Consider the following 144,179-nt stretch of genomic DNA (forward strand, 5'->3'; position numbering starts at 1 on the left):
GCCCATCGGGGTTGGAAGAGCAGAAAATACATGCATGTCCAAACGATTGCATGTTGTATCGCATAGAGCATGCAGACTTGGAAGTGTGTCTCATTTGTGGTGCATCACGGTACAAGCGTGACCGTGATAATATCGATGGTGAAGGAAAGAATAAAAGGCCGCCCGTCATGGTGATGTGGTATTTTCCTATAGTAACCCGTTTGGAGTGTTTATTCGTGAACAAAAGGCATGACGAACTGATGTGGTGGCACGCCAATAAGCGCAAGGATGATGGAATGATGAGACACCTTACTGATTCTACGTAGTGGAGAAACATCGATAGGAAATACAAGGAGCCTTTTGTAGAAGATGTGAGGAATATAAGATTTTGGTGAGTACGGATGGGATGAATCCGTTCGGCAATATGAGGAGTAGTCATAGCACTTGGCCTGTGACTATATGTATCTACAGCCTTCCTCCTTGGTTGTGCATGAAGCGGAAGTACATTATGATTCCAGTGCTGATACTAGGGCCGAGGCAACCTGGCAGCAACATCGATGTATACCTGAAACCATTACTAGAAGATCTTGTAATACTGTGGAACGATGGTGTGCAGGTATGGGATGCATACAAATGAGAGAACTTCACTCTATGTGTAAAGCTGTTCGTAACAATCCAGGATTGGCCAGCCCTTGGCAACCTATCGGGCCAAACTGTCAAAGGCTACTGTGCATGCATGCATTGTTTGGATGAAACAGAGAGCTTGTGGCTGAAGAATAGCCGAAAAATGGTGTACCTTGGTCATCGTCAATTTCTTCGCAAGAATCACCTGTACCGCAGCAACAGGAGAGCTTTTGATGGGAAAGTTGAGACTCGATTACCTCCTAAGCATCGCACTGGGAGACAGGTATATGACTTGGTAAAGGGACTTAGGGTTATCCTTGAAAAGGGGTGCGGGAGTACACCGGTTCCAAAATCTAATCTTAGAGCTCCGATGTTCAAAAAGAAATCTATTTTTTATGACTTAGCTTATTGGCCGGATTTGGTGGTTCGACACGCAGTCGATGTCATGCACATTGAGAAGAACGTGTGTGATAGCTTGATTGGTACGTTACTAGACATACCTGGAAAAACAAAGGATACACTCCAAGAATGGAAGGACCTGAAATGTTTGAAACTTAGACAGGATCTACATCCCGAAGATATAGAAGAAGGCGACAAATATCTTGGTCCCGCTAGCTACAGTATGAGCAAGGCGGAGAAAATTGCAATGTGCAAGTACTTGCATGGAATCAAAGATCCATCGGGTTACTCTGCCAACATAAAGAGACTAGTAAACATGAAAGATTTGAAATTAACTGGCATGAAGTCTCATGATTGTCATGTGATGATGACACAGATGCTTCCAATTGGAATTAGATGTATTCTACCGCCGAAGGTCTGAAACCCAATCATAAATTTGTGTTCGTTCTTCAACGTGATATCACAGAAGGCCATCGATCCAACCAAACTAGATAAGTTGCAGGAAGATGTGGTCGAGACTCTATCCCAGCTTGAGGCGTTGTTCCCTCCATCATTTTTTGATATCATGGTGCATCTCATTGTTCACATTGTGAAAGAGATATGGCTTCTTGGCCCCGTGTTTCTGCATCAGATGTACCCTTTCGAGAGGTTCATGGGAGTTCTGAAGAAATATGTTCGTAACCAAAATCGGCCAGAAGGCTGCATGGCCGAGGGCTGAGGAACCGAGGAGGTCATTGATTTCTGTGTCGACTACATGAATCTCAAATCGATTGGTGTGCCTGTATCTTGCCATGAGGGGAGGCTACAGGGGAAAGGGATGATAGGTGCAAACTCATTCCACACTAATGATCCTGTTTCATTCATGCAAGCACATTTCGCAGTTCTACAACAATCAGTTGTAGTGGGCCCATATGTCAAAGAACACCAGAAGATGATACGCACCATAAACCTAGGGAAGTTTGATGTTTTTGCACCTGGTTACGTAGACAGGTGATGTATAAGCAGATAGTGTGTGCTCAGTTGACTGTGTTGGCTTACGGATCGTCAACTATAATCCTCACATTCCAGGATATGACATAAATGGCTATACATTTTATACGAGAGCTCAAGATAATAAGAGCACCAAGCAAAATAGCGGTTCCGTATAGATGCCTACGACTGCATTGGAAATAGGGAGACCTACTACGGATTTGTAGAGGAGATTTGGGAGCTCGACTATGGAGTGTTAAAGGTTCTTCTTTTCCGGTGCCAATGGGTCAGACTCCCAGGGGGAGTGATAATCGACAAGTACGGTATGACTATAGTGGACCAAAAACTCGTTGGATACAGAGAAGAACCATTTGTACTTGCGAATGATGTTATGCAAGTCTTCTATGTGAAGGACCCAGACCCGGCTACAAGGAGGAGCGCCACGTGGTTCTTCAAGGAAAAAGAAGGATTGTCGGAGTGAAGAATGTTGTTGACGAGGAAGACTACAATCAATTCGACGCACTACCTCCTTTTGGAGAGGACGTCGACCTAAGTCACATGGATGACACCGACAAAGCTCCCTATGTACTCCGTGATCATAATGAAGGGAGAATCGTTAAGACAAAGTGGCTAAATTGTATTAATTACTATACATGAATTTGTTTTAGATGCAATTATACCTCACTTTTGTTATGAAACCTTCAGTTTCTAGTATATGGTGGAAGATGTCTTTATTATTGAGCATATTTATTTTTAATTTTTAATAATGAATTAGCAATAGCACAAACTAGCACTATTGCTATGTATTACTATTTTTTATTTTTAATGAATTACCTATAGTTATGAGCATATTTATTTTCAATTTTTAATGAATTACCTATAGTTATGAACATATTTATTTTATTTATTTATTGTACTAGAAAATTGAACCAGGAAATTTAGGTATATACAAAACATAATTTTGGTATATAGCAAGTTCAAATTTAAATAAATATGTATTAGGATTTTAGGTCAACAAAATGTTAATAAGTATATATAGTACAAATTAAATTAAAATCACTTGAGTAGCGCAACGTTTTGTTCGGTCTTACTTGTGCAGGTCGTGGGTTCGAGTCTCTTCATGCGCGCGCGAAACTTAAACAAATATTTTGCACTCCAAGCCACCAGCAGGGAAAGGGGTTTCACTGTCGGTGGACATATTTGGGAGTGAAACTACTTTCACTGCCGGTGGACTTATTGGTCCGGCAGTGAAAGTAGTCTGTCCCCCGTCCCTTACACCGCTGTCCCCTGTCCCGCTCATTCCACCGTCGTCCGCGCCCGCCCACTTCACCCTTGTTGTGAGGCAATATCAAATTCGGCTACACTCGTGTGCATTCAAAATCTACCTCTGGTTTATGTCATTTTGATGATTTTTGTGGCGTTTATTTGGTTCTGTGCTAATTTTTGGTAATTTGAGTTTGGCCCCTCCTTACTATTTGTGAAGATGGAGGGATGTGGAGGATGAAAGAAATGCCCTCTTTTTCCATGAAACATCATTTTCATTGGTTCAAAAATAGTTCTGCAATCATACTTGCATAGATGCTTATTGTTACATCATGCTAATATCGTTTTAATATTTTGTGCGCAATAAATGTTAGGTTTAAGTTATAATTCTTAATGAATATTTTGTTCGAGTACAGGAAAATTACAGATAGTGTTACTCCCAAATGACAAATGAATATTTTGCTTCTATTATTCAACCTGCAACTTCTGCATGCATAGCCCCTTACAAGGCCACCGTCAGTCTATTTCAAATTGATGAAATCCTGCAACTTCTCGACAATGTCAAGCTTGTCAACAAATTTTCTCGGAAAACTGCATAGTCAAGCTATATGTATGCAACAAAAAGCTCTATAGCTTGCACCTCTGTGTGTGTTTTATCATCTTTAGTACTGAAACTTAAGGGCACGGTATCTAGTAGGTTATTTGTTTACTGTTACTATATAGACAATGAAACTAAATTATTTTGCATGTTAACACTAACTTAATTACATCTTCTCAATTCACTTTGTTTGTTCCAATATCACCTAATTAAACCGATATGTATCACGATCTATGATTCAAAATTTGTCCATCATGGAATTATCTTGGTGATCATGATTCTCCATATCTTGACACAGCTTGTAGCTGCGAGAAGAAAGGAATACATTCTTTTATCTATGGACTATGCAAACTAGCTATTATCTTGTCTACTATTGTGGTCTTGAGGGTGGCCTGGTGATAGGAAAATATATATAGTGGCGATGATGATATGGCTCGAGAATGATTCAACATGGCCTGTTTAGAGAGGAAGCATTCTTCTCAACTCAGCATTTTAAAAGAGAATTCTAGAGGTCAACCTCAGATAGAGCGTCCAGCTCATCTTGAGAGAAGCTGCTCTCTGAACTAGTAGGACTCGCACATAAATGCTGACTTGAGAAGAATGCTTTCTCTCCGAACAGGTAATCAGTAATGAAGTCCTAATAAGGCCATTTGCTAGAGCCACTGTGCTGTAATGTAACATGAACACTATCTTTTCTTCGCAGTAACATTTTTTGGTGTTAGTGTGGTTTGTAATATATCATTTTTGCATATTCTCTGAAATTTAGGACTGCTATGACATGGTATGTTGTTCATCGTGGTCGGCAACGTGGATTGTTGTCTAGTTGGGAGGAATGCCACGAACAAGTTAATGGATTCAAAGGAGCATGTTACGACCTCCAAAGACTCTTTCGACAACCTCCATCTCTCCCTCATTAGCTTTATCTTTATCTTCCTCCTTCATCTGCTCTTTTTATGTAGAATACTCAACCGCTTGTCGTCATCGTATGCAGAACTCCCAGGAAGTGATGGCATCACCAATCGCCAATCCAGGCCAGGTGTTAGAAGGAGATGTAGTGCCGCCATCAAACATTGAAGAAGGTAGCCCGAGCCACAACCTCAACCTGGACCAAACAGACACTTGTGGAGGCGATGAGGTAATTCATAAGTAGATGAATGCATCTGTTCTACATATTATCGTATATGTTCCTAATAGTTTTTTCGCTTATGCGCAGATGCTTGATGCTCTGGAGGGTCACGACAATGAGCAATCCCAGGAGCGGCATCATGTCCGAGGTCCCTTGAAGATACCTATGGGACGATTTGTGATCACAGAGGTCTCACCAGCAAGGGAGCCAACTGCACCAGAGAGAGTTCTGGGGCCATACAAGTCAGTATGTGGGATTGCTGTTAAGGATCACATGCCCATCAGCTACAGATTGTGGACTAGTGAACGAGGTGATCCGCACGTGATTCCTGATTCGATCAAGAATGACACCTTGTGGCCCAAGATTTTAGAGAATTCGACTTCCTTGAAGAGACATATATGGAAGTAGTTAAGTGTAAGACGCTAATGATCATAGGCCTTTCATTTAAGAACTGGAAGGGGATACTAAACAAAATGTATGTGCAGAAAGGTACAACGCCAAATTTCCGCAAATGGCCACAACTGGAAGATCATTGGCAAACCTTTGCGGAGTACAAGTTGTCGGAAGAAGCACAGAGGTTGAGTGAGGTGAACAAAGCAAACTCGAAGAAGAACCTGTACCCACACAAAGTCGGCAATTGTGGGTACGTGAGGAAAGAAAGGCAGTGGCAACAATAGCTATATGAACTGCGAGAGAGAGGTGTCACGCCTGAGATGGAGGGCTGGAGCGAACGATCGACACACTTCCTTCTTGGAAGGGGTGCTTCTTACTCGTCTGATGGAAGCTTATCCTTTACGACCTCCAAAGACTTGGAAGCGATGCAAGATCTTGCAAAAAGCTTGCGGAAGCCCACAAGCAGTCTTCACAAGACTCTTTCAAGCCAGACAAGGATAGGGACGAGCTCACCTTGGCCTTGGGAAACAAGGAGCATGATGGTCACACACGAGGCGTTGGGGTGATGGGTTGGAAATATGGATTCCCAGGTGACGTCGAGAGTTACAAGAGTCAGAAGAGATCCCAACCAGAGCAAGATACAGAACGAGAGGCAGAACAAGCTAGGATAATGGAAATGCTTGAACAAGCGCTAAAAAAGGAGAGGGAACATACAGAAGAAAAAATAGCACATGTAGTGTCCGAAGCCCTCATGCGTCAATGGGGTGCCATTGTGAGCGAATAGGAATGGCTGATAGTGTCTCCTAATGGTGCACGCTCCAGCCCCGGTGGTCGTTGGAGTAGTTGTGTGTCTCCAAGAGTTTCAGGAGCTGACTCCATCACTTATCCTATAGACCTCATCACAGCACAGACACCGTGTGAACTACACATTGGTGCTAGAAACATTACCATCAAGGTGGCTTCCGGCATAGCTTATCCCTGTGGCTCGCATGAACAATTGCACAGACCTCCGATACCAGAGGGCTACGCTGTCATCGAAGTAGACGAGGCAGTTGACCAATACCGCCATGTTGAGGTGGACTACCTCGCAGAGCAGGGGGCGAACACTATAGGAGAGAATGAGCACATATTCATCGCGTGGGAAAAGGCCTACATAGTGTTTCCACCAGGGATAGCTCCCGAGAACCTCTACTCTCCAGTACACCTCAGGCCATCGTCACCTCTTAGATCTCCCTCTCCTCACCCATCTATTAGAAGAAGTCCACCTCCTCAGCCATCGCCTCAAAGAAGTCCTCCGCTCAAGAAGCCAGCACCATCAAGAACCTAGCCATCAGCTCAGAAAACACGATCAGGTTCTGCATCATCCAAGCAGATGACATCATTGAAGAAGTCGGTGACATCTAAGAAGTTGGCGGAACCCAAGGATATATATTCACTCACTGTTGAGGAAACCAAAAAGATTACGGATGCCAGTGTCATGTCTCATTTCCATCCTCCACCACATCAACCAAAGCTTGTTGTGCTTGAAGATGCTGTGAAATTTTTCAAGAAAATAGCCAAAGTTAAATAGACGGGGGCGGCTTCAAGAAAGCCACCGACTGACTATGAACGCATCAGCAAGAAGCAGGCCAAGAGCAAGTCAGGTCCAATCATTAAGGATGCTCCAAGCATTGCGGACTTCCTGGCTGAATCAAGAATAACAGCAGAGAAACTAGCATGGTTTACTGTGGGAGCGGATATCCAAAAGTTGGATGTTACATGGCCGTTTGAGTTGACCAAACCTTTGGTCAAACCAGATATAGAAAGAAACCTTACAACTCAAATGCACCGATTACATTAGTGGTACTTGGAGCATTCCAGATAGAATTTTCAGACGTTCCCTGTAAGATATATAGATGATTATTTCCTCAACGAGGATGGCTCCTTCTGGGTGTATTTCAAGGACTTGTATGAACTTTATAAGGAAGATGCCCTCAACATGGCTATAGTCAGAGTGTGGACTTTGTAAGTGACTTATGCATATAATTCACATTATATGATCTTGCACCTTGAAATTGCATAGCTAACTTCTCTCTTTCGAAGAATGGAGATCCAAGCATGCGAACAAGACTTAGATAAGCAAGTAGGATTTATCGATCCTGGGCTTGTGAACCAGAAACTTATAAGGGAGAATCCAGACTTCACTGAGGACTACTTATTGAAGTGTCTGCTTCACCATCAATACAAGAAATTCATACTCTTACTCTATAGTTATGAGTACGTGTTTATGTGCCAGGGCGTCCTCATTTTATGGGCAACTCATTCTAGTACTAATTTACTATGGTGACATATTCTGTAGTTTTCATTGGATCCTCCTTGTCATCCACCCAGACTTGAGCAAGATCATTGTCTTGGACTCACAAAAGAGAGATCGGATGACTTACCAACATCTCATCGACATGCTAAATAGGTTAACTCGATTATTTAATCTTCTCGATGATTGCATCTAAGTTTAATTGATATTCATATTCACGTACAGGGTGTACACAAGATACCGAAAAAAGAGTATCATCTACTTTCCATTCAGGAAGCAATATGATGTAAAAACCGACTTTCTGGTACACAGGGAATATTCATGTCTTGCATTTCCTACTGAATAAAATGTTCAATTCATTCCACTGACAAATCCTTTCCTCTTGAAGTGTATGAGGTAGCCAGTCGACAATAATCTCTACGCGTTTTATGTTGTTACTAACATGCACACATTCAGCTTGGACAGAGACGCTGTTAGGTTCAATGATCTTGAGGTATGAAATAACATATTGATACCTTCTTTTCAATTTATATACGTGTTCAAGGACTAATTCTTTTGATTCTTCAAACGCAACGCTAAAAAATATGCACAAATGCGTTACAACCTGCAGAAATACATGCCCTTCAAGAACAGATCGTCGGGTTCTTCTTGGAACATATTATCAACTCAAATCGTGAGTTTCATGAACTGATTGTGCTGTCCATGCATGACAGATCTTCAGATGACACCATTTCTTCTAGTAGAGAGTATGCGATAAGGAGGAAGGCTACCAAGAGGCTTGACAACGTATTATATTTTGCCAAATGACACGATATTAATGTATGCCATTAATTACTATTTATTAATGAATGATATGAATTATTATGTATGATGCGAAGTTGGTATCGACGAGATGGCCTTCCAACGATGATGCAAAGGAGGAGCAAGAAGCAGCAGCTAGGAAGCGTGCCCAGGAGGAGGATGGGAGGCTGGTCCGTCAGCTGTGCGCTACAGAGGAGCAAGAAACTACATCTCGTAAGCGTACCCAGGAGGAGGAGGATGAGAGGGTGGCCCGTCAGTGTGCTGCGGTCCTCACGGGAGAGGTAGAGGGATACTGAACTGGCTGAACTCGACTGACTTTTCAGGGGGTGACCTGTGAGAACTATTATGTATATATGTGTGTTTGTTAATGCCTATGACTTGAAATATGTGTTCATTACTATGTATTAATGAAGGTGCTTTTATTATTGATTTATATTAAATATATGTATCATTGTATGCATGTATTGAGAGAGAGACGGAGAGATCGAGGAGTGAGAGGGAGTACAGAGAGGATAGAGAGAGGGAGGAGGGGAGGGAGGAGAGGCAAAACACTGCTGGCTGAATCCTTCAGCCAGCAGTGATTTCAGGTTTATCACTACCGGCTGAAGGATTTAGCCGGCTGTGATGCTTTGGGTATCACTACCGGCTGAATCCTTGAGCCAGCAGTGATAAGGCCCTTCACTGCCGATCTACCGAGCCGGCAGTGATAGTCCATGAATATCACTGCCCATTGCCTACTGCCGGCTCCAAAATCGGCAGTGAAGGGGGTTTCTATAGTAGTGGAGATTCCAAGGCTTTATTGACAAACATGAAATCATCATCTTGGTGGATTCTGGGAGTGTTGGCAAATTTGTCAGTGAAAGCCTAGTTCATCGACTGCAGTATCAATGCTAAACTTTCCCAGCTGATAAGTTTATAGCTGCTAATGGGGGACTAATGACTTCTTCCAAGTTGATTCCTCAGTTGCAGTGGTACATCCGGGGTCATAGTTTTTCTCAAGACATCAAAGTACTTCCCTTCAAATGTTTTGATCTCATATTGAGTGTTGATTGGCTAGAGCATCATAGTTCAATGTGGATCCATTGGGGCTTAAACGCATGCGTTTCACTCACAAAGGATGCATAATTCTGCTGCAAGGTATAAGAGACGATCTATTTCAATATGATGAGATCAGTGCAAAGAAATTGGATGGATTAATTAGATGGGGTGCTCTCTCTCTCTCTCTCTCTCATTGCATTGAATTATTGCCATCTGGTGTCCTTTGTGCAATTTTTGCTCCTGCGGATTCGGTGTGAGCTCTTCAAGGAGCCGAACGAGCTTCCTCCATGACCATTCGGTTATCATATCCCCTGGTTCTAGGTGCACAACATATCAATATGTGGCCTTAGTTGGAAATTAATCCTGTTTTATAATAGGTTTAGTTTTGGTATGCATGAGAGTCCATGTCAAAGTTAAAATAGTGTCCTAATAGGAGTAGAATTAGAGTCTGAGTAGGAATAGGATTGTATCGGAGTAGGATTCAGAGTCTAGTACTTGGCTCCTCTACAATGAAGGGAGGGGGACACCTCATAATATCTCTCGGAGAAGACAAAGGCTATGAGAATAAAATCGATCTAGTTGTAAGATTGAGAAGCTTGAAAGTACTTGGTTAAGTACTCAGCGAGCTCGAATTTAAGGAAAATACTAAGGCTAAGTTGTCACGGCCTCAAAAACTCATGTGTTCTTGTGTTCCTATAGTTATTTGATCCTGGATGTCAAAACCAACAGCCTTATCTGTATGCCCCTAATCAGAAATCTGAAATTGAAAACTAGCTTTGTGAGATGTGCAATGGCATTATTCGGCACAGTTCCAGCCCCTTTGCATTGTCAGTGTTAGTGGTAAAGGAAAAAGATGGCTCGTGACAATTTTTCATAGACAACTGATACCTTAATGCAATCACTGTCAAGAATAAACATCCTATGCCTATTGTCGATGAGCTGCTCAATGAGATGACTGATGCCAAATTCTTTACCAAGTTGGATATCAGCACGAGTTTCCATTAGGTATGGGTAGCCGCTGGTGATGAATTCAAGACTCCCTTCCAAACTCGCAATGGCCTGCATGAGTTCTTGGTCATGCTGTTTGCGTTGACAAACGCCCCGGCCACCTTTCAGGGTATTATGAATCACATCTTTCCTCACATGCTGAGGTCGGACGAAGTAGCGGCGATGGTGGCTCGGCGAGCTTCAATCTCGACGACTAGGGCTCGGGTTTCGGTGATTTTTGGATGAGATGAGTTCGGGGAGGGAGGCTCTACTTATATAGGAAGCTCGGGGTGTCCAAGGCGACGGCGCAACGCATTTGACTCGGACACGGCGGCGGAGGACCAAATCCGAGTTCGGTTTCCCCGTTTAAACGCGGAATCCTTAGAGATATGGTAGGTTAGAGATAGAGGGGATCCCGGGGGTTTGATTTGGCATCTCTCTAGAAGCTCTAAGGCTCGGGACGGCTCGAATTCAGATCGGAAAGCGGCGGCCGGCACGTCTTTGAGTTCGGGTCGGAATCCGACCGAAGGAGGAAGAGAGGTCTGACGAGTGGGACCCGTCTGTCTGCGACTCGGTGTGGGCGGCTCGGCGCGTGGGCTGGCGCACGCGCGACTGGGCCGAGGCTGGCTTGAGGCCTAGGTGGGAGAGGAAAGCCGGGGCAGCTGGGCCGAGGCCGAGGTGTTGGGCCGAAAAGGAGAAAGACAGCCCAGAAGAAGTTTAATTATTTTTCCTTTTCATATGAATTCAAATCCAAATTTCAAATTCAAAAACCAGGAAAAAATCTCTTCAAATAAATTCATCAAAAATTCAAATAAAATACTACTTGCCTAATTCAGCATGAATGCAAAATATTCACTTATATCCTATGTCATTTTCTTTTTCTTTCATATAAAGTAGGGTTTTCTCTCTTTTAAAATAAAATATTTAAATTCATTTGAACTTTAAAAAATATTGAGAAAATTTTGGAATTAGAAAAATTAGGGTGTTACACTATTGCACTTAAACACCTAGCCCAACCTTAGTGTTCGATTTGATCATCACATAGCACATCACCAAGCTGTCCAGAGAGTAGAAATGAAAGGGAGGAGCAAACCGAAATACTCATAGTGAAATTCGGCTAAAGCAAAATCAATCAAGTCAATAAGCACCTCCAACATAGCACCTCTAACAACACAGCACCACCACTAATCAATTGCCTGAGCACCAAAGTTCTAAACACCAGAACCGAGCTCACTCGGCTCAATTTCAATTGACTAAACCACCCAATGGTGAAACCAGAACTCAATTACCAAATTAACCATTAACCTCACAGTACCTATCACTTCACAGCAACCACAAACACCATCTGAGAGGTGGAGGGAGACAGCGGGCGGTGGAGTACTCATCGTGATGATATATTGGAGCTCGGGGGTGACAGCGATGGGGACAGCTGCATGGACGAACGCGACCTCAGGGACAGGGCGGAAAGGTAGAGACAGGCGACTCCGAGGAAGGCGGTGTTAGGGACAAAGGACGGGGTCGGCGTCGGGGAGGAGGACAACGGCATCGAGAAGGACAAGGAACGGCGTCGAGAAGGACGAGAATGGCGCCGGGGAGGAGGATGATGGTGTTGAGGAGGACGGGAATGGCACCGGGCAGGAGGATGGCAACGGTGGCGGGGAGGAGGAAGACGGCGTCGAGGAGGACATGGACAGCAGGCACGGGCTCGTGGACCTCCGGCAGCGTGGGCTCCTCGACGTCAGGAGGCATTTCAGCGGACAACACAGGGAACAAGAAAATAATTTCTAAGTGTCAAAGGATGCAGGGCGTCGAGCTATTTTTTAGGTGAGGACTTCCACTGTCAGCTCAATATGACCACCGGCAGTGAAATAGTACCTTCACTGTAGGCTCACTAGGACAAGCGGTAGTGAAACTACTTTCACTGCCGGCTCAATAAGTACATCGGCAGTGAACGTAGTTTCAAAGCCGGCCCAATATGTCCACCGGTAGTGAAACTCCTTTCATTACTGGTACCGCGGGGTGCAAAAAATTGTTTTAACTTTGCGCGCGCGCAGAGACTCGAACCCAAGTCCTACACCAAGTAAGACTTAACAAACCGCTATGCTACTCAGGTGATTTCGCTTGAGTTTGTACTATCTATATTTATAAACATTAAGTTGACCTAGCAGACATAATACATATTTATTTAAATTTGAATTTGCTATATACCAAAATTAATTTTTGTATATACCTAAAATCAAAAATCAATATGGTCAATAATAAATATATCTTCCATCATACACTACAAATTGAGGCTTCCATAACAAAAGTGAGGTATAATTGCATCTAAAACAAATTTATGCATAGTAATTAATAAAATTTAGCTACTTTATCTTAACGATTCACCCTTCATTATGATCACGACGTATATAGGGAGGTTTGTCGGTGTCTTCCATGGGATCTAGGTCGATGTCCTCTCCAAAAGGAGGTAGCACATCAAATTGATTATAGTTTTCCTCGTCAACAACATTCTCCACTCCGACAATCCTTCTTTTTCCTTAAAGAACTACATGGCGCTCCTCCTTGTTAGCCGGGTCCGGGTCCTTAACATAGAATATTTGCATAACATCATTTGCAAGTACAAATGGTTCTTCTCTATATCCAACGAGTTTTTAGTCCACTGTAGTCATACCAAACTTGTCGATCTTCACACCCCCTGGGAGTCTGACCTATTGGCACCGGAAAAGAGGAACCTTTAACACTCCATAGATGAGCTCCCAGATCTCCTCTATGAATCCGTAATAGGTCTCCCTATTTTCATTGCAGTCGTAGGCATCTATACGGACACCTCTATTTTAGTTGGAGCTCTTATTATCTTGAGCTTTCGTATAAAATGTATAGCCATTCATGTCATATCCTTGGAATGTGAGGATTGTACTAGACGATCCGTGAGCCAACACATTCAACTCAGCGTACTCTATCTACTTATGCATCACCTGTCTCTGTGCTCTCACGCGATCCAAACATCAGACTTCCCTAGGTTTCTGGTGCGCAGCATCTTTTGGTGTTCTTCGACATACGGGTCCACTACAGCAGATATTTGCAGAACTACAAAATGTGCTTGCGTGAATGAAACGGGTTTTTTAGTACGAAATACGTTTGCACCTATCGTCCCTTTCCCCTGTAGCCTCCCCTCATGGAGAGATACAAGCACACCAATCGATTTGAGATTCATGTAGCCGACGCAGCAATGACCTCCTCGGTTCCCCGACCCTCAGCCATGCGGCCTTCTGGCCGATTTTGGTTACGAACATATTTCTTAATAACTCCCATAAACTTCTCGAAAGGGTACATCTGATGCAGAAACACGGGGCTAAGAATCCGTATCTCTTTCACAAAGTGAACAATGAGATGCACCATGATATAAAAAGTGATGGAGGGAACAACACCTCAAGCTGGGATAGAGTCTCGACCACATTTTGGTTATGACCACCTCTAGCTTGGTCGAATCGATGACCTTCTGTGATATTATGTTGAAAAATGAACATAGCCTTATGATTGGGCTTCGGACCTTCGACGGCAGAATACCTCTAACTGCAATTGGAAGCATCTGTGTCATCATCACATGACAATAATGAGACTTCATGCCAGTTAATTTCAAGTCTTTTATGTTTACTAGTATCTTTATGTTGATGGAGTAATCGGACGGAACTTTGATTTCATGCAAGCACTTGCACATTGCAATTTTCTCCGCCTTGCTTAGATTGTAACTCGCGGGGCCAAGATATTTGTTGCCTTCTTCCATCTCTTCGGGATGTAGATCATGTCTGAGTTTCAAACGTTTTTAGGTCATTTCATGCTTGGAGTGTATCCTTTGTTTTGCCAAATATGTCTAGTAATGTACCAATCAAGCTATCACACACGTTCTTCTCAATGTGCATGACATCAATTGCGTGTCGAACCACCAAATCCGCCCAATATGCTAAGTCATAAAAGACAGATTTATTTTTGAACATAGGAGCTCTAAGATTAGATTTTGGAACCAGTGTACTAATGCATCCCTTTCCAAGGATAACCCTAAATCCCTTTACCATCTCATATACATGTCTCCCACTGCAATGCTGTAACACCCTGATTTTCAGATTTCTCAAATTTCTACAATTTTCCAAGATTGTTGAATAGCTTCACTACTAGTATAGGTTTAAAACCTATTTTCTTAATCAATCAATCATTATAGGTTATTATTTTCTATGCATAGCATGCTGAGTTTTGTTAGGAGCCAGGTAAATGCATTAGAGTTCTTTTTCCTTTTCCTTCTTTTTGGTGTTTTGAGTGAAAAAGATTTTAAAAAGGTTTTTACAAAACTCAGTAGTGAATAAGTTAAGGATCTTAATGGTTGGAATTCAAAGTCTTTGAATTCATCATTTATTCAATCCTTGATCATACCTGATCCTTTTCTAGCTCAATTCAAATCTTATCCAAATCCTTGTTTAAAGCCAATCTCTCCTCTTTCTCAAATTCTACCCAAATCCAAATTCAAATTCCTTATCTACTCCTATTCTTGTTCAACCTTATCTTTTGGTTTCTCTCAAATTCACTCCGAACTCAATTTAAATTCAAACCCTATTCAAATTTCTTTGCAAAAGTTTCTTTTCTAAACCCTAAATATACCTAAAATGTCTTTGGGCTCAATCTTGCTCAAGTCCAAACCCTTAGCCAAGTCATTTAGAAGGCCCAACAAAGGATCCAAGAAATCTACAAATTTTCGCGGAGTCCTGGATAGCCTCATCTTCTCATGACGTTTCGGAGTTCAAAACGACCTCAAATGCAAATCATGACAATACAAAAGTTGTAGGTCTCGTTGAGAGCTTCGATATGAACCTACGGAAGTCCTATTTTGGATAATGGATATAGGCATTATGGCCCCCGAAATCAATGCTGCGCAGAGAAGTCCGAGTTCAAACAGTTTATCTTGTGATGCACTTTTGGAAATCAAGATGACGTTTTCAGAAGTTCCAATGACTAAAAAAGTTATATATCTTTTCGAGTACTACAATTTAGAATCACGAAACGTCCAATTTGGAGTCCGAACAACAGAGATATCATCCTCAAAATACAGAGCTGCGACAAAGGAAATCGTAACTAACTCGAACTCGAATCCGATTCGTGTTTGGTTTGGACTCCACCTCAACCAACCACCCCTAGCCCTATATATATGAGTTGCACGCCCTCTCCTACCCCTATTCCACGCCCTAAGCCCTAGAAGTTGCTGCTGCCTTGTCCGTGAGTCACCGGAGCGCTGCAGTTCGCCGGAGCCACCGCCGCCGTCGCCCGTGATGCGCTACGTCGTCTACTCCACAAATCCTCCTTCTTCCACCATCAAAGCAAGGTGAGGACCCCTTCTTCTCCTCCCTTACTACTGTTTTAGCATCATACTAAGTCCCTAGCCAAGCTCTAGCCCCGGCCAAAGCCCGATCAACACCGCCACGGTCGTCGCCATTGCGGACAGCCGCGGGACAGCCTCGTTGTAGCCGATTGGCATTGATGTTCCCGACCGACCATAGGTCAAATCACCAAGCCCTTTCACCGGTGTATGTCCCATGATGTTCCCCACACCCTCACCAACCAGGTTGGCCAGTAGAGGAGCCAAACTATCGAAATCAAGGTCGACATACCCGTTGTCCGGTTTCTGGACACGTTCTGCAAGCGCACCGGATTTGCATTCGCGTCCCCTGTCAATCCGAAAGCCCTATGGATGCACCAACCATGTCACAGCGTGTCTCATGGAGTCTTCTACGTTACCCTAGGAGCCCATCCCCATTTGTGCAGCGACACGACCAGGACACCATTGCCAACCACAGCACATCGTAGCCATCACCCGTTTCCTCTCAGTGGATGATCTACCAAAACCCATGCCATAGTATTGTGTTCCCGGGTTATACGAATATTCTTGTTCAAACGGTTCCTCAAAATTCATAGCCAATCTCTGGGAACGTGAGCGTCTTCGTTCTTGCATTTGTTCGCGGTCACCACCAAACCTAGAAGCAGTTATCGTTGTTTTGCCGCTACCTCAGATGACACCTTCCAAAACCAACCATACCGCTGAGTTAGTCTTTCCGTGTTCTACGCCATGCTTCCCTCACTTCACTGAAACACCACTGAAGCCGACATCGATGTCAGTGGCCACGTGCCCGATCGCTGTCTCCGACGAAACCCGAACCACCACCGCTACATAGAGTGACCAATAGTATCCTTAACCTAGAAGCGTAACCTTCGGCCTTTTTGATCCATCATAGGTGGTCAATACTAGATCTCAGTATATCCTTTCTTTAATCTAAGATGGTACTTCCATAGCATGCCAAGTCAGCGCCACATCATTCTCCTTAGCCTAGTCGGTGAAGTCTAGTTTGCCCTACGCTTCTTGAATCTTACGCAATGATGTTGTCAAGCCTGACACGGTGATTATGCAATAAAGCCTTTCCCATAGGAAGATAGTTCCGGAAAATTAGCATTTCTTTTTTAGTCTAATCCATCTCCCAAAAACTGTTCTCTTTTCATCTTAACTCCGATTTAGATGATTCTTGCGTCTAAATGTTTCTAAAATCTTACCTATCCAACCATAGTATATTTTTAAAGTATTTTAATGATGTTTGGTATGTTGTTCTTAGTGTTTTCCTTTGTGTTGTTTGTCGGTAGTTCTCGCAAATAGTTGATAATGTTCTGAAGCAGTTCGAGGGACTTCAAGACCAAGATTTTGACAACACCGAGCAGCATTGGGAAAAAGGCAAGTGTCCTTGATCATCTTGAACCTATGTTTTTAAATGTTTTATTTTACAAAATTGCATGCAGTATCAATATGATGGGTAGTCACCTATGTTAGGGTTTTCCCTAGATTTTCCCTTATCATCCCTTGGAATCTAGATGGTTTATGGTTAGAGATCTTTTATGGGTAGATTGCTTAGCCATGCTTTTGGGATGTTAAGAAGTGTCATAATCTTGACTAATGAACATATACAACCTGATGGTTAGCTGTTAATGGTCTAGCAACATGGAACCTTAGGCCTTCAGCAAAGTAGTTTTGATGGTTGTCATGGTTATGATATTGGTTTAGTGTTTGCTCAAGTAACCTAAGTAAGGACCGGTACGTGGAGCGACAAACCAAGAAGTAACGTACCAACCACGAGGCTGATATGGGTAAGGCGTGACATACTGATTAGAGTCTATCCAGTGTGTGTTGGGTCAGCATAAAAGGGGGCTTCTGGGTAGGAGCTTTGCTTGTGTAAAGCCTGACGGTGAAACCTAGTGGGCAGACACATACTGGATTAGTCTCTGGTTAGTGGAAAGTGTCATACAGTGATTCTTGGCAGCACACCACTGGCGTGTGTTAAGTGTTTCACGAACACGGCAACATGGAATTCACTGACTTGTGGGGAAAGCTGGACAAGCTCTGCAGAGTGTAAAACTGTTATAACAACCGTGCTCATGGATATGAGAGACTTGGATCCTCACTTGATTAGTGGGTTGTGGTTATGGATTTGGTTGTGGCTATGGTTATGGTACAGGGAGTACCAGATGGTTGTGGTTATGGTTCTGGTATAGGGAGTACTAGATGGTTTTGGTTATAGTACAGGGAGTACTAGAAGGTTATGGTGTGCAAGGTGGGGAGCCTTGTATGCTGGATGCTGAACTGTTTGGGTTACATTCATTTAATAACTGCTTAATGTTTTTGAGTCCAAATGTATTTTCAATACTCGCATTTACGCAAATTTACCATGTGTTAGCCTATTCTTGATATAAGCCTACATTTCATTATTTTTCCCACACTTGCTGAGCGCATCATGTGCTCACACTTGCTATTTTCCCTATAGCATGAGACATGTGTGTTGCTGCTCAGTGAGTGAAGATGTTGAAGACTGTCAAGACGAGGTTGTGACATTCTAGGCGCGTGTCTCCCGGCCAGTTACCTGCGGTGTTGTTGGGCACCAGTGCTTCTGTTCTGCTGCAGGTATCTTCATAGAAGACAATTTGTGTCAATTGCTATAAGAGTTTAACATTATTTAATAAAAGTATTGCTTTTGTTACTTCACTTGTGACGTTCTTATGTGTGTTGAATATCCTGGGCACACATAAGCCGCAACTGGTTTTGGCCATTAAAATTGGGTGTGACAAATGCTTAGGAGGTTACCGAGTCCCAACTTTCCCATCAAAAGCTCTCCTGTTTCTGCGGTATGGGTGATCCGTGCAAAGAAATTTACGATGGCCTAGGTACACCATTTTTCAGCAGTTCTTCAACCACAAGCTCTCTGTTTCATGCAAGCAATTCTTGCACAAGCATCGCACCACCACTGAAGGGAAAGCCGCTATGTATAGCAATAACTCGGTCTTTGGATCTGGGCTATTCAAAGCTGTTAGCTTCATCAAATACTCTTTCAACTCATCAAAATCATTCTATTGCTCTGCACTCCATCGAAAAGGGTCTGAGCCCTTGAGAGTTTTGAAGAAAGGTAGGCTTCGCTCAACAGACCTTGCTATGAACTAGCTTAGAGCTACCAATCTTCCCGCCAAGCGTTATGCCTCTCTTCTACTCGATGGAGCCTTCATATCAAGTATTGATTGAATTTTTTCAGGGTTTACTTCGATGCCTCTCTTCAACACCAAGAAAGCGGTACATCCCAATAACCTTCTTGAGCGCACACCAAATGCACACTTCTCTGGATTCAATTTTAATCCCACACTTCGCATATTGGTGAAGGTCTTCCGAAGGTCATCCAAGTGATCATATTCCTTGTCTATCTTGACAACTATGTCATCAATGTATCCAGATACATTTGTCCCTAACTGTGACTTCAGTTCAATCTGGACCAATTTGGTGAACGTGGCCCTCGCGTTTTGAAGGCCAAAGGCCATTCTTACAAAACAATATATTCTGAAGGAGGTTTTGAAATTTGTTTTTGCATCATCATCCTTCGCCATCCAGACCTGATGGTATCCAGAATATGTGTCCAGAAAGCTTAACTTTTCACAACCAGCTGCGGAATCTACCAACTAGTCAATATGTGGCAAAGGAAAGTCATCCTTTGGGTAGGCTTTGTTGAGATCTGTGATATCAACACACATTCTCCATTTGCTATTGTTTTTCTTGACTAACACTGGGTTCACCAACCACTGAGAGTGTAGTGCTTTGTGTATGACCCCGGCGTCGAGTAGCTTCTGCACCTCAGCCTTCGCTATGTCTTCTCTTCCTTTGGAAGCCTCTGCTTCTTTTGTTTTGCGTTCGGGTCAACATTCAGTGTATGTTCGATGATATCTCTACTGACCCATTGTATATTCTTCAGCTTCCAGCCGAAGACATCCTCATTGTTGCGGAGGAATTCTATCATGCTTTGTTCATCTTCTTCTATCATTTCAGCCTCTATGACCACTGCTCTTTCTGGTATATCTTGACACAATAGCACTTTCTTGGTCTAGCCTTCGGGTATAGCCTTTGGCACACAATGTGTCTGTAGGAGGCCCTTGTCTTCTAGAGGCTTCAACAGAGGTTCTGTTATGACATGAATGTTGCAGCGGCCCAGAGTGTATCCCACTTCAATTATGTGGTCCATTTGTTTATCTCCCAACACTGATATGACGCCTCCGATACTGGGCATCTTCATGCATAGATAACCACGGTGTGGTATCGTGACGAACTTGTTTAGCACCCCTCTTCCAAACATAGCATTGTATGGATAGCTTATATCAACGATATCAAAGGTAATATCTTCTATCCAAAAATTGGACCTTTTGCCTAAAGAGACTAGTATCTCTACCTTGCTTAAAACATTGATTGCTTTTCCACCCAAACCTAGCAATAGAGATCCAACCAGCTTTAAGATACTTTGTTGCAATCCCATCCTGTCGAAGGTATCGATGAAGATGATATCTGATATCTCCCAACCTTCCACCATTTATCAGGATCCTGCGGACTTTGCTTCCTGAAATGTTAGCAGCGATGATGAAGGCATCTGTGTGAGGGTAATCTAAGACCCTCGTGTCCTCCTGCAAGAAGGTGATGGGGTAATGGGACCACTTCGAGTGGACGTAAGGAGGGTTTACACAAACTTGGTTAACCCTTTGCACATATTCTTTTCACTGCCTCTTGGACTCTATTTCCTAATTAAAGCCACCAGTGATTGCCAAAACCATGTTCAACTCATGGGTTACTATGTTCACCGATCTACAGCTTTCTAGGGGAGCTTCAATGCATGCCTTGGCGGAGGGGGTGGGAGCGCTGGTTGAAAAGCCACCAACTGACCATAGTTTTGGTCCGGTGGGGCCGAAGGTGCTGGAACATATGGCTGCATAGAAGTCTAGAATCTGAAATCAAAAAGACAAGCTAGGTTGAATGAGCAATAATTAGTGTTCTGTCCAAATCCAAGCAAATTCTTATCGGTGGTTGAGGATTCTTGAGGGAACAGGGTTGGATAGAGCACTGTTGTACCTCCTCATAAAATAGCTTCTTTAATTGAGGAGTGTCATCCTGTAAAGACAAAGCTAAAGAAAAGAAAAAGACACTTGACAAAGATCAATTGCAACTACAAAGAGCATTAAGGGCTAACTAAGTCTTACATCTGGCCATGTCCTAGGAGCTATCGCTATGGCTATCTCTAGCATATTCCCAAGCATAGTGATTATGTGCTTTCAAGAGGCTTAGCCTTCGACTGATGAAGTCTTTGGCAACATGTCACCCGGTTAAGCCACTCTGCCTAAGTTCGCCAATCTTCTTAATGTAATAGGTAGTATGGTCGAGTTCGCGGTGCTTCTTCGACCAATATGGATTTGGGCAGGGCTTAGGACTTCTAAGGCCAAGGGAGAAGTGACGGGGTCAGGATTGGAGACATAAAACCAAAGTTTTTTCCAATGTTTTTACCAGGAGGAGATAAGAGCAACCGAGAGATAGGAATTGTTCATTTTGTTCTACATTTGGAAACCACAACCTCCAACACATTTATTTTCAATATTCTTCTTTAGATTGTAGAAATACTGAAAAAGATTCAAACTCGATTCGATTCCAAGGAGGGCTTTGCAAAGAAGAACAAAAGCACTAAGCATGGTGATTGAGTTTGGGTTTAGGTGGTGAAGCTCTATTTGGTACCAATCGAGTGCATTGAGAAGAAACTTAGAAGGGGAATATTGAAACCACAACGAGAAAAGGACTCAAAAACCACAACTTAATAGTCAATTTTGCAGGATGGGAATTCCTCACCTAATGCTAGCTTCCAGTTGGCCAAATCACGAAGAGGAATGATGCATTCGCCTTCAAGTTCCTCGAGCTTGATTCTTGCATTGACGAGATCGCTTAGGCCACTATTAGCAATCTCATCTCATCTAATTGCCTGGGCGATGCATTGACAGCCTTCGAGTTGGAGTCTTTCTCTGGCGAGGAAAGAGCTAACCCGATAGGTTGCCAAGGGCTGGCCAATCTTGGATTGTTACGAACAGCATTGCGCGTAAGGTGAAGTTCTCTCGTTTATATGCATCCCATACCTGCACACTATCATTCCACAGTATTACAAGATCTTTCATTAATGGTTTCATATAGACATCAATATCGTTGCCAGGTTGCCTCGACCCTGGTATCAACACCGGCATCATAATGTACTTTTGCTTCATACACAACCAAGGAGGAATGTTGTACATACATAGAGTTATAGGACAAGTGCTATAACTACTACTCATGTTGCTGAATAGATTCATCCCATCCTTACTCAACCCAAATCTTATATTCCTCATATCTTCTTCAAAGAACTTCTTGTATTTCCAATCGACGTTTCTCCACTACATAGAATCAGCGGGGTGTCTCAGCATTCCATCATCCTTGCACTCATTGACGTGCCATCGTATCAGTTCGGTATGCCTTTTGTTCATAAATAAATGCTCCAAACGTGGGACTATAGGAAAATACCACATCACCATCACAGGACATCTTTTCTTCTTTCCTTCACCATCGATATCATCACCGTCACACTTGTACTGTGTTGCACCACAGACGAGACACGCTTGCATGTCTGCATGCTCTCCGCGATACAACATGCAATCGTTTGGACATGCATGTATTTTCTGCACTTCCAACCCCAATGGGCACACAACCTACTTGGCCTGATATGTGTTTTCTAGCAGCACATTTTCCTTTGGAAGCAATTTCTTCATGAACAGTGAAAACTCTGTGAAGTTTGTATCAGACCATCTGTTGCTTGCCTTCAATTGCAGCAGTGAAAGCACGGTACGCAACTTTATGTGCTCCTTCTCGTAACTCGGGAACAACGGTGTTTTAAAGTCCTCTAACATACACTGGAACTTTTAAAACTCTCTTTCATTGGTGAAGTTCTCCTCCCCATCGTGCAAGATCTGCTCCAGATCATCGACATCGGTGTCGGCCAACATCTCCTGGATCATCATCGGCCAACGTATCTCCAGCAAGCGGCATATCGTTGTATTCGTCGATCGGTATATCGATGTACATGTCTTCGTCTTCTCTTTCTATGTATTGCCCTTCCTGTATGATCTCAGCTTCACCATGTTCGGTCCAACGGGTATAGGTAGGCATAAAGCCCCTAGGCATCAAGTGGGAATGTATCTGCTAAGTGGTGGAAAACTGCTTCTTATTCTCGCAATCGATGCATGGACAGTACATGTATTGAGACTGTATATTTGACTTGTGCGTAGCGGCTTGTACCAGGAAACAATCCACGCCATTCTTATACTCTACGCTCACACGGTTCGCATCGTACATCCATCTTCTGTCCTTCTACAATTATATCATTATTGTAAATCCAAATTCATAACATCTAGAATATTTTGCGATCAACAACAAATAAATTACCTCGTCATCTCCTATCGATAATTGGCCCGGGTTAGAGGAGCCGCCTTTTGCATGCTTTCACGTCCGCTTTCGATGAGCATTTGTTGGTGTCATCCCTAGAAATTTTCTTTTTTATTCAACACCTTATCTATGAATCATTAATGAAACATAAAATATAAATACGCTCATACATAAATATAATTGTATCTTGCTACATACCTAAATATCATGGCGAAATTTTCTAATTCATTAAAAATCAAAATAAATACACTCATACCTAAAGTTTCCATATTAATAACATGCTAATTAATCAACATAGAAAAAATATAATTGGAGCTTTCTACATACCTAAATATCATAGCTAATTTTTCTAATTCACTAAAAATCAACCATAAATATGCTCATACCTAAAGTTTCTATATTGGAGCTTGATAATTAATTAAAATATAAAAAATATAATTGGAGTTTGCTATGTACCTTAATATCATAGCTAAATTTCTAATTCATTAAAAACCAAAAATAGATATGCTCTTTCATCTAGCTAATATAAATCAATAATAAAGATACTTTCCACCAAAATTGAAGCTTTCATATCATAAATGAGGTATAATTGCATCTACATTGTCTCAAAACATCATGGTCATAGGTTCATCTACATTATTTCAAAATCTAGAGCAATTTAGCAAATAAAATTTAAATAGAAAAGGATTAGAGAGGAAGTTACACACCTTAGAACACTTAGTGTATGAGGATTCCTCAAAATTATAAAGTCACCAAGATCCTGGTGAGCAAAAATAGCCATCACCGAGCAAGAACAGAGTTCCTCTCTATTGTGCTCGAGCTTGCGGAAGGAGAGGGTGACTTTTATATAGCCGGGACATCACTGTCGGCTCATTTAACCAGCCGACGGTGATGTTATGCTATCATTACCGGTCGATGGATTAAGCCAGCAGTGATGAGGGAGCAGTGCATCACTGCCGGCTCAATCCATTGACCGACAGTGATGACCCTTATCACTGTCGGTTCATATGCCACGATGACTGATTCTTTTTTTTTCTGTTTTTCTTTTTTTTTCCAAGGAGTGGTGAACATTGAGGCATTTTTGCTCGTACCTAGCTTTAGCTCGCGTGGGCTTTGTTGCTTCCTCCCTCCCAGTGTTTGCTAAAGTATATATCTTCTTATTATTTTTCTTCTTGTTTTCCTTCTCCTATGTTTTTCTTCTTTCTCCATTTTCTCAGTTTTTTTCATTTGTTCTCCTTATTTCCATGCATATAAACACAAAGTACAATTTCTTTTATTTTGGTGGTTTTGGCCTAGGGTGAGTTCTACTACGTTCAACACTTTTTAGTAAGCGTTAATTTAACATTGTATTGAGCTTTGTTCGACATTTTAAATTACATTTTAATTCGACATTGTTAATTTGTTTTCAACAATTTTTGAAAAAGTGTTTACTTATTTTGATGCTTAAAAATGTAGAGTGCAATTCCTTTTTTACTTTGGTGGTTTGTCCTAGATGCCCTTTTTTAGTGCACGGGCGTGAATGTTCATTATTTTAGTAAGTATTGATTCAACATTTTTAACATAATGTATATTCAACCTTTTAAAATGTTTCTTCAACTTCTTTTTTAAAAATTAGTCAATAATTTTAGAAAAAAAATGACTATTCAACATTCTAACAAAATGATTATTCAACATTTTTGTTGCTGATACAACATTTATGTTAGTGTGGCCTCAACAATTTTACAAACATGTTGAATCAACATTTTTTAAGGGTGGATTTCATATTTTCTGTTGATTCAATTTTTTTTACAAACTATAAAGTTTATTCTTTAGAAATAAAGTCTAGTATTTTTCCAAAAAAAATCTGGGCCAGTGTCTGAACCAAACGTATATTTAAAAAATACACTAGAAAAGGAAAAACCAAACACACTTTAAGAAGAAAATGTGACCTTTTGGCGAAACGACAAAAAATAGCCAGTGGTCTAGCAAACATGGCCCACTAAGAACGTGATCTGACTGCCCCAAGGAAATAAAGCCTACAAAAAATAGAAAGAAGGAAAGCCCAAAGGAAATGGGAACTTGGGCCACGCACGGCTGGAAAAGAAGAAGCGGTCCACTAGAAGCATGGTTGAAAAAAAAAATACATGGTTACTAAGAAGACGGATCGGACCAAGCCCAGCTAGAGAAACCCACCAATAAAAAAAGAAGCAATCCTGACAGAAAATTGGAACAGAACCCAATAAGAAGGATCCCATCGGGTAAACCATGAAACAGGCTGCGACATGGGAAGAACGTGGGCTGTCTGGCCACTAAGAGAGGGAGGTGTATCATATTAACTGTTAAGTATGTTTTCTAATTTGAAGCAGATATTCTTTGTATTGTCAGTTCTATATAAGTAATCTTCATGCTATTTCTTTTGTTACTTACTGAAATTGGAACTTTTTGAAAATGATCCCTCCCTAAATAGTAATTTTGTCGCAACTTACGGTTGGATTTCCACCAAATTCTATATCTTGATTGATTTCCAGAACACATCCATCTGATTTAGCTCATGTTTCTTAACCAACAAAATGTCTTGTTCAGATATTTCCCTCTATGTACTCATGGCTCTGTGCATTATGTAGATTTTGGTGGGACAAAACTTTACTACAACAGCTTAGATGAGTAACTATTTTGTACATATAACAATCACCTAGGTCAGTGTGTAGTTGTCGGTGTATCAGGAATCGGGGGTCCCTGAGTCCCGAGGCCAGGCCAGCCGTCCGCCACGTGTCACCATCCCGCAAGGTCCCTCCTGTGGGATAAGGAAAATCTAAGTTCCGGGAGAAGATGCTCGGGGCCACAGTCTCTGGTCCCCGAGCACCCCAGTTCCCCAATGACCCGCAGAGTCCAAGTACCGGGAAGAAAGTGCTCGGGGAGGTGCCCGCTCATCCCCAAGCACCCTAGTCCCCCGACGATCAGAAGAGCTAAGTTCCGGGAGAGAGTGCTAGGGGATCGCGCGCAACAGTCCCCGAGCGCACGGTTCCCCGAGGGCCAGCGTGAGAATGCTCGGGAGCGAGTGCTCGGGGCTGCGCGTGGCAGCCCCCGGGCTCCCGGTTCCCCGAAGGGTCTGTGCAAAAGTGCTCGGGAGAGAGTGCTCAGGGTTGCTTGTGGCAGCCCCCGAGCATTCGGTTCCCCGAAGGATCATGCGTGAATGCTCGGGAGAGAGTCCTCGGGGAGGTAACCAGTACCCTCGAGCACCCGGTACCCCGAAGACAAAGATAGGCATTCCCGGGAGAGAATGCTCGGGGAGGTGAACGGTACCCCCGAGCACTCGGTTCCCCGACGACCCAGAGAGGCCCCCAAGGGGCCCACAGATGAGGTATCCGCCCGTCAGAGGTCCAAGGCCGCATTAAATGAGCGCGCGTGGCCTGACATATCCAACTGCTCCCGCCGCGGCGTCAGTTCCTGCCATGTTTTGGCAGAGGGGCGTAGGGCTATTAATTGCACGGGTCCCGTCCCGTATCATCCGGCGTATCTCGGGATAACGTTGCCAGGATCAAGACATTCCGCCTGCCGCCCTGCCGTGGCAGAGGAACAAGACAGGGCGGGCACGCCGGGTGGCTCTGTGGCTGCTCGGCGGGCCCTCTCAACGGCGCCCGTTGCCAGGGCGTCCACAGTGACAAGTGACCGGACGCGCGCCGTGTTTTTCCACCGCCCCAGTCACTTCGCCCAGAGGAAATGATGACGCCTTTCTCAGTCGTGGCATCTTGGAACTTGTGCCCCTTCCTTCCCGTTCGGGGTATGTCGCGGCCGGCGAGTGCATAAAAGGGTCGGCACACAGGGAGAAAAAAGAGAGATGAACAAGCCCAAGCGTTCGACCGTGCCGCAACCAACAAAGAAGAGACTGTAAGCATCAAGTACAGAAGCACCAAGAACAAAAACCGTAGTCCCTGCCCAAGAGTAAGGGGCTTCAAGCTTTCAGTTAGACACAATATTCTTATAACCAGCTACATCCTTGAGGGATCACCCCCAGGATAGTTATTGCATCCATACAGGAGTAGGGTATTACGCCCTCGTGCGGTCCGAACCTGTCTAAACTCCGGTGCATTTACTTCCATTTGCACTAGGTCGATCATCCCCCACCACCGGCCGTTGCATTTACTTCCACTTCCATTTATTTCTCCGACGAACTTATTCAGGATCATCCCCCCGGCCGAATCTCTAAAAAGGGGTCTCTCGGGATCCTTGCGACAGGAGTTAATCCTCCGACAGCTGGCGCGCCAGGTAGCGGGGAACATCCCTGAATCTGTTCATTTGTTTTCTTCCGCAGGAAAAAATGGCCGGTGGACACCGTCTCCAGCGTTCCGGCTCCACTTCCAGTGAGGAAATGCTGCCCGACGTCCAGGAGGCCCCAGTCGCTGCTGCGTTCCAGCAGCAGCCACTATTTGCACGCGCGGCTCTCCCCTCCCAAGGGGACCAGGGCGCTGGGCCCAGTAGGGCCGTCGCCGCCGCCGTCGGTGCACCGTCCGACCCCGAGCAGGTGGTCGAAACCTCGGCCGCCAGGTTCGCCTCTGGACGGCGCAGGGTGCCTCTGCGGCGTAGGCCCGCCTTCAGCGAGGCTGGCCCCGGAAGTGCGCTACTTGCGGCGCACGCTCTCCTCAGGCATCCGCCTGTCCAAGCAACGCCGAACACTCCGGAAGGCCGCTGGATTCAAGACGTCGCCGCCCTGGTCGGCACTGCTCGCCACCAGGTGCTAGCCGGGAGTTCTCACGCCACCACCTAGCGTGTCGCTGCCAGAACTGGCCCATCAACGGGCAACGTTCGCACGGGCCGGGGGGCCTCCAGGCGAAGCGCCACCCCCCTAGCCGCGTCCGAAGCCCAGGACCTCCGCTTGCGTCTTAACAAGCGGAGGGGCCATGAAGATGCGCGTGTCACCCTCGAACGCCAGCGGGAAACCCGGCAGGAGACCGAGGCAGAGGATCTGGCTTCCTCTTTCCCGGCCCACGAACGCCAGGAATCCCCGGCTCGCCGGCATTCGCCGTCAAGGACTACCACCCGCGCCACGGGGTACGGCACCGGTTGCCGTGCCTTCACCACTAAGCTCTGTCGGGTCAAATGGCCCTCCGAGTTCCGCCCTGAGCTGCCGGAGAAGTACGACGGGTCCATCGACCTCGTCAAGTTCCTCCAGATCTACACTACGGTCGTCCAAGCGGCCGGGGGCAGTGAAAAGGTGATGGTAAATTATTTCCATGTTGCCTTGAGGGGCTCTGCCCGTTCTTGGCTCATGAACTTACCCCCAGGGTCTATTAGCTCCTGGGATGACCTCTGCCACCAGTTCGTGGCTAATTTTCAGGGCACATTCACGCGCCCCGGTTTGGAGTGCGACCTCCACGCCGTCAAGCAACAGGAGGGGGAGATGCTGCGGCGCTTTATTCAGCGCTTCAGCTAGGTCCGCAACACCATCCCGCGGATAGCCCACCACGCTGTCATCATCGCCTTCCGGCAGGGCGTCCGCGACAAGCGGATGCTCGAAAAGCTAGGTACGCACGAAATTGAAACCACTGCGGAGCTCTTCGCACTGGCCGATAAGTGCGCCAAGGCGGCGGAGGCCCAGGTGTGGCATGCTCCACGCCCCACCACCTACCAGCCAAGTTCTTCCCGTTCCGACTGGCGGGAAAGGAAGAAGAGAAGAAAGCGCGAAGCCGCTCTTGTCAAACTGGCCCAGGGCCCCGCCCATAGGCCGGCCCAAGAGCCCGACCGCCGGCAAGAACGCCGGGCGGCCACCGACAGACGGCCCGCGCCCGCAAGGGCCCCGGCCAGGGCCCCTCCTCGGGCCCCGACCCCCGCGAAGGCCCCGGCACCAGCTAGGGCACCGGCTCCCTCAAGAGCCCCAGCACCCGGCCGGGCTCCTGCTCCAGCGAGGGACCCCGCTCCCGCGGGGCCCGAGCTAGGCAAATGGTGCCCCATACACCAGACCAGATGGCACGACCTCACGGAGTGTCATACGGTCAAAGGTCTCGTCGAGCAACGCCAGAGGGAGCGTGACGAGTCCCGCGGGGGAGGCGATGCTGAGGCCGCCCCCGGCAACACCGAGCTCGGCTTCCAGGAGCCCGAGCATACCGTCACCTTCATCGACGGAGGCGCCTACATGCCTTCCTCGCGCCGTGGCATCAAGGTCATGCGGCGCGAGGTGTGCTCGGCAACCCCGAGTGAGGAGGCCGCCAGGCCCCTGAGGTGGTCGGACGCCCCAATCACGTTCAGCATGGCCGATCACCCCGCGAGTACTGCAGCCGTGGGGCGACTACCCAAGGTAGTGTCCCCCACCATCTGCAATGTCAAGGTCAGTAGAGTGCTGATCGATGGGGGTGCAGGCCTCAACCTCCTATCCAAGGAGGCTTTCGAAAAGTTGCAGGTGCCCTCCCGGCGCCTGAAGCCGTCGCTTCCATTCTGCGGGATAACGCCCAGGCATTCCCTGCCTCTCGGGCAGGTCGAGCTACCCGTGACCTTCGGGAGTCGGGACAACTTCCGCATGGAGAACGTCCTCTTCGACGTCGCGGAGCTCCCCCTCCCTTACAACGCCATCCTCGGGCGCCCGGCGCTCGCCAAATTCATGATGGCCGCCCATTATGCATATCTCACGGTTAAGATGCCGGGCCCAGCAGGCTCCATCTCCGTGACTGCCGACTCTGGCGGTGCCGTTTCCTGCGCCGAGCAGACGTACATGGCTTTGGTCTCAGCCCAGGCCGAAGTCGAAGGGTGCACAGGGGGCCCGGGACCCTCTTCATCCAAACCCCGACTCGCCGCCGACGCCTCTGTTCCTACGAAGGAGGTCGTGGTGGGCGAAGGCGCTACCCAGGTCGTCCGGATCGGTGGTGACCTGGGCAGCAAATAGGAAAGCGCGCTCGTCACCTTCCTTCGGGCTAACGCAGACGTGTTTGCATGGCAATCGTCCGACATGCCCGGGATCCCCAGGGAGGTGATCGAGCATCACTTGGCGGTGCGCCCGGACGCCCGCCCGATGAAACAGAAGGTCCGGCGGCAGGCGCCTGAGCGCCAGGAGTTCATCCAGGAGCAGGTCAGCAAACTCCTTGACACCAGATTTATCCGAGAGGTCCTCCACCCCGACTGGCTGGCAAATTCAGTCATCGTCCCGAAGGCCAACGGCACGCTCCGCATGTGTGTGGACTACACCGACCTAAATAAGGCTTGCCCTAAAGATCCTTTTCCCTTGCCCCGCATTGATCAAATTGTAGATGCAACCGCGGGATGCGATCTTTTATGCTTTTTAGATGCAAACTCTGGGTATCACCAAATCCGCATGGCCGTTGAGGACGAAGAAAAAATAGCTTTTACCACCCCGATGGGGACCTACTATTATATGTCAATGCCTTTTGGTTTGCGCAATGCTGGGTCTTCTTTCCAGCGCGCCATTCGCATTACCCTTGATTCGCAGGTTGGCCGCAACGTCGAGGCCTACATCGACGATCTCGTGGTCAAGTCCCGAGACCGTGCCACCGTGCTCGAGGACCTTGCCGAGACTTTCAACAGTCTTCGCACCACCCGCTTCAAGCTTAATCCCAAGAAGTGTGTCTTCGGGGTGCCGACGGGCAAGCTCCTCGGTTTCTTGGTTTTCGGTCGAGGAATCGAGGCCAATCCAGAGAAGATCCGGGCCATCGAACAGATGCGACCCCCGGCTCGACTCAAAGAGGTCCAGCATCTCGCCGGCTGTATGGCGGCCCTCGGGCACTTCATCTCCAAGCTCGGGGAGTGAGGGCTCCCACTCTTCAAGCTTCTGAAGAAGACCGGTCGTTTCGACTGGACGCCGGAGGCCGAGCAGACCCTCCGCGATCTGAAGAAGTACCTCACCTCACCACCCGTGCTGGTGGCTCCCTCCGAAGGCGAGCCCCTACTGCTCTACGTATCGGCCACTCCTCAGGCCGTAAGCATGGTGTTGGTGGTGGAGCGCGACGAGTGCGCGGGGCCAGGTGCTGGGTCCCAGCTCCCGGCCGCCCCCGGGCACTCCCCAGTCCTCGCGGCTCCCCCCGAGCAGGGGGTCGAGCCCGAGCACTTGGCTCCGCCCGAGCACTTGGCTCCCCCTGAGTAAGGGGTCGAATCCGAGCACTCTACTCCTCCTGACCAGGGAGTCGAGCTCAGGCACCCGGCCAACCCCGACCACACCGCCAAGCCTGGGGGCTGTAACGGCCCCTCGGGTGAAGCCGCTGCCCGGGCCCGCCGGGTACAACGACCGGTGTACTTCGTCAGTGAAGTCCTCCGGGAGGCCAAAGCAAGGTATCCCTAGGCTCAGAAGCTGCTCTACGCTGTGCTCATCGCTTCCCAGAAGCTGCGCCATTACTTTCAAGCGCACAAGGTCTCGGTGGTTACCACGTATCCGCTGGGACCCATCCTCCGGAACTGAGAAGGCACCGGGCGAGTTGTCAAGTGGGCGGTGGAGCTGGCGGAGTTCGACCTGCACTTTGTCAGTCGCCAGGCGATCAAAAGCCAGGCGCTCTCCGACTTCGTGGCAGAATGGACACCCATCCCCGAGGTCGCCCCAGAAGAGATCTCTGCGTATCCCAGGCACGACGCGCCCGGATACTGGGTCATGCACTTCGATGGTTCCCTCACGCTGAAAGGCGCGGGGGCCGGAGTGGTTCTCACCTCTCCAACGGGTGAAGAACTCCGGTACGTTGTGCAGCTGCAGTTCCGCGCATCCAACAACATGGCGGAATATGAAGGTCTCATCGCTGGCCTCCGAGCTGCAGTGGGGCTCGGGATTCATCGCCTCCTGGTCGAGGGAGACTCCCAGCTGGTGGTCAACCAGGTATCCAAAGAGTACCAGTTCACGGATCCTCAAATGGCGGCGTATGTGGCAGCAGTCAGATAGCTGGAGAGGCGCTTCGATGGCCTTGAATTGCGGTACATCCCTCGCCGCGACAACGCTCTGGCCGACGAGCTCTCTCGCCTGGCCTCCTCCCGTGTGCACATCCCTGCCGGAGTCTTTGAAGAAAGACTCACATGGCCTTCCGTCCTGCCTGCCGAACAGGACGAAGGGGAAACCTCGAACTCAATTCAGGGGACCCCAGCGGTGCCCTCAGTGGGAAGCCCCGTTAGGGTGCCACCGTCCAGCGAGTGTGCTGCACTTGCTGAATGTTCTCAAGATGCCTCGTGGATGTCCGACATCCGAGGGTACTTGAAGGAAAAGTCCCTTCCCGGGGATGAGGCGACTGCCGAAAGAGTTGCTCGGCAGTCCAAACGCTATGCCATAGTAGATGGGGATCTCTACCGGCGTAGCGCAGGAAGCGTCCTCCTGAAATGCATCTCCCGGGCAGAAGGCGGCGAGCTTCTCGCTGAGGTCCACGAGGGCGAGTGCGGTGGCCATTCATCGTTCCGCACGCTGGTCGGGAAGGCCTTCCGGCAAGGTTTCTACTGGCCTACAGCTCTCCAGGATGCTTCCGAGCTGGTTCGGCGCTCCAGGGCGTGCCAGTTCCACGCAAAGCAGATTCACCAGCCAGCTCAGGCTCTTCACACCATTCCCCTGTCATGGCCTTTCGCGGTCTGGGGGTTGGACATTCTGGGTCCATTCCCCCGAGCAATCGGGGGCTATGAGTACCTCTACGTCATCATCGACAAGTTCACCAAGTGGCCGGAGGCGGTCCCAGTTATCAAGGTGACCAAGAACACGGCGCTCCAGTTTATCCGCGGCATCACCAGTTGCTTTGGCGTCCCGAACCGGATCATCACCGACAACGGCACCCAGTTCACAAGTGCCCTGTTCGGGGTACTGCGAAGACCTCGGCATCAAGCTCTGCTTCGCCTCTGTCGCTCATCCTCGGAGTAACGGGCAAGTCGAGCATGCCAATGCGGAGATACTGAAGGGCCTCAAAACCCGGACCTATGACGTGCTCGCAAAGCACAGGAAGGGATGGGTGGATGAGCTGCCCGCCGTGCTATGGGCAAATCGGACCACGCCAAGCCGTGCCACCGGGGAGACTCCATTCTTCCTCGTCTATGGCGCTGAGGCGGTCCTCCCCTCAGAGCTCACTCTAGAATCCCCTCGGGTGCATGCATATTCTGAGGGTGAGCAAGAGCAGCAAAGACGCGATGACGTCGACTACCTGGAAGAGCACCGGCGGCGTGCCGCCGTCCGGGCGGCTCGGTACCAGCAAAGTTTGCGGCGCTACCACCAGCGCCACATCCGGGCACGGTCCTTTGAGGTGGGGGATCTAGTTCTCCGACGCGTCCAGTCGCGCGAAGGAAAGAATAAGCTATCCTCTATGTGGGAGGGTCCCTTCACCGTGATCGGGGTCCCGCGAGAAGGTTCTTTCAGGCTGACGGCAGAAGACGGGCGACCGAAACCCAACCCGTGGAACATCGAGCACCTGCGCAGGTTCTACCCATAGATGGCTATGCTCGCGGCTCAGGTCAACCAGGCCGGGGGCTTCACCCCCGCCCCAGGTTAACCGGGGGCTACCAATAGCTGGGTAAGTCACCCAACCTTGTAAAATTTGTCAATTCAGTGTAAATGTTAATATACAATCGTATGGCAATTTCGCTTTTCTGGGTTTCATATGTTTAATCTATCTGGTGAGGTCCTCGGTTGTGCGAGAAAAGTTCGCTCTCTCTTTTTCCCCGCTGATAAAAGAATCCCGATCGGTATGCGCCCGGGCATATGCCGCTGACTTACGTCCGATGTGGTAGGCTGTGGTGTTCGGTGTCGTGGCTGATCTCCGGGCACTACCGAGTCCCTGGGTGCTCTGGGTAATCCTACCACTCGAGCCGCTTGAGTAGTCCGGAGCTCAGGCCCCAGGGGCGGGCTGTCGGTGCTCGGTCTGGTCTGTCATACCCGGGCGCCACCGAACCATAGGACCTCTGTGTTATGCCTCTGCCTGCTCTTGTCCGCCGGTCTGGGTATTCGAGAAATCTCGGGTCGAAAAAGAGGGCAGTCTATAACAAGTACCGCACTGACAGAGCGCACCAAGCAAAGAAATTCCCTATTCCCTCTTATGTCACAGGTCGACAATCAAAACAAAAACAGCTCGACCGTGAGGGCCTCGATGCCCAGGTCGCTGATCGGCCCCAAGGGTCCTCAGGTGCTCCTACCGCTTAGGCATGAGTGGTCAAGATCACCCGACCCCGGGCTCCTCGCGTGCCCCTTGACGCTCGGGCATCCCGATCTCGGAGCGCACGTTCCTCCTGGATCGGCCGACCGAAGGGCCGACGGCTGTCCGGTGAGTGATAAAATTCAGATGAATTTGTGTTCAATAGTACTTTGTTCCCGAGTCATCCTCGGGGGCCCTCGTATTCTAATCTGTCCGGTGAGATGATCTCCTCGCGCACAAAACCCTACCGTGCGTCTACTTTTTCCTAGAACGACAGAACGGTCCGTAGAAAGGTGTATCATACATGCGGTAATGTCCGACCGAAGTCCTTCGTGGTGGTCGTGGTGTTCGGTTCGCTTTTAAGGGCCCCAAGCACTACCGAGTCCCTGGATGCCCTGGGTAATCCTATCGCTCGAGCTATTCGAGTAGTCCGGAGCCTAGGCCTCAGGGGCGGGCTGTCGGTGCTCGGTTCGGTCCGTCTTAAGCCCGGGCACCACCGAACCATAGGGACTCTTGGTCGCATTCCCGCCCGTGTGTGTCTCCAGTCTGCTGACTGAGTGGTCGCAAGGTGAAAAAGTGTTCACCGGTCATGGCGTGTTCCGTGCTGGATCGACCTATCTCCCGACCAAGGAAGTTCGTGTCTTTGTCTCTTGACTTAGTCGATTCGGACTCGCGAGGGCTCGGGGGCTGAACGCGCCAAGAAAGACGATCGGGACGACTTAGTTCCCGGGGACGAAAAAGTCAGGAATGGTCCGACTGAGTACTCCCCAGGGCTTCAAGGCAAAACATCAGAAGAAACGCTAAATACTCAAGAGCACCGGAGTTGCGGGCCCAAAGAAAAGCTTCCATTATATTCACAAGGGGAATACAAGCATTTCTAAGGGATCACTCCCATATTTACATCCAGCCAAGACAAAAAAAAAAGCTACTACAAAAGCCTAATCGAAGGCAGAGTCGGCGTCGGAGTCGTCTTGGCCATCCCCGGGGGCTGGCGGCAGCGGCAGTTCCCGCCTGAAGTCGGTCGCCACCTCGGCAGCGGTGCTCCCTCGGATTCGACCACTCCTTCCCGCGCTGGCTCCAGCGGGAAGTTCGATTCTCTGCTCCGGTAGCAGGCCAGGACGTGCTCGGCCACCGCTTGGGCCAAGCCGCGTCCTTCCTGGGCGGCGAGCTCCTGGACGGCCCAGGGCAGCGCCTCGAGGCGCTCGCAGACTAGTTGAACCCCCAGGACTTGTCGTTCGGGGCCATCGCTCTTCTCGTCCGCGACGAGTTGGCCAAGGCCGGCCCTCTCCACGGCCCGCCGCATCCGCCGGAGTACGTCCTCCAACATCTGCTGCAAGTTGACCCGCGAGACAAAGGTGGCCTCAAGCTTCTCCTTCGCAACCCGAAGCTGCTCCTCGAGACCCTGGCCCCCGGCACCTGAAGCACCGCCGTCGGTTGCGGGGACGGCGGCCTGCTTCATCTGCGCCACTAGTTCGGAAAAAGCCTGCTCGCGGGCGGTCAGCTCTGCCTCGTGTTTGGCGTTCTCCTCCTCCCTGGCGGTAACGGCCGCCGCCGCAGCGGCAGCCTCCCCCTCCCGGCGGATCAGCGAGTACTCCCGGGTGCCCAGCTCCGCCGCCGTGATCTCGTTGTCGACCTCCCAGATGGAGACGTCCTCCTCCCACTGTCAGACATCTCCGTCAATTCTCTGGAGCTCATCTTTCCAACGTTGGAGGCTGGCGCGCATCCGATCGGCCTCACCCTCTCGATGGGTTAGCTCAGCCCGGAGGTCCTCCGCCGCCTTCTCACGGACCGCACCCGCCTCCTCCCGTTCCTGCGCCTGCACCTCCCTCGCAAGGGCCTCGGCAGCCTGCTGCCGCGACGCCTCAACCAGGCGGGCGGCACCTTCTCGCTCTCGCGCGACTTCAGCGCGGGCGGTCTTCAAAATCTCCCGCTCCCGTGCGACCTCCGCGCGGGTATCTTCCAAAATCTTCTGCTCTCGCGCAGCCGCCGCGCGGGCCTCTTCCCGGCCGTTCGCAAGTTGCGCCCTCTCCAAGTCCAGCCGGGCGCGCTCCGCTTCAAGCTGCCCCTCCTTCGCGTCCACCGCTGCGCCCAGCCGCTCGACCGCCACCTGGACGCCCTTGATCGCGGCCAGGAAGGGGTCGGCAGGCCGGTCGGGCGCCGATGGAGCGCTGGTTTCCCCGCGATCCGCCTCCGGGGGGTTCGGGGTCCCCGAGGGTCACCACACGATCATCTGCCCCGGGCTCGTCACGTCCGGGGTAGATTCGGTCGGCGTCGGGCGCTCGGGCGACGGCCGCGTTCCCGCCTCGACCTAAGCATCCCCCGGCCCCGGCAGGGCCACTGCTTCCGCCATCGTCCGCCCCGGGCTCCGCGTGCCCGGGGTAGGTTCCACCGGCGCCGAAGGTTCGGGTGACGGCTGCGTCCCCGCCTCAGCCGCCGCTTCCACCGTCCTCCCCTCGGCAGCCGCATCCGCTGGCTCCCCCGCCATCGCCGCGTCCGCCTGCCTCGGCTCCGCTGGCTGGCTTGGCTCGGGCGCTGGCGCCAGCGCTGAGGTTCCTTCGCCCTCGGTGGCGCCCGTGGGTGGCCTGCAGGAGGCAGGCGAAGGTCAAAACTGAAGTTTAGTTCAGGCGGAGAGCGCCCAAGAAAGAGCGAAAAATAAAACTTACGCGGTCGTAGTTCCCCGGTACTGCCATTTGGCCGCCGGGAGCCTGAACTCCGGGCCCGGCAGTGCCGGCCCGGAATCCTCCGTCTCCTCTTCCGCCGAGGGCTCGGCGGGGCCACCGCGCGGTCTCCAGGCGCCGAGTCAGGCCCCATCCTCACGAGGCGCCACTCCAAGACCGGGAACGCCGCCGCCGATGGCGACGGCGGGGACTCCAGCACAGGGATGTAGATCCGGGGGTGCTTCCCCCGGTCTCCCAGCGCCGCCATCGCTGCGCTGTCGGCGGTGCCCTCTTCTCCGGTGCGGCGTCTGCTTCCCGCAGCGGCTCGCTGCACATGGCGCCCGGGCCACCGGCCCGCACCGGGCTGCTCGCGGCCTCCTCGCTGGCCACCTCATCCAACCCAGGGAGCTCGGGAGCCTCGGGGCTCCGGCTCCTCGGCCGGTCGACGAGCCCCTGGGCGTCGAACTCCGGCAGCTTCGCCAAGATCGCCGCACGCTCGGGGTTAGCGCAGAGCGCCATCTCCGGCCACGGGAGCACCGCCCGGCTCGTGTCCTCCACGTCGGTCACCACTCGGGTCATGCCCCTCAGTTCCGCTGGGCCCAAATCCCAGCTTGCGCCGATTTGGGTCTGGGTGATATCTTCGGGCCCGGTGTAGAGCCAGCACGGCCGGGCCCGCTCCCGCAGGGGCGCCAGGCGACGGCGCAAGAAGTCCGCCACCACCATTACCGAGGTCAGCCCGGAGTCGCGCAGGAATCTGATGCGCTCGAACACAGGCTTCAACCTCACGTCCTCCGGCGGCGACGCCTCCTACATCGACCTCTGGGGCTCCGCCGCCACTTCCGGTAGAGAGAGACGATCATGGGGGTCGACGTCGACGAAGAACCAGTCCCACCGCCATTCCTCCCATTTGCTGCGCAGCACCTGTGGGATGTACTGCTCCCCCAAGCTGTCTCGCAGCCGAAGATTACAGCACCCCGCGACGTCCGTCGTGGAGTACCCCCTCTTCTTCCGCAAGACGAAGAAATGTCGGAGAAGCGTCACCGAAGGCGCCACCCCCACGAACATCTCGTAGAGGTGCGCGAACACCGCCAGCACCACGACGGAGTTGGGGCTCAAGTGCACCAGTTGGATGCCGTAGGTGTTGAGGACTTGGAGGAAGAACGTTGAAAACGGCGGCACCAGTCCCGCCGCCACGAAAGACGTGAACAAGACAATGCACCCGGGAACGGTCGTCCCCGGCGGGAAGTTCGTCGGCGTCACCACCGAAGCTCCCTGCTGGCCCTCGGGGACCAGCAGCTACCTGATCTTATCAGTCACCTCTTCATTCTTTAGACGAGACTCTGGCAGCACGCTGTCTGAAGTCCTGTCACGGTGGCTTCCTCCGGCTCTCGGCATCTCAACGGGAGGGGAGGTTGTCTGGCAGTGGAGAAGAAGGAGGAGAAGCGCTCTGATCGCCTAAAGGAGTTCTAAGTGCTCTAGAGCACGAAGGAAACGAGAACAAGATCGCAAGATAGCGTAAAAAGGGGGGCGGATCGATCCCCTCCCCCTTTTATATCTCAGAGGATTCAAACGTTTCCTGCCAACGGTGCACTCGGCGGGACGGTTTCCTCGGTCGACGCAACCGCCAGGCGAATATCCCGCTGGTCGCGCGGCGTCAGCGGCTGCCAGGCGTATTTTCCTCGATCTGCGCGGCAGCCGCGCGTGCCGCCCATGCCGTTGTCATGCCCTTCGGAAGTTGTGTGGACACGCGTCCGCTTGTCTCCCCGCTGGGCCGTACCAGGGGCCCGGGTCTAAAGGGCCATCTCTTGAAAGCCTGCCATGTGGCGTCCACGCCAGCCTCGGCCTCGTCCGCGACGAAGGGCCCATCCGCAGTCTCCGTGCCATCACCTGCCAATGGGCCCGGGGGCTACTGTCGGTGTATCAGGAACCGGGGGTCCCAGAGTCCCGAGGCCAAGCCAGCCGTCCGCCACGTGTCACCATCCCGCAAGGTCCCTCCTGCGGGATGAGAAAAATCTAAGTTCCGGGAGAAGGTGCTCGGGGCCACAGTCTCTGGTCCCTGAGCACCCCAGTTCCCCGATGACCCGCAGAGTCCAAGTACCGGGAAGAAAGTGCTCGGGGAGGTGCCCGCTCATCCCCGAGCACCCTAGTCCCCCGACGATCAGAAGAGCTAAGTTTCGGGAGAGAGTGCTCGGGGATCGCGCGTAGCAGTCCCCGAGCGCACGGTTCCCCGAGGGCCAGCGTGAGAATGCTCGGGAGCAAGTGCTCGGGGCTGCGCGTGGCAGCCCCCGGGCTACCGGTTCCCCGAAGGGTCTGTGTAAAAGTGCTCGGGAGAGAGTGCTCGGGGTTGCTTGTGGCAGCCCCCGAGCATTTGGTTCCCCGAATGATCATGCAAGAATGCTCGGTAGAGAGTCCTCGGGGAGGTAACCAGTACCCCTGAGCACCCGGTACCCCGAAGACAAAGATAGGCATTCTCGGGAGAGAATGCTCGGGGAGGTGAACGGTACCCCCGAGCACTCGGTTCCCCGACGACCCAGAGAGGCCCCCAAGGGGCCCACAGATGAGGTATCCGTCAGAGGTCCAAGGCCGCATTAAATGAGCGCGCGTGGTCTGACATATCCAACTGCTCCCGCCGCGGCGTCAGTTCCTGCCATGTTTTGGCAGAGGGGCGTGGGGCTATTAATTGCACGGGTCCCGTCCCATATCATCCGGCGTATCTCGGGATAACGTTGTCAGGATCAAGGCGTTCCGCCTGCCGCCCTGCCGTGGCGAGGAACAAGACAGGGCGGGCACGCCGGGTGGCTCTGTGGCTGCTCGGCGGGCCCTCTCAATGGCGCCCGTTGCCAGGGCGTCCACAGTGACAAGTGACCGCACGCGCGCCGCGTTTTTCCACCGCCCAGTCACTTCGCCCAGAGGAAATGATGACGCCTTTCTCAGTCGTGGCGTCTTGGACTTGTGCCCCTTCCTTCCCGTTCGGGGTATGTCGCGGCCGGCGAGTGCATAAAAGGGTCGGTACACAGGGAGAAAAAAGAGAGATGAATAAGCCCAAGCGTTCGACCGTGCCGCAACCAACGAAAAAGAGACCGTAAGCATCGAGCACAGAAGCACCAAGAACAAAACCGTAGTCCCTGCCCAAGAGCAAGGGGCTTCAAGCTTTCAGTTAGACACATTATTCTTGTAACCAGCTACATCCTTGAGGGATCACCCCCAGGATAGTTATTGCATATATACAGGAGTAGGGTATTACGCCCCCGTGCGGCCCGAACCTGTCTAAACTCCGGTGCATTTACTTCCCTTTGCACTAGGTCGATCATCCCCCACCACCGGCCGTTGCATTTACTTCCACTTCCATTTATTTCTCTGACGAACTTATTCAGGATCATCCCCCCGGCTGAATCTCTAAAAAGGGGTCTCTCGGGATCCCTGCGACAGGAGTTAATCCTCCGACAGTAGTAGTCTCATTTTATATGTTCTCTGAGTAAAGTGTGTTTCCTCTTCATTGTGAAATGTGCCAATGTTGCTTTTATCCCCTAGATTAGGACTGAAATTCATTCATCTAGCCCATTTGACATATGGTGAAATGTGTACATAGCTAAATTAATTTATGGTTAATTAGGTGGCCATGTCTTTTGAATTTCCCTTCTAGACCACATAGGAAGCTCTATTTTTATTTTCATGAAATCAAGGAGCATATAGTTACTAAGCATCAAACTTTGAATATGAGGTTGAAGGCAATCTCATTTTCCTGCATTAGACAATGTTCAGTTACTCTTTGGTGTGTTGATCAGACTACAAGTCAATCACTATTTATCCTAGGAGAAAAAATAGTTTACCCAATATTATCAGTTTATTCTACAATAATATAGTTGCTAATTTTGTTGAGTTTTAGGGGCTCTGAATAGCCAGAAAAAACACATTAAGTGCTTACTACCTTGTTGTCTACTTGGAGCCTCACTACACCACCGCATGTCATCTGATCAATCATGTTAAAGCAACAAGGACAACAACCTCTTTATCGTCGCTTGGGAAGAAATATGAAGGTTTAATCCTCATACTTTGTATGTTCTCATGGCGGAATATTTAATGTTATTGTGCTTCATGTAATGTTAACAAATTGTGTATTGAACTAAATTGGCATCGACAACAGGTGTTTTCCATTAGCACCCAACATGAAGGGCTTATTCGGACCACTCTAGGAGATATTATAAATGCTACCTAGCAACAACCAAATTTTACGCAAGGTACATCCACCCTTTTTAATCTATGTTTAATCTTTGCCTTTCCTCGATGCAAATGAGTACAATAATAGAAGCTGCTTGTACAACTGAATTTTACAACAAATCTTGACTAAAGAATTCTTATTGTGGATATTTGTGAATTAATTGTTGTCATCACATGTCCTTTAGAACATTGTATGCTTTAACTTTAATTTACACTAAAACATATCCTTCATTTTGTAGTTCCTTCCCAAATTAACTATTTTGTACATGTAACAATCACCGTTATACTCTAATAAATAATGATTTTGTATTAATGGCATGCGAATGTTAGAAGAGTAGAGAGATAAAATGCGTACGCGTGATAGAGCATGTTATGCTAATATGACACCTGAGCAAAGGCGAGCAAAGCTGAATCATCAAAACGAGCGTCTTCGTTTACAGTGCTTGCCACGTAACACCCCAAGTCAATGATCTATTGCTATGGACAACCCTTCATGTCTCGACCAACACAACACCCTATGCATGGGATCCATTGTCACGAGTAACCCCATGGACACTCAAACAAACATCGCGCTTCCAGTTACCCCATTTGACTCTATGATGAATGAGTACAATGCTACTCCCAGGAGCGAAGGTTTCCCTATGGACATCTGTTCAAAATTGGATCACATGCAAGAAAACACCGTGGGAGCACATATAGGCTAGGCGTGCCCGTAATAGGGCTCGCTATGCTAATATGACACCGAAGCTGAGGATTGCAAGGTTAGATCGTTAGAACACGCATCGTTCATTGCAACACAACACTCCAACAGACATCCCACTTCCAGTTATCCCAACTAACTATAAAGAATGATAACAATGCTACTCCTAGGAATGAAGGTTCCCCTATAGACATATGTTCAGACTTGGATCACATGCAAGCAAATACGCCATCGGAGCACACACAAGCTAGGCATGCCCGTGATACGACTCGGTATGCTAATATGACATCGGAGCAGAGGAGGTCAAGGTTAGACCATTAGAACGCGCGTCATTCATTGCAAAGCAACATTCCAAGTCAAGATTCCATCGCAATAGAGAATCCTATGTATATCCCATCTAATGTGCCCCTTACTATGACTGCATCTGGTCCGGTTGGATATGTAATCACTAGTGATTGGGCCACTCCTGCAGTCAAAGGCTCCCCTGTGCACATCCAGTCTGGTTCGGAGTAGATACTAGATGTGGAGATCCTAGAGATGAATGCGAGCCAAAGATCACATACACAACATGCAAAACCCGGAGAAAGGCAAGCATTGCTAGCCCGTTGTAATGAAAGCTTTGCAATTAGACGGGACAAGAAAGCTTTGGCCTTGGAGAACGAAAATCCAACTATAATTTCACAAGCCACCAATAGTATAGAGCCTCCAACATAATCAGTCATCATTAACAACGGTAATATTCGTACCTGTATTCAATTTTTCCCAAATTCCAATATAAAATATAGTCTCTAATGTACAGTACTCGAGTTGTATTAACAGAAAATACCTCTCTAACCCCTCAAATTGCCAACACTGCAGTGCCTCAACACAGTCACCAATTACCGATAATGGTAATTTTATTGATTATATTTATTTTATATTGCAAATACATTCAGGACTATCATATACTTATACGAATCTATATGAGTCGATAGGTGATGATGATGATATCATATTCGAAGAGGATTCCAATGAGGAGGAGGGCTACATGTTCGCTGATCAAGGTGCTTTTGTCATTGTTTCCTCTTTTGTCAATATCTTGTGGAGCCTTATCTAACTCCTTTTATGCTAAAAATCACTTTAGATGGAGACATCGATGAGGATATTGAATTTGATGAAGCTGACGATGCCTTTGCTACTATCTCTATCATACCAATCTATATGACCGCGTGTATAGCAATATACCCCTAACCATGCACATGTTGAAGCCTGTTGAAAACTGCAAATATTGCAATACGAAGAAGTTCGAGCATGAGATGAATGGGTTCTGTGCTGGAATGGGAAGACTAGACTCTATCCCAGATACGCCACCCAAGCTTATGAGGATCTGGTGAAGAGATCGGTGACGTCCTAAGAGGGAGGGTGAATTAGGACACTTAGAACTATTTCGGCTCCAAAAACAACACAAAATAAACCTATATAAATTTTTATCTTGTGCTCTATATTTATCTAGTGTATCTATTCTACCGATCAAAACACTTGCAACCTATCTAAAAAGGTAAATTGCAAGAATGTAAATACGGAAACGTAAATAAGGTAGAGCGAGTAAACTCGACACAAGGATTTTTCTGTGGTATCGATGGAATGAATACCACCCCTAGTCCACGTTGGAGCTCCACAAAGGATATGCTCCAGGTCGACACCCGGTCACGGCTCTTGAACCACCAAGTCACAAAAACAAGGCATTCACAAGGATGATCCATCAAGGTAGGGTCTCATCACTAACCTCTCTTCTGGCTCCTTGCCGTTGTGATCACTTAGGAGCTTGAGTCACCAAGATAAGGGTCTCTGCGTCCCTGCACAATTATCTTGTCGCCGCTCCACACTAAGTCGAAGAGTCAACAAGCTTGCCGACGAGTCACCAAGACTCTAAGATGCCAACGTGCCACTTGGTACAAGGTTGGATCACTCATTGATCCACTCTAAAGCAATCACCTAGTAGCACTCTCTCTAGGCCTATAAGTACTAACATTCTCTGATCTTGTGCTTAATCGCCTTGGATGATCACTTTAAGCACTTTGGTAGCTTAGATGTCTTCTTAGGTATACACGAACTTCTCTTGACTCCAGCACCTTCAAATAGCCGAGTGGGCGGGTATTTATAGCCTCAAACTCGTGGACTAGCTGTTAACCCAATGGCTCTAAAAATCTGTTAACACCGAATGATTCAGTGATAACACTAGTACTAATACCGGATCATCAGGTGAGTACACTCTTACAAGCTAGCCATTAAAACCCCACTAAAGCCTCTATGAACACCGGACACTCCGATGTATACTTCATCTCCATCATCGAACTATATAATGAGTTATCCAGACCCATCCGAGTCTTTTTCTTCTTCTCTGTGTAAATTGCTCCGATGTATGCATCTATTGCACATTACTTTATCACCGGACCATCCGGTGAGTTGACTTCAGCCAACCGAGCAACCCTCTCTGGGAATAATGCCCTGGTGTTACACAACCTTCATCACCGGACCATCTGATACCTTGAACTTCGTTCTGCTTCTTTGTACTGTTTATTTTCCAGTGTATTGTCATGTGTTCATTCCATTCACATCAGATTATCTGATGGGTTGAATCTTTGATCTTCAGCTGCTGCATCCTTCTTTGGTAATAATACTCCGGTGCATTCATCCTTCTCAACATTGGACCATTCGGTGGATTGAACCTTTTCTTTTTTTTCTCTAAAAATGCTCCGGTGCAACTCCCACTGATCACCGGACTAACCGGTGAGGCTTAACCTTCATTCTTCAGCACAGCACCTTCTCTGAAAGAATTGCTCTCGTGAGCACTCTTCTCAAACACTGGATCTTCCAGTGAGATCCTCAGGCCTCTCTCCCTTTTGACAAATATACTCCGATGAGTTCAAACACCCAGAGCGCTGGACCATTCAGGGAGGCAAATCTTTTTGGGACTTCTCCAATTCAGTCCAACTTTGTCTTGGCTGTGGTGGCTTCTTCATGTATTGCATCCATAAGACCTACTAACATATATTCTTGATAAATATGTTAGTCTCATTAATTATGTTATCATTAATCACCAAAATCATAATCATAGCCTAATTGGACCGTTTTTGCTACATCTGGTCGAGTGTAGATGCTGATGCTAGGCACTTCCGTGACAATATTAGGTTTTTCAAAGGTCATTTCTCATTCACCTCATTTTACTGTCACCTTGACAATAAGACCATTGACATGAAAAAGAGTGGTATTTGTACATTTCGTGCCCATGGCCAAATATACCATAACAGATGGTTATTTGGTAGAGGTGGTTCAGAACCCAAGAATTTGGAACTTTACTTTTATGATGACAATCCTAGTCTAGAGCACTGGTATCACCGTTGTTGCCTAAAGCAGTACCAACAAAACAAAGAAGTCATTGCAAAACTGGTTGGCATACTTCATGGCAACCCATAATCTGAACACCTCAGGAGTATGGGATAGGTTGAGGAACTCGAGGACTATCGTGTGACACTAAATCTTGACCATAGGTTGGACCAGAGAATATATAACGTGGCTACCACTTTAGAGGTGGCCGTTGTGTGGGTCAAAGGGAGCAAACGACGAAGGAACTTCGAGAATAGCATTATTCTGCAGAGGAAGAATAAGCAAATATATTACATCCGATTATATCATGGATGCTATGATGCTCTGTCATACCCTCTCTAGAGACGAACTCAGTTGACATCGTGATATCCCAAAGGTTGGTGTGTCCATGGATGCGGTGAGGGCGGCTCGTGCAACTTGTCAGGCTCATAAGGCTCGTGGTGATAATTAGGGGACCTAGGTTAGTGTTCTGTTTAAATTATGTTTTCTACTTCAATTGTTGTCATTGTATTCGCTTAGTTCCGGCACTAACTTTTAACGTTATATGCTAAGTGCAGATTCAAATGGGAGTCTATGCGTTTCCGTGAGGGATTACTACTGCTACAAGTTCTAGATACGTCCAGGGATATTGAATTCAATTTTGTTTGGCAAACATCTTTTCCAACAGTTCACGATCGATACATACATCAAAATCGAGAGTCGTGACTGGACTACATATGGGCTAATCAGAAGGAGTCAAGAGCGGACTCGTACCAAGGCTTGGTGGACAATATCTGTGCCGAGGAGGGTAGAGCAGACATGGTCGGCAAACGAACCGTGCTGACTACATTATTTATCGGAGGACCTCGGAATAAGAGACGTCGGTGCATGGATGCTATGGATTTACTGCAGAAGTCTGGGAAGTCGGATGTCTTCCTCACAATGGCATGCAACCCAAACTGGGAAGAGACCACACACGATCTCTACCTTAGACACATAACCCAAGATCGTTTGGATCTCGTCGTGCGTGTTTTCAGGATGAAGCTAGACAAATTAAAGAACTAGTTGCTTGATAAGCACATGCTTGGCAAGGTAAAAGCCTACTTCTATGTGGTGGAGTTCCAGGAGAGGGGTCTACTGCATGTCGACTTTCTGCTCATCATGCAAGGGCAGTACAAGCTCATATGTCCGGAGTAGTACAATTATATCATCTCTGCAGAGCTCCTGGACAAACATAAGTACCCAGAGCTATATAAGATGGTTGTCAAGCATATGATGCATAGCCCTTGCGGTGTGCTAAACCGCGATTGCCTGTGCAGGAAGGACCGTCCATCATACAAGAATCATTATCTGTAACCTTTCAATGTGACTACCTTACAAGGCAAGGACTCCTACCCAGTGTATAGGAGATGTGATGATGGTTGGCATGCAATAGTTCAAAAACATGAGCTAGACAATAGGTGGGTCATCCCATACAACCTTACCTCTTGTGGCTATTCAATTGCCACATCAATGTTGAGGCATGATCGAGCATAAAGGTCGTTAAATACCTATTTAAGTATATATATACAAGGGCCACGATCGGATGTCTGTGATTGTGAACGAGGTTGATAAGGTTGACAACAATGATAACATCAATGAGATTAGGCAGTATAGAGACGCATGATGGGCGACCCCTCCGAAAGCCTTGCGGAGGATATACGACTTTGACTTGAGTAAGAACTCACCACCTGTGATGAAACTACAACTTCATCTCCTGAATATGTATATGGTTTTGTTTCAAGAGGGCCAAGATATCCAAGAAGTGCTCAATTGGGAAGATGGTGAAAAGTCAATACTAATAGAGTATTTCGAGGCAAACAGAGTATATGAGCATGCTCGGGGTATCTTGTGCCGGGATTTTCCCGAGTGGTATACTTGGCAGAAAGGCAAGAATAAAAAATTCTGACAATGAAGGAGACGAGAAGGTGAATAGGTTGGAAGAATCATGTCAGCTCATCCAGCTGAGGGGGACGCTGCTATCTACGGGTTCTCTTAAACCACGTGACTGGCGCCACCTCCTTTGATGACTTAAGGATGGTTGACGGTGAGATCCTACCTACCTTTCATGAAGCCGCAGAGAGAAGGGGCTTGGTCCAGGTAGACAACACATTGGACGAGCGTCTTATGGAAGCCGAGTTATTCTAGATACCACCATCGCTTAGAAGGCTCTTTGCAACAATACTAGTATTATGTGAGCCCAACGACAACGACGTGAGTGAACACTGGAACAAGTACCTGGAGACAATGTCGGAAGACATTTACGGTCCAAAAAATGATTTTAATAGATATCAGAAAAATGCTACAGTCAATGGGTAAAGATATACGATCATTCCCTCTTCCTGAGATCGACAAGGCACGTGACATGACAAATGGTGTGTCCAGGGAGATCTTTGAGGAGTCCACAATCAAGCTTGACCATGAGGAAATAACTCTATCGGATTCCCTCACGCCGAGCAAAGGGCCGCCTACGATGAGATTCTATCTATTGTTGACTGTGATGAGGACGATGTGTTTTTTGTGGATGGACCAAGAGGGGACATAGAAGACTTTTCTGCACAAGGCGTTACTCGCAACGATACACGGGCATGAAAGATTGCTGTGGCAACATCTATGTCCGTTGTTGTTGCTTCCATAATGACTGGAGGATCTATGAATTGCATGTGTCACTTAAGTTTGTACGCAACATGAGGGCACAAAGTGACCATGGTTTGTGGAATACCTACCGCGCATCGATGATGGCACCGAGGAGGCTAATGGTGATGACGACATACGTCTTCCTAACGATATATGTGTGCCATATATAGGGGAGGACATAGACCTTAATAAACTGATAGACAACGTTTTTTAATGCTTGATGATAATATGTTGGATCCAAACTACATCATCTCGAGAGCCATTTTGTCCACACAGAATGATTGTGTGGACCAGATTAATATGAAGATGATTGGTTGCTTCGGAGAGGAGGAGGTGGTGTATCATAGTTTGATCGTGTAGAAGACGATCCCCATAATTACTACCCTAAGTTTCTTAACTCGCTGACACCTAACAGGTTGCCTCAATACGTTCCAAAGCTCAAGATGAGATGTCCTATCATATTACTTAGAAACATCGATCCTATGAATAGATTTTGCAATGGGATGAGGTTGGTGGTCTGAGGGTTCCAGAGAAAGACCATCTATGCAGAAATTATGCTGGAAAGAGATTTTTTCTGTCTTAGATCCCCTTGTACCTCTCTGATGATGAGATGTTCACTTTCCAGTTTAACAGGAAGTAGTTTCATGTCAAGTTTAGCTTCACCATGACAGTCAACCAGGCACAGGGGTCCACCATCCCCAACATCGGTATTTATCTACCTGAGCCGGTGTTCTCTCACGGTCAGTTATACATTGCACTATCTAGAGCAGCCGTTAGAGCGAACATCAGGATCCTTGCCGTCCCGACTAATGACAAAAAAATTGCTTATTTGACATAATAAAATACAATGAGAATGAATTAAAAGACAACATCACTGAAGTTGTATGAGAATTTGTTAAACATATCAGATAGTGCATTGTTCGAAATGAGATATTAGTTATGCTATTATTTTAATTTAGGTGAAAAAGAGATTATGTTAGTTTAGAAGTGTGGTCCTCTTATGTAAAGTTTTTGTTTGTTTGTCCTATAACAATAAGGGAATTTTCTTGATACTAAGTTAATGCCCGTGCGTTGCAACGGGGCAACAATTAAGCATGCAAGAGTGATCTAGTCAAATGCCCATGTGTTACAACGGGAGAAAAAAATTCACCTGCAGCAAGGAATGCTTGGTACCAGCTGAACTTGAGTTGCGAACGAACAACGACAGGGCCATCGGTTGCAGATTTGCAGCTCATGCAGTATCACACTAAGATCAGAGATGGCCACAAAATTCAAAGGGGGAAACGAAGCGCCTGACCTCGGTGACGGCAGAGTGGAAGATGCCGAGCCCACACCTTAGCGTCCTTCTCGCCGACCTCGTCTTCATGCTTCTCGTCCTCCTCGCAATATCTATACAACAGTGAATACCGCATATGTATTGCCTCCCTTAAGAGGGCAGTTTTTCTCTCTCTATAGTAAGTACAAAAAATATGTTAGCCTTGAAAAGAATGCATTTATTTTTCCCGAACTAAGCATTTAAAAAAATCTGAATCACCAGAGTGAAATCACATCATGTGATTCCTTCCCCTCTACTACGAGACATGTTGAACAAAAGTTACAGAACTTCAAAGATAAAAGTTGCACAAAATTTAGTATTTGAAGAATTACCCAAACAACCATGGCTCACGTCTCCTGGTGTCATGATGAGCGTGACCTCTAAAGAAAGGATAAAATGCTCTCACTTGGTACCAATGCACCAATAGGTCAGGTTCCGGATTTCCAAAGAATCCACCAACATCCGCACCTGCTAGTATCAGGGTTACTAAAATGAAGATGTAAGGTAGTTTAACCCACCAGAGAAAGCCATGCCAGTAAGACCAAGAGTTAAAACCATCGGAATAGAAGATTTAAGGTGATCCCAATCTGCAGAGTTGTCGCTTGTGGAAGCTTCAAATGTTAGTAAGGCTTCTAGTATCAGGGTTACTGAAATGAAGATTTAAAGTAGTTCCACCCACCAAAGAAAGTCATGCCGGTAAGACCAAGAGTTAAAACAATCGGAATAGAAGATTTAAGGTGGTCCCAATCTTACACTCGAGGTAAAATAAGGATAGGCCTGTAAGCAAGAAGTTCAGATCTCATGTAAACATGTTTAGCTTGTATCCATAAAAGACGAAAATGTCTGCTTGGACAATGATTTGATGGAATAATACTCTCTAAATCATTCTGTGGACTTATGGATCTATCATAATATGCTTATCTCCACATGAAGATAAGATATTCGACATTTCTTAGCACTTACTCTGATGCAAAAGAAAAACAATAACACAAAGCCCTTTGACAATTTATGCTGATCACATAGTTAGTCAGGTTCAAACATTACACCCATTTAATTTGTCATGAATGAAACCCCACAGGTGAATAAAAAAAAGCCTCATATATAAATAGTAAAAGAAAAGGTTCAAGACACGAGACTGAAAGTATGAATAGCTTATAAATCTCAGAACTGGTGCAACTCATTACAGTCATCTGGGGTATTGTCACATAACCAAGTCTTGAGAAAAAGGACAGTTAATTAACTAAAACTATTAACTGGAAAAACTATGACCAAAGCGCAAAATACCATGACAGTGACTCCTCATTTCAACCAAACTACAGTCCAATGGTCCCTCAACTAAAAAATCGCAAATGCTGACAAAAAGGTCAGTTTCAACACATATAAAAACATTTAGTACATAAATCCAAATACATAACATTGCTGATAAGTATTGGTTTGCAAATCATATCAGTTCTTCATGACCCTACTGATGAGAAATGGTAAATGAAACTAAAATAATTACTCACTCCTTTTCAAAATATATGTTTGTAACAACAATGCACACAAACCAATGAAGCACTAAGTCTAAGGAAAAAAGAGAGATGACCAATCATTTAACCTTAGGGGTAGGGTGGATATATTAACCACACTCTTGTTTTCCTCCATGGACAACTACTTTCAAAGGGCAGCTTGCAAGAGAAGGGACAGATATTATAAAACATAGGGAGTACTTTAATGATGCTTAGAACAATACTGTGCTGAAATTTTTAAGATTTGTTATCCAAGAAGATGCTAACAAATCAAATTTCGAAGAGATATAGTTTTATAAACAGTTTATATAATTGTTTGCACGAAATTCCAAATGGACAACAGAAATGAAGCAGAGCACCTCCAATAATGACAGCAGATTGTGCAATACTTGACAGTAGATTTGGATCACCAATTTGTATAAGAAGCAGAGACGTGCTACTGCACAACTAATAATGCAAAAAAGAACGAGACTGCAACCTAAACCCTAACTGCACAGTCCATCAAATATGCTCAGCGCATCACCATATCCACCACAGAACCATGCTTCATGCACCTAGCTAATACAGTAGCCAAATTCAGATTCCACTCAACCTGAAACACCTCCCCCTACATGTGCAAATTGTGCAACATAAAATTTCCGACACATAACAGAGAAGAGAAAGGTAAGCTACATAAATCAGTTAAGTTAAATATAGTCTGACTAATACAGTGTGCTTCAATGCAAGTATAACAAGTTAATAAGTCGATTACATTCTGAGGACAATTCCAATCCCCCTCCCTTATAGACACTAAAAATAGTAGAACATTTTTTTAACCAACAAGACTCCAAAGTAAAACAAGAAAGTATAATGAGTTTCTTTCCCAAAAGGGGTGGGAAAAGAAGACAGTATACTACACAAAAAAACATTTTAACTCTGGGTGCAGCAATGCTAAGTAAATCATGGAACTGACAATTAAAGAACACATGCGTGAAGGAATAGCAACCACTGCAAACTAATAACCCTAACATTTTATTATATCACCTAACTTTATACTCATTTTTTGGGTGATGATCTTTGAATCTCCATAAACTAATTTACACAGATAAGATAAACCACATGTATAATTCACGAGGGAGTAAACATAACCATTTATTAAAAACTGTGGTACTACCAAATTACTTAAACAGGCACAATTTGCTCTCTACGAGGATCACAACCATACCGCGCACGACCTGTGACTAATCAACCCCTATTTTCCCAACCAAACCCTGTGTGATTAATAAGTATAGATAACACCAGATTGGAGCATTTTCAAGCACCTCTATCTTTTTGAATAATTCACATGTTTTGCTTGTGAGAATAGATGAGCAGTAAATAGCCATCGCCAAATTATGCACCCACAAATGAAAACACGCAGCTTGAACTGTTTGACATAATTATATAATAACAAACTTCTGGGTCCAAAAATATTAAAGAAGAATGCAGACGTGTAATTCTTAGAACTCTGACCATCCATAGTTTGTTTTCTACAAAAAGAAAAAAAAAGCTATACAGAAGCAATCAAAATGAAAGATAAGAACATCACATATTTGAAGGAACCCCTAACGAAAATCAGGAACAGGAAATGTTAATGTCGGCATGTCACATTACGGTTTGCCCTACTTACCTTCTGTTGACAGCAACCCAGAGTGATTGCCTGCTGCTAATTCTAGAGAAACCATCTGTTGAAATTGCCTGCAGAAGAGGAGTATTATTTATCTTTAGATAACCCTGTTAAGAAATAGAATGTCCAAAACATGTTTCAGCCATCATGCAAATGCCAAATTGACTGAAACAAGAAAAGTAGAAACTGGTAAATATCCTACTAATGCCCCGAAAACTAAAATAAATATCTGAAAGTAGTAAGAGGTTGAGAGGAGATGTTGGAATGCCATGCAAGCACTCGTGATACAGGTTTCATGTCAAAACATCACCGCTACTTATAGTTCATGTATCTCATTTACTCAGGAATTTTGAGACAATCCAAACAATACACCTTATTCCTATTAATGCCGTAACCAAATTTGAACAGAGTAAGTGCCAACATGGTTACATGCAAGCCAAAAAAAGGAGATGCAGCATCAATTATAGTTTGTTACACGTACAGCGAAAGTCATCACATGCAAAAGCACACCACTCAGTACCTTATCTTAGCATTCATCTCATGCGCTGATGAACTCGTCTCTAGAACATCCAAGGCAAGCGCATGCATGGTTAGTGGCTATCGACAAAATTATCTCGCAGAAATACAATATATGGGGCATATAGCACAACAATAAAGCATTCATGGTCATTGTACTCACCTCTCGCTGTCTCCCTTGCTCTGTTGGAGCAAATACAGCGAGCACCAACAACAGATCCCCACCATTTCTAATTTTAACCATACAAATTAGCATAAACATACAAGCATGTCATACTAAAGCAACAAGACATAACCCTAACTCGCAGCGGTTTTTGAAATTCTAACCTTGAGCGTGTCCAAATCCTCAATTTGGAGGCGAGATGAGCGGATACCTCGAGTGCCTGAACGAACGAGGCGGTGATGGCGGCCTGCACCTGGCTCCCGCGGAGCTCCTGCTCCGCCACCTCCCGCGCTTGCTTCGCGGCGTCGAGCTCCGCCGCGGCCGAGTCAGCGGCGGCGCACAGGTCGGCGAGGCACGACTCTGGCTGACGAAAACGAAGAAGCCTGGATTCTCGCGCCGCTCCCCAAAATCGAGCGCGGGACCCGGGTACCCCGTCTCCGCCTTCCCCCGCGAGCGCGCGTGCGTGGGCCGAGGCGGAGGAAGAGATGACGTGAGTCCTTGGCGAAGGAATCTAGCGGATGTCATCTAGCGGGGCAGAGGAATCTAGCGGATACATAGGAGGCGGAGGAATCTAGCAGATGAATTGGAGCGGACGGAACACGCGTTAGCAATTTTTTAAGTAGGAGAGATATGTGTTTTTGATATTTTCTTCTTGCATGTGAGATATTTGGTATTTTAGATATATTTTATACTAACCTAGCTGACGATAATGCTCTTGTTTGTATACAAACCAATATCACATTTGAGCTTTACAAAATCTTAAAATGCTTTACATGTTCCATTGTGCAATTATATATTCTCTGATTAACATATGCTTAGAGTGTAAAATATAATTGTTTCGTGTACAAGTGGATTTCCGTTGCAATCTACTGTCACTTTAACTGGTGCCAACAAAGAATTTTATTTATTTATTTCCAAGCCTCACCCGTGCGCTCCATGGAAAGCGGCATCCGCATATACCCCGCTGGCCCGCTTTCCTCCACTGCCCTCCACCTGTTGACCGGGCGTGCAGCCGAACGTGGCGCACGCACGTTGCATTACACCCAAGCCTCTCGGGGACTGGACCTAGCCCGAACCGAGCCAAAAAGGAACCCCACGACGGCCCCATCCATCTCTTCCGCGGTTCCGCGTCCTCGTCGTCTTCCTCGCCACCTCCGCGCCCTCCAACCCCCGGCCCCTCCGTTCCCACCCCAGCGGAAACCCTAACCTCCCTCGGCCCCGGGGACCCATGACGGTGCTCCGCCGCGCGCGAGGAGGGAGCGGATTCACCGCCGCTCCGCCCTCGTCGCCCTAGGGCGCGACTCCCCGCCTCCCCAGCGCCAGGCCCGCTCGCGGGTCGCCTCCTCGGCCTCCGCCATGTTCGAGGGCCACGTATGATCTCTAATTCTCTTCCTCCCTCCCTCCGTGTTTCCCTTTTCTCCAGGGCCTTCGGTTGGGTCGATTTTTGTCGCGTGTGATCGACGATGTGCCGCGTGATCAAGTGGTGGACCAGTGGGTTGTTCGTGTCAGGGTTCAGTCGGGGTTAGCAAATTCTCTGTTGCGCGCGTGGCGATCACGTCGCGGGTTTGGGGCCGGTCAGGAGCAGCGTTCTTCGGGTGCCTTGACGAGTGGGTCTCGATGGGTTGCATTCTCATATTTTCTTGTGGGAGAGTTGCATGTTGAATTATGGAGGGAGCCTCTTAAGAGGCAAATATAAGTGTGGATACTTGCGGTGCACATGTGTACATTTTTAAGGTCCATAGTTTTGGTTGCATCAGAATTCCAACTGATAATGATTTTGTGCACCTAGCTGGAACAATTTACCGTTTCATTGGGCTTGTGGTGGCGTTAGTACACTAGAACATTGCCTGTCTTTGTTGCACCTGAATTTATTGGAATGTGGGTTCATTACTGCAGTGCACCTTTTGTTTATTTTCCAAAATTTCCTTGCCTCTATTACTACCTGATGTGAGGCAATTGTCACTCTTTAAGTTTGAAGGGTATGTGGTTGCAGTTAGCTTGCATTCATATCAGTTCTCTATTTGTACTAGAGCATATGGTTTTGTTCTTCAAGTTAGTGAGAGTTGAAAATAATCTCCGCACAACAGTATGTCATATGTATTTGATTGGTTCAACAACCAGCTTAGTGTGACATTCAATGGAGTTGGTCGCTATTGGTTGTCCGACATGATAATGTTCTCAATTGTTAATACCTCTGTCAGTTTCTTGTTCGTGATCATGTCTTTTTCTATGTCCTCATATATGATACAACCATACTGGTAGACAGTGGTAGTGAGTAATTTACGAGGTATTACAGTCACTTCTCACCATGATAATCATTCGTCACAATGGGCCATGCATCAATACAGGAAGAATGATAGCCAGCACCAGCACTTAATATTCACTAAGCAGGGGGAGACAGAATTCAGAATTGGCATGCTATCAAAATTTCAACCACCTCTGCAAATTGCTTTGTAACATTGATGAATCCATGCTGTCCTGCTGATTCTTGTCAATTATGTGTAGTCTAGATGTGAAAGTGCCTAGAGGGGGGGTGAATAGGCTTTTCTGAAATTTAAAACTAAAAACAGCGGATTAAACTGCCGGATACTCCGGTGAAGTCCGGATACTCCGGTATGGTCCGGAGTATCCGGTCTAGTCCGGAGACTCCGGCCTGACAGGAAATTTCAGAATAAATTTGAACTAAAGGCCACAGCTAGATTCTAAGAGTTGCACTAGGTCAAGTAGATATTACCAAGCTAGAATAACAATTAAAACTAGCAAGATTGATACTATAGCAATTTAAATGACAAATTACCAAATGCACGCGATCAAGTAAGTTTCACAAGTAAGAACACGAGAATATATCCCGGAGTTCGGCCACCTCACAAAGAAGTGCCTACGTCTCCGTTGAGGAGCTCACAAAGAGCCGGGTCTTCTCCAACCCTATCCTCTTCTAGCGACCACAAAGATCAAGCTAGAAATTCTTACTCAATATGAAGATGCTTACAAACTTCCCGAGGCACACCACAAGTTTTGGGTGCTCTTCGGGCGACTCCTTTCCTTCTAGAAACCCAAAGCTTCAAAGGAGATGATCGCAGTAAATGCTCAATGAAGAACTAAATGCTCAAGTGGCTTGAACTCTCTCCAAAACCACACTCTCAAATTTTTGCAAATTTGGCTCTAGAGATGATTGGAGAGGCTTTGAATGCTCTTAAAGTGCTCAAGAGATCTCAAGGAAACCAGTCACAGCGAAAACTCAATGCTATGGAGAGAGGGGGCATTTATAGCACTCTCTCACAGACTAGCCGTTACTGTTTTTGTCAGAGCTTACCGGAGTATCCGGTGTACACCGGAGTCTCCGGTCCTAAATCCAAAACGGCGTCAGAACGGTCACCGAACGTGTCAGAACTAGCCGTTACAGTTCTGTTTAATTGCCGGAGTCTCCGGTGAACACCGGAGTCTCCGGTCCTGACAGATTTTCCAAAAAGATTAAGTCCGGAGACAAGCCGGACTCTCCGGCAACTTCAGGTACCGGAGTATCCGGTGAACACCGGAGACTCCGGTCTTTTCAAATAAAAACAAAAAGATTAAAGGCTAACCGAGAGCCTCTGCCGGAGTCTACCTCGGAGACTCCGACTGCCACCAAAACATATTACCGGAGTATCCGGTGAACACCGGAGACTCCGGTCCTTTTTTTTTATTAAAAAGATTAAAAGCTAACCGAGAGCCTCTGCCGGAGTCTACCTCGGAGACTCCGATTGCTACCGAAACATTTTACCGGAGTATCCGGTAAACACCGGAGACTCCGGTCTTTTCTGTTAAAGAAGGACCAGAAGCCGAGACTCTCTGCCGGAGACTAGCACGGAGACTCCGGTCTTGCGCTGAGTACCGGAGTATCCGGTGATCACCGGAGACTCCGGACTCAGAGAATTTTCAGAAAGAGTTTCGTGTCCGTGAGTGAATGTGTCTCTCAATTAGGTGATTCTAAAGGTTCTCTTGAGCATTGAGACACTAATCAAGCAAAATAAAAACATCCCTCTAGGAAAAAATCTATCCTAGACTCAAATTCAAAAGTGAAAAGAATTTAAGACCTATTTAATAGCCTTCGATGAATCTTCAATTGTTTCGACGGGCGACAAACGTCACTTGCCTTCACAACTAATGCTCATGCCTGTTCAATACTTACAAAGCACGTTAGTTCTTTAATCGTTTTGTCATTAATAAGCCAAAACCCACTTAGGGGGCCTAGATGCACTTTCAATCTCCCCCTTTTTGGTGATTGATGACAACCCGATTAAAGGATACATAAGGATACAAGAAAATGTTTTAAATTCTAGAAGATATGGTAAGCTCCCCCTAAATGTATGCATTGTTCTAAGCAAAGTTAAGCAACAATGCATTTATTTTAGGAAGTGGAACACAAGAGCTCCCCCTATATCCTAGAATCAGTGGGAAGCAAAAGATTATGAAAAGACATAGAGCACACAAAACTAATGTAAGAGCAACAATCATCATACTAACATAAAGGTCTTATGAAATTAAATAGTACAAGGGTTCATCACAAGCCAAACTCCAATTGTCCAACAGCGAAAGAGATTTTTTAAAAAAAAGAACTAAGGAAACTAAGATAAAGGATAACTATCTCTCCCCCTTTGGCATCAAGCACCAAAAAGAGAGAGAAGGAGCCTACTCGCTGCTACCATCTTCCTCATCATCGTCTTCCACGTCTTCTCTTCCTTCGCTGCCGTCAGAGGAATCGTCTTGAGCTTGTTGTTGAGAGCTTTCGGCTGCTGCTTGAGCTTCATCATACCATGCCCAAGGGTTCTCAACCTCAAACGGTGCACTCTCCGCTTCATCTGACTCAATAGGAGAGCAAGGGGGTTGGAGATTCATGGATGTGTACATTTGTTTCTGACGATCCTCCATTTTCTTTAAGCGAGCACCTTGATTCTTGATTTCAGTGGCATTGTGAGTGCAAATCTTGAAAATTGCTTTGAGAGCACTCTTGATGAAGGAAGACCCTCGAGGAGGAGCACGTCTCGAGGCAAACGGTCTTGAGCTAGGAGGAGCATGAGGAGGAGATGGAGAAGGAGATGGAGCTTGAATGTTCAACGGCCTCATTCTGTATGGTTCATGCTTGATCTCCTTGACAAAAGTCTTTTTGGATATCCTTTCAATGATAAACATGAGATAAGGGGCATATCCACAACTTTTTATAGGTGACTTGGATGTAAAAACAATTTCCTCCCATAGAAAGTAAGCCACACTGAACGGAGCATGATCATTTGACATGGCTGCAAGGAGATTTCTGGAGATACTTTGAACTGTAGTTGCATCCCCACTCTTGGGTGCCAAGGTGAGCCGGAATAGGGAATTCAAGCAACGATAGAAAGGCCTCATCCCTGTGAGTTTCCCAAACTCAACTCGTCCATGATTTAGATACATGAACCCAATTTCTTCCAGTGTCAGTTGATTTTCATTGTGAATCTGATCCCTGGAGGTATCTCTGACATCTAGATGGAAGTAGTGAGCGAAGCCTTTGAAACTGATCCTGTATCTGACTCCCTCTGTCATCCAGTGCATAATGGGATTTTCACATCCCTCAAACCACACTGTGGCATAGAATTGGGCAATAACCTCCTCGCACCAATCATATCTGAAAGCCATAACATCTTTCACCCTTTTGCTCTCACAGGCTGCAATCACTTCGTTGAACACTGGGTTGTTCTTCCTGGCCATATAATCCCAATCAATCCATTGCATGGGAGTAATAGGCTTCTTCTTGGCCAAAATTACCGTTTCATAAAAGTCTGCCTGAAAGTCATTCCAGAAACGATAATCGGCAACATTCTTCTCAAAATCATATGGGTTGTTTAACCTTTCACTAACAACCCTTGATACATTCTTCATGTAGTTTACTGTCCTTTTTGGAGCATCAACAACAGAAGCTGTCCTCCGAGGTCTGTGAAGCTTTAGGGGACCAATGACTTCATCAGCTTGATCTTCTTCATTATCCTCGGATTCAGATGAGCTATCTTGTGCAGCACCTTTGCCTCTTTCTTCAGTAGAAGGCATCGTTCCTCGACCTCTTCCTGCAGTTACTCTGGCTTGCCCCTTTCCCCTTGCAGACTCTCTGCCTCGCATAGCATGAGATTTGGTTCGGCAGAGGGTCACAAGGTCCCTGTCACTACTTTCAGCAGCTATGCCTTCCTCGATGTGAATACCACCACTTGCGGCTATTTTGCGAACTCTTTCACCACTGGCATGGCCGCTTCCACTATCTTCTGATTGGGCAGGAGCACTTGATTTTTGAGAGAGGGGATCACTTCTTTGTTTCTTCTTCCTCTCAAAAGTGCGACCCTTCTCAAAACGGTCTCCGGCCATTGCAAGAGCACCTAGAAGCAATGGAATGATCAAAGAATTTGAGGAATAAAAGATTGGACAGGAAAAGCTGAAACTGCAGGTTGATACCGGAGTATCCGGTGAACACCGGATACTCCGGTCGGCCCCGGCAGAAAACCTAACCATCTAGGGTTTGGAGGATATGGCCGACTAGGGATGAAACAAGTTTGGGAATGGGTTCTAGAGGGTACTAGGAACTATTCTACCAAAGGAAAACAACTCTAGACAAGAGCATTGAGAGATCGGGAAGATTGTTGAAAACGGTACCTTAGAGCTCAAATCCTCCGGGGATTTTTAAGAAAGAGAGATTTCCGGAGATTCCCGCCTTGAATCCAGGAGATAATCGTAGCAAGACTTGAAAATCCTTGAGTTCCTCTCAAAATCGCCGGAGAGAAGGTCGTTTGGAGAGAGGACAAGATAATAGATGAAAAGAGGTAACTGTTCGGGCTGGGGAAGAATATAGAATTCTGGAGACACCGGAAACTCCGGTGTAGACCGGAGACTCCGGTCCTGACACTTTTACCGGAGACTCCGGTGAACACCGGACTGTCCGGTAACTGGAAACAGAACAAAATAACGCTGAGTCTGTGAACAGTGTCAGGTCCGGATACTCCGGTGAACACCGGACATTCCGGGACCTGGAGCTGTCACAGCAGATTTTAGAGCTGAATAAAATTTTAGTGGAAGGAGAAAGGTTGGACAAGAGGATTAATTTGTCAAATGTGATCAGCCAACCAAGCATCATTACATAACTATGATCACAAGTTACAAATTTTGATCGGAAGATCAAAAAATCCAAATAGTTTTGAGAAAAACACTCAAAATGCAGTTTTCGCAAACTCTTAACTAGAAAAACTATAAATCTACAACAAGCAAGTGTATGCAACAGTTCAAGCCACGTTCCGAGAATCTAGGACATTTAATTCACTTCTCAACTCACAAAACCTTTGCTCATCAAGTGGTTTAGTGAGGATATCGGCTAATTGATTTTCGGTTCTTACATGGCGAATGTCAATATCCCCTTTTGTTGCATGATCTCTCAAGAAATGATGTCTAATATCTATGTGCTTGGTTCTTGAGTGTTGTACGGGATTGTTGGCTATTTTGATGGCACTCTCATTATCACATAAAAGTGGAATTTTGGGAGTTTTGTGTCCATAGTCTCTTAGAGTTTGCTTCATCCATAGGAGTTGAGCACAACATGCTCCCGCGGCAACATATTCGGCTTCGGCAGTGGATAGAGCTACGGAGTTTTGTTTCTTGGATGACCATGATACTAGGGACCTACCCAAGAATTGGCAAGTACCCGAAGTACTCTTCCTATCCACCTTACAACCGGCATAATCGGAGTCCGAATAGCCGATGAGGTCAAAGGATGACCCTTTTGGATACCAAAGCCCAAGGTATGGAGTATGAACTAAATATCGAAGAATCCTCTTAACGGCCATCAAATGGCACTCTTTGGGAGCGGCTTGAAATCTTGCACACATGCACACACTAAGCATAATATCGGGCCTAGATGCACATAAATAAAGCAAGGATCCAATTATGGAGCGATATACCTTTTGATCCACACTTTTACCTTCTCCATTGAGGTCAAGATGTCCATTAGCTTGCATGGGCGTTTTGATTGGTTTGGCATTCTCCATGTCAAATTTCTTGAGCATATCTTTGATGTACTTGGTTTGGCAAATGAAGGTTCCTTCCTTGAGTTGCTTGATTTGAAAACCGAGAAAGAACTTCAATTCTCCCATCATGGACATCTCAAACCTTCTTGTCATGATCCTACTAAAATCTTCACAAAATTGTTGATTAGTAGAACCAAATATAATGTCATCGACATATATTTGACAAACAAATAAATCATTATCAATATTCTTAGTAAAGAGAGTGGAGTCGGCTTTGCCTATTTCAAAGCCCTTTTTGACAAGAAAATCCCTAAGGCATTCATACCATGCTCTAGGGGCTTGTTTTAGCCCATAAAGCGCCTTATGGAGTCTAAAGACATACTCGGGATGTTTGGGATCTTCAAAGCCGGGCGGTTGCTCCACATATACCAATTCGGAGATTGGTCCATTTAGAAATGCGCTCTTCACGTCCATTTGATATAACTTGAAATCATGGTGAGTAGCATAGGCTAATAAAATACGAATTGATTCTAGCCTAGCTACGGGAGCGTATGTCTCACCAAAATCCAAACCTTCGATTTGAGTGAATCCTTGAGCAACCAAACGAGCTTTGTTCCTTGTTACTATCCCATTTTCATCTTGTTTGTTGCGAAACACCCATTTTGTCCCAATCACATTTTGTTTTGGCCTTTCCACCAAGGACCAAACTTCATTTCTTTTAAAATTATTCAATTCTTCTTGCATAGCCATTATCCAATCCGGATCTTCAAGCGCTTCTTCTACCTTCAAAGGTTCCAAAGAGGAAACAAAAGAGTAAAATTCACAAAAGTTTGCAATTCTTGAACGAGTAGTTACCCCCTTTTGTATATCACCAAGGATGTTGTCCACGGGGTGATCTCTTTGGATACTTTGATGAACACGTGGATGTGGCACTTGAGATTGATGTTGGATGTCTTCCACTTCATTATTCAAGAACTTGTTCGGATCTTCATGGTCTTGATGTTGATCTTGTGATCTCTTGTCGTCTTGATCTTGGATTGACATTGATGGTTCAGCTTGCATTGAAGAAGATGGTTGATCCCTATCAATTTGAGTTTCTTGAGTCTTTTCTTGTTCTAGGGGCTTGATTTCGCCAATTGCCATCTTCTTGATTGCTTCGCTTGGTATTTCTTCATTACCTAAGACATTTGTATCGACTTGCTCCACTTGGGAGCCATTAGATTCATCGAATGTTACGTCTCTCGCAATTTCAACACATCCGGTGGTTTTGTTGAAAATGCGGTAGGCGTAAGCATTTGAACCATAACCAAGCATAAACCCTTCATCTACTTTTGGAGCAAATTTTGAACTTCTAGATTTCTTGTTTAGAATAAAGCATTTGCTACCAAATACCTTAAAATAGGAAATATTTGGCTTGTTACCGGTTAGAAGCTCGTATGAGGTTTTGTTCAACAACTTGTGTAAATATAACCGGTTAATGGCATGGCATGCGGTGTTGATTGCTTCCGCCCAAAATTGATCCGATACTTTGTATTCATCAAGCATTGTTCTTGCGGATTCAATTAGAGTCCTATTCTTCCTTTCGACCACTCCATTTTGTTGAGGGGAGTATGGAGCCGAGAACTCATGCTTGATTCCTTCTTCATCAAGAAACTCTTCAACTTGTATGTTCTTGAATTCGCTTCCATTGTCGCTTCTAACTCTCTTGATCTTTACTTCGAATTCATTTTGTGCTCTTCTCACAAACTTCTTGAGAATGGCTTGAGTTTCGCTTTTATCATGCAAGAAGAATACCCAAGTGAAACGTGAAAAGTCATCAACAATAACTAGGCCATATTTGTTACCTCCGATGCTTATATAAGTGATTGGCCCAAATAAGTCCATGTGAAGAAGTTCCAATGGTCTTGAGGTGGTCATCACATTTTTCAAGGGATGAGATGCTCCAACTTGCTTTCCTGCTTGGCATGCACTACAAACTCTATTTTTCTCAAAGGTCACATTCGTTAGTCCTAGAATGTGTTCACCCCTTTGAAGTTTGGACAAATTCCTCATGCCAACATGAGCAAGTCGGCGATGCCAAAGCCAACCCATGCTAGACTTAGCCATCAAGCAAGTCTTAGGCATCACTCCATCCGTTGAAAAATCAACAAGATAGAGTTTACCCTTCAACTTGCCCGTGAAGGCTATAGAGGCGTCCTCCCTTCTAGAGACAATCACACCCTCATTTGTAAAAAGACAATTGTAACCAATTTCACATAATTGAGATACGGATAATAAGTTGTAATTGAGTGATTTTACTAGTAAGACATTTGAAATGGAAGTATCATTTGAGATAGCAATTTTACCTAGTCCCATTACCTCTCCTTTTCCATTATCACCAAAAATGATGTTTTCATGAGGTCCTCCATTTTCTTCAAAGGAGAAGAACATACTCTTTTCTCCGGTCATATGATTTGTACAACCGCTATCAATGACCCAACTTGATCCGCCGGAGGAGTATGCCTACAAAACAAAGTTATGCCTTTATTTTAGGTACCCAAATTTGTTTGGGTCCTTTAGCGTTAGTCACAAGCACTTTTGGCACCCACACATTCCTTTTCACAATTCTATCTCTTGTGCGGGGACCAACATAGAGAGCAACCACTTTACCATGGTGGTCTCTCTTTAGCATGTATGAAGCATAAAAGGAACATTGGGGGGCATAAGCCTTCGGTTGCCTTGTTTGAGTAGGTTGATCAACTTGTTTGCCTCCTTTGACAAACTTGAGGCATTCCACTCCATTCAATACCACACGATCATTTGGCTTGCTTGTATATTGGTCAAAACCGAGACCTCTCTTTTGCTTATTATCTTTGGCTTGGATAGTCTTGTAAAGTGCATCCTTTGACTTATAAGTTTTGATGCACCCATATTTGACCAAAGCATTTAGCCTCTCATTTTCCTTTTGTAATGCTTGCAAGGATTCAATATTAGTTGTACAAGCATTTATTTCAAGGTTAGAACAACGAGAACATCCATTGCTAGTAGATGCATTAGATAGTAAAATTGCTTCACTAGAGTTAGAGGAGCCTTTCTTAAGAATATCAATTTGTGTTTCAAGAGTTCTATAATTTTCATTTAAACAAGATACTTTCTCTAGAAGCACGAAATTGTTACTCTTAAGATCGGCAATTGAGGAATTTGCTAAATCACAATCTTTAGACAATTTCTCAACTTTTTCTTTCTCTTTAGCAATGAGCTCCTCGAGTTCAAGGTTTCTCTCCTTTTCAAGGATGAGCAAGTCTTCTTGCCTCTCAAGGGTCTCTTCATGACTATCTATTGTATCCATTAGCTCCTTTATTTTAGCCATGACATTTTTATTCAAACCTTTGAACAAATTGTCACAATCACTATCATACTCACTATCACTATCTAGGAGTTTGGATTGAGATTTTACCTTGCGGTTCTTGGCCATGAAGCATTTTGGGGAGTCTCCATCATCATCATCATCATCATCATCATCATCACTCATTAAGAGTGATTTTCTTGGTGTAAGCTCATGAAGAGCAATGGTGGCGACTCCTTCATTATCGGAGTCCGAGTCGGAGTTGGAATCCCACTCTTCTCCAATATGTGCTTGACCCGAATATTTCTTCTTGTATATCTTGTTCTTGTCTTTCTTGTATGACTTGACTTTATTGTCTTCTTTGTCCTTTCCCTTCTTCTTGTTCGGACAATCGGCTATAAAGTGACCAATTTCGCCACATTCATAGCATGCCCTTCTTGATGTTCTTTTCTTGGGCATGTCTCTCTTGTACTTTGAATAGCCTCCTTTTCTCATGAATTTCTTGAACCTCTTCACAAAGAATGCCATTTCTTCATCTTCGGAGCTTTCATCATCACTTGTGCTTGATTCTTGAACTTGCTTGCTCTTGCTTGCCTTGAATGCAATTTCTTTATGCCTTGAGGTTGAGCTTTGTTTAGCATGAATCTTCACTTCATTTGCTTCTTCTTCCATAAGCTCATGAGCAAGAATCCTTCCAAGCACATCACTTGGTGTGAGTCTCTTGTAATCTCTTCTCTCGCGGAGAAGCGTCACCAAAGTGGGATTTCTAGGAGCAAATGCCCTAAGAAGTCTCTTGACCACTTTGTGATCATCAATGTCCTCGCTTCCAAGTCCTCTTAGCTTGTTCACAAGCACCATCATCCGATCATACATTGCTTGAGGAGTTTCATGATCCTCCATCACAAATCTTCCTAGCTTTCCCTCAAGCAATTCTATTTTAGATTCTCTCACACTTGTAGTCCCTTCATGAGCAACTTGAAGTGTGTCCCAAATTTGCTTAGCTTCCTCAAGTCCATCTACTTTGTTGAATTCCTCCGGACTCAAGGCACTAAGCAACACACTTGTAGCTTGAGCATTGCGATGCATATTTTGTTCTTCACTTGAGGTGAGCTCTTGGTCTTCCTCCGGCAGCTCAAAACCTGTGCAAACAATCTTCCAAATACTTGGATGAAGGGAAATCAAGTGCATTTTCATTTTGTGCCTCCAAGCGGCATAATGTGTACCATCGAAGAATGGCGCACGTCCGGAAGGCACGGAAATGTAATTGCTAGAAGAATTCAAACGATCATAATTGAAAGGAACTTCACTTCCCTTTCCTTTACCATTACCATCATCACTTCTTGATGGATCATTTTTCGGACCCCTCGGACTTCCGGATGTCGACATGATAATTCCCTCCAAGCGGTGAAGCCTTGTAGGAGGTTAGGCTCTGATACCAATTGAAAGTGCCTAGAGGGGGGGTGAATAGGCTTTTCTGAAATTTAAAACTAAAAACAGCGGATTAAACTGCCGGATACTCCGGTGAAGTCCGGATACTCCGGTATGGTCCGGAGTATCCGGTCTAGTCCGGAGACTCCGGCCTGACAGGAAATTTCAGAATAAATTTGAACTAAAGGCCACAGCTAGATTCTAAGAGTTGCACTAGGTCAAGTAGATATTACCAAGCTAGAATAACAATTAAAACTAGCAAGATTGATACTATAGCAATTTAAATGACAAATTACCAAATGCACGCGATCAAGTAAGTTTCACAAGTAAGAACACGAGAATATATCCCGGAGTTCGGCCACCTCACAAAGAAGTGCCTACGTCTCCGTTGAGGAGCTCACAAAGAGCCGGGTCTTCTCCAACCCTATCCTCTTCTAGCGACCACAAAGATCAAGCTAGAAATTCTTACTCAATATGAAGATGCTTACAAACTTCCCGAGGCACACCACAAGTTTTGGGTGCTCTTCGGGCGACTCCTTTCCTTCTAGAAACCCAAAGCTTCAAAGGAGATGATCGCAGTAAATGCTCAATGAAGAACTAAATGCTCAAGTGGCTTGAACTCTCTCCAAAACCACACTCTCAAATTTTTGCAAATTTGGCTCTAGAGATGATTGGAGAGGCTTTGAATGCTCTTAAAGTGCTCAAGAGATCTCAAGGAAACCAGTCACAGCGAAAACTCAATGCTATGGAGAGAGGGGGCATTTATAGCACTCTCTCACAGACTAGCCGTTACTGTTTTTGTCAGAGCTTACCGGAGTATCCGGTGTACACCGGAGTCTCCGGTCCTAAATCCAAAACGGCGTCAGAACGGTCACCGAACGTGTCAGAACTAGCCGTTACAGTTCTGTTTAATTGCCGGAGTCTCCGGTGAACACCGGAGTCTCCGGTCCTGACAGATTTTCCAAAAAGATTAAGTCCGGAGACAAGCCGGACTCTCCGGCAACTTCAGGTACCGGAGTATCCGGTGAACACCGGAGACTCCGGTCTTTTCAAATAAAAACAAAAAGATTAAAGGCTAACCGAGAGCCTCTGCCGGAGTCTACCTCGGAGACTCCGACTGCCACCAAAACATATTACCGGAGTATCCGGTGAACACCGGAGACTCCGGTCCTTTTTTTTTATTAAAAAGATTAAAAGCTAACCGAGAGCCTCTGCCGGAGTCTACCTCGGAGACTCCGATTGCTACCGAAACATTTTACCGGAGTATCCGGTAAACACCGGAGACTCCGGTCTTTTCTGTTAAAGAAGGACCAGAAGCCGAGACTCTCTGCCGGAGACTAGCACGGAGACTCCGGTCTTGCGCTGAGTACCGGAGTATCCGGTGATCACCGGAGACTCCGGACTCAGAGAATTTTCAGAAAGAGTTTCGTGTCCGTGAGTGAATGTGTCTCTCAATTAGGTGATTCTAAAGGTTCTCTTGAGCATTGAGACACTAATCAAGCAAAATAAAAACATCCCTCTAGGAAAAAATCTATCCTAGACTCAAATTCAAAAGTGAAAAGAATTTAAGACCTATTTAATAGCCTTCGATGAATCTTCAATTGTTTCGACGGGCGACAAACGTCACTTGCCTTCACAACTAATGCTCATGCCTGTTCAATACTTACAAAGCACGTTAGTTCTTTAATCGTTTTGTCATTAATAAGCCAAAACCCACTTAGGGGGCCTAGATGCACTTTCAAGATGGCATAACTTAACAATCATCTGTGTAATATATGTTATGATTTTGATCTTACGAAGTTCTTATACAATCTGTCAATGGATTCCATTGTGGGATACTAGGATTCCAAATGTCTTTTCTGTTTATTTGATGAGGGGGAAAAAAAAACTGCACACAGCACAGTAGCAGACTAGTAATACTGCTGCAACAGTGAATCATGTAGATGTTGTACAATCCTCTTTTTCACATTTATTAATTTCACGTCAAATTTATAATTTTTTTTTTTGCATTCTCTTAGTCACAAAATTTTGGCATAATTATAATCTATGGTCTGAGCCATGAGATAATCCCACCTTTTTAATTATAGGTACTGTATTTGCTACGCAAATATTTGGGTGAATATGTTGAAGGGCTTTCTGTTGAAGCTCTCAGAATAAGTGTCTGGAAAGGTATATTTCATTCTTACTGTCTTTTTCTTTTGCTTCACCATCATTTCCTGCTTGCACTATAAATTGCGGATCTGATGCCAGTAATTTCGGAGTGTGATCAATACTTCTTTAGAACTGGACTGGACCATCTTCTGGTGTGGTTTGATGCAAATCTTTCTTCCCTCTTTTAGAAAAGATCAAACCTCAGTTTTATTGCTTTACGTAGCTTAGTATTTAAAACCGGATTGGACCAGAGGTCCTACCTGCAAAGACTGGGATCGGAGCCTGGCCTGGTTAGCCTCCATAAAATACCATTTAACCGGTTAATGTTTTTAATGACTGCCTCACTGAGGATTCGAACAGAGGACCTTCAGCCTCCACCACTTCTGCGCACAAAAGGCCTGAAACAACCAGGGCTTGTGTCTTTTTGTTGCCAACAAAAGGATTGGAACCTATGTTAGTGGTACAGCTGGGAATATAAACTTCATTTGAATTAAATTCAATTAAAATAATAAATATATTATTTGAACTGCTGTCTGACTGTTTGAATAGACAGTTAGACCAGCAAAGCAGCCACTTGACCCATCACTCACAGGTCCCATTTCTAAGAAAGACACATCCGATGATATTCTATTTCTATTCTGCTCTTTTGTTCTCTCATAATTTTGAGCAGTGTTTAACCACTTTTACCATTCTGATGAAGAATTCAGTAGTTACTGTGCTTGTGTAGATGTTGTATTTGTGTACTGCTTACCTGCTTTTATTTCTCTCTGAAAAGGTGATGTCGTTCTGAAAGACTTAAAACTTAAGGCTGAAGCACTGAATTCTCTCCGTCTTCCAGTAACAGTGAAAGCTGGTTTTGTTGGCACCATAACGTTAAAGGTACATTTCTTGTTGTACAATTGTTTCTGGCTTCAATTTGTACGTAGTAGTTGACTAGTTGTGTACTTACATCGCAATATCTATCATCCTTTAAATAGGTGTCTAGTGGTGCTGATATCTTCTAGCCTATTTTTGAATGGCATCTTTATACTGGATAGTGTGCTTCCTTCAGCAGTACATTCCAATTTATTATTCATGAAGAACAAAATTATCATATTTTCCATTACATGCTTGTACAAGGTCCATACTGATTATAATCATTTACATGTGCATTCCTTCATATGCTTACCACCCGGCGCATGGTTAGCCACCCTTTAACTTCTTCCATAGTAATCACTTCTTGTGTTACATAGTTGAAATGAGCTCAAGACCTTAGTGCCCCTTTACTAGGATGCAGCAAAAGAACTGTAAAAAAATAGTTGCATTAAGGAATTTGCAGTTATGATGGTTTTCTATTTATTGGTTACATAATCTCTTGGTGTGTTTGAAATAATAGCATCATGCGGTTGAAATTTTGAGAACAAGTGTCCCGGGGGGGATATCATCCATGGATACACCAGAAGAGATGGATCAAGTGCGGTATATTTGGCATGGGGTCCATATCTTTGTTCCCATTGACCTGCTATTGACACAATCTCGCACCATCCGCTGTTTCTCAAGGAGGAGGTGGCATGCTTCGTTTGAGTGTTAGGAAGTGTTGCTGGCCAGGATTGACGATGAGATTGGGGGGGGGGGGGGAGGGGTGACATTGGCTGGCTTGGTGAGGATGAGAGTGAGATTGGCCTGTTGTGTGAGGCAGAGATGGGCTGGACACCTGAGCTGACCTATCGCTCTTCCTTCCCCCTTTACTTTTTTCATGACTGTATAATTTGTGATGCATATATGCTGCTGTCATTGGTCGTCTAGGCCCCTGCATCTGTGTCCAGGTGGTGGCCAGGCAGCTTGCCTCATCGGACCGGCTTAATAACTGCAGTGGGGCATGATTTTACTATCTTCACCTAGTTGCTAGCTTATGTTCTTGAGTTTTCTGTTGCTTTTCTTGTATGTTTATGTGAATCGTAAATGCCAAGGTGTGATTCTGGTAGGTCCCATGGAAAAGCCTGGGTAAAGATCCGGTTATTGTTCTTATCGATCGTCTATTTGTTCTTGCTCAACCTGCTCCTGATGGACAAACTCTCAAGGTATTTTATTAGCATTTTAGATTGAACTGGAAACAACATTTCTGCGAATGACATTTCCTCATTGTTCCCTTTGCTGACTATTTTTGCATCTCATCTTTCTTTTTCTACCTTTAGGAAGAAGATATAGAAAAGCTTTTTGAAGCTAAGCTTCGGCAGATCGAGGTTTGTTTTCATGTTATCGAGGTGGTGAATGATGCAAGGATGTGTGTATGTTTTCTTTTAGTGGTTTTTGGAGATCATGTTTGATCTAGTTGATCAACATTTCAGATTTTGGATCCACTTGATCACTAGGTAATGGAACTTTTTGAGTTGGGCCACCAATAAATTTAGGTTGTTTATATCTTCCTGTGGTCTCCAGTTCAAGACTTTCTGTTTCTTTTTTAAATCATAATAGACTTTTAAAGGGAACAAAATAAATATGTTTTAATTCTTGATACTTAGTTGTCAACATGTACATGGGCTTGTTATTTCATTATGCCTTTTGATATGGCTACACATTTCGTTTGAAAATATTTCACAACAGCCATATGTTACACGTTACAACCACCCACCTGCCACTAAAACTAAGTGCAGGTTGCCATGGGATTTGTGCAGAAGAACTTTTAAACATTTGACCGTGAATAAATAGGAAGTATTGACCACATGAAACTAATATCGTTAGATTTGTCCCAAGGAAAAAAAAAACTTCCATGTGACAAGTTGAAGCTGGAGAAGTTTCTGACAAGAATGCTACAGTGGACCAATATTTTTACATTGTCTGGTGCTGAATTCTCTGTTGTTAATTACATTTGAAAGTAGTTTGCTTTGATGTGTCTAGACTACTGTTCAAGCTCTTGGGTGAGCGGTCCCTGTATTAGCTTTTGGTTACTGGTTAGTCTTTTTCATATGTATGGTCAGCTGTGTCCCCCAGCAGATGCTTGTGTACTCAGAACACCTTTAATTGGCTTTCACTAAAAGCCCAGTAATCTCTTTTCTAAAAAAAAATATTTCCATGTGAAACCATACAACAGTGCATATTAGCATATTTAATTGTTGGTGGTATATTTTATTTAGGAGTATACATTCTGGAATCTGGATATTAATGTTCTTTACTTTTGAGTTTGTATTATATGGCCTTATGGATTGATTCTTCTATGAGTTATGCTAAAAAACTGTATCCCATCGGATATGTGGGATACCTTAGGACCATGCGATCTAATATCATGTAGTTATCCACTGTACTCCACTTGCCATCAAAATAACTTCAGCTCCACCTTAATGACCTTGTCATTGAGCTAGCTTTCTCCTTCGGCGATAGCCTGCTGAAGTTCGTCAATCATGTTTTTGCAGTTTCCTATTGAATTATGATTTAATGGGATGCCGTCTTGGTGTAGCTGAACCCTTCTGTCTTTACCTATCTCTTTTTTCTGTTTTCCCCCAAAAAATGTATGCACGCAAACACAGCATTCTGGAACTTGAGTTCTAAGCTTCCCCCTTTTCTGCAGGCTGCAGAGGCAGCAACCCTTGAAGCAACAAGTAAGAGTTCAAAAGGAGGATCTGTATGATCTCTTATCCTGTTTGTCTCACAATGCTTAACACGTGCTTCTTTAATATTTTGCCAAAATATAAAAGTGAACAGCTATGACATTCATGAATGCTTAACACGTGCTTCTTTAATATTTTGCCAAAATATAAAAGTGAACAGCTATGACATTCATAGTGACCATATCAGTGAGTGCCTTTAAGATAAAAGAAACTTTCCAAAGCACATGGTTGTAACAATTTTAGATGTCAAAGATGAATCTCTCTTGTTTTTCTCAGCTGGAACATTGTATATGAATGTAAGGTCAGGATCATGGCTTTTGACAGTTATTTATTTGGAATTATTTTATGAATGACAAAGCTGAAGCTTGGAGCTGTAGCCTCTTAATGTACTTCGTGGAATTTTTTTTTATTACAGCTGTGCCAGTGTTGACAGAGGAATAAAAATTCAGATTCAGTTTGGATAACCTTTAGTTCTGTACCACTAAGTTTGCGTACTGGAATTATCCTACTTGTTTTATAGAATATCACAGTACGCCCCACTTTAGTGAGAACTTGCCATACACTGACAGTTGTAGTGTTAATTTGAGCACTGCTCTGTGCTTATCCTTATTACACCAGCTATATTGAGAAATACATATCAGCATGAATAGATGAAACATTTGACACACAATAGACATCTTAACTTTATATGAGGCTATGAGGGCTTGGAATCTCTTGAAACATATTGTTGGGCGAGTAATAGTTTTTAAGGTGGCAGGCTTAAAAACCGGACTGATTTAAAAATTAAGGGTGGTAAACGTCCACATTAATGTACAGTTCCACATTAAAGTAGACAGCATTACTACTTGTAGATAATGAAAAGTAATTAGTTCAAGTGGATGTATTAGTTTGTTATAGTTTCTCTTTTATATAAACTTTGGTTACTCCTGTCAAAACATTTATTCCAGCTATTCCTTGCATGTTACAGGTGCCAGATGGAAATTCATGGCTATACAATTTAATTTCTACAATTATTGGAAATCTTAAAGTTACTATCAGTAATGTACACATTAGATATGAAGATTCTGTCAGGTTTGCTAAGTCACCTGCATATCTTATTTAAATTTTCTCTTATTCCACGAATTCTTTTAATAAATATTTTCTTTGATCCCCCCCCCCCCCCCAGCAATTCCGGGCACCCATTTGCGTCTGGTTTCACTTTATCGAAACTTGCAGCAGTTACGGTGGATGAGGAGGGTAATGAGACATTTGATGCAGGTGTAGCCCTAGATAAGCTGCGAAAGGTTAGAACAAATTCATATAGCACGGATGTCATGTTCTATTGCTATTTACCTATCTTGTCAGAAACACCATATTTCCATCTGCATTGGTGAGATTTGACATTTAAATCCATGTCTGTAACCTAGCTGCATATCATAGAAGCAGTTACGGAAGTAGTCAAACTGATACACCCCTCGGTACCTGAGTTGGTGTTGATTTAGAATGTGTAGTGGATGACTTGGATTACAGTATGCGCGGAACACTGTAGATTGGGCATATTTAATAGCATTAGTATATTCCATAAAAAGAGTGATTTGCACCCTAGTTATCCTGTCCTTTCTTTGCAATGGTTGGGATCATAGATGAGAATGTGATCTGGCTTTTGCAAGTTGCCCTTTTACCCTTCAGATGATGCTTGAAGAACACTTAGCTTCGAAATGTGTTAATTCCATTGCTAAATTCAAGTGATCGCTGCTGATTTCTGATCCTTTCTGTCCCCTATTGTTGCATGGCTTTCAAATAAAGCTTATAACATTAAGAAATTGGCAGAGTATAAGCATCAATTAAACATAAGTACAATGCAACATTAGGAGAGGTGTAGGTAAATCTCTGCGAAGTCTTGACTGAAATTCTGCTACTCCTTATATACCGTAGTTGAAGTTCAGTATCGCTATGGTGAATGATGGAACTGGATCTTGCTGATTTCACAAGGGTTTACTTCATGAGCGCTGCTGTTATGCTCTCGAGACATTTATCTTTTGTTCCGAATGCTTTTCTACTATGGTACTTTTGAAGCTAGCAAGTGACATTATTATTTTTCTGAACTTGTTTTGACATACTGGATCACGACAAAGCAATTAGTTTATAAGTTATGGCATCTTATATTTTGTCTTTGATCACCTACTCTTGTTCTATAATCCTTGTAATCAAGATCATCATATTCTTTACGTTATTTTTTGTCATTTTGTCATTGTTTAGTCTGTCGAACTGCATAGGCTAGCCATCTACCATGACTCTGACAGCAATCCTTGGAAGCTTGATAAGAAATGGGAAGATCTAAATCCTACTGAGTGGAGCGAGGTTGTTGTACTGTCCATCAGAACACCTTCTTTGTTTGGTACCTGTTTGCTACTTCTTACCCTTGAATGGTGTGTCACAGGTATTTCAAGATGGAATTGATGATCACTCTGGCAATTCCATTTGGGCAGTAAATCGAAACTATTTGGTTTCCCCTATAAATGGAACCCTTAAATATAAACGACTTGGAAAGAATGAAAGAGGAGATCCAGATACCCCTTTCGAGAAAGCCTCACTTGTCCTCAGTGATGTTTCTTTAACTGTAACGGAGGTACCGAATCACTATACTTCTTTAATATGTTCACTTATCGTGTTGACAAACTTATTGTCTGTCTGCGATTCCATATTACCAGGCCCAGTATTATGATGGCATTAAACTGTTGGAAACATTTTCGAGGTTCAGGACACGTGTTGATGTATCTCACTTACGGCCTGTTGTGCCAGTGAAGGAGGATTGTCGTGCTTGGTGGCGTTATTCTATGCTGGCTAGTCTGCGACAAAAGAAATTCTGGTAACACTGACATTCTAAGTTCCATTTGCCCTTGCTTCTTAATTCTTCAGCATTTTCCTTACCCTGTTGTGTGTGGAATAGTTAATTGCTGCTGCTGTTATGTCTCTGTGCCGTTGCCTGAGTTTATGCGCACTGCACGAGAGTTTTTGGATCTGCTGTGGCTGATTGCATGCCAAGTCATCAGGGGTTGCTTTCGACACATACTGTTCTTAATGTTTTGCCTGCTATCACCTAGATCTTCTATTGCTTATTGCTTGGCCCATCACCATCGTCAAATTGTCTGTTCTCTCATGACATCTGTCCAATGAGTATAATGGTGCTTCAAGCTGCATTTTGTGGCCAGCGACCATGTATTTTCTTTCATAAAAGTGATGCTGCTCACATGCTAGCTGAGTCAGGTTTAGACCCATGTGAGAAATCTTTAGGCTTATTTGATTCTTTCTCGAACACGTAGGAGAGCTGCTTATCATTGTATTAGAAGAAGGCATGGTCCGAACAAAAGCTCTCATCCATAAAGAGGAGAGCAAACACAAACACAATTCTCACACACCACACTGACCATTGAATCAGATAACAAAACGCTCTATTGTAGCCTTGTAGAGAACGATCCCATGAACTGAATCGTAACCAGGCCAAAGGGCCCTGAGTCCCTTTGCACTGACCAAACACCAAAGGTTGGCGTCATCTGATATGTTCCTCAGGATGTCCTGGGTTCTCGGTGAAGCTCCATTGAAGACACATGCGCTGTGATGTTTCCACAGCTCTCCCAGGATGATAAGGGGGTTGAGAGTCCTTTCGGGCGAGGTTTGTCTACGCTTAGGAGCGCGTCTTGCAACCACTTTGCAAACACTTTGTCCTGCTAGGCCTTATCTTAACTACCTTGGTCTCATCAAGTATTTCCTTGCCGCTTGTTTGCTCATCTAGTCAAGTGCCGAGCCCATACCCATCTACTTTGGTCACCGATGAGTGTCTACTCAAAATCGAGCTTGAATCGACCTCCTCATTGCCAAATCGAGCTGCTCACAACCAAATTGAGACCGAATCGTGGCAACGATGGACATCCTTGGTGATTTTAAGCATGAAGGATAATGGGGATTAGGATAACCAAACAACTTGTCTACCCTTCCCTATCTTTGCCTAGCTAAACTCTTTTTCATAGCTCCCCTGTACAGCTTTCAACCCCTTCTCCCATTTGTATCCTTGACCCTTCCTCCTCTTGAGGGTGTTGTTTTCCTTGCTCTGGCTTGCCCCATCTTGGCAGGCTTGTTCTTGTTCTTTTGTTTTTTTAAAAATAAAATATATCACTGTAGGGAAGCCCCTACAGTGTCCCCCCCCCCCCCCCCCCAAAAAAAATTTGCCTAGCTAGGTTAGGCGACCCTTTCCCAGCTAGACAACTCTGGCAAATGAACCAAGCACGCCTTAGGTGTCATTAGTTCTGCCTCTTGGCTTGCTGCTAGGGGTGGATACCGAGCTGGCTCGGCTCGGTCCAGCTCGTTATGCTAATGAGTTGGCTCGGCTCAGCTCATTTGAGTACCGAGCTAAAAGATAGGCTCGGCTCGGTCCAGCTTGCGAGCCAACTTGTTTGGCTTGCGAGCTAGACGAATTAATCAGTACGCCTCCACAATATTTTTGGTACGAGTGGAAAGAGGCACCGAATGAGAACATTGCTAAGAACAAGCATTGCATAGGTGAAAACTGAGAAGGTCTCATAAAATAAGATCAAATTGCTACACAACCACATACCTTTGCCTATGCTGTATCAAAGTTTAGCGTTCATTAGCAACTAGTTACATTGCAACCTGATAATGTAGTAGGAACACGAAAGCCACACGTACTCCGAAAGTGATCTTAGCAACTACTTAAGCAGCCACATAAGTGGCGAGGCGGTGCTGTTGCGAGTGGTACCTCGATAATGCAGCAAGGCGTTGGGCGGTGGCCAGTGAGCGTTGCTGTGGCAAGTCGTCAAGCGGCAACCTGTGGGATGCGCTGCGTTGAGGGGTTGGGCAGCGACTAGAGGGAGGCGATGTGTGTGGTTTTAGGAGGAACTTCAACTGAATGACGGTGGGTCGGCGGCTAAGGCACTCGTGTGTGGTGTGGATCTGAATGTCCGGTCTGGTGGAATACAACGAGCCGATCCGAGCTGAGCCAGCTCGCGAGGTTCGAGCTTTCCGTCCATCCCCACTTGTCGCCAACTAGTCGAACTCACCGCGGGTGGCCTTGGCCACATGTCGAAGTTAATAGTTTTGTTGGCTCGATGTAGGCTCGATGTATCTGTGATATTCCTGAAGACAAATTGACTACTAAGACGAAGGGAAAGAAACAATGACATAGAGGAAGGAAGAGGAGGGTGGTAGTGGAGAGAACATGATGCAGACATGGACAATAGGGTTTGTTGTAAGTTATTTGGTGAAGCAGGCTTCATGTGATCGTTCCCAACTTTTTCCCGCATTTTTCTTAGGAGTGACGAGCGTAGGATTGACGTACCAACCTTTTTAAGTATCAACAGAAAATGCTTCAGAAATTACATAAAGCCTACTCCCTTCATCCAAAAATACAATGCATATTTTATTTTGGAGAAGTCAAACTTTGTATATTTAGACCAACAATCACTCAAATTATAAGTATGCTTAGTGTATAAAAATTATACAACTAGATTCAAAATGCTTTGCACTATATTAGTTTTGTAGCTATAAATGATATACATTGTGAGAAAACTATGGTCAAAGTCTAATTTTGAAGACCGTGCCATAATAAAATACGCCTTGTATTCTTGGACGGAGGGAGTAATTAACAGGGCGCTTTGTAGGGTTGTCAGTAACATGTTTGGGATTTCTTTTTTGTATTGACAAGCAATCCTTAATGATTTATATGCAATCAAATCTAAAACATTTCAATGCTGCTCCTTTAGTTTAAAATGGCACAATAACATGCTATTAATCTTTTGGATTACCATGCCATTTAGAACACTGGCAGGATCTCCAGAACATGCATGTGGCCACTTTTTTGTCTATGCATATTGTAGCAAAAGTATCATAGAAAAAATATTTAAAATATATTAATATGGTAGTGCTCTGGATGATGGATCTGCACACCGTTTTATGCTACAAATATTAATAATTCTATTAATGTCACTAACTTAAGTTTTCAGTGGTTGATAGAATGACATCTATTTGAGACTAGATACAGTATATCATCCTGCTTATTGTATCACATCAATTCTTTATGGTGCATGTTCTGATAAAGTGTCTCAAATATTGTGCAACTACTTAGTTAGATTCATGTTTTGATCTGTAGATAATTATTAACTTTGTCTATATTTTGAAATGCTTGTTAGTGATGCTTATTTGCCCTTTTTTCCCCAGCTATTGGTTCTCGTGGGAGAGAACTAGGCATTTCTGCCAGCTTCGTCGCCGTTATGTTCATGTGTATGCTACCCTATTGCAACAGGCATATAATGTTGATATTTCTGAAATTCGGGAGATAGAGAAAATTCTAGACATGAAGGTCATAATACTTTGGAGGTGTGTCACTGACTGAGTTTCTATAGTTTACTTTTGTTCCTTAATCTGACTCGCTCTTCATCCTTTTTTTTATTATTTCATACTTGCAGATTGTTGGGACATGCTAAGGTTGAGACGGTGAAATCAAAAGAAACACAGCATAAAAAAGGTGCCTCAGAGAGAAGATGGTGGCCTTTTGGATGGTTTGTGAAACATATTGATAAGAACTCTGTTCATTTATTATTCAGCGTTTCTGTTTTCTAGAGACTGGATACTATTGAAAACATAATATTTCATGTCATCTCCCTGCATGTATTCATTTGTAGAGGTCTGGAGTTCTTTCTGTACCAGTTGTTTGTACATATCTCTTCTCAAGGTTGCATAGGGTTGTATGTTTTAACCTAGCTTCCCAACCTTGTTGCCCATAGACACGTATTGATTTGCACGTAAAATTTGCTATGATTTTTCATAACTTGCACATAGGAACATTAGAACATAATGATCCACTTTTTGTTTTGAGGAGGATAAAAATAGCGAGCTTGATTTTCAAATCACACTCTTGCTTGCAAGCCAGCTGTTCTTTTGAGCAATTTCAAGTTGCCAGTTTGTTTGCCAAAAGAGCTCGGTGGTTTGGGTATTCACAATTTGGAGCTGCTCAGTTGGGCCCTTCGTATGAAATGCCTGTGGTTACAAAAAACTGACCCTCATCGCCCTTGGATCAGCTTTGGAGTTTCTGTTCCTCATCAGTCCTCGGCTTTGTTCTCGATCTTGGTCACCTCTGAAGTTGGCAATGGTCGCTCTACTAAATTTTGGACGGACCGTTGGTTTTTGGGTCAATCTCTGGTGGATTTGGCGCCGGATTTGTTAGGACTGGTGCCTAAACGTATTGCGAAAGTGCGATCGGTTCAACAAGCCATCTCTAGCAATTCTTGGGTGCATGATCTCAGAGGAACCCTCACTGTCCAAATTCTCGAGCAGTTCCTGCATATCTGGGACCTTGTGTCTGAGGTGCAGCTTCATGAGGAAGAGGAAGACACGCATATTTGGACTGCTAACCCCTCTGGCATTTTCTCGACCAAATCAGCCTATCAATCTTTTCTCATTGGGCATACTGGTTTTGACCCTTGGAAAAGGCTGTGGAAATCTTGGGCACCACCTAGAGCAAAGTTCTTCATGTGGCTCGCTTGCCATAACCGTTGTTGGACGGCAGATAGGCTGTCTCGGCGTGGCTTACCCCATCCATCTAGGTGCCCTCTTTGTGATCAGGAGGCTGAAACCATAACCCACCTCTTGATTGGTTGTGTGTTTGCTAGGCAAGTTTGGGTGGATGTCCTCCGGGCTGCTGGTTTGATGTTTGCAGCCCCGGCTCCCCCTGTTTCAAACAACTTCCAAGATTGGTGGCGTGAAGCTTCCTTGCTGGTGGACACAAACCAAAGAAAAGGATTCCATTCTCTGGTCATACTCATTGCTTGGTTCATTTGGAAACACCGCAATGAATGTGTCTTTGATAATGCGAGTCCTTGTGCCTCCTCGCTGGTCCAAAAGATCGTTGAGGAAGCCTCTTCCTGGTGTTTGGCGGGTGCTGCTGAGCTTTCTTTGCTCTTTGCTCAGCGCGTTGGCAGTAGTGGTTGATCAGTGTTTGATCAGTGAGCTTGTGTGTGTGCGTATTCTGTTTTGATCTTTTGTATAGTTGTGTTGTGGTGCGTGTGTTGGTTTTGAGTTTGGTGTACCCCCTTTTTATTCCTTCTTAATATAACGACGGGCAGTTCCCCTGCCGGTTCGAGAAAAAAAAAGGCTTCATAGCAACAGTATGCAAGGTGGTGCCTGATAGGTAACCCTGTATCTTTCAGTGGTGACTTATGATATAAGTTTTCAAAAGCCCACTCTCTCTCTCTGGAATTTACATTGCGAAAGTATTCATGTTGCTCAGTGTTCCGCCCATTTCTATATTGTACTTGAGCAGTTGATAAGCTTCTGTTGGTACATATAATAACTTTAAGTACTGCATTGACGATTTTACATATCATCAAGGATATTGAGATCATTAAGTTCAACTGTGAAAGTATACTGTATGACACATAAGACAGCTTTAATAGGGAAGGCATTGCATGGTTTCAGCACATTAGTATCTACAGAAACTCTAGAGGATCAGTATTGCATTTGTTATCTGGTTGGATGTACTGTCACAAGCCAGTGTTTGTGTTCAGATCAGAGGATATTGACATGCTTTAACTTGAACTTAGGCTTCTTTGCATCTTAATGTTTTATTTTTCTGGGGTTGAAGGAACTCGGTTGGTTTACCTTCTGAAGAAGCTACCCTACTAGAACCACAGTTAGATGAAGAGGAGCAACTGACCAAAGAAGAGTGGCAGGCTATTAATAAACTGTTGAGTTACCAACCAGATGAAGATACATCTTTCCCTCTCGAGAAGGTTTCCCCAAATACAATTCGATTCTTGGTGGATGTATCTATTGGCCAAGCTGCTGCAAGGATCATCAATATTGATCGAACTGAGGTTGTGTGTGGTAGATTTGAGCAGCTTCAGGTGGTCACTAAGTTGTATCCCAAGAGCACACGATGCGATATAACTTTGAAATATTGTGGTCTATCTTCTCCAGAAGGTTCTCTTGCTCAGGTCAGTGCATATGAAGCAATTATTAATTTTATGTATTTTAAGCTGTTTTCCACCCTATGGTTTCCAATCCGAAAAATGCCAGTCCATCTGAACCATCTATATCTGTACTAATTTAAAAAGGCACCTGTTGCTTTCTTTTCTACATTCATTCACCTTAGTGTACACAAGTTATTCTTACCCATGTGTTCAGCTGCATCTAATGGATTATGTTGGTAATTATAAAAAATGGATTATGTTTCGTCTCGTATTCTGCCTTCCTCCTACAACTAATAACACAAATGTGACTCCTAATCACCATAATGTCACGTACTTTTAATTACACTAATATTCCCTAATCACCATCATCTCACCTAATAAAAAAACCCTGCATTACAGGTGCATGGTTATTATTAGTTTTATAAACCTGATTGGTTAGCCTGTTCGACAGGAAAAAGCAGAACTCTCGAGCCTGGTCTGGTTTCACAATTGGAGAATTACTTAATTCACCGATTCTAAACCAGAATTCTGTAATCAGACCAACTAAAAATGAGCCCTGATCAAACCGAGGGGTTTGGTCACTTATCTGTCCATCTGAAGCAACATTCCAAATCTTTTGAATGAGTTTTGAACCCCAATCTTGAAGTTATACATGCTAGCCACTCTACCAATGGTGGCTGCTATGTTAGGTGCTAGGGCCCGTTTCATTCATGGCCAACTTTACTGTAACTAACCTTTACCATGTGTGGTTTGCCAGACCATTTGTGGCAGCCAAAATGACTGCTGTAGGTATGCCAAAGTTAATAAAATAATTGAGCATGACATGTCGGATATGATACTAAGAAAGTGTGGCAAACCACAATTGCAGTAAGCAACCAACCACTTGCCAAAGGAAGTGAGGCACAGGCATGAGAATAGGCAGCAAAGCCTACACCTAATTGATTGTTTAATTTATTAGTTACCGGATCAGTGTTCTGCCCACTAAACTGGCAATTGTAACCCCAATGAACCAAACAGGTGATCAGGGTAATAACCAGAAAGGGTTGCATGTAGCCAAGAGTCCTAGTTTATTATTAAATATAAGCTTGGAGACATACTATGGCTTGATCTCCAAGCCTGTATAGAGGCAGTTTTAGAGGAAGAGAGCTAACCCTAGTTGTCACTGCTCATCGATTTCTTTGCCAGTCATGTGGCCTACCCAATCCTTTGATCCTTTCTTCTCTATCAGTTTTTTTTCTTTTCTTTTCCTTTCTCTCTAATCCAGCCCCTTAGCACCTATGCGTCTTTGTAACTGTGGGCACATTACTACATCACATGCAAGGTGGTAGGCTACTCGCCATCATGCTGACTGCTAACCCGCGCTTGTACATGATGATCGTCCACTCAATCACTGATAAATCTTAGTGTCACAATACCCCTTGCTTTGACTTTTGTTGTCTACTCGTTACTAACAAGTTTTTTGTTGCATTAACTTTGATTTTCATGTTATATGTAATTTTTTTCTACTTTGTATGGTATTCCTCAATATTATTCTTTTATGAACTTCACGTTCTTCGCAATAACATCTTTTGTCATTCATTGCAGAGTATCATTAGTGAGAGAAAGAGTAATGCTCTTGATGCCAGTTTTGTGCATGCACCAACTGATATGGACCTGGATTGGCAGCTCACGGCGAAGATATCACCATGCCATGTTACGGTACGTACCTAAACTTGTGTGTTCCTAGTACTTAATGTGAAGGAGATTTCATATCTCTTGTAGTCTTGTTATTTTTCTAAGACTAGGAGGTCTAGTAAGGTTTTGTGAATATTTTCGATGGGCAAAGGGTGTTCTTTCCAGTGCACTATCTTTTGCTGTTGTCTTAAATCAATTGTTTTGTATTCTGTATGGTATTTTGGTGTCAGTATTCTGGCTAGGGATCCACTGAAAAATTTGAAGGTTATTTCTTTTTTTCCCCCGTTTTATGGATGCACGAAACCATTGACATCCGCCAAACCATTAGTTGCTAAATGGTAGTAAGTTTGCAAATAATTTAAAAGTTTGGTGAATTTATGTCTGAAACCGTGAACACAAATCAAAATACTCAGTTCTAGTGTCTCGTGATTAGAGTACAAATAATCAACTATCTTTCTAGGGTGAATGCGATTTGCTCCTCTACTTGGGGCTCCCATGGTTCTTATACTTTTGAAAAAGTAAAAAAAATATCAGTCCCTGCACTTTTATTTTGATCATTTGTGGATAAATGCTAACATAATATGACAACTAGTGAGTGGTGTGGTGGCATATTGACTTGGGATATAAACCTGTTGACTCAATTGCTGTGACATGACCTAGTCACTGCCATCCATTTACCTCTCTCATGTTCCGACACATCGTCCTTATCAAGCATCCCTCCTCACCCTTCTCACTCCCACCCAATCATATGAGTCCAGCACTGTTGGTCACCACCATCAACTGTCGCTGCTGGCTCCTTGTGTGTGTGCACACCTGTGGAGCTGCAATGCGCAAATGATTAAGAGTCATGAACGGCTGGTACCTAAACATAATCTTGCACTTCCACGACTTGTACGGCGTGCCGATTCTCATTTCTCAACCATGATGTGGCTATCTGTGTGCCCTGAATTGAGCACCATAAGTGAGCTCATGCACACTGCCTACCACACCACCAAACTTTACTAGTTGGCCTTTGCTAACTAGCGGAGACACTGAAGGTCACGATTTGTGGTGCTGACCTGATGGGGTCTTTATTGGTAAACCTGGCACGGAAGGACACATATAGTGTAATGCATGAGCCTGATGATGTACGACTAGGAGAAAGGTATCTTGCTCAGCATGAGGCTGATCAGATGATGATGCAGAAGGTGTTGCTGCGACTGGAGCCAAGGATAACATTTACAGTGAGCAGCACTAGGTGGCTGAAGTCCACTAGGGTCTCTATGTGGATAAGTTGGACCACCAGGTTGGACACCCATGTTCTGGAAGCTCCTACCACAAGATGAGTTAGAATATGAAAAGCTTAAGAATTACAAGGAAACTAATCAAATCCTCTCTTGCATATTGCAAATTCATCAGATATCGACATGCTTGGTAAAGTATTTCTGCGAAATTGCCAAATTACTATTTAAAAGAGCATGCCATATCTGTTCAAGATTTATTTCAAATTCTTCTTTGGATAGTTTTGGTTTCAATATTCGTCTTTTCATCTTTTGTGCTCATTCATGAGCTAAAGAGGTAGATCGTTTATCTGGTTACTTTCTTGCTTTCTGATATCTAGAATTTATTGCTGTTGCTTCTAGTTGTTCGAAAGCCTTTCTTTATTATCAATTTATAAAGCTCATTGAATTTGTATTTGTTGGTAGCTTTTGAAGGGGAGTTATGAACGGTTTCTGCAGTTCATTAAGCGAAGCAATGCCGTTAGCCCAACAGTGACTATGGAGACAGCAACTGCTTTACAGGTAAGTATACCTTTTTATTTTTTCTGTACCTTATAGGTCAAGTATGGAATATCTGGTTTTAATGTATTCTCATTCTATTTGCACATACTGGGAGGTGGAGTTTCACTAATTACTCTGATCTTTTGAATTGCAGTTGAAGTTAGAGCAGGTCACACGTAGGGCCCAGGAGCAGCTTCAGATGGTGTTGGAAGAACAGAGCAGGTATATGTGCTTCAGATGAGTACTTTTACAAGAATAATTCATGATCTCAGAAGTAGGAACTAGGAAGTGGTAGAGCCTGACTAGGGTAGCGCATGATAGAGGGAGAAGAGGGAACCGAGAGGGAGAGCCAATTGAGATAAACGGGAATAAACTTCTTTATTGATTGCTTAAAGATAACACTGCTAATGCCAACTATATATGACTGGCCAACCTAATCCTAACCTGCTACAAACTGAATTCCAATCCTAGTCCAACTCTAACAAACTGAGTCCTAACCAATTTAACAAACTAAGTCCAACACCGATACTACTGAATCCTAACTAATTTATCTGATTTATTCAACCGACAATAACAGGAAGCATACAGAAGCATCATTTCTTTTCGTAGCAGAAGTGTCATTGTGTCATAGATGAATTCTTATGATTAGATAAGCCTGCTTTTAATGTCCTCAAATATTTATGAACATTTTCCCCTATCTATTTTCGTCATATTATCTAAGATGATTTTTCTCAGATTCTGTTCCCATTGGTGAATTTCTTTTTTATTGTATGCTTCATCCAGTGTCATGCTGTGTTTCTTCTGCTCACAGTTTTCTGTTCTGTTTCTAGATTCGGACTTAATATTGATCTGGATGCACCAAAAGTTAGGATTCCCTTGACCGTTAATCAACCTGCTCTGGGAAATGAGTACTTTGTTCTGGATTTTGGCCATTTTACATTGCATACAAGAGTAAGTTCATGATTTAGAAGTATATGATACTGGTTTGCTGTTTTTTACTAACTATTTGTTCAATTACAGGATGGAACATGTGATGAAGAAAGACAAAGTTTATATTCACGCTTTTATATTTCTGGGAGGGATATGGCTGCTTTCCTTATTTGTGATTTAGCTCAGGACATATACTCCATACCAGAAAATTTAGGTCTAGATGTGCTCTCAGGTCATACCTCTGATGCTAATCAGTTCCGTTCTCTTCTTGATCGCTGTGGAATGTCGGTGATAATTGACCAGGTAACAAAGACGGTCCTTTTGCATGGTGTGTTTTAACTGTTGAAATATACAAAATTATCAAGTTACCATACCCAACTATTATTTGGCTTAATAAAATATGGCAACTAAGATTTGTATCAGATATAATGAGCTCAGCTTCATCTTTTCTTTTGTTTTCTTGCCTTTACTTTTATCAGGATACTGCTCATCCAAAGAAAAAAAAAATCTGTTTTGAGCATAGGATTGAAAACAGGACTGCACCAGGTGTTTTACTGTTTTGACGAGTCCTGGCCAAGAAATGCAGCACAAAGTGGTGGTAGTTTGTTGGAGATGATTGAAAATTCAGATGCCTATGTCACTGCTAGTTAATACTGTGCATGGGACGCTGTGAATGCGTCAATACTCTCCCTTTGTTGTCTAACAAAATCTAGAGAAAATACCCCTTGTTAGCTGTCATATATGCCATAGATTTGAATGTGCGAACTACCTGACATGATTGTCCTTACAGGAGATACATACGGGGCATTTATCAGTTTTGCATTTCGGGCAACATTTGCATGTGTAAAGTCACACTTCGATTTTGAGCTTATAGGAGATACGTATGGGCAATTGTATTATTTTGCATTGCTAGCTGGAAGTGGTCTCCTATATCTTTACACACTCTATGCTCTTTAGGTTTGTTCCTAATTTGTAACATCATTGCTCCTTTTCTTTTGAGGATAACAGTACCCAGTAGGAGAGAACCCTAGTGAAAAATTTTGTCCTCGCACTTTGTACTGGTTGGTCATATAGGAAAGTCAAACCTTTTTTATATCAATGGCTGCAATTTTCCTATGCTATATTTTCCGTTGAAGTGCATTAAAAGGTATTGATTGACTAATTTTGTTATGGCATGAAGATCAAAGTTCCACACCCGAGTTATCCATCAACTCGTGTTTCTTTTCAAGTACCCAATCTGGATATTCACTTCTCACCAAAAAGGTACTGTAAAATAGTCGAACTGCTTGGTGTACTTTACCAGTTGAAGGGAAGCAACAATGAAGATTCAAAAAGCTATGAAAGTGGTAGCCTGGCGCCTTGGTATCCTGCTGATCTAGCTTGTGATGCTAGAACTTTGGTTTGGAGGGTACGAAGTCACACCTCTCTGATTGAGAGCTGTATTTAACCATATTGTACTTATATATAAAAAAAATCAGTCAACACATTTGTTCAGTACACTAATGTCATTTTTGTATATTTTGTTTTCGGTCCTAGGGCCTTGGCTATTCGCAAGCTGAATGGCATTCTTGCTATGTTGTATTATCTGGGACGTATCTGTATATTTTGGAGTCAGAATTGTCCCAGAATTACCAAAGGTGTTGTAGGTATGTACTATGATGTTTTCCAAATTTTTTCAGATACCGAAGAAAAATATATGTAATCCCTTGGTAGTTTTCCTCATACAATTAAGTGTACATAGATTGGTTTGACTAATATTGGAAATCTTGGATAGTAGAAATGAGCTTGTTATGTGCATGTGTGCATATATTGGCATAAGCCCTTGTCTACAAATAATGTATCTGTATTGGTGTACTTAGAAAGTGAAAATGAGATTTAAAGACAAATTTCTGTTAGAAAACAGATGGCAGGCAGGATTGTATTTCCTTAAATTTTGGTAAAGTTATTCAAAACTTTCTGGAACAGGCACACTTTGTGTTGGCATTAGTACTAGAATTTGTTTGCTCTTTTTATTTCTTTAGTATTATTTGCACATTTCATCATTTATGCGCTTTTCGATATTTGATTTTTCAGCATGGCTAGTCAGCAAGTACTTGAAATGCCATCAACCAGTGTTGGCGGGTCTCTTTACAGTGTTGGTGTGTGTTCTAGAGGTGCAGACACGCAAAAGGTAAACTATTTGGTCCTCTTGTTGTTTTAACCTTGTGTTGCTTAATATAATTTTTTTGATGTGGGGGAAATTCTGAAACAGTTTGTACTTGTACCAGCGGAAAAGTGAATGCCCGATGTTCAGTTGCAGATTTTGTGGGGCAACTGTACAAAGCTATATTTTCAATCTAAATCCCACACGAAGAGCCGAGTAGGCATGAAAATTGAGATATTTTTAATTTTCCTGAACACCTAGAGGATCAAATGTCTACAGTGTGCAGATTGCAGCACCCAGGTTGAGCACCATAATTAGGAAATCCTTGCACATAACACCTAAATTGGCATCACGTTGCATTTTCCACAACCCATTTAATTTAATCAAGTCACAAATGTTAATCTGACAGCATGACCCTGTTCACCGGCAGATGAGTACTTTTTGCAGGATCAAATTGGACACACTTTATTCATGACCACATTGCACGTTAACATTTTAAATGGAAGAAAAACAAATGATTTCAGGGATTACAACGCAATCAGGACGATCATGGCAATCAAAATCTGAGCTGTGTGTTGCGTGAGCAGGGTTGGGCTGTTAGGTTTCTGGGTACGAACCAGTTGGATTGTGGGGGTGGTGGTACAGGCTGTCAATTTAGATAGTGTCTTGTGCAGACATTTCCTGATGCGCTTTGTGCAACAGGAGTAGATATAGGTTGTGCAGACTGGAATTTACACGACAGAGAAGAATGCGGCACCAAGATGATTTTTCTTCACTGTTCAGTTTTAAGACCTGATATCCCCCCCCCCCTCTGCATCATAGAGGATTGTGTTGCTCGATGGCATTAGTCCTTATTCCTCATCTGACTTTAGTCGATGAATTGCACTTTCAATATCCATGGAGGCTCCATGTGAATGGTTATAGTAAAACAGAAGTAACTTATGTCTTGCATGTGTGATTTCTTCTAATTTGGTGTGACTAGACCTAGAGGGAAGTGTATTGCAAGGTGTTAATGGTTGTGTTGTGAGATCAATCATCGAATATCCGATTATCTTAATCATCATAATTGCTTGTTGATAAGCAATGTATCTGATACTCGCTCTCTTCTCAAGGCTTGTAGGGCCCCTTTCTAATGGAATGTAGCAATTAATATTGATTGGGATTGCTTGAGAATAGATTCTTAGACATCCTGATTCACTCATGACCATGGTATTAAATCTCAGTTGTCATCTTAGTCTAGTTGAGAATTAACAATTAGTTGTAGCAGTTATCTGGACAGCTTTTTTTTTTTCTACGTCTAATTAGTTTCTAGTGTTAATGCCATTACAAATTCGTAAGGAAAATGTTATATAATAATAATAGTTAGTATTTGAAAACTATAATCTTATGATATAAAAATTTGGGCTATCAATCTTTTTTTTTCTATAAAGAATAATGATTATTTTTTTACTTATTAAACTACTAATGAAACAACCAAGGAAATATAGTCCAATAAGTGACTTAATATTATACATATCCATAAGCTCACCATTTTCCTACTTGAAGTTACGCTGATTGTCACCTCACACTCTATGAAGAACTTTTTTTACAATGCACGAACTTGTACAATTTCATTAAAACAATCAAATTTAAATGTGATAAAAATGAAAAATAATAAAGTTTTGTAGGAAGTAGGATGAACAGAGGCTGGGTATTAGCACTGCAATCTATTACAGTAAGTGGTAGAAGTACTTGCAGTGCACTTAGTGGAGCTTAGATTGTAACAAGCTATAACACAACTTTTGCTAGTTCTTTATATCACTGCTTTTGAGAGAAACCAAGAACTTAATGGAACATCAAGCCTTGGAATCATATCAGTCTTTTCATTTCATTCCTTTTCTTTTTGGAAAACATATGCTCAGGCCTTCCAAGCTGAGAACTTTATTCATGCCTTTGAATTTGCATGCTGCGAATCATGAAAAAGGAAGGGCTCTGACAGTTTGTGCTTCACAAGCATGCTCTAATAAAAATAATTTCTTAAAAATATTTGAAATATTAAGCATCTTTCATGTATTACTTACAAAATTCTCTTTGAGTGATGTAGATAAATTTTTACTGCATAATATATTTAACGTGAGCTTTTTGGAACTTCATTCTTTGTTGGAGATTCACCAATTAACAGGAATTTTCTTTTTTGATCTAAGCCTTATTCCATATGCAGGCACTAGAATCAAACAGCACACTGATAATGGAATTCTGTAATGAAATTGAGAAGGCTAATTGGATGAAAGCACTCATCCAGGCAACATATCGAGCTTCTGTATGCCTCTGTGTACTTTATCATAGTCTACATACGACCTGCAGTTTGTACGTGGTTCAGCCTATGTTATTTCTTTACTTGCTTCTTGTAGGCCCCTCCTGAGGTGAACATATTGGGAGACCCTGTCAGCACTCCTTCAGAATTAAGCACACCAAGGCTTAGTAGCTTGGGATCAGTGGATCTTGTTGTGAATGGTTCTGTCATTGAGACTAAACTTTCCGTGTATGGAAAGGTAAAGTATTGTGTGAAGTTTTGGTAATTCTTTGTGAAATATAACCCTGGTGCCTTATGGTATGGGTTTGCATATTTGTGAAACATTTATTTTTGTTCATTTATGCCACTATTTCAGTTGGACAGAAAGAACAAAGATCCACAAGAGCTTTTAATGTTAGAGCTCCTCGGGAATGGAGGCAAGGTAATTGTTTCAATCTATCTTGAGTTCACATAAATAATAAATAGAAAAAGGCTATTACATCATTAATATAGCATTCTCACTTGCATCTATAAATCTCATATTATTTAGACGAATAAATCTTACCTTAATTCTGTCAAGAACTCAAGATGTTGAACGAACATGACAAATGCTTGGATGTCTCTTTCCTTCTACTGATACTCTTGTGGCCGTGAGAGCCATGAATGGCTACAGCCAGCAATGATTATATTTTGTCAGCATTATTCCTTTAGTTAAGTTTCTTAGGCCATAAGCCACCTAGTTGAAATAAGATTAGATTTGCATCCATTCTTTAGTTGAGTTATCAGGGACTATCTCTGTAATATGGAGGCAAATTGTTGAGATCAATTAAGGAAGATTAAAAAAGGCATCTCCCCCTCCCCCTCACGCCCTCCCCTTGTTTTCCCATGCCTCTCTGTTTCTCCCTGCCAAGAGCTCCCTCTCTGTTTTTTTTCTCTCTGCTGCCAACCAATCTTGTATATTTCTTCATTCTCTACCCTAGCTACCTTCTTCAAATAGTCTGTCCATAACGTCCATAACATATATAGATGTTTTTCCAGTTTTTTTATTTTTAGCAAAGTATAGAAGAGCCCATGAATCCCAACAGCTGTTTCTGAAAATCAACGAATGTCTCATGTGGCCACACAGGAATCGAATAATGTAGGATCCTCACATCTTTTCCATAGTCCCAGTATGTCCCCTTTACCCAATATCTATTAAAATTTGAACCAGTACACCTTTCCATTACTGATTTTGTTGTCATTGCTTTTCCCCTTTACCATTCTTTCAGTGTTTTGTTAACTGGATTAGTGCGGTGACCTAGAAGCCCTTTGGTTAGTGCTTGATTGTGCTATGCTTACAGTGATTACCTATGACTTTTGTTGTATACTTGTACCATTTGTTTCCTCATCATTCACTAGGTGGATTTGCTTATGGTTTTGTATTTCATATTTTTAATTAGACACTAGTTGTACATTATGATTTACAGGATTCTACATTCATCTTCTGCAGACTGCATTATTTATTATTTATTTGCTTTCGTAGGTTAATGTTGTTCAATCTTCTTGTGGTCTTAGTGTGAAAACAAAATTGCATTCATTGAAGATAAAGGATGAGCTACAGGGTCTTTTTTCAATGTCTTCAAAGTATTTAGCATGCTCTGTTATTAATGAAAGTGTGGAAGCTACTTGTTCTGGTATACCTGATAAGGAGGGTGACCTAAGCTCCTTTTCTGTGGATGAAGATTCTTTCATGGATGCATTGACAGATTTTACTCCTTACCAAAGTTTTTATCCACATGACAATGAAATTCCCTCGAATTTAAGTTCTGAAACAAATGAGTATACTGAAACGAGTTCAAAAGATGGTTTATGGTTTGATGGGGACCAACAGAAAGTGAAACCTACAGAAATATTTTACGAGGCACAAGACAATAATGCCACAGATTTTGTCGTTCTTACATTTTTGAACAGGAGTCCAGATTCTTGTCTTTATGATGGTATAGATTCACAGGTAACTGAAATTGAAAATTATTCTGCACTCTCATTTCTGTTCATTATTAATCACACCATTAATACAAAGCACCAGAAATATATTTGTATTTCTTTCATTTCTGTGGTGTTGTAATGTCGTTGCCTTAAGTTGCATAGTTTCTCTTCTCTTTCAGATGAGTATTCGAATGTCCACACTGGAATTCTACTGTAACAGACCCACACTTGTTGCTCTCATTGAGTTTGGATTTGATGTTAGCATGGTTAATTCTGTGCCAAAAAGTAACTCTGATATGGGACGTGCAACCCAGATTGCAAAACCTGCAGGGAAGGAAGACAGTGGTCGTACTGTTGTGAAAGGATTGTTAGGTTATGGAAAACGTCGAACTATTTTCAACATGAAAATGGATGTGGATCGGGTATCAATATTTCTTAACAAGGAAGATGGTTCTCAGCTTGCAATGTTTGTGCAAGAGAAATTTCTGTTTGATCTGAAGGTGAGATTAAGGTATTAGGAATGTATGCTGAAATTAATGCTATATTTTCCACAAGGAATTAGTGACAAATAACTTACTCATAAGTTGGACAAAATTACATCTGAGTTCCCACTTATTTTCATACCGAAGCATGTAACATTTGACTCTAAATTCAACACCTATACCACCCATGATACCAAAATTTTCAACATTAGTGCCCTAACATTTCATGGACCCCCATTGTTTTCATATCAGAATAATGAGTTCCAGGGTGGGTGAAAAGGGTCTAGGATGGTGTTCATTACGTTTTTTCTAGAACCTTAAGGGTGGTGCATCAATCCATGCTATATTTGGACACTGGTGTGGTGAATGCGATGCACTGCGCTCCATTGTGTGGTTAATTTTTAAAGAAGTGTGAAAAAGATTTGTGATACCCGGCTAACTTAATCCTATTGTTACGCTTGATAAGCTAGCTGGCAAAAGGCAAATATATTGATAAATCTATTATTGGGAAAGGCACTACAATTCAAAACCAAGCCTCTTTCGAAAGCACCACAATCCTTCTCAGAGCCTTAGGTATGTGGCTGTGTTCTAGAGTACTTGTCTTGGGAGTGTTGTACGTTGTCTATAGTTCTTTACCTTTAACTTGTCTTTGGTCAAGCACTGAAAACTGTAGCATCTTTTTTTATGATGTCATATTAAATCGGGTTTGTTTAGATTCTTACTCTTCATAACTGGGAGTTCCCTAAGGATTAATACTGAGCTATTAAATTGCCTTGATAGGATCATGCATTAACACATGATCGGGGATGGGCCAGCTATCCTTTTCACTGCAAAATATAGTAGATTTTATATATGCTGGCGAGAATTTCATTTAGCACATTTATTTCTCATCAATTGTTAATGTGTGTATTTTTTTTAACTCTCTTTATTATTATGTCGTTCCTAATTTTTTAAATATTTATCAGGTTCATCCAAGTTCTTTTTCAATTGATGGTATACTGGGCAATATGAGATTTTGTGACATGTCCCTTGGGCCGGATCATCGCTGGGGTTGGCTTTGCGATATACGGAAGCCTGGTGTTGAGTCGCTTATAAAGGTATTGATGACTGTTCGTTGTGACTTATTTTTGTTGATGGTTAAGATTTTTTCCTGCAATGACTTCAATCTAGGGTATCTTATCATGCATATGTATATGTTGATACTGGCTGTGGATTCTAGCTTGGATGTAAACACAAAGATATGTGGGTTTGAATTTGCAATAGTAGATTCTACCAGATTATCAAAACACCTAAGGGCCTGTTTGGATAGGAGGGATTTCGATTCAAATCCTTAAAAAACTAAACAATAGAATTGCTAGGGCAATCTCCCTCATCCAAAGTCCCAAACATGCTCTAAGTTTGTTGGTCATGTGTGGTTAACAATCTTCCTTCTATCTTTGATCCTATACTACAAAAGTTTAAATCCAAATGGTAAAAACATTAGTTGTAAAACCTTAACCACATATTAGGTTGCCTTGTCCTGCAAATTGTAGCACAGTAATGTTCCTAGTATTGGCTCTAATATAATATTGGAAAAATGCTTTTATTTCTGTGTAATCATTGTGGAAGTTGAGACTGTATTTCCTTTTCTGGATTAAGTTCTCTTCTATCATTTACATTGTTCACATCCAACCTGTCTAGATCATTCTTTACCATGGTGACCTAAAGTCCTTGAGAGAGATTGTTTGGACATCCTCTGGATATAGTCATGTTCGACTATTTAGTTGTGGCCATTATGTTCTACTGCCACCTCATGAGCGCGTCGGATCAACTGCTCAGTTAGTTATGCGTGTTTTCTTCTGTACTGTTTTGAGCACACGGGTTCGTGTTGCCATGACCTTTCTACGTGCCGCAATCACATCTCCCATGACAACACAGATTAGTGCTGACCTTATTTGTACTCTTTTGCCGCTTGACTTTCATCTTTGACGAAGTCTCACTTCGTCCTCGCATTCCCCCATCAGACTTATCTCCTACCACAAAATCATCTTCGTCTCGACCTCAAGTTTCCTCTATTTCCTCTTTAGCTGTGCAATCTTTTTTTTTTCTCGAATGTGCAGGAGAGTTGCGTGTCATTTCATTAAAAGAAGAGGCAAAAGCCAGAGGACAACACACACACAAACAAACAAAACACAGAACAAGACACCCTAAGAACAAGGACAAAAAAAACACAAAAAGAAGAAAAGAACAGACACAAAGAACTATGGCTCAAAAAGAGCCAAAAAACAGCCAAAGAAGAAACTAAGACCCAGCTAAAAGAACTTAGAGATCCTTAGCACCCGCAGCACAACAAAGAGACCCTTGAACAGCCACAACCTGCTTCATCATATCAGGCACCGGAGAGACACCATTGAATATACAATCATTCCAAAGCTTCCAAATCTCCCAGGCCACAAGAATGATGAGGGAATTAAGACCCTTTCTGTGCTGCAATTCGACCTTCTTGAATGCAGAACACCACCAGCTTGAAAATGTAGCACAGCCAGGTTGAGGAGCGAGCGCTTGCAGACCGAACTGACTGAGAATGATGAACCAAACCTGTCTAGAAAACACATGAGACTAGGACATGCTGAATGTCTTCATCAACTTGATCACAAAGAGGACAAGCTGAGGGATGAGGAAGTCCCCGTTTGGCCAATCTATCCATGGTCCAACATTGGTTGAGGATTACAAGCCAAAGAAAGAATTTGCAGCGCAGCGGCACCCAGGACTTCCAAATGCGCTTCAAGTAAACCTATTAGAGCCAATGAAGAAGGCATTATATATCGACTTACTAGAATAAACTCCCGTGGTTGAAAACCGCCAAACATGCTGATCACACTCCCCTTGCCGCAGATTAAAACCGTCTAGCAAATCCCAGACATGGAGATAATCCATAATAGCAGAAACCGAAAGAATCCCTTTGATATCCGAGACCCACGTGAGATCAACCAAAGCATCAGCCACCGTTCTTTGCTTAATAACTCTACGCGGTACTAAAGCAAGAAAGTGCGGAGCAATCTCTCCCAGGGACTGACCATGAAGCCAACGATCCTGCCAAAAGAAAGTGTTAGAGCCATCTACTACCAAAGTCCCCATGGCAACCGAAAAGAAGGCCCTAGAGTTCGGGAGAACCTGAATTTGCAAACCTGCCCGAGGTCTAGACGGTTCAGATTTGTGAAGCCATAGCCACTTCATTCGAAGAGACCATCCAAGCGTCGAAAGATCCTGAATGCCAAGACCACCATATTGAAGAGGCCGACATACTCTTTTCCAAGAAACCAAACAATTTTCACCCTTAGCTTGCTCATGCCCCTTCCAAAGAAAACTGCGCAATCTGTCACACCTATTCTTCACACTTTCACTATAACTGTAGTTGTGGATATATAATTTCTTCTGATCCTCAGTCTTCTACTCCCGTTCTTTCGGATATTCTAGCTAGTACTGCCTGATGTTCAGGTTGATGATTCTTCTTCTATTTCAGCATCTTTGTATGAGTTTTGTCATTGTGCTAGTATTCTAGTACCAGATAGGTATGGTTTTCCCACTGCTGGACTTAAGCAGGCTCCCTATGCTTGTTTCCAGTGGTTCAGCTCCATTTTACTTGCTGCTAGATTATTTGCCGGTGATCATGATCCAAATCTATCTAGATTCTAGTCACTCATCTTCATGTGGTCATGTTATGCTGATCACATAATGGGTCATGGATCAGTGCACTGTGTGAAGCAGCCTCTTAGTAAGCTCACATGTTTGATTCAGGATCCCTCACCTACTCTCTGGGGATCTATGGATGATGGTTACCCTGTCAGCATTGATACACATAGGATCCTTCTCGCTGTTCTCATATTGTGCACATTTGGAAGCAGCTTCGTGGTAATGGAACCAATTAGCAAAGACCATTAGTGATGCAAAAATTAATTCATCGACTGCAACATAATAAAGTTGTAATTCAATAGTTCTCACCAAATCCGAAAACCTAGAGGTTATTTGGTTTCATTAGGAAGTGGCTGCATCACTTTTCAAAATTTCCTTCCCTAGTCTCACTGCCTCCACACCTGACATTGTTCATGTGCTCAGCTAGTTTTTTCACACTCGTATCTCAGTTCATTGGTAACCTGTTTCATGTACTGAAATATCGAAGAGGAAGTGCATCTCAATGCCTGTTCAATGCTTGTTCTAATTTTTCAAGCTTATTTGTGCTACGTATGTTTCATAATTGATTGGGATATTGAAGGAGCACAACTATTTGTGTTAAGCAATCTTGTGTTGAAGCAAGATAATTTTAATTTTCCATTTGATAAAATGTTCTTTGAAGCAGTCAAATGATGATGGTTTTCCTCTTCTCCTGCAGTTCACATTCCAGTCATACAGTGTTGAGGATGAAGATTTTGATGGTCACAACTACAGCTTGACTGGGCAGCTTTCCGCTGTCCGTATTGTTTTCCTTTATCGTTTTGTTCAGGAGGTGTGTATTAACATTGCAAATTATTTTATCAGATCTCCAGTGGATTTTTTTTATTAATTTTCCTTTTATTTTGCAGTTCACTTCATACTTTATGGAGCTTGCCACCCCTCATACTGAAGAGGCAATCAAGTTTATTGATAAAGTTGGAGGTTTTGAGTGGTTGATTCAGAAATATGAAATAGATGGTGCTTCTGCTACAAAATTGGATCTTTCACTTGACACACCCATAATCATTGTTCCAAAGAATTCCCAAAGCGAAGAGTATGTCTACGTTTCCAGTCAGTAGCTAACTAAGAATTGTTTATCAAAGCACCCATTGAGTAATTTAATTAGTTCATTAGGATCTAACGATTGAATATTCATTTGATACAACCATACAATTCAGGTAGGGTATGTGAAACATCCACTTGTGGTTGTTAAATAGAATATTGTGTTTGTACGAGTTTGTATTTTTCTAGTTTTGCTGTTGTCAGTTTTTTTGATGATTATGATACAAAAAGCATGACATTTACCCCTCATACCCTCCTGCAGTTACATACAACTTGATCTAGGACAACTAAAGGTGAGGAATGAGCTTAGTTGGCATGGTGGTGAAGAGAGTGATCCTTCTGCCGTACGGCTTGATATTCTTAATGCTGAGGTAAGCATTGGGATGGAAAATTAATTTTGCGATTACTTTCTGTGTATTTCTCTTGAATGGTATTTTGATTCACGCAAATAGATAAATGGAATCAACATGGCGGTTGGAGTAAATGGAACTCTCGGAAAGTGTATGATTCGGGAAGGTCATGGCATCAAAGTAGAGGTGCGACGGAGCCTGCGGGATGTCTTCCGAAAGGTCCCACTACTCTCTATGAAAGTTCAGGTGATTATTGTTTTTCCTATTCTCTGCCAAACCACTTTATGTGATCTTACTTTCGTCTGTTGTCTGATTGTCACATCCTGTTTGGTCACCATCATTTTCCACTTCAAGGCCAACTTGTTTGTTTGTAGCATATAATTCAAGGGATCCTAATTTTAATGAGTTTTCATTCTGCAGCATGTGCTACATGCCCACTAGTTTCTGCTCTCCTTGAAGTGTACTTGAAAAGCTGTACTACAACTCTGGAATCGCTTAGATCTGGATTTTACAGTCCCAGAATAATTTCACTATTATTTTCAATTTAATTGATTCTATTAAATAGTTGGCATATTGAGTGCAGACCATAAATTGATTGCAACTGTTCAAACCACTTTGGTTTGAGCGCCAAATTAACATTATTTTTTTTGTAAAAAAGAGACTGAAGATCTCCCCTACTTTATTGAATAAGGAAATATTCCTAAGGACTGAAGGGAATTAAAATATAATATTCTGCATTTAAACCTAAAAGTGCTTTTTGAATGAGTTCATATAGTTTCCTTTGGTATTGGAACTATATCGGAACTATATTGGAGTCTAATTGAATTTAAGAAAATTGCTGCTTGATTAAAACTTAGTCAATGGTTACTTATTATTTTGTAGCCTAGGATGTGTTAAGGGATTATATTTGTGACGATACTTTCTTTATTTTGTTTTAGTTATTTGTTCCTCATCTTCTGCAGATAAGATTGCTGCATGGTGTCATGTCAGATAAGGAGTACAATGTGATCACAAATTGTATTTCTACAAATCTATCAGAGACACCTAACCTTCCCCCAAGTTTTCGTGAAAATGTAAACCGGACAAAGGAGTCAATACGCCTCCTTGCGGATAAAGTTAACCTTAATAACCATTCATTGCTTTCGCGTACTGTTGTTATCATGACTGTGGATGTTCAGTATGCGTTGCTTGAACTTCACAATGGCCCAGATGCAGAGTCACCTCTGGCGGAGCTTGCTGTGAGTATTTCTTGCAAATGAGTTATACAACTCTACTTTAATAAGAAATTTTTTTCAGTCCTTGATTATTGTTATGGCAATATATCATCTCACTTCTTTTATATTCTTAGTACTTCATTGTGGGAAGCATGTGCATTTTTCTAATACTTTGTGGTGGGGTGTTGGGTGATTTATTTTTTTATCATTTTTCTGTAGCATCTTGGTTACTGTTGATACTTTTTATATTCTTTCCCTGCAGCTGGAAGGTTTATGGGTTTCTTACAGGACAACATCAATGCTTGAGATGGATCTATATTTGTCTATACTGAAATTCTCGATACATGATATCCGTCCAGATACGAAGTCTGAGATGCATCTGATGCTTGGATCTTATTCAGAGACTGCTAACCTGTGCACTGAGGACTCTTCTACTGATGTGGGGGTTTCAAACCTCACAATGCTGATACTGGATTATCGTTGGCGTTCTTCCTTTCAGTCATTTGTTATAAGAATTCAGCAGCCTCGTGTACTCGTCGTCCTGGATTTTCTGCTTCGTGTTGTTGAGTATTTTGTGCCTTCTTTAGGCACAATAACCGGCAGAGAGGAAAGTCTAGACCCAAAGAATGATCCTCTTATGAGGTCTGATGATATTATACTTTCTGAGCCTGTTTTCTTCCAGAGAGAGAATATTATTCAACTATCTCCTGGAAGGCAGCTAATAGTTGATGGTTGTGACACTGATGAGTTCACTTATGATGGCTGTGGAGGCACCATATCATTGTGTGATAAATTTGACAAGAAGGGCCAGCTATACTCAGGGACTATAATCATAGTTGGGCGTGGCAAAAGACTTCGATTCAAAAATGTGAAAATTGAGGTGCATGCTTAGTGAACTTGTAATAATTTCATGTTAACGATTCAAATGAACTATTATATAGTATGCTAATGTTTTCTTCTATAATTGCTCCATTTTCTGAAGCCAAACTTACACCTTGATGTTCTGTGTATGGTGTATACAAGAATGGTACATTACTTAGAAGATGCGTATACTTAAACACTGGAAGTAGCTACTCAATCTCTGCTGAAGATGGTGTTGAGGTCTCAGTGTTGGAAAGTTCTTTTAGTACAGATGATGATCGTATGAATCTTGAAGAATATAACAAGAAAATGAGTACTCACCAGAATGCCGCTGATGCTCCTGCAAACCAAATGCTGAACTTTACATTTGAAGCTCAGGTAATAACTAGACTCTAAATAGTGTAAATTCCATGAATGTTTTCTTTCTTAATTTATAGAGTAAATTTTGCAAAACTACAGATATTTTGACAAAATTATCGCAAAATTACAGATTTAAGCAATAGTTTCACAAAACTATAAATTTAGTGTCAATTTTATCGCAAAACTACAAATACTTTGGTAAAATTATCGCAAAACTATAGATTTAAGCAACAATTTTACAAAATTACAGATTTAGCGTCGATTTTATCAAAAAACTACAGATTCTAGAGGAGTTGTTCCCAACCTTGTTACCATGACAACCGGACCTCGTTTGTAGTCTCACAGCAGCTGCCAGCTCATGAAATTGACCGTTCGGGAGTTCATGTGACTTTAAGCAGGGCCCATTCGTCAGGTTAACACGTGACAGGTCTGTGATAGAATCTATAGTTTTACGATAAAATCGACGCTAAATTTGTAGTTTTGTGAAATTGTTGTTTAATCTGTAATTTTGCGATTTGCGATAATTTTGTCATTGTATCTGTAGTTTCATGAGCTCCCGAACGATCCGTTTCATGAGTTGACAGCTATTGTGATATTGCAAGCATGACCCGGTCGTCATGGTAACGGGGTTGGAAACAACTCTAGATATGTAGTTTTGCGATAAAATCGGCGCTAAATATGTACTTTGTGAAATTGTTGCTTAAATCTGTAGTTTTGCGATAATTTTACCAAAGTATCTATAGTTTTGCGATAAAATTGCACTAAATCTATAGTTTTGTAAAACTATTGCTTAAATCTGTAGTTTTACGATAATTTTGTCAAAGTATCTGTAGTTTGTGAAATTTACTCTAATTTATAAGAGCAGCTTTTCTATGCTCGATAGTTATGAATGAGGACAATTGTTACATACTTGAATGAGTTGCATCTACCTTTACTTTTTCTTGATATATTTGTAAATAGCAGTGACACTTTCTAGCATGATATTATGCCAACATTGGCTGGTACTTCTCTAAATGATCTATGTATCCCTTTTTAGTTTCTTGAATGTTTAGGACTTCTGATTCTTCAAAGAATTCAAACCTTGTAAATTAAAAACGGAGTGTAAGTATGATAAATTCAAGAAACTTAGTAGATGTTTCAGACTTGTTGGGGAAACTCCCTAGGTCAGAGGGTGTATGCTATGGTGATGGTGGATTGTGCGAAACTGCGAATGCTAGTGTGCCTGCTTGGGGGGTTCCCCATCTCTTTTGCTCTCTCATCTAAGAATCCTTTCAGCATCGTGGTGGAAGGGATAGAGTCCAAGAAACCTGGTGAAGAATAGAAAAGTTTATGAAAGCAAGGTCTGGCCAAGTGGCGATCTGATTAGATTTGCCTACTAGTTATCACAAATAAAGTTAATTATTGAGATGAGACAGAAGACCGACTGATTCTTGGCACATTGCAGAACGCAGTTTACCACTTTGACGGTGTCTGTGGCACTGAGAATAATAAGTGTACAATTGGAAGGTCTATCTTAATTTCATATAGTTCTGTAAAGCACTGATCAATTTCAAGCATTAGCAAGTTTCTTCCTCCCCACCAACCTTTTTTTCATAAATGGTTATCTTATTATAAAACTAATGTACAAAGGATCCATCCCAGGAACGATCCCACCGGCTTTACACCAACTTCATCTAAGAGAGTAAAAGGAAAGCTATCTAATTAATAAGAAAAGTAAACAAAAGCTAACAGTCTGTTACATGGAGGCCTCCTTATGTTCATGTCCAGAATATAAGTTTTTTAAAAGGTATCCCTGTTTATGTATATTTTTTATCTTTCCTCAATAACTTAAGCTTTTGAGTGAACTAGTTAGTCCATTAAACTCAAAATATTAATGGTCTCAAATGTCCTGAGTTGGAAGGCAAAATTTCAGGAAAAGATCAATTGTAGCCCACTTCGAATCTGCGCCGTAGGACTGATCATTTGAGCCACTTGAACTGTTTGGTGGACAGTAAAGTTTAGTTGCACACATTACAGGCACCTTTTATTTGATTATAAATGTAGTTTCCCTATCACATTCTTTTGCCCATATGTTGGAGTATATGCTCATTCTGCGCTGATGAGTGGGACACATTTTTCTTTTGTGAATGTTCAGGTTGTGTCCCCAGAATTTACCTTTTATGACAGTTCAAAGGTTTCGATGGATGACTCATTGCACTTTGAGAAGCTTCTTCGCGCCAAGATGGATTTCAGTTTCATGTTTGTCTTGTTCTCACTAGTTTTGGATTTATCCTCTACATCTGTGGATTTCCTTTGCTTAATGATATGTCCCTTTTACATTAAAACAGGTACGCTTCAAAAGAAAATGACATCTGGGCTCGATCTGTCGTTAAAGACCTTACGGTAGAAGCTGGGTCTGGTCTTCTTGTTCTTGAGCCGGTAGATGTTTCATGGAAATATACTTCAGTCAGCGAAAAGACAAACATAGTATTGACATCGACAGATGTTTGCATCCATCTTTCGCTTAGTGTTGCTTCTCTCTTGCTCAAACTACAAAATCAAACTCTTGCAGCATTGCAGTTTGGTAATATCAGCCCACTGGTTTCTTGTACAAACTTTAAAAGAGTTTGGAGCTCACCAAACGGTACTTGTGTGTTACCTACCCTAGCTCTTTGTGTTATTGCGATTTCCATTGGAATTCACAATCTTGTATTAGCTGCTTTTTCATTATGTGTTTGCTTACTCTTGTTCAAGTAGTGGGCCATCCCTTACTATTTTCTTGAATTGATCAAATGCTGCAGGTGACCTACCTGGTTACAACCTAACCTTCTGGAGGCCACAAGCTCCCTCAAATTATGTGATTTTGGGTGATTGTTTGTCCTCGAGGTAAATTTTATCCCTTGGGATCAACCACTTTGGTGACGTTATCTACTTTATCAAGTGTTCTTTTAGTATTGGTTCCAGTAACAGTTGTGTAATCCTGGGTTGTATGTTGAGGATGCAAGCTCAATACTGGAGTTGGTATGTGACTGTAACATGATATTTTTCACTGCTAACTAACATCAGAGTTAAGCAATAAGTTTGTAACAGCGTGCTGCTGATGGCATGTCCACATTGATCACTGTGGCTTTATTTTGGAAGTAACCGATCTGCACAATTGATTCCTATGGGGCCCAAATAGTGATATTACCTTTTACATTAAAATAAGTTATGCAGAAAAGATGCTGAACATTGGCTTTTCTTAAATTCATTTGCACACCAGATAGTTGACTTGAGTATTTTTAACCTTCATTATCTTTCTCCTGCTGAAGCTGATGTCTTGCACCTTCCCAGGTCTGTGCCACCTTCTCAGGTTGTGGTTGCTGTAAGTAATACTTATGGTCGTGTACGGAAACCTCTTGGATTTAGGCTTGTTCATGTATTACCTGGTTCTCTAGATCTCATTGATTCCTCTCAGTCAACTGAGGAAAATGAGTGTTCTATCTGGATTCCTGTGCCACCGCCTGGATATTTGTCTCTAGGATGTGTGGTAAATATTGGAAGGCAACCACCTTCAAACCATGTAGTGTACTGCCTTCGTTCTGATCTTGCAACTTCTGCATCATTTTCAGATTGTATACACACCCTCTTACCTGCTCCTGGGTATGACATCATTAATGTTTTTTTCGTTGGCCGGTCATTTTTGCAGTGTGACCATTTCTCTTCTTTTCTTTTCTGGAATGAGTATATGAATACCAACTATTTGTAAATGGTTCTCTTGTTTTTATATCTTTCTGCAGAATAATCTCTGGTTTTAGCATCTGGCGTGTTGACAATGTGATTGCTTCGTTCCGTGCACATAGTTCTACAGAAGAACCCAGTAGAATAGAAGCTCTTGATTTGCACCATATTCTTCTCCGGAATCCAAACTGCTATATTGTTAAAGATCTAAATGCAGATTCATCTGTTGAGAATGACCCGCCTACTGATCAATCATCTCACCGCAAGAGTACTTCTGGATGGGATGTACTTCGCACTTTGTCGGGACCAAGTAACTATTGTACGTCTACTCCACACTTTGAAAGAATATGGTGGGATAAAGGCTGCGATACAAAGAGGCCGTTTTCTATATGGAGGCCATTGCCTCGTTTTGGGTTTGCTTCACTTGGTGACTGTGTAACTGAAGGGTAATGGTTTTTATTATGTACACTTATAAGACGCTGATGACTATTCTTTGTGATACATTATTAACATGGTCCCTGCTTATTTCAGATTTGAACCACCAACGCTTGGCATTCTTTTTAAGTGTGACACGATTGTTTCTGAGAAACCTGTACAGTTTAATAAAGTGGCACAAATTGATAGAAAAGGATTTGATGAAATATTCTTCTGGTATCCAGTGCCCCCTCCTGGTTATGCTTCCCTTGGCTGTGTGGTGACAAAAACAGATGAAATGCCAAGCAAGGATTCCATTTGTTGCCCTAAATTGGGTCTGGTGAGTCAAGCGAATATCGCAGATGATCCCATCTCCAGGTCGTCTAGCTCAAAGGGTCCTAACTGCTGGAGCATTTGGAAAGTTGAAAATAAGGTAATCCATCATTCCTACGCCATTTCTGGTAAACATTATTTCAGCTCATGTCATTATAGGGATCAAATCATTCTGTTGTGTTATAGGGATGCACTTTCCTGGCAAAACCTGATCTGAAGAAACCATCAGTTCGATTGGCATACAGTATTGCAGATCATGCAAAGCCCAAGGCACGTGAAAACATTACTACTGAGCTGAAGTTGGGATGTTTGTCAATCAGTATCCTTAACAGCTCCTGTGGAATGGTGTGTAGGCCTGCTAAATGTCTCTATTTTGGAAATCCGAAAATGTACATTCTTGAAATGTTCCTATTTAGTATTTGCAAGTAAACTGATTTTCCAATTATTCAGGTCACACCACTTTTTGACACTACAATCGCAAATATAAATGTTGCAACACATGGAAGATTTGAGACAATGAACACTGTATTGATCTGTTCAATTGCTGCATCCACATTCAATAGACACTTGGAGTCATGGGAACCCTTTGTGGAGCCATTTGATGGGATATTCAAGTAAGTTCCGGTTAATTGTTTGCATCTATCGGACAATCTGTACTGTACTCTTCTAGAATTTTCATGCAAATATCTTAACATTGTTCTATCATCATTGAAGGTTTGAAACATATGATACCAGTGAACACCCTCCATCAAAAGTTGGTAAGAGGATTTGTGTTGCTGCAACAAGTCCTCTAAATGCCAACCTGAGCTCTGCAAATCTTGATCTTCTTATAGAAACTTTAGTTTCATGGAGAAGACAGATTGATCTAGAAAAAAAATCATCAATAAAAAACGAGGTATCATCTTATCCTCTCTGCTACTTGATTCTTCATGATTTCATGCTTTTTCTAATGATTGATAATGTGCATATGCATTTTACAGGATACTGTTGAAAATTGGAAAAAAGTTAATGACTCTTCTGGCTCCGCGTTGAATGAAGATGATTTCCAGAGAGTAGTTTTTGAGAACAAATTAGGATGTGATGTTTATCTTAAGAAAATGGAAGACACTGACAACATTATTGAGTTGATACAACATGAGAGTAAAATTTCGTTGTTGATGCCACCTCCCAGGTTTTCTGACAAACTAAATGTGTTAGCCAATTCCACAGAATCAAGATCTTCTGTTGTTGTACAGATCTTTGAGTCTAAGGTCGTACTCGAACTTGTGTTGTGCTATGCAAAGGCAATGTTTTTCAAGTGAACCTTACAGTTTCATTTTTCCCATGGCAGGGCTTGCCTATCATAGATGATGGCAATGACCATAGCTACTTCTGTGCTTTGCGCCTACTTATAGGAAGTCATGCTTCTGATCGGTACAAAGCATTCCCACAAAGTGCCAGGACAAGATGTGTAAAACCTGTGAAAACTACTGAGTTACAGACACATTATGCTCAGTGGAATGAGCATTTTATATTTGAAGTTCCGGAACAGGTAACTGTCAGACTATGGTCTTTTCTTTTTGTCTTTGGTTACTGCACAAGTTCCATGTTTCAGTGCATCATTTGAATGCGTTTGGCCGTTTTTATTTCTTTTGCAGCATATCTCGTAATACCATGATAAGCTTAATGATAAATGGATATCTGATACCTTCTATTTTTTGACTGAATTGTAAATCGACCCAATAGTTTCTTATTGGTTCAGCTGAGGTTTAATGTGCCTCATTTCTTTCTGTTTACTTTTTCGCAATCGTAGTGTACCTCATTTCTGCACTCGTACCTATTTTCTTTTTGTTCAATCATGTTATATGATTGCATAATCCAAATGAGATACTTTGCAGGCATCAGCGAATTTAGAGATTGAGGTAACGAATCTTGCATCAAAAGCTGGGAAAGGTAATTTCCGGAGCTATAACTAAAAGTTGGTATTTCACAGTTGTCTTGAGTTCCTCCTTTTGGGGTGATACCGTGATACATTATATGCCACTGAATGTTTGCATTGTCCCTTATATGCCACTGAATGTTTGCATTGTCCCTTATATGCAACTCATTGTCTCACTGACATGTGGGCCCTCCCAGGGACTTGGAATCCACCAGGAGCTCAGAACTACCAGAAGACATAGCTGCCCATCTCCACCATGCTGAAAAACTCCTCACCTGGATGCAGGGAGCAAAATACCTGTAGGCCGACTTTGCTGGAAGCCTGGAACCACACCTCAAGCCAACAATGCAGACAAATTTCTCGCACCAGCCATGACCCAAAGCACTACCTCATCCCAAACTGCACGTACCAGCCGATTCTCATCCGGCCTGCGACCATCAAAAACGCACTCATTTCTATGTTTCCATAAATACCAAGCACAGAGGATGATCAAAGAGTTCAGCCCTTGACGACGGTCATTTGGAGCTTGAGATGTCGCTGTACCCCACTAGATGCTGAAGCAAATGCCATCCGGTTGGGGAGTGAGCTGCTGAAAATTAATCTTGGCTAAGACTTGGAACCAAACTTGTCGGGAGAAAACACAGGAAATGAGCAGGTGCTGAATTGTCTCTTCTTCCTGATCACAAAAAGGGCATCGAGCTGGATGAGGTAGACCCCTACGAGCAAGACGGTCAGCAGTCCAGCATCTGTTCATGATGGCTAACCATAAGAAAAATTTGCACCGCAGAGGTGCCCAAGATTTCCACAACCGCTTCCATGGCTCAAATATTATACTCCCTTGGAAGAACATCATATATGCAGATTTCGACGAGTACTGACCAGAGGCCGAGTGGATCCAAGAATGCACATCCTGCAATCCATCTTGCAGCTCTACCCCATCCAACAAATCCCAAACATGAAGGTATTCAATGATGGCAAGAGTTGGGAGTGCCCCATTGATATCCCGGATCCATCTACGATTAAGCAAAGCCTCTGCAACTGTGCGCTGACTTCTACATCTTTTACTTACCGCGGTCAAGAGAGTGGGCGCAAATTCAGATATCGCCCTCCCGTGCAACCATCGATCAGTCCAAAACATAGTATTGTGGCCATCACCAACATTAGAGATGACTAGGCATTTATCCTCCTTTGTTGCAATTTCAAGTGGAACATATTTGTCTTACTGTTTGGTAGTCTTTTTATAAGGTGCACACTTATTTCAAGATTCAAACTTATTGATCTTTGACCAACAATTAGTATATTTTGGGATACAAAAATAGTACCCATTACATTCATATTTGAAAGTACTTTCCTACAATCATCATTTTCTTGTGAGCAACAATATACAACAAGAGAAATTAACGATCGAAGTTCGGTTTTGAAGATTGCACCTGTTAGGAATAGCAACTTGTATTTCATGGAGGTCATAGGCCAATATATATACATATATATATACATATATATGTGAGCAAATGCAAATAACCCCATATAGCACGGGGATATTATACATGAACAAAATATAATAAATATATCTCTAACACCCCCTCAAACTCATGGAGGATCAACCACACTGAGTTTGGAGAGGAATCTGTGCTGAGCTATACTCTATACCTTCGTGAAGAAATCTGCTAATTGAAGCTCATGCTTGGTGAAGATCAATAACCTCATCATGTACCTATGTCCGTGTGTAAGAAGTATCAATACCAATATTCTTGGTGAGCTCATGCTTCAACAGATCTCATGCAATATTGATAGCACCTGTACTGTCGAAGTAAAGAGAAGTTGGTGCAGGAAGCGAAGAACCAGAATCCTCAAGTAACCACCGTAACCAACTGAGCTCCGCTGTCAACAACGGCATGGCACGCAACTCGGTCTCTGCACTAGAATGAGAAATTGTGGTCTGCTTTTTCATCTTCCAAGCAATAAGAGAACCAGCAAGGAAACACAGTAGGCAGAAAGAGACAAGCAATTAGAAGGATAACTATCCCAAGTAGTACCAGGATATGCACAGAGCTGTGAAGAGTTGGAATATGGAAAGAAGAGACGATGAGAGATAGTCCCACGAAGATATCGCAAAACACGCAGAAGATGATTATAGTGGATCTGAGTAGGAGCAGAAACAAACTAAGGATGTGCACTACATGAGAAATGTCATGACGAGTGACACTAAGGTAACCAAGATTCCAACAAGATGACAATTACAGGTGGGATCCGTCAGAGGCTCACTATCAGTGGACCGAAGATGAAGGTTAAGCTTCATGGGAGTCTCAACAGTGCGCTTATCAGTGAGAGAAGCACGATCAAGAAGATCATGAATATACTTTTCTTGGAACAGAAAGAAACCCTCAGACGTAGAAGAAATCTCAATCCCAAGAAAGTAACGAAGATGACCCAGATTGGACATAAGAATTTGCTCATTTAGACAAACCTTCGCAAAGACAATATACTTAGAATCATCTCCTATAATGATCATGTCAACATAAAAGAGAAGATGAGTCCAACCACGAGGCGAAGTGTGAACAAAGAGTGCATAATCATGAGCACTAGTAGAGAAACCAGACTCGGGGCTTGCTTAAGGCCATAGAGAGCGACGGAGACGACAAACCATGCCCTCAGGAATAAAATACCCTAACGGTGAGTGCATGTAGATCTTCTTACGCAGCTTACCATTAAGAAAGACACTCTTGACATCAAGCTAGAAGATAGATCACTAACGCACAGAGACAACAACAAGAAGAGTGCAAGCTGTGATCAGTGGCGGCAGCGGCGCACCGTTGCGGGTGGATCCGGCCGATGGCGGTGGACGCGGGAGGTGGTGGGAGACGGCGGGCGGCTAAGCTAAGTGGTGGGAGGCGGCAGGTGGCTAAGGAGAGTGACAGCGCAGAGCACCTATCAATGGATCCACACGGGCAACGATCGGATTGGGCAGGTATTGGAAGGGAAGTCAAAACATAGGTTGATATGAAAGAATATTAGGGAATGACTTGACTTGTCCGTATTGAAGTTCAAACATAAGTTGAGATGGACAAACTCTTCTTTTGTTGATTCATATGGATTCAAGCCTATCCATTTTATATGGATGACTTGACTTGTCCTTAGTTCGGATTGTAAGCAACAACTCGCCTGCATGAAGCCAATCACTAGTAACTCCTGGCCAGCCATACGGCCCTTAGAAACAATCTCTGCACATAGGAAACTTATACTCCTGGCCAGCCATACGGCCCTTAGAAACAATCTCTGCACATAGGAAACTTATATCTGTTACATGGAATGTTTCTATTTAGGAAACCAACCCAACTAACAAAAGGCTAATTATTTTATCTGTAGTTTCCAACTAATATTGTGATGGTGGGTCCCTTATGGACAGTACTGTGTGTACATTACAGCTAAAGCACTGCACCACAACCCTTTGTAACTGACTAAATCTAAAAATGACTAAATCTAAAAATGTATATGCTATTTGGTTAGATAAAATTAATCTATAAGGCCTTCAGCTCTACACCAAGCAACCAATCACCCCAGTTTTTACCGGGAAGTACAAACTCTCACATGCAATGCATCTCATAGTATTAAGTTTTCACCTGATAAATAATGTAGAGAAACGGCAACCATTTTGAATGCTTGCAATTTATCAACATATTCTGTTTGTTTGGAAGGTGAAGTACTTGGTTCGTTGTCAATTCCTATTGGACGGGGAGCAACAACGTTGAAACAAGCTCCTTCTATGAGGATCCTTCAGCAAACATCTGACGTCAAACGAGTAATAACATGTCCTCTTACAAGGAAGGTAACACTTTTGTGTTTCTAGTACTTGCTCGTCTATTTGGACAATGCATGTAATTCATGTTTGATTTATGATTACTCTGCTGTTGAGCCCATACTGAACATAAGCATATTTTCAACTTGTTGGGTCAGGCACCTAATTATGAAGACAGGGAAAACTGTGGTGTTTTAGTACTATCGAGTTGTTACATAGAAAGATCTACTCATTCAAACTTTCAGAGCTGGAAAGACAGCATAAGCAATGCAGAGAGTGACTTCTGGATAGGGCTTAGCCCAGATGGTCCATGGGAAAGCTTTACTGCGGTTTTTCCACTGTCAATCATCCCAAAATCACTTAACAATAACCATTTTGCATTTGAGGTCACCATGAGGAATGGAAAGAAACATACCACCTTGAGAGGCCTTGCGGTTATTGCTAATGATGCTGACATACAACTTGAAGTATCTGTCTGTCCTGTAAACATGCTTAATAGCTCTGTGCTAAATGCTAGGTCAACCAGTTCCACTAGTGCTATTGATGAAATATTTGAAAATCAGTGGTACCGACCAATTACAGGGTGGGGAACTAACCCCTCTAATGATCATGGAAATGACTTAAGGCAGTGGAGCTCAAGGGACTGCTCTTACTCAACTAAGGTAATTTTTTTTGGATCTATTGACCAATGTAATCACTTTTTCCTATATATAAGAAAATAAGTATCATTATTCTCTTTTTTCGTTTATATGATGTGAAAAATGCTGAATATATCATAACCTATTAGTTCCTAAAAAAATATGCTTCTTATTGTGAAGGCATTTTTTGAGCCTGGTCTTCCATCTGGTTGGAGATGGACCTCACCATGGAAAATCGAAAAGTCCAATTTCGTGGATAATGATGGGTGGGCATATGCTTCTGATTTTCAAAACTTGAATTGGCCATCGTCTTCCTGGAAATCATCCAAATCACCACATGACTTCGTGAGGAGAAGGCGTTGGGTACGTGCTAGACAACGGTTGCAAGATCTTAGTGCAGAAATTCCTAGAAAAATACTTGCTACTGTCAATCCCCATTCTTCTACTGCATTGCCTTGGACAGGATTGATTAGAGATATGGATCTGTGTTTGCAAGTCCGTCCATATTCTGAAAAATCAGAGGAATCGTACAGCTGGAGCCAGGTTATTTCACTAGGTTCCGAGAGCATACCTAAGCAGCAGCAGCAGCAATCTTCACATTCTAGGAAAAGCACCTTAAAACAGTCAACTGTGCCCTCAAAGAATTCTGTTCTTAGGCTTGCTGAACTTGAGAAAAAGGATTTGATTTCATATTGCCATCCTCCTGCTGGCATTGAACGACATTTCTGGCTTAGTGTTGGAATCGATGCTTCAGTTGTTCATACAGATTTGAATGTGCCTGTTTATGACTGGAGAATTTCCTTCAATTCAATTCTTAGACTTGAAAATAAGCTTCCGTATGAAGCTGAGTATGCTATTTGGGAGATCTCTTGTGAAGGTAATATGGTTGAAAGGCAGCATGGTATTGTCTCATCAGGTGGAAGTGTATTTATCTATTCAGCAGATATACGAAAACCTGTTTACCTCACTTTGTTTCTCCAAAATGGCTGGATTTTAGAAAAGGTAATGTATCTATATTTTTACGGAACATGTTAGAGGCCAGATGTTCGTGGCATGACAATGTAACTAGAGTTACCACATATCCTTGGGGAATTTGAAGGACAAATGATTTCCCAATGATACATATGGGACCAAAGGGTTACTTATTTATGTGCATGGCTTGGCATGTGTCATTGCTCGCAAAATGAAGTAATCTTATGCTTTTCTAATCTTTTGTTTACCATTTTCTTTCAGGATGCTGTATTGATAATGGATTTATTGTCCCTGGAACACGTTTTTTCTTTCTGGATGGTTCAGAAACATAGCCAAAGGTTTGGATGCTTTTACAATCTTCCCGTGTTTTGCTTGAATAATATAATTGTTTTTGTTTAGTGGAGCCTGATGAATAGTATTTCACTATTTTCACAGTAAATTGCAACATGTAGATTGTGTATATTGCATGCACCTTGAATCAATGTTTTGAGCCTAGGTTGCATGTACAAAATTGAGGTACCGTGTTAACTACCCATTGTCAAATTAAGTACACCTTAATATTAATTGAGCTAATTGAATATTCTGTAACTCCACTACTGTATAATTACTGCATATCAATGTGTGCCAAGCTAGCTAAGATTCTAGCTCACTGGATACTGCAAACAAACTTCACTACTCATGTTCAACAAAAAAAATTTACAAACCAGGAGTAATACGAGGTATAGTGCGTGCCAAGTATGTGAGTTCCCTGCCTCTCACTGTTTCCCCGCAGGCGCAGCTTGGTGCTGAAGAGAACAAAAGTAGCTTTATAAATTTTCCTTTTATTTGTAGATTCGTAGGTTAATGGGCTACGTAAACTTCAAGTAGCTGTATTGTTTTCTTGGATTTGTACGCTGAAATCAGCAATGATTGCCCAGCTTGTGCTGAGGTCCGATACTCATGGTTGCTATTTGCTAGTTGCTACTACTGAATGATTCTTTGTATGTTAAGCTTTGCATTACATAATGGTAGAATATGCTGATGTTGCCCTCTGTAATCCAATATGCTATTTTATATTTCAATGAGACTGCTGTTAGCTACTGTATTTTATGATGTCAGATTAATTGCTTGGAGTATTTTTTTTCGTTTATTATTTCTGATCATTTCACATTTTTTTGGTGAATATTAGGAGACTACGTGTTAGTGTTGAACATGACCTAGGAGCAAGTGATGCTGCACCAAAGACGCTGAGATTGTTTGTTCCGTACTGGATCAAAAACCATTCTTCAATTCCACTATCTTATCGCATTGTAGAAGTGGAACCCACACAGAGCTCAGATGCAGACTCACTTAGCAAACCAGACTCACTAGGTAGACCTGTTAAATCTTCAAAATTTTCCCTTAGATATTCTTCAAAATCGCTTGCCAGAAGGGGCACAGTGTCACAGAGAAATATGCAAATACTGGAAGTTATTGAAGATTGCAGCACAAACTATGTGATGATATCACCACAAGATTACATGAGCCGTTCTTCAGGTATGCGCTCTGAGTCTGGGGATAAAAATTTCAGCCCGGCTCGAATTGCAATATCTGTGGCTGTTAGCAGTTGCACACAGTACAGTATAGGAGTGTCTCTTTTTGAGCTTGAGAGCAAGGTATACAATCTGTAATGTATGCATTTGATCTATTGCTTGTCTTCTCTTGAAGCATGGCCTCATCATATGATGTCATTCATCTGCAGGAGCATGTTGATTTCAAAGCATTTGCTTCTGATGGATCATATTACTGGTTCTCAGCTCAACTGAAGATGGCTTCAGACAGAACAAAGGTTTGGGTCTTTATGTTCCCTGATCTTTGGATGTTTGTAGTTCACTAGTACATGTTATTTGGCCAGACATGATTATAGTGTCAACTAAAAATTCAGTGCACCAATTGCATATCGTTCCAATGAATGTGTCAGATGTCAAAATATTATAATGTCATTTATCTTAATATATGCTACACGTGGGGCAAATTAGACATAAAAACTATCAGGATGACTACGTGTCATTGTATTAAGTAGGGGGAAAGCATTTGAGTTCAAAAAAAAGAACGAAACCCCAAACGACAAGGAAAACAACCAAACGCCCACCGCACACTCCGCCCTATTCGGTAATTTAGAAAAACAAATAATGACAATCATTTGGAAAGTGATTGCAATGTTGACTCTTGTTCAATTGCATTGCCCATGACAGCATTTATCAGTGATATGGATTTGCTCACTTGGTTCCAACTTATGAGAGCTTAACTAAGCGGAACAGTCTTTGTGATCAGATACATATTTTCTGATCGACCTCATGCTTAAGCACGCTTATTAGTATTAGATGAAACCAGGGCAAATAATTTGATCTGTTCATTCTGGTCTTATATGTCATGGTGCATAGAAGGAACATTAAGATTAGTTCTTTTGATGGTTAGCTCTTGACGAACACAAAATAAGTGCACACACAAGGTCAGTAGAACAACACTCACTGCATTGGTTGCAGAAGTTGCTCTTTTTTTTATCACGGTGTCTACTTAATATCTGTTACACGGATTCAGATTTTTTGATACTCTTATTTAGGTTTCTTTTCTGCTATGTGACATACATATGCCAATTATTAGATTTGCTATTTGGTTACTCAAACCTTGTTCGCTATGTTTTGTTAATTCTATTCTACATACGAGTTATGATAGAGCGTTTGTATATTTCTCTGTATTCTCGAACATTTTCGAAAATTGTTGGCTGATGATGCAGGTAGTAAATTATCTGCCACGTGCACTTTTTATCAATAGAATTGGGAGAAGTATTACTTTATCGGAGTATCATAATGATACTGAGGAGCCTTTACAACCATATGAACCTCCAAAAGTATTTCAATGGCGATCAGAATTTGGAAGTGAACTTTTAAAGGTTATTAACTCGAACTAGTTCTCCATTTACTTGTAAATGTTTTTGTTCCACCTTTTTTTACCTTTCTGATGCTTGCAGCTGCGTCTGGAGGGATACAAATGGAGTACACCTTTTAGCATCAATGCTAATGGAGTAATGTGTGTGCTCATGAACAGTATTGCAGGAAATGATCAAGCTTTTGTGAAGGTAAACGTGAGAAGTGGAACAAAAAGTTCACGCTATGAAGTTATATTTCAGCTCGCTTGCTGGTTCAGCCCATACAGGTACTGCACACCTTTTCTCTTCAACTTCACATCAAAACTTCTGACGCTCAATAGAGCAAAATATAAATTGTGTAAGCAGGGTGGAGAATCGCTCCATGTTCTTGCCTATACGGTTTCGGCAGGTCGGTGGTGATGATTATTCGTGGCGTAGTCTGCCGCCAAATTCATCAGCTTCCTTCTTCTGGGAGGATCTTGGCAGAAGGCGTCTATTGGAAGTATTGGTTGATGGAACTGACCCTACAAACTCCATGACATACGACATCGATGTTGTCATGGATCATCAACCATTGACTAATTCAAGTGGGCTTAAGAAGGCCTTGCGTGTCACTGTTTTGAAGGAGGGGAAGCTGCATATTACTCAAATCAGTGATTGGCTGCCAGATAATAAAACTCGGGGACAAACAATTGAAAGGTTATTATCTCCAATCTTTCAGCCTTCAGAGGTCGACTATGGGCAGTCATCTCCCAACCTGGATAGTGAATTCCATGTTACTTTGGAACTAACGGAGCTGGGCATTTCTGTAATTGACCATATGCCCGAGGAAGTTCTTTACCTCTCAGTGCAGCAACTATTACTTGCATACTCATCTGGAATGGGCTCTGGAATTAATAGGTAACAATAATTTTCACTTGGTTGTTTGCTAGACTACTTTTTCACTTGGTTGTTTTCACTAGTTTTACTATTCTACTACTACTACTATAATTGTTGTTGTTGTTGTTATCTTTTTAGTTGTATCTTGTGGGTTTCATCTCTAGCCTACCCTAACTTGCTTGGGACAAAGGCTTTGTTGTTGTTTTTGTATACTCAAATATCCTCTTTTAATGGCAGGTTCAAAATGCAGATGCAGTGGATTCAAGTAGACAATCAGTTGCCATTTGTTCCAATGCCTGTCCTTTTCTGTCCTCAGAAGATTGACAATCAGTCAGACTATGTTGTCAAGTTCTCTATGACAGTGCAGACTAATAATTCTCTAGATTTTTGCGTTTATCCATATGTTGGTGTGCAGGTGAGCTACTAATTCATCATTGGTTACAAGGAGATGGTCCTCTCATTCATATGAACGAAACCCTATTTCAGTTTTGCTGGCATTGTGCACATGGTTATTTTAGTTTCTTACATGCTTTGTCTTTATATAGTTTCATAGATTTCTAGTATCAAGTCGATATTATGATGCTGACATCCGTTTCGGTAAAATTTTTCCTGTTTGGCTGTTTCTTCTCGTCTGTTTGGCATTCTTGAAAGTTTTTAGTCGTGATCATGAATCATGAAGTAGTTGTTGATGTCTTTAAATGTCAGTTTGATAACTTGTGTGCAATGTTTGTAGGTTCCTGAGAGTTGTGTGTTTTTTGTTAACATCCATGAACCAATCATTTGGCGCCTTCATGAGATGATTCAACACCTAAAATTTGATAGGATATATAGCTCTCAACCTTCAGCTGTTTCAGTGGATCCTATACTGAAGATTGGGTAGGCAACTGACCACATCGTGTTATGTTTTCTTTCGGTTCTTTTTTTTTCCCCTATTGATTATACTGAGCCTGTTCTTATAGGCTTCTGAACATCTCTGAGATCCGATTTAGAGTATCGATGGCAATGTCCCCGAGCCAAAGGCCGAGAGGAGTCCTTGGGTTCTGGTCATCCTTGATGACTGCACTGGGAAATATGGAGCATATGCCGGTAGGACAGCTATTGAATTTTTTTGTATCTTCGTTATCCACACAAGTATAATAGATTCTATATATACAAATTTGCAATTTTCCTACACAAGTGTTCCTTCTCCCTTATCACACTCCTTCCCTTATACACTGATATATTTATTTTCATGTGAAGGTCCGTATAGCTCAAAGGTATCGCGAGGAATTGTGCATGAGGCAAAGTGCTCTAATGAATGCAGCTATATCTAACATTCAAAAAGATCTTCTTAGCCAACCTCTTCAACTACTATCCGGTGTTGACATTCTTGGTAATGCAAGTAGTGCTCTAAGTAACATGAGCAAGGGTATAGCAGCACTGTCTATGGACAAGAAATTCATTCAGAGCCGAATGAGACAGGTCCATTTCTGTTTCTTTCTATGCTTATATGCATGTATTTAACTTACCAAAGTACATTAAAAAAAGTTGCCATGCTGTTTCTACGTTTTCCCCAGGATAGCAAAGGAGTGGAAGACTTTGGTGATGTCATACGAGATGGAGGTGGTGCTCTTGCAAAAGGCATATTCAGAGGTGTCACAGGTATATTGACAAAGCCCATTGAGGGTGCAAAATCTTCCGGTGTTGAGGGTTTTGTACAAGGAGTTGGAAAAGGTATAATTGGTGCAGCTGCACAGCCAGTTAGCGGAGTTCTTGATCTTTTGTCGAAAACTACTGAAGGTGCAAATGCGGTGAAAATGAAAATATCATCAGCTATAATGGCTGAAGAGCAGTTACTGCGTAAGCGTCTCCCTCGAGCAATCGGTGGTGACAGCTTGCTCTATCCTTACGACGAGCATAAAGCAGTTGGCCAGGTAATTAGTTATTGTTCCATGACAGATCCATAATGTATTGTGAAATGACATTTCTGACTGGTGTCTTTCTACTTTCCCCTTTTGGTTATGAAGACTATCCTGCATCTAGCTGAATATGCTACATTTCTTGGTCAAGTTGACATTTTTAAAATCCGAGGAAAGTTTGCATCTACTGATGCTTATGAGGATCATTTTTTACTTCCTAAGGGGAAGATTTTTTTTATTACACACAGAAGAGTACTATTACTCCAGGTAAGACAGCTTTTGCTCTAGTTATGCCCTGTTTTTCACTTGTCAGTCTAAGTTCATCACATGCTTTCATGCTTGGTTTCACTTGTCAGTCCACGTTCATCACATGCTTTCATGCTTGGTTTCACTTGTCAGTCCCAAGTTCATCACATGCTTTGATGCTTGGTTTCAGCTACCGATGATGACCCAGCGAAAGTTTAATCCTGCAAAGGATCCTTGCTCAGTAATCTGGGATGTGTTGTGGGATGATCTGGTGACAGCGGAGATGACCAATGGGAAAAAAGATCCTCCCAGATCCTTGCCTTCAAAGCTTATTTTGTACTTGAAAGCTAAACCTTCTAATTCAAAGGAAGTTGTTCGGCTGGTCAAGTGTAATCGTGGTTCTGATCAAGCAACAATCATTTACTCAGCAATTGACAAAGCTTATAAAGCATACGGTCAAAATTCATTGAAGGTATGAAATGGCTGAAGTTTGTGTACCTTTTCTTTCTTGTGTAGTCTATTCTGAGAGTAAATTGTTTTTCCTGCAAATCTTTGCTCTGCCAAGCTGAGAGTAAATTGATTATCCTATGAGTGCCTGCAGTTGCAAACTTAAAAAGATTACAAGTTTAACCATCTCTGGATATTGGTACCTTTTTTAGTGGGATATTGGTGCTTGTTGTGACTGCGAACTGCTATGTCTTACATATGTTTACCTTACGATTGTTTGATATGCTAACACATGCTATCAACATTCTTCAGGAATTACTGAGATGGAAGGTACCAAGGCCATATGCCCCTCGCGATAATAGTGGTCGAAGTTTCCAAGGCTTATCATTTTGTTAAAAGATCAACAAACACTTGCACACTTTTATGTTGTGCTGCCCTAAAGAAGAAAATGTTCTGTGGGTCACTATGGATGTGCGATACAGTATGGTACAAGCAACATCCTGCTTATTCGAGATACAATGATGCGCAGCTTTTCTGCGTATTTGAGGAAAAAAAAGCAACAACATGCTAGGTTGAAGGTAAGAGCACTTGAGTACAGTGTGTACTTCGGTTTCACAAAAAAAAAAGAGATGATTCTAGTTCTCAGTGAAATGTCCCATCATAAAATGATCAAATATCTGATGCTAACCAAAAAAAAAAACATGGTACAAAATCACATTGGAATTTTTTTATGTACCCTACGGAAAGGAGTGAGGTTCTATTTCATTGTAATGGGTTAAGTGTGCTAACCTGAATTTCATGCAAGTCCTACGCTTGTAGTACCATTGTATCATCTCAGTGGGCATCTTGTCAGTTTACGATGATCCAAATTAAATTAGATAAATTTAAGTGATGATTTGGATTTGTTCTACGAAATGTTCAAGTTTTTGTAATTTTGTATTGTTTGGCACAGTATTGGATGTACTGGATTGTTTTTCATATTGAGCTCTTGTTTTGCAGGTATTGTAGTTTCACACCTTGAATGGTTACCAGTCAAATGAAGCAATTTGTTTACATTTCAAAATCTAACAATAGGGGTCTCCCCTGCTGTGTTTTCCTTTCCAAAAAAAAATGAAGCAATTTGTTTACATTTGTATGTTAAGGATAGGTTCTTTGCCTTACATGTACATAGTTTGTATGCTGCGCCAATACGGTGATGTAAATTGGAGCATGCTTGCGATCATGATTTTTTTTATGGAAGTACTGCAACATGTTCTGGTTATTGTTCTTGGCACAAAGTTTTTTCTCTTTTCTTTTCTGCTGAAAACGGCAGCCAAAGTTTACAAAATGTGACTGCTTCTATCCTAAAATGTTAGGGCCTTTTTTGCTGTGACCACTAACCCCATGTCTCACTCCTCTACTTACATCAACATCTGACGTTTAGTCTCTACTTTCAACTCAATTGATTCAACTTTGTAGTAAATGAATAAAAAATAGGAGAAACCCGACTAGAGAATGCATACTTGGAACTCAAAAGTCAAAAACTCCATTCCTGTGATTTAAATCCACGGTGACGGCTTGCTCACAACAGATCTAGTGGCATCGTGTGCTGTTAGGGTTCCGTGGGGTGGACGAAATATCCAACATCAGCTCCTTAGGACTAGGGCCGGTCCTATGGCTTGTGGGGCCGGGGCGAATAAAAAATAATGGTCCTACTGTAACAGAATAAATATTATTTATTTCATTTTTACTTTTATTCCATAAAATGTAATTAAATTTCACTTGCAGCATACCTTTTAAATCATTTGACCTTTGTAAGCTAAAAGTTCTGATTGAAAAAGAGAAAAATTAGACAGGAGTAAATTTTAATTAGCAATAAATGTACAACACACCATTCGAATGCACAGTACGAGTTCAGACAATGTCCTTAATTATGAACCAAGAGGCATAGCTATTTTAAATGAGCAAAAGAGGACGAAACTCAACAGGTGTATCGAACCTCTGGATGTGATCGGAAAACAACGGGACAAAATATAATACCCCTCGCATGAGTATGCCCTCAATGAAAATTGTAGCTTGACTTTGCACGCATTGCCGATGTGGCATTGTCGGCAACTCACTGCAAGACATATGGGATTCTTTTAGAGTAGAGAGAAATCGAGAGATTGAACACAGTAGGGTAGAGTGAATTGTTGTATTTTATTTATTAATATTCTTGTACATTTATACAGGATGAATGGGTGTACCCCTAATGGTGAGACATCCATTCGGGAATGGTCATGGCTATTGCCATAAGCGGTTGTCAAGAAGAGATCAACCGTAACACTCCCCATTGATCGATTCATCCTTTGTATATTGGTCAATGAATAACTCCTCTAAAAACCTTATGGCAAATGCAAAGTTGGGCCAAAAGCAATTTGCAAGATATCCGAGTGCACCAATAATACCAGGATATGGAACCTTTAGGTTCCGATATTACCTCATCATCACCTTTAGGTTTGAATGGAAGTTTATCCATACCAAGGGATCGAATGACCGTAGGTGTTTTAGATAGGATTCCTGATGGAATGTGCTCAAGTTATAGACTTAAGCAAAAACTTGACTTCACTCAAGTCTTTCATCTCAAACTCAGTCTTTAGATGATTATTTGCCTCTTCTATAGATTGTGTAGTGAGATGATACCAAATCGTAAGGGATTTCTTAATGAATACACATGGGCAATCATTATTTAAGTAACCCTTCAGTAAAAGGAACTCATTCAGCCAATTGTATTATATCTTGTTTGACTGATTTAAGTCATAGAGTGACATTTTAGTTTTACATAATACATGTTGCGATTTGCTCTTGGATTCGGAATTTTAAGCCATTCAGAGGCATATATATGTCCAAATCTAGTGGCCCATAGCCCATAAGACTATGCACACACTATATCAACTGCATGAATAAATCCATTTATATTGCAAAAATATTAGATATCGGAACTTAATTCCACACATAACTAGAGAGTATGTTCTCATCGAATAATCAATGTCGGGTCTCTGCATGAAACCTTTGTGCTACATACCTCACTTTGTATCTCACCACCTCATTCTTCCGAATGAATAGACCCATTTTGCTTCCAGTGGAAAGTCTTAATGAAGAGTAGGTATTATAGAAGTAAGTGACCCGTTTTGCTTCTAGTGGGAAGTCTTAATTAAGCGAGTGCAATTCTTTCAATTGCTTCCTTACATTTGGTCCAGTCCCAGTGCTAGAGGCACTCTACCATGGCCATGGACTTTGGTCTGGATCCAGTTGAAGGTCTTTGACAATTTTTGAGGAGAAATATAATATCGACAAATTGTAGTCTTTCTATTGTATGATTCAGGGGAATCAATATAGTTTGTGGATATTTAGTTAACCCTTCTAACTCCTCATGATTTCCCACAACAATAGAGTAAGGGTGTTCTGATGTCCCAGCATATAAGTTTGTGCGCACATTTGTGTTGGGTACTGGATGCAGAGCATCCATTAGGTGTCTTTCAACAAGAGGTTAAACTTCATTTACTGATTTAGAAGATATCTTTATTTTCTTCTACAATAGCTTAAGAAGCATTATCTGTGCCCAGCTTTCTCCCCGTCTTATTTTCATTTGGGAGATGAGTGGTTTTATAAGGTACCTCCACTCTTTCTGGTACATTGACCGCAGAGATTAGTGACACCCTTATAATTAGTAAATGCAATTGGCAAAGAATTTGCAAAGTGTTGCAAATTGATAATTCTCTGAAGTTCTTGTTCGGATTCTTTAGTACATGGACCTAAGGACTGAAGGCATTCTTTGTGGTACATATCTCCCCCTAATGCCAGAATAATTGTCCTTATCAAAATATAATCACCGTACCAGGCTATATCTAAGTCTCATGTTAGGAGTTTGAGGTATTTTATCATTGACGGAGATTTATACCTCACTTGTATCCCCAATTTCCTGTGGGGGGCCATATATGTATGTTGCGGTGGTGATATCGGTATGTAGAGAGCGTAACCGAATTTTTGCAGATGGGAAATTCTTGGTTGATTTTCACGTACTGACTGCAATGGGGAAATTGCAGATATGCAATTGGTCGGGTTTGGATCAAATCCGTAGTGTGTAATAACGCATGATTACAACAAGAGGTTGGTAAATTTTAATTCTGTTAGGAGTGATTATGTAATTAATTTAACTCTCTTGAAAAGAGATTCAGTGAGACCATTTGAGTATGGACATGAGGTACATAATGCTCTATATTTATACCTAGAGCCATACAAGATGTATTGAATGCCCATGAAGAAAATTTCATGGCAGTATCCATTTGAATGGAGTTTATTCTGCGTCCAGGATATTTTGCCCTTAATTTGATAATTGGAGCAATTAATTTGGCACAAACATGGTTTATCAGAGGAAAAATACACATGCGGCCATCTTGTAGATGCTTCGTGGAGCATCATAAAGTACCATAAATGGTTCAGATAATGGTTTAATAAGACTAAATATTTTCCTTGAAAATGGTCAAAGAAATTAAGTTGCTTATGTTTAATTTTAAGGTAAGAGGGTATCACAATTAATTCGTGTATGGCACAAAAGGTGCACACTTATGGCACAAGAAGGCCTCAATATTAATTTCCATATGGCACAAGAAGGCTTCAAAATTGATTATGTAAATCATTTGTAACATTTTATGTTGTGAGCAATAGAATTGACAATAATTTTTCGTCATAATCCCTAAACCAGGATGGCTAAGGCAAGCATGCCAAATCTTGAATTTATCAAGATTCTAAAAAATTATTGTATACGCAATATGTGTTATGGGATTAAAGTATTTGTAATGCAATCTAAATGATATGGAAGAAATTTTTATAAGCGCTTGCTTGTCATATATGCTGGATTTGGTGAGAAATAAATATTCATCACCATTCTCAGTTTGGCATGTAAAAATCATTTAGACTAATATTTTTATAACTGAGTAAGGTACGAATAATTGTGGCTTGAACCAAATCCACAATTAACATATCACGTCCAGCGATAACTTTTCCATTTTTTGAGAATATGGAAATATTTTTGCTCCCAAAAAATTGCATTAGCGGTACAGATTCTCACTAAACAAATTACTTCTTTCATATGATTGCTTCCCGTAAAATTTCTATATATAAAAAAAATTCAATAGAAATTTAACTCATATATAGAATAATGCTGATTTTCTTAAGTATCATGTCTAGAGAGATACTATTATATATAGTGATACACAATATCATATAGGGTAACCGTAGGCATATGATATTTTAGTGGAATATTAGGAAACAAAATGAGATCTCCCAACATATCTTGGGAAATTAAATCCACAAGTATGTCATTTACACTAAGGATATCAACCTTATGCTGGACTAGATCATGTTTCTCCATCAGATGAATGGTTTAAGAACAGTCTAGTGGCAGAGTGTCATCTGGTTGAGCGTTGAAGTGAACTTCAAGCTTATCCCCTTTAACTTGTTTGGAGTTCCCAATAAAACGAGAGATACAAATACACCCAATATTTAGGAATTTGGTATTGTTTGTACGGTGAATCATACATCCACATCGTTGATAAACTAGAGAGTTGTATATATTATCATTTCTGTTGAAACCATCTTTGCCTTGTGCAATTCCACCCTTTTTCTATCTATTGAAAATTTTCACTTTTCCTTTGATTTCCAATTGTTCCATTTATGGTCATGAAATTTGTATCCTGAGTGTTAGCATGTACATCAGGAAGAGGCGCTGCACCATTGTGTGAATTTGATGACAATATTGCTATTGCAATATCTGGAACGATGGATGGAAAGTGCATAAAAGTTTTCACAATCATCCGAAACTGTGTGATCACAGAATATCAACATAGAGCATATTTCGTGAACATGAGAGTTGTAATATGCAATGGACTGAAAATCTAGCAAGCGAAGGAAAGACCATTCGTGTTGAGCTTCGGGTAGGGTTACATATTGTTGCTCATAACACTCCAAGAGGGAGTTCCAAAGAGCGAGTGGATGATGCTATAAAAAATACAAAGTTGCATCTTTGGAATGCTCGAGAATAAGATCCGCATTCGCTGGTGGTGGAGTTATAGTGGCAATGTACTTCCGGGCAGTCAAAAAGAGTTTGATGTCCATGGCCCAAAGCCAGTAATTGTTGCCATCCAAAGCAAGTTTCAAAAAATTCCATTATGGAAAATGTTAGCCATGTCCCACATGAGATGACATTGATTAATTTACTAAGAGAGTAAATTAATAGCAAATATCGTAATTACATGTAAAAAAATGCTAAATGTCCGAAATGACAAGTGATGTAGACCTGGATATAGTATAGATGATAATCGCTACTATAATGTTGGACTCTGTTCTAGATGGAATAGGTGACAGAAGTCACTACCAACATATAGGTAGTCACCAGAATGGTGTAGACCTCGCATTATTGGGCGAGATAACTTGCTACTATTGACATGGACTCCGTCCAATTAAGACAGACGATGCTACAGTCACAGCCAATGTCAAAGTCTCCAATACCTTGCGCTATGCCAATATTATATCTAAGGTAATCATTGATTTAATAGCATTTGTCACTATTTTCTGTGAATCATTTAAGCAAAGGCTTAAATAAATAATGACAGAAAATATTATTGTAATTAAAGATGTGCAATAAAGATGACATGGAATAATGTGTAAAACAAAATTGCAATATATTAAATGCTAATGTATCACTGAGGTAATACATGTAAAATGCAGTAAAACACATTATTTCTGCAATTCCTAAAGTCTCGAATGCATATTTACAAGAGGTAAATATAACTTAATTTATGTAAAAGCCGAGGGATTAAATAGATATATTACAAGTGTGTAATATACTCATTTGGCATGTTCTGCAATTTTTTAAATGCAAGAACATCAATACAATGTCGAGGGGTTTGATGCGGTAGAACGCATGTAATGCCCTAAAATTTTGGGAAAAGTTGGAAGTCGTCGTTTCCAGTTTCCGGCGTTGAATCGTTCTCGCCAGAAAAGAAAAGAGAAGGAATTGAAGCAAAATAGCAACAGTAAATTTCTTTTAAAAAACAGAAAAAACATTAATCTGGGAGTGGCTGAGCCAACCTGGACTTGAGCTGGTTAACCCAGCCCCTCCCCAAAGGCCCATGCACCCCTTTCCCCTTCTTTCTCCTCCCCTCCACCCAGCCAAACCCTAGCCAATCCTATTCTATCTTGCTGCTGCAGCCCTTCTCCTTCCCTGGTGTGGTAGTGCCCCCTTGCTGTTGCAGCCCCTCTCCTTCCCTGGTGTGGCGGTGCCACCTTTGCTGCTGGAGCCCCTCTCCAATCCAAGGTAGGCGTTGCTCTCCTCTTGTTTCCCCAAGGCTGAGCTTCTCCTCCCTGTTTATGGTGGTGGCACCATATTTATGGTGTAGCTTGGTGACAGCAAGGGCAGACTTCATGGCCGGGAGAGGCACGCAGGGAAGGGGAACAAATTCGTGATTCTCGCGTAGGTATTGGCTCAATCTTGGCTGCTGTTTTCTTTTGGGGTTTAAAATGTCATTTTTAATCCTGAGGTTAGGGCTCAATCTCCCTGGAAGTCTATCGTAATGGTTCAGGTTAGCTGCAGAAATTTTTCTGGGTGCGCAGTGTGGACGAAATCATTGTTTTGGGGTCTTAGATGATTTTTCCTACAGAAGTGATCAACTAGAAAGTTGTATGTAACTGTGAAACCTAGCTTCTGTGTGAATTTCAGATTTTTTTGCCTGCACGGTTTAGGAGATTTTGCTATCTGAAGTTGCCTGTCTGTCATATTGTCGTCAGAAAGTTCAGAACAGTTCAGAGCTTGTTTATGCCATGCTAATGACGTTTTATGTAGATCCAAATTATATAAAAGTTTAATCTTGTGTTATGATCTACTTGTCCACAAAATTTTAGATTTTCTAGTTGAGTATTTCTGGAAATAAACAGTTTTTAGTGGCTGCTGTTTGAAATTGAGGACAAGTTTCTAGAGCTATTTTGATATGTCATTTAGGAAACCTTAAAGGCATGAGAAAATTATATCATCACAGCGAAATTTGTAGCCCTTGTTCTGTAGTTTCCTAAAATGTATCTATTTGTTATCATATCTATGGTAGAAAAATAGATAAGAAAAAGAGAAGTACTACTACTCCTGTGAATCTAATGCGCGTGTGCTGTTTTTTTGTCGGTATTGCTTGATTGAGGGTTTTTAGCGTAGAAGCGCTTTGTTTTATATGTTTGCATGTTATGAGGAGTGTTTTTACTAAGTTATGGTTGTATTTAGGTGGTGGTGCTTCGTCTCATACTTGAAGTTCGCCGTTATCGTCGGTTGAAGGCAAGTAAACGTAGCTATGGGTTTGCTACTGTTTTGACTTGCTATTTTCATCACTTACACCTTTATTTCAGAACCATAAAAAATTTGATTATGATCTGAATTCTAGGATGTTCTTTTCCTTTAAGCATGATTAATCATTGCCTTATGTTTATCTTTATGTTGCTACAATTCTTGTTGAACTATGTTGCTGTTCAACTTGAGAATGAAGTTGAGGTATTATTTGTGGTACACCTTGGTACAATTGCAGCATATTGCTGTCATGTGCACTTGCATTTGCATATGTATTGGAAGTTATGTCGTCAAGATCACGATAGTACCGGTACACATCGTATGTTGTCCGAGGAGGGATGCGATGTAAAAGAAGACATATCATTGCATTCATGGAAGTTAATAATATTTATATATTATTATGGATATGAAGTTATACTTGTTGTTGTGACCTTTTTTCGAGGTTATTCTTTAATATTGTTGATACTATACTAACATGCCTTATGTCTTGATAAGTCCTATATTAAATCGATGCTTAATCAACTTGTGATTTAAATAGCTTGTCAAAACAAGTTTGCTTGTTGAGATTTTCAATCTCACCCTTGCATTACTCTTTTTAGGTACTCGATGCATGTCATGAAGGGATGGGGATATAGCAGTACGTTTTGCACTTCATATCTACACTTTTTATCTTGTGCTGTAATGATAAAAAAGTCTAGTCCTTAGGATCATTCGTTAGAAGTTTAAAGAGTAGTGGTAATTTAATATTTTGCTCTTGGTTCATGTCAAGATGATTTTATCTGCTAATGTGATATTCTTCATATCTTGTTTACTTATGTTATTGTTTCCATGATACTTAAATTTATAGAGAAGATGTTAGTTTTTTTTCTTTGACAAGCTATATGTTGCGTAGTTTAATGGTATCCTAGGTTTTGTAGTCTGTGGTGTTATAACTCATGCAATTTCTTATGACCTGAGGGTCTAGAATGCAGATTTACGTTATGTAAATACAAAATAGTTAATATATTTTAAACTAGAGGGTTTAAATGTAAAAATACAAGACACTATATTGTTTGACGTGAATACACAGAATTCCAAGGGGGTTTCTGTAAGATTGCCATCATCCTAGTTCAGCCGACCAAATAGGCCGAGGCAACTTGAGCTGAGGCCCATTTGGCTATTTGGCCCATTCGGTCGGAGGGGAGAACACCCCATATAAAAGGATGAGAGGGGGGTGGGTTAGGGTTGCCGTCCCAGCTTCCTTGGGGCCGCCGCCGGTGCCTGGCAGGTGTGCCGTCGTCGGCCCGTGGTCGGACAGGCTGGCCGCCTGAGGGAGAGACGCCACCGTCGATCCATCCTGGCCGCAGCTGCCTGCAGGGCCGCCGCCTGGTTCGGTCGGCCGCCGCTGTAGGCGTTGTCCATCGGGCAAGCTGCACCGCCACTTGGGGTCGAGGCCGCAGTGAAGCCGTGAAGGGTGGCCACCACCGAAGTGCGGTGATGGTGCGCCGCCGCCGGGTAGGCCACGCTCGGACGCCTATGCGCAGCCAGCCGGTGGCCGTCACGCTGCTGCGCCTGTCTGGCCGACGCGCCGCCGCCTAGTTCGGCGCGGTCGATGGTGTGGTCGGTTTGCCGTGGTAGGAAAGAGGACTCCAGATGGAGTATTGGCATCGTCAGGTGGCTGCACGCTGAGGTCACCGCCGAAGGCCAGATGGGCACTGTCAGAGGATGAAGGGGCGAGGCCTGTCGAAGTTGCCATCGACAGTCGCCGCCGTTGCGCGCGATACGTGCTAGGCATCGATTGGAGAAGAAGTAGCCGCCATTGGCGTCATTGGAGATGAATCAAGGACTGGCGTAGATGCAGTGACAGGGATTCAGATGAGCCGGTGCTTCGGATGTGGTCGTCGCCATGAGGGAGAGGGCGCCGTTTGATGGGCAGTCTGAAGTGCAGCGCGCAAGAGGCGTGCTTTGTCATCGCTGGTAGGTTGCCATGCCGAAGAACTGAATAAAGGAGCAGCACCCTGACGAGCGGCCATCATGATGAAGGATCGGGAACCGTCGTTGTCCTCCTGGACTAGCATCCTGTGAAGATTAGACATTTCCATTTCTCACCGTGATACTGTGTATTCTTCCGTTGGTGTTCGTCCAAGATTGGCCCTGTCTTGTTCATCTTCTGTTCTCCTTCTCGTAGCCTTAGTTCTTAGAACGGAAAGCAGAGCGCACGAGTATGCCCCCAATGAAAATTGTAGCTTGACTTTGCACGTGTTGCCAATGTGGCATTGTCGGTAACTCACTACAAGACATATGGGATTCTGTTAGAGTAGAGAGAAATTGAGAGATTGAAAACAGTAGGATAGAGTGAATCGTTGTATTCCATTCATTGATATTCTCCTACATTTATGTAGGTGCATTGATATTCTCCTATATTTATGTAGGAGACATCCATTCGGGAACGATCATGGCAATAGGCTATTGCCTGAGCGGTTGTCAAGAAGAGATCAACCGTAACAGATTCAAGCGTAGCAAACGTAGGCGTTTAACGTGATTTACAAACACGTGCTATATTTAGAAACCTGGGCCTTTCGCAATCGTCATGGAAGGGCTTAAACATTGGGTATCACTTTCCCCGACACCACGTCACTTTGCAGGCTTCGCCCTTCTCTGGCAGGTCAGGCTCGGTTAAGTGTGTATTAGCGAGTGTTTAGTTGTAATGTATCAAATTTAAATTGATAACACATCTTTATTTCAATGTTTTACTTTAGGTATCACATGTTCGTGCAGGCAATATGCAAGTCTAAAGTCATTTCTGTACAGGGCCAGCATGACTAAAAAAAGAAAAAGAAAAGCAAACAAGCCTTGTCTGCATCACCAGAGATTGCATGTGCGCTAGAGTTAGCATCATTGCACCTAGCGAATTCAACATTCTCCGCACATGATGTAAGTAGTTGAACAGATATCGCCACGAGGAGATGAGGCTCAAAATTCAACCAAGCATATATTCACCGTGATTAGAGGTGAATCTCCAAACACTCTGCATCGGCTAAGGAGGCCCTTATGAATCCCATTATGAGCAACCATCTCTCTTGTAACAACAGCTGTGTAGGGAACCTCTGGATGTGATCGATCGCAGAATGAAAACAGCGGGACAAAATATAATGCCCCTTCTTGTTGGTGCGGGATTTGGCAATCCCGTGCACGAATCCGTCCTAGATAAAACTATCGCTTTTTGCAGCGACACACGACTTGTTTACGAGTAAATAAGTAAAGATTACGACTAGTAACCTTGAGGATTGCCGTCCGGACGATTTACAAGCAAATCAACAAAGAGCTACCACCCAAATCGTGAGGATTTAAAGTAGCAGTGAAGAACTATCCTAAAAACTACCCAAAAGTGTAGGAAAGTAAAGTAGAACGAAAGTAGATATAATTGTTGCGATTGACTGAGTTGTTGCAATCGGCCTCCACCCCTTCAACTATTTATAGTGGGGCTTGGACTTTGCCTTATGTAAATATGATTCTCTATCCTAAACCTACGCAAACACGCCTTGTTCGACCAAAAACACGAAAATAATCCGAACAGATCTACAAATCCACTTCAACTTAGACTCAGACTGAACACTGGATAGTCCGACGAGGACAGATTTCTAAGTGCCGAAACATCAGGCAAGTTCAACTTGGTTAGACCTCGAATTCTTTCCTAATATACACTGGATAGTTTGGCATTGAAAATGAACTCAGTAGAGTATTCGTTGGACTAAATTTTCCAAAGAGCAAATTCTACTGTAAGATTTGAAATACATACATCAGATGATCTAGCGTTGACACAAGAACCCTTACCGGACTAATTCTTGCAAAGGACAAATTTTCCCTCAAGAAATCAGTCTTAACTCATCGGATGATCCAGCGTTCAGCCGAGTGTATCGCTGGAGCAATTTGTCCAGAGAGCATGTCACCTTGCAAGAAAAAAGATCATTGCATTTACCGGATGGTCCGATGACTATAAGACAACCCGCTGGACTATTTTTTTTCTTCTGGAAAGCATGTTTTCGGCACGAATCAATCCTATAAGCACCGGATAGTTTGGCAACTAAACGACTCCTTCGCCGGACTATCCATCGTTCACAAAAAAACCTAGTTGGTGCCAGTTTTTTCTAACATCACATACCCCCTGTTTTTAGTAAAGTTTACGTACCAAAAAACATTTTAATACAGTATAATCATGAATAGCCCATTATCTCTTTCGGTTACCTTTTAGGATGATATAAACAACATATCGGCCATGTGTGCATTGTTCTAAGGACGATTGTTAATATATTGGCCATGTATAACTTTATGTCTTAGGATGGTAAATTACATCAGCCATGTATGCTTACCTCTCTTCTCAAGCGTCTTGCCATACACTTGGATAGTATTTCTTCAAGTATTTCCTATTGAGAGCTCTATGCAAGTTATCTCCTTGTAAATACTACAGCATATACGAATTTCTAGGTACAATCCCTGCAATCTTAAAAGTACCTTCCCAACTAGGAGACCATTTTCCGAACTTATTATCCCTAGATCCAACAAATAAAATTCTCTTCCAAACTAAATCTCCCACTTGAAATGATTTTTTCCTTCACTTTCTTATGGTAGGCTTTAGCTACCCTCAGTTTATCTTTTCAATCTCTCTTAAAGCTTTAAGCCTTTCATCATTAAGATCATCTATCCTATCTACCAGCATTATAATAATCCACACCTGACAAGCCATTTTGTCGTGCCACTCTCAACGCGCCAAGATTTACTTCAATGTGCAAAATGACCTCTTGTCCGTACACTAACTCACAAGGAGTATCTTTGGTAGCACTATACTTAGATATGCGATGTTCCCACAATGCTTCACTCAAAACCTCATGCCATATTTTCAGACGTTCTTCTATTTTCTTTTTTATGATCTTAATCAAAGTTTTATTGCTTGACTCGGCCTGCCCATTGGCCTGAGCATAATATGGTGATGAATTGAGAAGCTTAATTCTAAATGAATCAACAAATTCATGCACTTGATGAGAAATAAAAGAAGAATCTTGACCTGTAGTTAAAGTTTACGGGATACCGAATCTATAAATAATATGCCCCAAGATAAACTTGATTACCTCATTATTTGTCATGTTCTTCAATGGAATGACCTAGATCCACTTTGTAAAATAATCCATAGCAACCAAGACAAAACAATGACCTTTGGAAGATGAAGGATAAATTTGGTGATGAAATCTAAATCCCATCTACGAAACAACCATGGTTTGATAATAGGATGTAACATAGAAGCAGGAGCAAATTGTATATCACCAAACTCTTGACATGCTTCACATCCTTTGTAATATCTAGAGCAATCATCAAACATAGTCGACCAATACAAACCAACCCTTTTTAACAACCACATCATTTTGTGAGCCAACTGATGTGTACCACAAATACCTTCATTACTTCACTCATATCAATTGCACTTTGCTCTGAACCCAAACACTTTAGCAACCCATCTATGGTTCAGCGATACAATTCACTATCCAACATCACATATTTTAAAGCTTGTCGCCTAATATTTCTATCTACTGATAAACTAGGATTTTCTAAATACTCAATCATCGGCTTTCTCCAATCACTAGGTGTAGGAAAATCAGATTATCGGGGCAAAACCGAACTCCATTATTGCTGTTCGGCCAAATGAACACTAGCACAAGCCAACAACAATCTTTCTAACACAAAGAACATCCCTCTACTTACTCTATAACCGGATGTATATTGTGCTAAATCATTTGCCCTTATATTTGCTTCTCTAGATATGTGAGTAATGGTGAAATTATTCAAATTTGCTATGACATCTAAACACCTATCTAAATAGCTATTTAGTGACCCATCAACACATTAAAAAACTTTAGAAACCTGTTGCGCTACTAATAATGGATCACCAAATGCTTCTATATGTTTCACACCCATGGATCCTAACATTTGTAAACCTAACAAAAGAGCTTCATACTTGGCTTGATTGTTGGTGTAAAAGTACTTCAAACAAACCGATGTTTCAAAAACAACACCTCTAGGTGAAACTAAAACAATACCAACACATTGACCTCCTCTACAAGTCGATCCATCAAAATATAGTTTCCACGGACACACACTAATAACACTAATCACTATATCATTATCAATATGATGATCAAAAATAAAATCAGTAACAATTTGGCCTTTCATAGATCTTAACAATTCATAAGCCAAATCATATTCAATTAACGCATATGCCCACTTTCTGATTCTACCACTCAAAATCAGCTTTTGCAACATTTAATAACATCGGTTTGGCATGCAACCACACAAATACTAAAAAACAAATAATGCCTCAATTTGGTGCATGCATAATACAAGGACAAATATAATTTTTCAATAAACACATACCTTGTTTCCACATCCAAGAGATGCCGGCTTAAATAAGTGATCACATATTCTTTCCCTTCATTTTCTTGTATAAGAACAATACCAATCACCATCTCTTGTGCAACAATATATAGCCAAAACAAAATCCCAGTCTTGGGCACCCTCAACACAAGGGGTGATGTAGCATCTAGGCCCCTAGGTGAGTGGTAAGTGTTTCCATGATTAATGACAACCGTATCATTGTGACTAAATGTGTATGTTTTGAAGGGAATTAAAAAACTAAGTTCATAATGACCATATGGGTATTCTTGGTCACTTATGGAATTCTATTGGACGATCAAAGGACATTTGCATCAAGATTAAGGATCTTCTAGTTCTAATGTGACAAGGTGATGAAGGAGACTTAGAGTAGTTATAGGTTCCTTTTTTAGTCTTTTGACCGTACTATAAATGAGAGCTAAGTGTTGTAGCTTGACCTAGTTGAGTCTAGACAAAGTTAGATGTACACTTGTGAAATTCTAGCACTAGGTATCTCAAAGAAGCCCATGGGTGAGAATCCAAGAAGTTAGAGCTCAAAGTTGATAGGATGAGCCTCGGAAATTTTTTTCTCAGCGGATGGTCCGGTGTTGGAATGATTATATACACCAGAGCAACTTAATGTTTTGTGAAGAAATGAGTTGACCTCACCAGATGGCCTGGTGATGGAAGAAAAAGCACACCAGAGTATTTAACAAAAGAGTTGATTTTTGAAGAAAATTGAAGTTAAGTACACCGGATGATCTGGTGTTAAAAGAGTGTGAACACCGTAGCATTTACCAGAACATTGGATTTTCTGGAGGAGAAGAAGTTCAAGGTACCAGATGGTTCGGTCTAGAGGAGTTTAACACACCGGAGCATTATTCTAACTTGGTGTCTCGGTGCAGGGAGATATGAACTCATCGGATGATCTGATGTAGTGATTTCAAGATCACCAGAGCAATTCAGGCAACGGCTACTGACAACTGTCTGCTAGCTTTTGTAAAAGGTAACACACCACATTGTCCGATGCGTAAAAGGATGTGTACATCGGACCATCTGGTGTTCACAAAATGTTTGGGTGGTTGGGCAACGAATAGATTTGGGCCTCTAGACTATATATACCCCCTCACTTGGTTTTATTCGTCTCTTTTGCAATCCAGAGGGGTTCATACACTGTGTATGTATCATCAAGAAGCAATGGGGAGCACTTGAGTTGATTTCTAAGTTATTTAATGCAAGATTAAGGACATCATTAGTACTTCAAGAGTAGTGAGTGTGCATTTAACTGTTGTCTAGGCTTGATAGGGATCAAGTGAAGCAATTAGCTTGTTACTCTTAATGGTTGGCAACACCTAGCTAGTTTTGGTGATTGGAGGTGTTTTTGGTGAGCTCTTAGAGTTCTTGTGGGAGCCCTGGGAAGAGCTTGTACTTGGTTTGATGCCCGCCAATCTAGAGATGGAGAAGTGACAATCGCTAGTAAGCACTTGAGTCTTGGTGACTCAAGGGGGAGTGATATTCTTGTGTGGATGCTCCAACAAAAATTAGGGGAGAGTTCTAACTCTTTGATACTCACTTACTTTACCACAATTTACTTCAAGCATTTACTTGTATGCAAGTTTCAATTCCGTATTTACTTTTGAGTTCTTTGCTTACATGTTTGTTTGATTTGTTCTAGCTTGCTTGCTCGAGTAGTTGCTTTTCCTCCATCTAGGTTAAGGTTGCTATTTGTTCTAGAAATCGAGAGAAGTTAAAATTTGATTAGATCCCTATTCACCCCCTCTAGGGCCATAGATCCTTTCAATTGGTATTAGAGACTCATGCTCTTGATAGGCTTAAAGTCCTAGTGCAATAGCCCCGGGGAATGGCGGTAGCGTGCCAAAAATCGAGGGAAAGAATTGTGCTATTGGAAGGTTCGCATGGCGAGCTATCTTGAGGCGATTTCCCCCGAAGTTTTGCTTGCCACCTCTATTGGGTTTGATCAACTATTTTTCGAGCAACAAGTTAGGTGGAATGCAAAAATTAGAAATGCCATATTTGAGGGAATTGGTGAAGATGTCTTTTCAAGAGTGAGGAGTAAAGAATTAGCTCATGATATTTGGATCGAACTTTGTGAAATTCATGAAGGGTCTAAGAAAGTCCGGGAGGAGAGATACCATATGCTAATGAATACTCTCAATAAATTCAAGATGTTTCGTAATGAGCTATACAATGACATATACTCTCACATGAATATGCTTATGGAAGAAATCAATTCTCTTGAACTAACTCAATTGTCTCAAGGAGACATTATTCGCAGGATATTGATGGTGCTTCCTAAGCCACAATACAATATTGTCATATGTCTTCTTCATGAGTAGGATATCAATGACATGATCATCACCGATGCCATTGAGAAAATAAGAGCCTATGAGATGTTCTTATTTGGTGATCAAGAAGAAACCTCAACCAAGAAGAACCTTGCTCTCAAGGCAAAGAGTGACAAGAAGAAGATCAAGCTTCCATCATCAAGTGAAAGTGATGAAGAAGATGATGATGACTCTGACTTTGACACCAAGCTTGCTCTTCTCATGAGAAGAACTACAAGAATGATCTCCAAGTTCAACAAGAAGGACTACAACTATGACCAAAAGAAGAACAAATTTCTTACAAAGAAATTTGACAAGTTCGGTAGTGGAGAGAAGAAGAGGTGCTACAATTATGGTGAACTTAGCCACATGTCATATAATTGCCCTTATCCCAACAAGAAGAGCAAGAACAAGGACAAGAAGATTGAAACAAGTGAGGATGAGGATAAGCACATGAAGAAGAGCCAATACAAACACACAAAGAAGAAGTTCTTCAACAAGAAGGGTGGAAGCCACAAGACATATATTGTTGGTGAATGGGGTCTCTGGTGAAAGCTCAAGTGAAGACTCAAGTGATGATGGAGACAATGATTTCACAGGCCTCACCACCACCAATGAAGAACCATCGTTTCCACCACCACCTATCTCATGGAAAAAGGTAACAAGATGAGTAGTGATGATGATAGTAGTAGCGATGATGATGGTCTATCTTACAGTGATCTATCCAAACGAATGACAGATTATGCTACTATCATTAGGAAGCAAAAAACTAAGATTAAGTCTCTTGAGAATGTCAATGCCAAGCTTAGCTCTAATCATGATGAATTGCTTACTAAGTACAATGATATGCATAAAAATATGATGATGTAGTTGCTTCTAGCAAATCACTTGAGGCTAGTAACAAGAAGCTAAAATTTAAGCATATGGACTTGAAATGCAAATATCAAAAACTTGAACTTGCTTATGATGCTATTGATCCTAGCTTGAATAAACTACCTACTATTGATATAGTTAAGGAAAATACATCCACTTCTTATGACGATCTTCTTGATATATCATCCCCCTTTCATGTGATAATTTATCATCTTTTAAAACTAACCATGCAAGGGAGAAAGAGCTTATGTATGAGATTGCGAGTCTCAACTCATGTGTGACCCGGTTGACCAAGGGGGAGTATAAGCACAAGGAAATTCTCATAAATAATGCTATGTAATACAACAAGAGAGGCTTTGATTGCTTCTCCAACCCAGTGGAAAAGATTATCGAGTCATTGGAGATCAACAAGTGCTTTATCAAGGAAGTTGGTTCTTATTGCCAACATTGTGAAGTAACCGGTCACCACACAAAAATGTGTCCAATTCCTTCCAAACCTCTCCCTACTTTGCCTTCCAAACATAAGTCCACTTTCAAAAATAGCTATTTTCTATTGAATAAACTTAAAAGTGGAAAAGTAATGGCTAAATTTATTGGAACTCAAGCTAAGGGCAGGCTCCCTAGGCAACTATGAGTGCCAAAAGCTCTTGTGACTCACGTCAAAGGTACCAAACTTGTTTGGGTACCTAAACAAAAAGCTTGATCTCATGTGTGTAGGTGAACTACAAAGCTGGTGGTAAGCATTTGGTGCTTGATAGTGGATGTACACAACATATGACCGACAATGTAAAGCTGTTCCCAACACTAGAAGATGAAGTGGGTGGGCATGATAAGGTCACCTTTACCGGCAATGTAAAGCTGTTCACATCACTAGAAGATGAAGTGGGTGGGCATGATAAGGTCACCTTTGGTGATAACTCAAAAGCAAATGTGGTAGATTTGGGTAAGGTGGCTATCTCTAATGATCTCTCAATGTACTTTTAGTTGAGTCTCTTAGTTTCAATTTATTTTCCGTAGCTCAACTATGTGACTTAGGCTTCACATGTCTATTTAGTGATGTTGATGTTGTCATTATTATCAAGAAGCATAATGATCTAATTTTAAAAGGCTTTAGACATGGGCATATATATCTTGTGGATTTTTTATCTAATAAAGCTAGCTTGATAGTCTGCCTCTTCACCAAGACATTCTTGGATTGGCTTTGGTATCATCGACTTGCATACATTGGAATGAGCTAACTCAAGAAGACATTCAAGAACAGATTGGTGGTTGGTTTGAAGGACATAATCTTCGAGAAGGACAAGTTGTGTAGCGCTTGCCAGGCATGAAATAAGTTACAAGCTCACATCCATACAAGACAATGATGTCTACATCAAGACCCTTGAAGCTACTACACATGGACCTCTTTAGACCAACCACCTACAAAAGTCTTGGTGGTAATCTCTATTGCCTTGTCATTATTGATGATTATACAAGATACACTTAGACTTTCTTTCTAGATGATAAGAGTAAGACCATTGGAATCTTTAAGAAATTCGTGAAGAGGGATCAAAATGAGTTTGAAGCCACATTAGTGAAGATCCAAAGCGATAATGGGACAGAGTTCAAAAATACTCAAGTTGAAGAGTGTTGTGAAGAAAGAGACATCAAGTACGAGTTCTCATTAACCTACACTCCTCAACAAAATTGCATGGTAAAAAGGAAGAATAAAACATTGACCACACTTGCAAGAGCTATGTTGGATGAGTATGATACGCTGGAGAAGTTTTGGACAGAAGTAATCAACATGGTGTACCATGCATCAAATAGAGTGTACCTCCACTGACTATTGGGTGTTTGGTTGTAAGTCTTTTATCTTCAAGAAGAGAGAACGAAGGGAAGTTTGAGTGACATTGTGATATTGGATTTCTTGTTTGTTATGCATCTAACTCCAAAACATATAGAGTATCCAACAATGCTACCGATTTTATTGAAGAAACATGTGATGTGGAGTTTGATGAATCTAATGGCTCCCAAGGAGAAGGTATTGCTTGTGATTATGTAGGTGGTGAACCCTTGAGAGAAGTGATGAAGAGGATGTCAATTGGGGAAATCAAGCGTAAGGAGGATGACGAAGACTTACCTTCTACTTTCACTCCACACACCACCATGGCACCCCAAGTTGATCCAGATGAAGTGAAGGATGAACAACCACTTCCATCACATGATGTATACATCTCTCAAGAGGAAGCTCATCTCAAGCTCAAGATGTTGGACCACCAAAACACACACCACAAGAACCGCAAGTGAGGCAAACACATATCTCAAAGGATCACCCAATTGACTTGATCATTGAGAGTCCATCAAGGAGAGTAAGAACTCGATCTCGTCAATATGCTTCATTTTGTAAGCATTACCTGATTGTTCCTTGTGTGGAACCCACTTATGTATATGAGGCTCTAAAAGATCCGGATTGGGTGATGGCGATGCAAGAAGAACTCAACAATTTCACCCGCAATGAAGTTTGGATTCTTGAAGTTAGGCCTCAAGACAAGAATGTCATTAGAACCAAGTGGGTCTTCCGCAACAAACAAGATGAAAATGATGTGGTGGTTCGCAACAAGGCAAGATTAGTCGCACAAAGTATTGCACAAGTTGAAGGCTTGGATTTCAGCAAAACATTCGCTGTCGTGGAAAGGCTTGAAGCCATACATATCCTTCTTGCATTTGCTTCGTATCATAATATTATGGTTTATCAAATAGATGTGAAAAGTGTATTTTTAAATGGATTCATAAATGAACTTGTATATGTTGAACAACCCTCTGGTTTTGAAGACACTAGATATCCTAATCATGTCTATATGTTGCACAAGGCGCTCTATGGACTCATGTAACCCCCAAGATCTTAGTATTAACACCTACGCGACTTCCTCGTCAACCAAGGATTCAAGATCGGAAGGGCAGACACTACATTGTTCACAAAGATCATCGACAATGAACTTTTTGTTTGTCAAATTTATGTTGATGATATAATCTTCGGTTACCCTAACAAGGAATTTTGCAAGGAATTCAGGGACTTGATGTCAAGAGAGTTCGAGATGTCGATGAGTGGCGAGCTCAACTACTTCCTTGAATTTCATATCAAGCAATTGAAGAAAGGGACATTCATCCATCAAGATAAGTACACGAAGGAAATTATCAAGAAATTCAAGATGGATGATTGCAAGCCAATCAAGACTCTAATGCCTACTAATGGACACCTCGACTTGGATGAATCGGGTAAATTGGTTGACCAAAAGCTTTACTGTTCTATTACTGGGTCACTTCTTTACCTTATCACATCTAGGCCCGATATTATGTTTAATGTATGCATGTGCACTCTCTTTCAAGTTAATCCTAATGAATCTCATCTTAGCACCATAAAAAGAATCTTAAGATATCTTATGCATACATCTAGTATAGGATAGTGGTATCCCAAAGGTGCTAGTTTCCTACTCTTGGGTTACTTGGATTTAGACTTTGCCAGATGCCATTTGGATCGTGAGAGTACTGCAGGTGGGTGCCACTTTCTTGGGAAGTCCCTAGTTGTGAGAGTACTTCGGGTGGGTTTCACTTGCTTGGTTAGTCCCTAGTTTCTTAGTCTTTTAAGAAGCAAAATTCCGTAGCCTTCAACCATGGAAGCCGCATATATAGCTACTGGAGCATGTTGTGCTCAAATCCTTTATATGAAGCAAACATTGTTAGACTTTTGTGTAAATCTAGAGAAGGTTCCACTCTATCGAGGATTAATCCCTGACAATGCTTCCGGAGTGTACCAATTGGTGGAGATATGAACAACCCTTGCAGCGTTCGTGTTCTTATGATGGACTAAAGAACACGAAGGGGGTATCTAACTTTAGGACTCCCGAAGGATAACAACCCTACATCCTGTGTATTTTGTTATCAGAGTTTGTGAACTGGTTACAGATGAGTTTTTCTGGCTCTTCCCCGTGTCTCCCTATAAACCGTGTCCTCCTCTCTTTATATCCTAGAGAAAAGAAGAACCTACAAATGGGCTCTGCTTAGCAAACCCACACATGGCTAGATATTCTACTCTTGAATCATCAACATGGAGAACCTAGTGAGCCCAACTTGTCGTGAGAGCTCTGCACGCCCGTCCCATCTGTGGCACGCCACCGTACCTATCTCCCATGGTCACCCGACTTGTCCCATCATTGTGTGTTGTAGGATTGTCTGCCAAGCCATACTGTCCCTACACCTCGTGAGTCTACCTGCAAAATCATCAATTTACCAAGTCTTTATGTATATCCTCCATCCGTCGTGTTGCGCAAGCCAGTCTGCAACACCCAACTCTGTAGCAATTAATGCTACAGGACTGAGCATTACCCATCTTCTCCGGCCACAATTTTTTCATTGGAGGAGGTGCTTTGGGAAGGAAAACATTTGAGTAGACATCAATAAATGCGATTATATAGGTTAGGGCGTCCCACGACCAACAAGGGCTAGTCGCGGGACCATATTATATCACAAGGAGGCTGGTCATGCAAGCCTCGCGCTGGTCATGCGAGCCAAGGGCTGGTCGCTCGATGGGCCAGGGTTCAGGAAAATGCTCCCACTGGTCACCACATCCCTTGTGGGGCCCATTAGCTAGAATGCCGCATGATGTACACATTTCTTAAGTGAAGCTCAAGATGTTGGACCACTGAAAGACACACCACAAGAACCGTAAGTGAAGCAAACACATATCCTAAAGGATCATCCAATTGATCATTAGGAGTCCATCGAGGGGAGTAAGAACTCGACCTCGTCAATATGCTTCATCTTATGAACATTACTCGTTTGTTTCTTGTGTGGAACCCACTCATGTAGTTGAGGCTCTAAAAGATCCGGATTGGGTGATGGTGATACAAGAACTCAACAATTTCACCTACAACAAATTTTGGATTCTTAAAGAGAGGCCTCAAGACAAAAACGTCATTGGAACCAAGTGGGTATTCCTCAACAAACATGACAAAAATGGTGTGGTGGTACACAACAAGGCAAGTTTCACACAAGTTGAAGGCTTGGATTCCGGCGAAACGTTCGCTCCCTTAGCAAGGCTTGAAGCCATATGTATCCTTCTTGCATTCGCTTTTCATCATAATATTAAGCTTTATCAAATGTATGTGAAGAGTGCATTTTTAAATTGCTTCATAAATAAACTTGTATATGTTGAACAACCCCTTAGTTTTGAAGATACTAGATATCCTAATCATGTCTATATGTTGCACAAGGCGCTCTACGGACTAGAGCAAGCCACAAGAGCTTGGTATAAGTGCCTACACTACTTCCTCTTCAACCAAGGATTAAAGATCAGGAGGGTGGACACTACATTGTTTACAAAGATCATCGACTATGAACTTTTTCTTTGTCAAATTTATGTTGTTGATATAATATTTGATTCAACTAACAATGAATTTCGCAAGGAATTCATGGACTTGATGTCAAGAGAGTTTGAGATGTCGATAATTGGCGAGCTCAACTACTTCCTTGGATTTCAAATCAAGTAATTGAAGGAAATGACATTCATCTATCAAGAGAAGTACATGAAGGATATTCTCAAGAAATTCAAGATGGATGATTGCAAGCCAATCAAGACTCCAATGCCTACTAACGGACATCTAGACTTGGATGAATCGGGTAAATCAGTTGACCAAAAACTTTACAATTCTATTATTGGGTCACTTCTTTACCTTACCGCATCTAGGCCAGATATTATGTTCAGTGTATGCATGTGCACTCGCTTTCAATCTAATTATAAAGAATCTCATCTTAGTTGTCGTAAAAAGAATCTTAAGATATCTTAAGCATACATCTAACATAGGCTTGTGGTATCCCAAAGGTGCTAGTATTCTACTCTTAGGTTACTCGAATAGGGACTTTGCCAGATGTCGTGTGGATCATAAGAGTACTTTGGGTGGTTGCAACTTGCTAGGGTGGTCCATAGTTTCTTGGTCTTCTAAGAAGCAAAATTCCATAGCCTTGTCAACCGTGAAAGCCGAATATATAGCCGCTAGAGCATGTTGAGGTAAAAACCTTTATATGAAGCATACCATATTAGACTTTGGTGTAAATCTAGAGAAGGTTCCACTCCTTTGTGACAATGAGAGTGCCGTAAAACTTGCTAATAATTTGATTCAACACTCTCATGCAAAGCACATAGATATCCATCATCACTTCCTTAGAGATCATGTGCCTAAAAATGATATCTCTCTTAGTGGTGTAAGGTTGGAAGGTCAATAGGCGGATATCTTCACTAAACCTCTAGACAAAGTCGCATTTAGTAGGTTGCGAAGTGAGCTAAATGTGATAGATGCTTCTAAAATCATGTGATGCCCTTGTCATATACATGCACATCATGATATACGCTTGTCGATCCTTCTCAAGATAGTGGTGAACATGGGTTTTGCTTGAGTTGGTGGCCCCTTTGTTTTGATCAAGACATGTAGTTGGGTTCACCATGAAGAAGCTTGAGAAAAGAAGTAATATGAAAAGATAGTTTATTCTATTGCTATATATTCACATGCCATACAATTTGCACTCATGTTTAAATGCATGCACTTGTTATGCATTACATGTGCATTGGCGGTACAGATTACAAAGGAAAATATCACTCTTTGAGATTGTTATTCGCTTTCCATGTGAACATACACCTCTATGAGTGTGATTAGAAAGATGTAAGTACTTAATGCCAATTGAGTCATATCCTAGCGAATTTAAAGCCTTAGCCTTTGAATTCATAGGTAATATGACTCAAACATTTCCTTAGAGTTTCCTTCCTCTTTTCTTTGGTTCTTATTGCCTATTTTAAAATTATTATAAGATAGCTATTTGGCAAATATTTGCAAATGAGTGTTTGAGAGGGTGAGACTTTACTCAAACTGGTCCAAATATGTGTTTTTGTCGTGTGGTCCAGAGCAGCCACCACTGCAGCAGTAGAGCCGTGCCACCATGAGTTCACTGTCACCAGTCTCTAGGAGCTCACCACCAGTCTCCAAATCGTCACCTTCTTTGTGGTGAGCTTCCTCTTTGGTGATTACTCAACTTCATCTAGCCCTAGCTAAAATTTGACTCAAATTTGCTCAAAATTCACTCAAATTCGTTCAAATTTTGAGCAAATTTTAGTCAAATTTCTGCAATTAAAGTCAAATCCCATGCAATTGTTCCCTAATTAGAGTATCAATCATGAATCCCTAGCTTGTTCATCCAAATTCTCCACAAAATCGCATTTAGGATTCAAATTCAGGCAAATTTCATTCAAATTTTAAAAACCCAAATCTCTCGCTCATCCATATATTCTTCTTTTATCTCTTCTTTTTGAAGAAGGGCTTCTTGTTCTTCTTCTTGTGCTTGTTATAGTCTTAGTCGTTGTCCTCCTTTTTCTTGAGCTTGGGGCACTCCGCCTTGAAGTGAGTGGTTTCACCACACTCAAAACAAGCACATGAACCCCCTCTACTCAGGTCTCTTATGTTGTTGTATAAGTGAGCGAACTTCTTCATAATGAGCATAAGGTCCTCATCATATAGTGCGTCCACTTGCTCCTTTATGATAGAAACCAAGAAAGACAAAGCAAATCCACTATGTGAAGTGTTAGCACAAGAAAAATTAGCTCCAGCCTTATTGCCACCACTAGGTCTGTAAACCAACACCATATTCTGAGACAGGGGGTTTCCGAGACTGATCTGAGCTGCCTTGGCTATCTCAGTGGACTTGATCTTGCTGAAGAGTTCATCACAAGTTAACGTGTTATAACTTGGTGATTCTTCAATGCTCAAGATCTTAACTTCCCATATACCACGGTCAAGAGCATAGAGAAGCTTGATCACTCTCTTGTGGTCAGAATAGGGCAAAACACCAGTGGATCTAAGGTTGCTAAAAATTCCATCAAAACAAGCAAACATAGCATCCAAAGACTCTCCAGAATTCTATACGAACATCTGGTATTCCTAGTTGTACGTGCTCTAGTGCCTGGCCTTGATTTGGTTAGTGCCCTCATGAAAGACAATAAGAGTGGACCAGGTCTCGTGAGCAGTACGGAGGTGCTGAACTATGTCAAACTCATTATGACTTAGGCTAGTGAACAATATATTACGAGACTTTTTGTTGGCCTCATATTGTTCAATTTGGGCCAGAGAAGAACAAGCAACTGGAATCACATAGTTAGAGTCCAAAATCTCCTATATTGCACTTCCTTGGCTTTGGAGATAAGCAGCCATGCGCACCTTCCAGTACGAAAAATCTCGACCATCGAAGAATGGAATTTTCCTACTTCTCTCCATTATCGCCTAAGGATCACAAAGCCAGTTAAGGCCAACAAGTGATCAAACTAGCTCTGATACCAATTGTAGGACCGATATATGTGACTAGAGGGGGTGAATAAGTGTCTTACAAATTTCTTACAAAATAGATGGCCTACTCCATTTACCTAACGCTCCTAAAAAACACACAAACGGAAGCATAAACGTTAGAGAGACAAAGCGAGAAAGAAATTTCCAAGACAACATAACTCCACAGATGGAATATGAACCATTGGCTCTATTTAAGACCATTTCATGTATCTTTGTGCACAAAAGCTTGAAACTTGAATGAAGAACAAAGCAAAAAGACAAACAGTGAAAGAAGCAACTCTCCAAGTTGATGGTCTAGAGGCAAGGGGATTTAAGACCACCTCAAATATATGAGTATATGAAAGTTTATGCTCCTAGTAACAAGAAGAATTATTTCACAAAGGTGGAA

At 42.5% G+C, this 144,179-nt stretch overlaps 2 protein-coding genes and 2 long non-coding RNA genes across 6 annotated transcripts; 2 read left to right on the plus strand and 2 right to left on the minus strand.

Moving 5' to 3' along the window:
- Positions 1–49,169: 49,169 nt before the first annotated feature.
- LOC133920555 (uncharacterized) lies at positions 49,170–51,282 on the minus strand. The gene is made up of 3 exons (XR_009910118.1): positions 49,798–51,282; positions 49,612–49,747; positions 49,170–49,413 (listed from the first exon to the last, which is right to left on the minus strand). It is a non-coding gene; the product is annotated as an uncharacterized LOC133920555 (long non-coding RNA).
- Positions 51,283–54,197: 2,915 nt separating this feature from the next.
- Positions 54,198–118,722, plus strand: LOC133922148 (uncharacterized). Of its 3 annotated transcripts, XR_009910395.1 has the most exons (65): positions 54,198–54,482; positions 67,964–68,045; positions 68,803–68,906; positions 69,992–70,087; positions 70,202–70,249; positions 71,572–71,625; positions 72,579–72,682; positions 72,777–72,894; positions 73,850–73,951; positions 74,031–74,219; positions 74,302–74,459; positions 77,822–77,980; positions 78,070–78,162; positions 80,244–80,595; positions 82,156–82,269; positions 83,931–84,026; positions 84,160–84,227; positions 84,836–84,956; positions 85,026–85,238; positions 86,116–86,343; positions 86,472–86,581; positions 87,009–87,105; positions 89,279–89,377; positions 89,469–89,609; positions 89,727–89,792; positions 90,873–91,340; positions 91,495–91,815; positions 92,763–92,894; positions 96,167–96,280; positions 96,357–96,541; positions 96,812–96,920; positions 97,002–97,145; positions 97,862–98,137; positions 98,376–98,993; positions 99,137–99,352; positions 101,469–101,572; positions 101,662–101,957; positions 102,115–102,199; positions 102,647–102,955; positions 103,093–103,479; positions 103,565–103,880; positions 103,967–104,125; positions 104,231–104,394; positions 104,495–104,675; positions 104,761–105,030; positions 105,111–105,311; positions 105,658–105,712; positions 109,394–109,524; positions 109,653–110,156; positions 110,313–111,134; positions 111,366–111,442; positions 112,273–112,738; positions 112,825–112,911; positions 113,860–114,015; positions 114,094–114,278; positions 114,358–114,891; positions 115,108–115,285; positions 115,604–115,746; positions 115,830–115,956; positions 116,110–116,331; positions 116,427–116,783; positions 116,877–117,035; positions 117,205–117,486; positions 117,774–118,039; positions 118,461–118,722. XR_009910395.1 is itself a non-coding variant. In XM_062367348.1 (64 exons), the coding sequence occupies exons 1-64, from the start codon at positions 54,468–54,470 to the stop codon at positions 117,855–117,857; spliced, it is 12,651 nt and encodes a 4,216-aa protein (XP_062223332.1). In that variant the 5' UTR covers positions 54,198–54,467; the 3' UTR covers positions 117,858–118,369. The 3 variants fall into 3 exon arrangements, 1 of the variants encoding a protein (XP_062223332.1); XM_062367348.1 differs by lacking the exon at positions 118,461–118,722 and having other exon boundaries at positions 117,774–118,369; XR_009910396.1 differs by lacking the exons at positions 54,198–54,482; positions 67,964–68,045; positions 68,803–68,906; ... (10 more) ...; positions 80,244–80,595; positions 82,156–82,269 and adding an exon at positions 83,509–83,658.
- LOC133922147 (uncharacterized) lies at positions 57,608–60,384 on the minus strand. The gene is made up of 2 exons (XM_062367347.1): positions 59,763–60,384; positions 57,608–59,488 (listed from the first exon to the last, which is right to left on the minus strand). The coding sequence occupies exon 2, from the start codon at positions 59,475–59,477 to the stop codon at positions 57,780–57,782; it is 1,698 nt and encodes a 565-aa protein (XP_062223331.1). The 5' UTR covers positions 59,478–59,488; positions 59,763–60,384; the 3' UTR covers positions 57,608–57,779.
- A 5,888-nt stretch (positions 118,723–124,610) lies between the features above and the next one.
- LOC133922149 (uncharacterized) lies at positions 124,611–125,803 on the plus strand. Its single transcript, XR_009910397.1, has 3 exons — positions 124,611–124,797; positions 124,880–124,957; positions 125,749–125,803. It is a non-coding gene; the product is annotated as an uncharacterized LOC133922149 (long non-coding RNA).
- The last annotated feature ends 18,376 nt before the right edge of the window (positions 125,804–144,179 follow it).

The sequence above is a fragment of the Phragmites australis genome, chromosome 6 (assembly GCF_958298935.1).
Source record: "Phragmites australis chromosome 6, lpPhrAust1.1, whole genome shotgun sequence".
In the NCBI taxonomy this organism is placed as follows: domain Eukaryota; kingdom Viridiplantae; phylum Streptophyta; class Magnoliopsida; order Poales; family Poaceae; genus Phragmites; species Phragmites australis.

Coding starts and splice junctions, on each gene's coding strand:
- LOC133922148 (XM_062367348.1), top strand. Junction 101,573..101,661: donor AAGATGGATTTCAGTTTCAT/GTTTGTCTTGTT, acceptor ACATTAAAACAG/GTACGCTTCAAAAGAAAATG. Junction 116,332..116,426: donor TTCAGAGCCGAATGAGACAG/GTCCATTTCTGT, acceptor CGTTTTCCCCAG/GATAGCAAAGGAGTGGAAGA.
- LOC133922147 (XM_062367347.1), bottom strand. CDS start 59,477: ATGGCCGGAGACCGTTTTGAGAAGGGTCGCACTTTTGAGAGGAAGAAG.